The sequence below is a fragment of the Populus alba genome, chromosome 7 (assembly GCF_005239225.2).
Source record: "Populus alba chromosome 7, ASM523922v2, whole genome shotgun sequence".
In the NCBI taxonomy this organism is placed as follows: Eukaryota; Viridiplantae; Streptophyta; class Magnoliopsida; order Malpighiales; family Salicaceae; genus Populus; species Populus alba.
The window spans coordinates 12,448,502-12,592,680 of NC_133290.1; the positions used below are offsets into that span (position 1 = coordinate 12,448,502).

General features: G+C 31.7%; 10 protein-coding genes across 14 annotated transcripts; 3 read left to right on the forward strand and 7 right to left on the reverse strand.

Annotated features, from left to right (window-relative positions):
• Positions 1–5,033: 5,033 nt before the first annotated feature.
• LOC118043430 (ras-related protein Rab11D) lies at positions 5,034–7,470 on the forward strand. Its single transcript, XM_035051401.2, has 2 exons — positions 5,034–5,412; positions 6,878–7,470. The coding sequence occupies exons 1-2, from the start codon at positions 5,180–5,182 to the stop codon at positions 7,314–7,316; spliced, it is 672 nt and encodes a 223-aa protein (XP_034907292.1). The 5' UTR covers positions 5,034–5,179; the 3' UTR covers positions 7,317–7,470.
• A 3,031-nt stretch (positions 7,471–10,501) lies between these two features.
• On the reverse strand, positions 10,502–18,688 carry LOC118043431 (uncharacterized). The gene is made up of 15 exons (XM_035051403.2): positions 18,417–18,688; positions 18,245–18,333; positions 17,462–17,528; positions 17,227–17,342; positions 16,394–16,460; positions 16,205–16,253; positions 15,831–15,916; positions 15,372–15,631; positions 15,234–15,289; positions 13,532–13,617; positions 13,320–13,412; positions 12,414–12,723; positions 11,604–12,151; positions 11,027–11,258; positions 10,502–10,952 (listed from the first exon to the last, which is right to left on the reverse strand). Exons 1-15 carry the CDS (start codon positions 18,606–18,608, stop codon positions 10,696–10,698), a joined length of 2,508 nt encoding a protein of 835 aa, XP_034907294.1. The 5' UTR covers positions 18,609–18,688; the 3' UTR covers positions 10,502–10,695.
• Positions 18,689–25,748: 7,060 nt separating this feature from the next.
• Positions 25,749–27,955, forward strand: LOC118043432 (peroxidase 17). The gene is made up of 3 exons (XM_035051404.2): positions 25,749–26,027; positions 26,161–26,352; positions 27,140–27,955. The coding sequence occupies exons 1-3, from the start codon at positions 25,821–25,823 to the stop codon at positions 27,743–27,745; spliced, it is 1,005 nt and encodes a 334-aa protein (XP_034907295.1). The 5' UTR covers positions 25,749–25,820; the 3' UTR covers positions 27,746–27,955.
• A 2,654-nt stretch (positions 27,956–30,609) lies between these two features.
• On the reverse strand, positions 30,610–32,701 carry LOC118043433 (small ribosomal subunit protein eS6). Its single transcript, XM_035051405.2, has 6 exons — positions 32,546–32,701; positions 32,403–32,467; positions 31,788–31,845; positions 31,580–31,688; positions 31,213–31,485; positions 30,610–31,059 (listed from the first exon to the last, which is right to left on the reverse strand). Exons 1-6 carry the CDS (start codon positions 32,549–32,551, stop codon positions 30,821–30,823), a joined length of 750 nt encoding a protein of 249 aa, XP_034907296.1. The 5' UTR covers positions 32,552–32,701; the 3' UTR covers positions 30,610–30,820.
• Positions 32,702–37,364: 4,663 nt separating this feature from the next.
• LOC118043435 (serine/threonine-protein kinase SAPK2) lies at positions 37,365–40,234 on the reverse strand. 2 transcript variants are annotated; one of them, XM_035051406.2, is made up of 9 exons: positions 39,861–40,234; positions 39,432–39,506; positions 38,873–38,974; positions 38,726–38,779; positions 38,542–38,634; positions 38,367–38,459; positions 38,164–38,268; positions 37,968–38,066; positions 37,365–37,869 (listed from the first exon to the last, which is right to left on the reverse strand). In XM_035051406.2, the coding sequence occupies exons 1-9, from the start codon at positions 39,978–39,980 to the stop codon at positions 37,588–37,590; spliced, it is 1,023 nt and encodes a 340-aa protein (XP_034907297.1). In that variant the 5' UTR covers positions 39,981–40,234; the 3' UTR covers positions 37,365–37,587. The 2 variants fall into 2 exon arrangements, with proteins under 2 accessions (XP_034907297.1, XP_034907300.1); XM_035051409.2 differs by lacking the exon at positions 39,861–40,234 and adding an exon at positions 39,721–39,852.
• A 9,387-nt stretch (positions 40,235–49,621) lies between these two features.
• Positions 49,622–54,021, reverse strand: LOC118043436 (lanC-like protein GCL1). The gene is made up of 5 exons (XM_035051411.2): positions 53,665–54,021; positions 53,279–53,466; positions 52,475–52,592; positions 50,585–51,055; positions 49,622–50,101 (listed from the first exon to the last, which is right to left on the reverse strand). The coding sequence occupies exons 1-5, from the start codon at positions 53,815–53,817 to the stop codon at positions 49,760–49,762; spliced, it is 1,272 nt and encodes a 423-aa protein (XP_034907302.1). The 5' UTR covers positions 53,818–54,021; the 3' UTR covers positions 49,622–49,759.
• Positions 54,022–63,338: 9,317 nt separating this feature from the next.
• On the reverse strand, positions 63,339–65,092 carry LOC118043437 (histone H3.3). Its single transcript, XM_035051412.2, has 5 exons — positions 65,005–65,092; positions 64,239–64,310; positions 64,051–64,127; positions 63,880–63,970; positions 63,339–63,793 (listed from the first exon to the last, which is right to left on the reverse strand). Exons 2-5 carry the CDS (start codon positions 64,308–64,310, stop codon positions 63,623–63,625), a joined length of 411 nt encoding a protein of 136 aa, XP_034907303.1. The 5' UTR covers positions 65,005–65,092; the 3' UTR covers positions 63,339–63,622.
• Positions 65,093–70,746: 5,654 nt separating this feature from the next.
• On the reverse strand, positions 70,747–77,572 carry LOC118043438 (uncharacterized). Of its 3 annotated transcripts, XM_035051413.2 has the most exons (9): positions 76,790–77,567; positions 74,633–74,839; positions 74,243–74,515; positions 73,675–73,741; positions 73,396–73,587; positions 73,155–73,246; positions 71,980–72,162; positions 71,757–71,893; positions 70,747–71,498 (listed from the first exon to the last, which is right to left on the reverse strand). In XM_035051413.2, exons 1-9 carry the CDS (start codon positions 77,297–77,299, stop codon positions 71,315–71,317), a joined length of 1,845 nt encoding a protein of 614 aa, XP_034907304.1. In that variant the 5' UTR covers positions 77,300–77,567; the 3' UTR covers positions 70,747–71,314. The 3 variants fall into 3 exon arrangements, 2 of the variants coding, with proteins under 2 accessions (XP_034907304.1, XP_034907305.1); XM_035051414.2 differs by lacking the exon at positions 74,633–74,839; XR_004686640.2 differs by lacking the exon at positions 70,747–71,498 and having other exon boundaries at positions 73,151–73,246; positions 76,790–77,572.
• Positions 77,573–90,286: 12,714 nt separating this feature from the next.
• LOC118043439 (uncharacterized) lies at positions 90,287–97,680 on the forward strand. 2 transcript variants are annotated; one of them, XM_035051415.2, is made up of 14 exons: positions 90,287–90,673; positions 90,893–90,969; positions 91,260–91,418; positions 91,770–91,983; positions 92,622–92,708; positions 92,801–92,940; positions 93,626–93,706; positions 93,811–93,875; positions 94,207–94,382; positions 94,513–94,643; positions 94,759–94,843; positions 95,864–96,077; positions 96,529–96,629; positions 96,883–97,680. In XM_035051415.2, the coding sequence occupies exons 1-14, from the start codon at positions 90,506–90,508 to the stop codon at positions 97,390–97,392; spliced, it is 2,208 nt and encodes a 735-aa protein (XP_034907306.1). In that variant the 5' UTR covers positions 90,287–90,505; the 3' UTR covers positions 97,393–97,680. The 2 variants fall into 2 exon arrangements, with proteins under 2 accessions (XP_034907306.1, XP_034907307.1); XM_035051416.2 differs by lacking the exon at positions 90,287–90,673 and having other exon boundaries at positions 91,282–91,418.
• A 39,955-nt stretch (positions 97,681–137,635) lies between these two features.
• Positions 137,636–140,209, reverse strand: LOC118043440 (homeobox-leucine zipper protein ATHB-6). The gene is made up of 3 exons (XM_035051417.2): positions 139,552–140,209; positions 138,868–139,247; positions 137,636–138,656 (listed from the first exon to the last, which is right to left on the reverse strand). The coding sequence occupies exons 1-3, from the start codon at positions 139,613–139,615 to the stop codon at positions 138,114–138,116; spliced, it is 987 nt and encodes a 328-aa protein (XP_034907308.1). The 5' UTR covers positions 139,616–140,209; the 3' UTR covers positions 137,636–138,113.
• Positions 140,210–144,179: the final 3,970 nt, after the last annotated feature.

The window sequence follows — 144,179 nt, forward strand, 5'->3', positions numbered from 1 at the left end:
ATTTGAAGGGAGTAAATAAAGTTTGCACTTCAAATCAATTTATAGTCTAATAAAAATATATGGGGCAACTTGCTTAGTTCTAAAAAGCATTTCTTCATATGGATTTACTTATTCTCAATATGGTAACATGGTTTTTTTATTGAAGTTGATAGTGTCATTTGATTTTGTAATCATCTTACATGTAATGAAGAATGTTATAAGAATTACTAATATGTTTTGCCAAGCCATGCAAAAAAAATCTTAAGGCATTCTAAATGACATTAGGTGTTTAGCAAAAAAACTTTGATTTGGAAGTTAAAAGATGATGATTGAAAAATATTTTTAGAAGAAGTGAGATCATTTTGTAAGTACCAAGCCATTAAAATTCCTAAAATGGATGCTTTTTTTTTAATGTGAGATGATCTCACCATAAAGAAAAGTTCAGTAACAATTGAGTATCATCATCGAGTTGATATATTTACAATTACCATTGATCAACAATTGTAAGAGCTAAATAATAAGTTCAGTTAGTAGACAATTAAACATCTTATGTTGAGCACAACTTTGAATCTTAAAAATTCTTACAAATTATTTATTGTTGAAGATATATGCAAGCTTATTAATAAATTATATCTTTGACCAAGAAAAATTCATTTGAGATTCTGGTTGTAGCTTTATGAGCTTGACATACCCAATCATCCAGAGTTAAAGAATTTATCATTAATTGTTGATCTATGTCAAGGATTGGTAATATGACATTCATTTAGTCAATTATACCAAGTGTCCAAGGTCAAGAACCTCACTGCAATATGACATTCATATAACTGATTATACATGCACTTGCTTCAACAACTGTTGATGCATTTGCTAATAAGTCCTATAAGAAAAAATAAATACTTTGAAGATGTTGAGTATGATAAGATAACAACATTAAAGGCAAGAGTGAGGGCCATTGAAGGTTATGATCCCGTCCGAGCTACTGAGATGTACATGGTTTCAAATATGGTTGTGCCGAAGAAATTATGTGTGCTTGAATTAATAAAGTATACTGGAGTTTAATGCCCTCATGTGTTTTCCAACCATTTTATTTAATATTTAGACTGTAAACTTATACTATAAGATATTGACCCGGTATTAAATATAATTGTTTTTTCTTCAAAATTTCATAAAAATACAAAAAATAAGAAATTCCTTATTTGAAAAAAAAAATAAAAAATTTAATTTTTATTTGTGTGCTTACGACCAAATTCTAAAATTTTTATGTTTATTTTATAAAAAATAAAAATTGCATTTTATCATACTTGGGAAAATACAAAAAAAAAATCAATTAATGAGTATCACAACAAGTTTGTGATTATCTATTAGTATTTGGCTAAAATTTTAAAAACACCATAAAAATTATTTTTTTTTTTAAATTTGGGATATGAATTTTACATAATATTTGAGCTTTATAATGCTTAGATTTTAGCATGATAAGATAATGATGTTTTTACTAAGGGGACCTCCTTGAACTTTAGACAAACTAATAGATAAAAACATGACTTAAAAAAAAAAAAATGATTCAATAATACAGCTTACCCTAAGTAGGGTGCATTGAGGTGATGTGTTTTTCTTATGCACGACTAATTTTCTTACCCACACTCCTGCATACCATTATTTTTTCTAGTAACCATAATACTAGTTGACAACTTCTAAACTCTTCATATCATATTCGTATGATTTATCCTAATATATCCAAGCCCCCATCAATTTAGGAGTCATATTTGTCATATAACTCCGTGTATATCATGACAATTATCATAACTATTAATTAGTCTAATAAGTTAAGAAATTCTAATGAAGTTTAAATTGATTACAACTGATATTTTTATTATAATTATAACAACTATTAAAAATAGTATATCATAAGTAAATCAATTATTTTAATTTATAGATGATAACTATTGTTTAAAATTTCAAATTAAACTAAGAAATAAAAAACAAAACTATGTTTCAATAAGTTATGACCGCCCTCTTATTTTCATAATTATTTTTTCAATTGTACCATTTCACCAGGAAAATCTGGCACGTGTTACTTAATAATAATAATATTAAAAAAAAATCGAAGGCCTTAGGTGGCATTACTAAGGTGCAATAATTGTCGATTATTGAAAAGCACCCAACTTTTCTACTTTGGAGATAAGAAGACTTTGCCTGCCACTGCCAATAAATATCACCGGGCTGTTTAGGCGGACAACTCACCCGAGATATCCGCCCCCTCCACCACCCTACTTTCACTGTTACCGCTATCATTGCTCTAGCCTCCCTATTTATTATTATTTTCAAAATCAGCCATAATCCTCTGCATGATACCCCACAGCTACAACCTGTTGAATCAATCACTATTGGCCACATCACCAGCTCACTACGATTTTTTTTCAAACATGACCGCACTGTAATTCGTGAATATGGTTGTTTTTAAAAGTAGTTTTTATTTAAAAATAAATTAAAATAATATATATTTTTAAAAAAAAATACATCAAAATAATAAAAAAATATAAAAAATATTAATTTTAAAAAATATATAAAAAAATTTCAATTTTTATTAAAAATATTTTTAAATTGTGAAAATAAATATAACAAAAAACAAAATCATGCATCTTGTTTTTTATTATGATCTCGCATTATTACCTTAATCTTATATTTCGTCTTGATGTACTTATAAGAGGTTAATAAGTTTTAAATTTTATTAATTTAATAAAAAAAACATTTTTATAATAAATTATAATTAGGCTTTTGGACAGTTTCTTAAAGTTTTCATGACATTTAATATTGTTTAATTATCTTTGATTACCATCACTCGGTAATCCTATGACCCAATGCCGGTCGATTTCAGTTGAAAATGATGATTTCAAAAAGATTATATATTTAAACATGGGGAGTTTTAGACAATAGGCAAGCCGTTCTCATGTGCAAAGATTCGTTTGCTAGATTAAAAAAAAAATACAGGAAAAATAGTAAATATAAAAACACAAAATCATGCTGAAAAATGAATCACATATAAATTCTATTTTAAATTTTTATTACTGAACAATATTGTTCAAGTAGTCTGCTTATTAAAAAATTTATTACTCTTTAAATAGATCTAAAAATTAACCTCAACAACAAAAACTAATAAAAATTATAAACAAGCTAGAAAAAATAAATTTATTAAATATAATATTTAATTTTGTAAACCAAATAAAAATAGCTAAGATAAAACTTTTCCCTAGAAATCATAATGCATTATTCTTCTCAAGTTAAAAAGAATTTATTCTTGAGTTTAAACAGCTCTTATCTTAAAAATATCTTTTTATTAAAAATATCATATTTGTCAATAATATATTGAATATCTCTCTAATAATAAAATCAATTTTAGAGTTAGAAAGAGATTTAAAATTTTGTTTCATAATTTTTTTTAAAGTACAATAACATTAATTTTGACACAGTAATTTTAAAATTCTCCTCAAATATATAGAAGGGATATCTTTTCACACTATGCTTCATCAAAAATCACATATCAAACCACATCTAATTTGATTCTTCTCTCCTGGACGGTTCCATCATTTTATCACACACCAAGATTTCTACATTGAAATCTTATTTTTTAATATAGTCTTTTTTATTTTCATAAATTTTTGGTGGTTGATTTCAATTAAAAAAAAATCATAAAAAGTTTTAGTTTTAATATTATATTTATCCCAATCAAGAAGTTGTTTCATTTGCTTACACTTATGAAATGACTTCTCAAAATTGATCACGAATACTTCATCAATTTTTTCTCACAATCCCCTGGGCTCATTAACATTGCCAACCAATAGGTTGATTTTCCTGCATGTTCTCTGTCACTCGTTTCCAAACACTTATTTTTTTTTATTTTATTTATGTGGCTGTCCAGGTCAGTTTACGCACACCACGACTAATCTCATGGCTCACTGAACATCTTACAAACACAGTGAACATGTAAGGCACCGTGGAGGTGACAGACGTGCATGGTGAGGTTTGAACCCAGGATGCAGAGGAAGGGAACAAGTCCCTTCAACCACTGGGCCAAGACCTCAAATACACCTATTTTTAATTATACAATTTATATCTTCATGTTTTTTATCATTATCTGGGAGCTCCTTATCCCATTTCATCTAAACATGCTTTGTTTTATAACTTCTTCCAATCTTGATTACTTAGCGATACACAACTAACAAAAAAAAATTTAAAATCTCCCGACTTTGATTGCAATTGATATAAATAGAAAAAAAAATAAAAAATATAACAAGTACATTAACATAATTATATTAAAAAAAATCACAAAACTCCAATTCAAAATTTCATCATTGAATATTTTATATTCAGGTACTAGTATGCCTAACTAAAATATTTATAAATCTTTTAATAAATTAAAAAACTAATCTAAATAACCTAGAAAACCTAACAATAAAAAAAATAACCCTAAACTAACTAGAAAAATAAATAAATTATTAAGTATAATATTTAATTTTCTAAACTAAATAAAAATCAACATGTAACCATGGCATATCCATGGCAATTGAAATCTTATCTATTTTTCAATAGCAAATTGATTTTTTTTTAAAAAAAAAATTAACGTGACCGGTGACAATTACTCCTAAATAGCAGGAATCAAATGAAATTTATAACTTTTATATATATATAGTTATGATTTTTTCACGATCACAAAACACCTGACACTTTCACTAATTAAAAACTGAAATCAATCACATTTTTTTGGTTGGTTTATTAAGAGATCCATTGAACTTAAAAAAATAATTTGTTAGTTTCTCCCTAAATCTGCGCTCAAATTTCAAAATGTCAACTTAATCGTCATTTTTACTAAATCTTAGCAACTAGAAATTAATTACAACACCCCCCCTGACTCGAATGTGCACTTGTTAAGAAACACCTTAGACAAAGGAGTCCCCACTCAAAGAACCCATCAGAATCATTGACGGACCAGATTGCATGATGCACTAATATAAATTTGCCACGCGTTGCACCGGATTATCTCCACACTCACTGATTGTCTTATTAGCCTTCGCCTTCAATTCCACACCAAGCAAAGCAAAACACTACTGCTAAGATCTACTAGCTAGCCATAGCAAAACATAGCAAGAATCGCTCTCTTCTTTAGAAGAAACAAAGGAAACCCATTTGAAGAGAGGGTGAGAAAATGGCTAGTGGGGGTGGATACGGAGATGCGAGCCAGAAGATAGACTATGTATTCAAGGTGGTGTTGATAGGGGACTCAGCAGTTGGGAAATCACAAATACTTGCTCGATTTGCTAGAAACGAGTTTAGTCTTGACTCTAAAGCTACTATTGGAGTCGAGTTTCAAACTCGGACTCTTGTTATTGATCATAAGAGTGTTAAGGCCCAGATCTGGGATACTGCTGGTCAAGAACGGTAACTATTCATTCTTTCCTATTTTAATTTTAATTTTCTTTTCTTTTGGTTGGTCTAGAAGTCTAGATGTGATATGGATTTTCTTCGTTAATAACAGACAGCATGTTAGCTGCATGTATATTGGGTTTTAATGGCTATGTTGTCTTCGGGCCAGCTTATGCTCACCTGGCTGGCTATCCATCGCTTGGTGTCTCTGGATCCGTGGATTGTATAGTTTTATATACACATTGATTTGGAAAGACGGTTTTGCTGCAAATGTGGAATTGTTTTTTCTAGTGTTAGATTTGGAGGAAAAACACGTGGTTGATGTTATAATACAAATGGACATTGTGTCTGATCTGGGAGGAATCAAATGAAAAAAGAAAAAAAATGGAAAAAGAAAGAAAGAAGATGAGGTATATGGTAATGCAATTCAAGTTTTTCAAGTGTATCTAATTGTCGACATTTGATTGTTTTTTTGCACAGTCTGTTGTTTTTGATTCATGATGAATCGCAAACTTTTGGATGCAAATTGATCCGGTTTTAAGTCTGTGATTGAAGTATGGATATGTTAATGAATTGATTTAACGTCGACTTTGCGGGGGATCTGAGGCTGGGTCATAGTGATACTTGTTAGGATAGATCTTGATTCTGGGCCCTGCTTAGCTCTTATGGGTGCTGTGGCTTCAGGCCATCACCCACTAGCCCTTCCTAAAAAATTACTGGCTTTTCTTTCTCTTTTTTTGCCTCCCCGACTGCCTTTTTTGTTGGTTTTGTCGGGGGTGGGGATTATAATTCTTCTGTTTAGTGTTGATATTTGACTGGAGAAAAGGTGGCCTTTGGTTCGATTCATGATGAAAGAAGAATTAATTACCTTGCTTAAAGTTGCTTTTGGTCTAGGAAGTGAATCCAGCTCATGTCACTGTTCTTTTGTTTATCCTTACAGAATAAGATATCTCTTGTGGCTTTTTGTCTTTTAGACTATGGGGATTTGTACGCCACAGGTTTCTCGTATTAGTTGATATACAGTTGTTAGAGCAATGAGAATTTAGGAGTTCCAAAGAACTTTGGGCTATTCTGAGGAATGTTATTATATTGTTTGAAAATCTTCTTTTAGTGCCTAAAACTTTATTGTTAAACAAGAAATATCTTTATTTTGAAGCATCTTTTGAGCCATAACTTTTGGACCGTTTAGTGAAATATCTTTTGTATATATCATGGTGGTTAGAGATGGATGTTATATTTGATGACTAATACTTACTTTAATAATCTCTTGGGACCCAGGCAGATGATATCTGGTAGGAGAAAAGGGAAAAACCCAGTGATAGCCTGATTAGATCTGACTATGTGCTTTAACATGAAAATTTCAGAATTGTTCTGTTAGTGCCCTGGGAAGCAATATTGTTTCTTTTGGACAGAATCGATGTTAATTTTTGTAATTAGCAAATGTTGATTTCTTCTCTGCTTTTGGGGGTTCAATGAGCAGGTATAGAGCAGTCACAAGTGCATACTACAGGGGTGCTGTTGGGGCAATGCTGGTGTATGACATAACCAAGCGTCTGACCTTTGATCACATACCACGCTGGCTGGAAGAGCTGCGAAACCATGCTGACAAGAACATAGTTATCATTTTGATTGGGAACAAAAGTGATCTCGAGGACCAGCGGGCTGTACCCATTGAGGATGCCAAAGAATTTGCCCAGAAGGAAGGACTATTCTTCTTAGAGACCTCTGCGCTGCAAGCAACTAATGTTGAGAACGCCTTTATGACTGTGTTGACAGAGATCTTCAACATTGTAAACAAGAAGAACCTGGTTGCTGGTGAAGATCAAAGCAATGGTAACCCCGCATCGCTATCTGGCAAGAAGATTATCGTTCCAGGCCCTGCACAAGAAATTCCAGCGAAGAGCAAGTGTTGTAGCTAATTGTGATCTGATCAGTCTTGGCTTTGAAACCGCGTGCTTCCCCTTAATTCCTAATAGCAATTTTTTGAAAGGTGTGATGTAGTTCTTTGTAAATTTTACATTCTTATAATTTAGCTTGCATGAGCAGCTGATTAGTTTCTTATTTTGAGGAAAATCTGAGTCGCATATTATCTTCTCCTTGATCTCATTCGGAAAGGAAAAAATTCATAATGTCGATGAATGTTTTGAATACTTTAAATACCTTGCTTTGTGGTGTGGAAATTGAAGATGGAAGTGGAATTGTTTCTGGAGAATTTTCTGTTGCTTGAGAGGCTTTTTTAGCTGTTGCTACCTATTTGACAGAAGTTTCTCTAACTATTTGATATATGGTGTCTGTCGGTCAGACCACAAAATTTTAGCATGGACTATATTAATTGTTTCATAAGTTTTTGCTCTAAAACAACCTGTCGTCTAACAATTATAATCTTTGCATCTGGTCTCATTAATGATTGTTCCTAGGGAAACTTAAATTTGTTTCTTTTCTGTTTTGTATCAATAATTATGATTTCCCAAATTTATGAAGCAAAATATTTGTACTGCATGTCGGTCAGTAGAAACTGCTATTGGCAAGAGTTTGAAGAAATCCTTTTCCGTTGAATTTTTTATTCTTTTGATAACGTTCAGTTTCTAAAATAACTGTAGCATTTATATGCATGAAGAACTTATTTTCCTGTGAGAGAAGGAATTCGAAGTTTGATACTAGGGTCCTCTTCGTTTTTTAAAAAAATTTAAAATAAAAAAATTTGAAAGCTTTTTTTTTATTTGTTTTAAATTAATATTTTTTTAGTGTTTTCAAATTATTTTGATATACTGATGTTAAAAATAATTTTTTTTTAAAAAAAAATTATTTTGATATATTTTTTAATGAAAAACATGATAAAACATGGTAAAAAAACAACCGTAACTATTTTTGCCTTTAAAAAAATTAAACTTGGGAGTTGAATTAAAGATGACCAACGAGGTCTATATTGATTAAAAAAAATTATAATATGAAAAACCTATAATTTATAATATAAAACGAATAAAAATAAAATATGTATAAAATTTAATACAAGTTCATGTAATATATATATAAAATTCAATGTTTACTTGAAAGATATGCATTTTACAACAAAATAACAAAATCATAAATATAAATACTTCTCTATATAGAATATGCGAACAATATTAACACTTAAAATAAATAAATAAATAAAATAAAATAAAATATTTAGGGTTTTTAACAGTTGTTTGTACTATTATTCAACCACGGTTCCTTTTAAAAAAATCATCATGGATTACAATGTACATTCACAACAATTTTTACTGTTCATAGACGTGTAAACATATAATTTTGTTCATGTATTTTTCTTTTTTCATGTTTGATCCCTGTAATTTTAGATTTTCACGTTTCAATCTTTTTTTTTAATGTTTTAGTTTTTAATACTGAGAGAGGAGAGTCATTTTTAAAAATGATTTAAAAACTTTGATCTTGCAAAACAAAATAAAAATAGATTGAGGCTCTAGGGGTGTTTAGGGTAGTAAATGGGGTCATTGAGCTTTATATGGTTTTTTTTTTTGTTGTTAAAAATAAGTAGAATTTGTTTTTTTTTTTTTTTTAATCTAATACCCCAAAATCCACTTTTCTACCACTAAAAATGCCATAATTAATTGTATTAGACATTTTATTCGCTCTGATGGACGAAGTGTTATCCATTTAATAATAAAACTCAAGTGAAAAGAGGGATGTTTGCTTGAGGGTGTGGGTTTTTTTTTTTTTTTTTTTTTTTTTTTTTTTTTTTTGTTTTTAATATACTAGCCATGCAAGCTTGGTTTTTTAGACCAGTAATTCTTTTTGTGTATTAAAAATATTTTTGAAAAAAATTTCAATTTTTTTATATTTTTTTATTTTAAATTAATATTTTTTTTGTTTTTAAATCATTTTAATACGCTAATATCAAAAATAATTTTTAAAAAATAAAAAATATTATTTTAATATATTTCTGAATGAAAAACACTTGAAAAACAACTATAATCACACTTCTAAACATGTTATTAACACCTAAGCTTTTTAATGTGTCATACGCACGAGCCTTGCGGTCTAAATGCCTCTCTTAGCCATTATCTTGTTTTTTGTTTTTAATTTTCTTATATCTTAAAAATAGAATCATGTTTATTATAATGATGTTTCAAAAAGCAATCAATAATGGCATGCTTTTTAAATAAGATTAAATCTTTTTATGATTGTATTTTTAATTTTTTAACAATTATAATATGAAACTTATATGCAAAATATTTTTAAAAATTCACATGAATATTCAATGATGTTAAAATATATATTTTATTGTTAATTTTTATATCGTTTCCTTGAATTAATTATTCTTCAATTTTTTCATGTAGTCGCAAGAAAATAATCAAGATATTATTTTTTGTTTCTTGGTTTAAAATTGCTTTACATGATAAGTTTTTATATGAGAAACTATGCTTATGATAAAAAAAAAAAAAAAAAAAAAAAGAGAAGGAATTTTTCATCAAAATAAAACAGAAATAAAATATTAACAGAAATGGAGTTTTGGCTAAGATTAAGATAATTTGATTTTTGCTTATTTTAAAGGTAAAATAAAAGTATTTGGTCCAATAATGCTTAGAGATTAGAATAAATTTAATTTTTAATTTTTTTTAAGGCAAAATAAAAGTATTTGATAAGATTCTTGGAGAGATTGTAAGGGTGTTGTTTAATTTTTAATTTTTTTGTAATTGTTTTTCAAAGTGTTTTTCATTAAAAATATATATTAAAAAAATAATTTTTTTATTTTTAAAAATTATTTTTAATATTAGTATATTAAAATGATTTACAAATACTAAAAAAAAATATTAATTTAAAATTTTATTTTTTTCTAAACACTTTTAAAAAATATTTTTGAAACATATCAAGCATGTTATTTTACCAAAATATTTTTTTTTCTTCAAAAAACCCTTTATTTTCCTATTTAGCTTCTTCCTCTCCTTGCATTTTATTACAGTACAATGCCCCAAACTGCCACCAACATCTACCGTTGCCTTGCTTCATTAGTCATTTACTAGCACGGCTTTCTTACCCCTTTTAGAACAAGAGTCTTTGTTTTTCATGGAACTCCAGCAAACAAGAATTTGCTGCGAAAATCATGTAGCTCGTCAAAATTGCATTAGCTTAATACAGCAAAAAAGGTTTAGTCATTCTGATAAAATACAAGACCTGGAACATTATAAAATTGGTACCCAGAAGAGGCTAAAAATAAATGATATGTTGTATCTATTAAAAATAAATAAATCCAGAACTGGTACAAATAGATTAGAGACAAACTCAAAAGTTGCTGTAAATTCAAGGATCTGCAGCCAGCTGAGTAGTTTCAGATTCCTCAACCTTGCTTGCTCCATTAAGCTGCAGTTCATCAACATTGAACTTGTTTTCTTGCACTGAAGAGCCTTTTTCAGCTTCCATGCGTACTGAAAGCCTTTCTAGCAATTCTTGGCAGTCAATTGCTGTGACCATCACACTCAAATTGGATCTACCCTTCCAGCAGCCAATGGCTATTGTTGACGCATCCACCTTGATAGGATCCGACATGGTTTTGCTGTCTGCGGACAACGACGATGGGGTAAATACACATTCATGCACTGATAACACAAACATGGTAGGAACTGCTACATACCTCGCATGACTATAACACAACAACCCATCATTAGCTTTGATGCCTTCTCGCCAAACTCAGCATCAACAAAGTCAGCAAACTTTATTGCTTTATACTGCAAAAGATGCTTGAAATCTACCGAGGATGCATGTAGGATCTGATTAGTGATGTGTGGAAGAATCACTGGCAATCCTTCTGATGATATCCTGAATGAACAGGGGGTAGCAGTACCTTCTCTTGAAGTTTGTCGCTCCTTTAAAAAAAGGGGAAAGAATCAAATCATGAAATGAACAATTCTTTGTTAAATAAAGCCTAGGCAACCACCTTTTTTGGGTAAAAAGAAACATATAGTAGAACTGGTGGTGGTTATTTTTTGCTGACTTGATCTATTAGCACAAGTTTTGGCAATTGATGCAACGTAGCTCATGGCATAGGGTTGTAGCCTGGTAGCTAAGAAACTTTGGAGTATGTCAATCAATATGGAAAGAGCACTCACAGGCCAAAGGATGGGAGGGAATGGGGAAAAAGCTATGATTGCGGCTTTTGAAAAAAAAATATAACAAAAAAATAATGTCTAAATAGCATGTAGATTACTTACAAACATCTTCAGGCCGATAGAAGCAATCTTAAGTTGCTGACCAACACGGAAATTCAACCCAAGAACATCCTTAACTGACTTTGAGACATAGTAAATTCTCTTCACATGGTTCTTATCACTATTTCTTGAGATCAAGTGGCCATCAAAAGGAAATGACTCATCAATCCCATAGAACATTTTTATGCTATTGATAATAGATTCATCTTTAAAGAAAAGAACAGGGTCAACCCCTTTCCATTTGCCTTGAAGTTGCAACTTTCTCTTCCCCACAGCCTTCCCAGAATCAGTTTCCCCATTAACCAGTGCTTTGGTTTCCTCTGAATCTTGGTTAGATATATTAGAAGGATCAGGTTCCATATCAGCTTCATCTGGCTCATCAACAATTAAATCTGCCTCTGTGGCTGCTTCAGAAATTTTTTCTACTGCGACATCTCTGGAGTCTGGCTCCAGCCCACTATTATCTTCAGTAACCTGATCCAATAATTTTCCTTGCACTTCAGGATTCTTTTTGAACAAATTCCTTTTCTTACTGGGTTTCTCCTGAATGGCTGCAGGGAAATCATGAAGTAGATATAACATTATAAACGCCTAACATGCAAAACATAAGAATGAAGCGACAGAGACATCCTCAAAAATAGATCTGAATCAACATTTATTTCAAGCACTAATTCAGCATTTTGTAAGTGGGAGATGAAATGAAAGTGGTAATGAGCAACGGGGCAACATCTCTAGAACATGAAAAAAAGGGGGGGGGGGTTACTGCTTAGATTCTTTATAATAGTATGATGCATCAATAATGCTTAAATTCACCTGGTAAAGGAGAGAGTTTCTGGAGGACAGCAATGAAAAAGGCCCCACTGTTCTGATCATGAGGCACTATCCTCATACAACGTTCCAGGGGGAGATCAGAAACTTCCTCAATCAAATCTTCAGTAGAAGCATCTTCTGTTGGCAGAATCCCATCTTCAGAAATTGCATTTTCACCATTCTCGTGCTCAAGATCCTTGTTGGCGGGGGCAACATAGCTTTTGCCTGAAGGAAACATGCTGGGAAGTATATGGTATCTCTGGAATTTGGAGACATCTTTGTGGGAAGCTAACCAGAGATCTTTGTCACGTACCTGCAGAACCAATAAACATAAATTATGTCATATAAAATTAAGAAATTGAAAGCAGATCCCATTTCCTAACACCATACAGAATTTTTTCCTAGCAGGGCAAAAGCCAGCCAAACTGATATTCAACCGAACACAACTATGCCTTTGGTAGAGTGAAAATCAGAAAAAAAATACAAACCAAAAGATGGATATCTTTCTGGGATGGTGACAGTATTTGATAGCACTAAAATATAAAATCTTAATCCAACAAAAAAAAAACAAAGGAAATATCAGAAACTCCTCTAAACTTCCTGTCAAAACAACTCAATTTAAATGTTCATTTGTTTCAACTATTCTCTAAAGGAGACCAATCATTCTATTGACAACATCCAAAGCGAGTTGAATATGCTAAACATCAGAATGTCTGAGATTTTTTTTTTTTTTTTTTTTTTTTTGGGGGGGGGGGATCATCATATTGTGGAAATGAAGTAGCATTGCCAGAAAGATTAAATAAAAAAAAGGCAGCATTGGCATAGGAACTATGCAAAAATCTTTTCAACATCCGTGTTACTAGCCTGTTAAGGCTTCAATAGAAAATGGACTTGGCAGCAATAACATACCTTCCATTTTCTGACACCAGGCCGACGAACAAGTTGAGGAAGTTCACTGGAGACGTCAACAAGTTCAACAGACCCTCCACATTTACGTAGAATCTTCGGAAAAACAGACACAGGCACCAAAATTAAGCAAGATTTAGAATTATTGTTTTTTTTTTTTTTGAAAAGTCAAAGATGTCTAATGGTGATATACTTGTGAATGGGTATTAGATTACCTCAGCAACAACAGCCTCATCCTCAACTGGATTCATTGAGCAAGTCGAGTACACCATTCTTCCACCAACTTTGAGCAATGATAGGCCTGTGCATCACAATATAATGTATATTAAATCTAGCTAGTTTGCACCTCTACTGAAACAAATCCGGGCAAAATCCAAGAGTGAATGACTGACTCCACTAAGGCAGAAATAGGTGAGAGCAGAATTCTTTCAGCTCCTCAAATCCACATTTAATCATCATAAACATTTGGAGTGAAGCCAAAACCACAATCCAGTATACTTACACTTTCTAATGTACCATGCTTAATACCAGATGTATCATATTTCATTCAAACGAGAAAAAAATAAGTAGATTAGAAGCTTGAAAATATGCCTGTCTTTATCAGCAAAATGCTGAAATTATGGATCCAGCAGAAAACATGCAAGGAATGAAATTGAACAATCCCTTATTATCCCATGTTGAACTGCAGCTACTAAATGAAGTTCAAGGCATCAAGAAAGACCCATCATGGATTTCATTGTCCACGTCGATGCATACTATAATGTGAGCCAGCTAAATGTTAGTTGGTGATTTTTGGAGGGCCATTGCCAATAAGGGTTGCCCATATGCTTTCTGGGCCAGAAACGAATTGTTCCAGGTCAAGGAACATGCAACCACAGTATATAAGAATTACTTGCTGTAGCATGTAGATAAATTTCTGTTGTTCTTATGTGAGAGCATTGCAACATGAAATAGAGATGATTTGATACATTGCATCAACCTTAAGGTGGAGGCTAAAATACCTCATTTGAGAGTTAATGTCTAGAGTTATGAACAGACTCTTGAGCAGGAGAGCATCACAATTTCTGCAATTTCCTAAAAAAAGTATGTTTAGGTAAATTTTCTAGACAATAACAAACTTTAAGAGCCTTATTTTTTTTTTTCTAAAGTTCAAATTAGTTTGTAGCAGTCCTTTAATGGCAACAGAGAGTTCCAAGACTTTCTATTAGCATATTGTTAAACTTTGAGAAATAGAATTGTGTTTTTTGGCAACAGCAGGGCATGCTGCCCTATATTTTCACACTTATTCTTCCATCTATCTCTGAGTATAGAAACCACAGAACCCAATCCACAGTCGTAAAAGCCAACAAATTGTCATTTCTCATTTTCATCAATCCCAAGTTTTACCCCAATACTGTACTAGACACCAGCATCATTCCCTTTGCTTTTTCTCTTCAATTCACTAAGCAAATACTTGCTAGGAACCTAATTCTGCAGCTACCATAAACTTCAAGAAACCAAAGTCTTCAAATCTAAGCTTCCTGTTGCCCTTAAATCTCACTCAATCTAGATGCTATTTAAATCACAAGCCCTTTATCAGCTCTTCTGAAAGTCAAAGCCTTGAAATCACAGATTGTCTAGCTATATCATGAAAACATAACAAAAGTGGGCAGACTAGACAACTCTGTCCGACATCTCGAGAAGCCTGTGGGATTAGAAATTGACAACTAACAACCAATAACCTGTCAGGACATAATCATATGGAAGATTAGTGCTTCCTTTGGCAATACACTGATGATTATTAATCTTAGAGCAGAAAATTTGAAATTTGAACTGACATGCTATTTATGAGCAACATAATATCAGCCAAAAAGGGCCTAAAAGCTAAGGTTTTCAATTCGTAAAGAAATGTCAATTTAAGGTTTTTCATTAAGGTACCTCGCATCGCTATCTGAATTTGTAGACTATGGAGCCCATTGCCCATCCCTGGATTCCTGTATTAGAGGGGAAAACAAATATAATCCACTCTGAATGCTCGAAAAACATAAAAATGAGAAAGTACACAAGAATTCCAACCATTTCCTCCACATATCTGGAGCCTTGCGGAGGGTACCATCTCCACTACAGGGAACATCACATAACACTCGATCAAAGAGAAGCTGACTAATCTGTGGCTCGATTTCCATTTCAGAAGCTTTAGAGCCATTTTTGTCTGCACGGCACCCAGGGAAGTGCTGGGCTTCATTATTTGTGACTATCAAGTTGGCAGTGCACATTCTTTTTGTTTGATGGATGAGAAGATTACATCTCTGGACATCCAGATCATTTGCCATAACCTAGACAAGTAAATTAATATTGGTAATGGTGAATCAATTTCATATTCTAACATTACAATGAAGTAACTGAAACAAATCAACTAGGTGGTTCCAAGTACTGATACAATTCAAGGTAAAGAGACGACTAAGCAAAATAAAACAAATAGATGAAGAAAATAATAGAATAGAGCAGAGTGTGAAACAAGAAAAGGTAACAAACCATTCCATCAGGAAGTGATCCTGACTTTGTTGATTGGTATATAATCTCCAGCAACTGAAATGTTTTTGAACCTGGTGCAGCACACACTACATACAAGGAAAGAGAGCAGTGAGGAAATACTACAGGGTATTGGATATTTTCCATGACATGCAACCCATTTCAACTTTATAAGCAAGCTAAGGGGTGATGGGGAGATATATATGTCTGCTACTAGAAACTTTAGAAAGTAAACCACTAGGATATCAATGTTTTTTGGTAAGAAAGCTGCTGTTATAAATACATCAAGCTAATTTAGATAAAGAGATGATGAGTCACTTGTATTGCCAAAGGAATAAAATAAAGAAAAGAATTAGAATGCACTATAGGTAACTTACTATCAAATACAAAATGATCCGGACGTACATCAAGGAAGAGTGGAGGTACCTTTATCACAAACAAAAAATTTAGTTGTAGGATTAACAATCAGTTAGCAAAATGACACAGGGATGTGAGTCGAGATGTTCATTCTTAAAGGACAAAACAACCAAAAATCATTGAATAAACCCAAAATCAGACTTGCTCACCATGCTGACAGCCTCCTGTCTGGTGATGTTTCCAATTTCATTTTCTAGCTTTAAGAACTCATGGAACCTGAAATAATTTTATCCAAAACAACATTTGGTAGATAAAAGGAAAGCAATCAAAAACAAGTGCATTAATTGCGGGCAGCTTGCACATATTTTACATATAATTTAAGCACTAATTATGAAAACCAACAAATCATATACAAGTAGGAGAACAATGGGTCTAATAGGCTGCATAAAACTTTTTCCATTTTCAATCTCCCTTTCTAATTTTTCTTTTCCATGAAAAACTAAAAACGAAAAAACAATCATTTGTTAAAAATGGAAGAGCTGTTTCTCCAAACAGTTACCCTATAAAATAATGCATGAATTTTTCAAAGAATAGAAAGCATTTTTTCCATTGAAAATTGTATAAATTGAAATTGGTTGGATCATCATGACAACTAGACTGATTGTCAGAAAGACTTTAAGAGAAGTTTGAAGTGTTTTCCAAGATCATAAACTTGAGAAATTATATAGCAATAACTCCACTTCTCTGAAGGAAAAACATTAAGTTAACTGAACATAGTATATGTACCCCTGGTGGTAGGAAGTCATTTACGGCACAAGTCTACATAAATGATAATATGTAAAATAAATGCATTGCACAGGTCAATTCTGAATGACTGAAAATTGCAGAATAGAAAAACCTTGTGTGTAAAACAGATCTTTGGAACAAGAAAGGGAAGAACATAAGTAAGCAATGTCAGTATTATCAGGTACACGTATCCGTTCAGAAAATATTATAACACGTTCACAACACTACCCTAACAAACAGAAATTGCATGATTTACCTCTCAAGGGTTTGGTTCTTCCTTAGCTGCATCCGGGAAAAATTTGAATGCCAGGCAAGATTATCAGGGTACCAAGGCAATGGTCTAATAGCCTCCACTTCACCACCATCAGTGGTCTGTCAAAAATGACAAAAATGAAGGGAAAAAACAGTAAGCTATCATCTGTAACAACCAGCATTTGGCAGCATAACTATCAAAGGTGTTATAGTCTCAAAAAAAAATAAATGTAACTTACCTCTGCTTTAAGAGAATTCATAAAGTCATTCTCAAGCTGTGATTTGATATCTTCACAAAATTGGCTACTGCAAAATTGAAAAAAATAAAAATCACAAGGTTAGTAACTTTTCCCCATACTGTACCATGCAGTTTCAATGTTCAAAGTCAAGGAGTGTGTGAAGAACACATGGGACCTTATATATAAACCCTCAAAATGCAGTTCTTATGCTCGTTAATTGCCCATATACAACTTGCAGCATCTGAATTCAATCCAAGACTCGGGGGGGTAAAGGACCTTATTACCACAAATATAATTTCCCGTCATTTCATACTCCATACGACCATATTTTTTGTCCAGTCACAGTCGACCATATTTCAAAAATCCCACTTCCCTTTTGGTCTTCCTGCAATCCCTAAAGCAACCTCCCTTTGAAAAAGATCACTAGATTGACATATGCTGCCAAAATCACCATTTTCATTCATCATTCACCTAATCATATCCAATTCATATCAAAGAGAACTGGATAGCAACCTTATTAGGATATTCATCTTATGTGATTTTATCATTCTTACCTATCTTGGCTAGTCTGTTGCTTGTAGACAACATTGAGAGCTACAAAAACCCTACCTTTTCGTGTCCCAAATCTTAACTTCAAAGTTTGCCTCATCAGCTTGAAAAAATAATTAACTTTATATCTTTTTACTGCTACAGCATTCAGGAACAACAATTACGAACACACCCAAAAAGCCAAAACAAAGAATACCCGACAATTTAAATAGCAAAAGAAATCAAAAACTTTACCTTGAATTGATTCTAAAAGCAGCAGGCAAGGGTGTTCTAAGAACTTCGACAAAGGTATCCCATTCTTCTGCTGTCACTATCCCTTGCTCCTGCAAAAAAATAAAAAAAATAAAACCCCACCAAACCAAACAAAATAGTATTTAATCTTAAACAAAATAAAAGCAAGTGTTACCTTGTAGTATTCGTCGAAGGCGGGGTTTTGAGTAGAAAAAGGCTGCCAATGAGTCTTGTTCTCAGAGTTGTTATTGCTGTTGGGATCAGACGAGGCACTGTCAGATTTGGGGCGTTTCCAAACATTCTCTCTGCCATCACGAAAGTGCTTTCTTTGAGTTCGTGACCTGCTTCCTCTTCCTCTCCCTCCCATTTTTTTTTGTGGGGGTGTTGAAGACTGCTGCTGCTGCTTAGCTCTCTGGACCTTTTGTTAATGGACTAGGTTTCTGTCCAGGTTTAATGTTTTTTCGACATGTTACTCCAGACGACGTGTAGTTTAGAATCAATCTCAGATTCTTGGACTGTAAGGATATAGGGCCGGCCCATTCATTAATGAACCCATTATAATAGCCCATTGTCACTGCATATGTCTCTATCTGAACCCATTGTTTGATAACGGGCTTTATCGTATTCTTGTTTGGGCCAAGTTGACGAGATTGTAGTATTTCTTAATTTTCAGTATAATCATCGTCAAGGAATTTCGAATTTTTATTAAAAAATAAATGTGGTGGAATTCTTTTAAATGTGCATCGATGTAAAAAATGTAACGTGCGCTCAATTTATTATATGCATGCTAAATTTTACAGACCAAGGGTATTCTTTCTTTTGTGTAAAATATTTCCCCATAAAATACTTTTTAATAATGGTAATGAAGTTGGTTATAGTGTGGTGAAGAAAATAATAAAAAAAAAAAGATAGTGATAACATGAAATAATGATGGAGAAGATGATAGTAAATTATCGCAGTGTTGAGATGAAAGTGGTAGTTAAAATAGTTGTATGATATTATAAATGGATTATTATTTATAAAATATTTTATAAAATTTTATGAGCTGAACATATTTTCTAGTAAATAAACTAAGTTTAAAGGTTGACTATAAAATATTTTAAAGGAAAAAAACATAAAAAATCTAAAAAATATTTTCTTGTAAAATAATTTACACGAAACAAACAGATGCCAAGTAACTTAAACGAGTGTCTATATTCAAGTAGTTAATGAGTTCATCGCAAGTAAATACTTGTTCAAGTATACTAATTCAGCTGTGAATGCTTTGTTCAAGATTTTGTTAAAATGGAATTTAGTTTTGATTCATCAAATTACGTGAACCCAAAATATCTGATGTTGAAACCGAGTGGACGTCTATATATATAATATTATTTAAAGGCTTCTGGGCATAAAATAAACTGGTAAAAAAGGATTTTACAGTATCCTAATTTCAATAAAATAAAATAAAATAAAATAAAATCGTGCTGAAGTATTAAAGAAAACCATCCAATAATAATCATTTACAAGCCTAAAATTAATTACCCCTAGCTTGGTGACTGAGTAGAGTATGTTTTTACGAAAATGGGGCATGGCACGGATTTAACTTCCTGCTATAAGCTTGTAGAACATGGAAACATGTTCAAAGAACCATGGCAAGTTGTTGGCTTTTTTGGAGATATTTGATGCGAAGTCAGACTGCATAAAACGCCATATTTTGTAACTTTCCTCACAAACAAACACCATGCCATGATTAAAAAAAGAAAAGAGAGCAGAACCCAGGAACTCTGCTGTCACTAGTGTCGCATTATCGAATGATATTACCAGGTGTACTCTGGTAGGTTTTTTTTTTTTTTTTTTTTACAGTGTATAGTTTTGCTTTTTTAAAGTGTAATTTATTTGAGAATTTATTAAAAAAAATTAATTTTTAATATTAGTACATTAAAATTATAAAAAAAACATTTTAAAAATATCAATTTTGTTTTTTGATTTTTTTTAAGAGACGGTCTCATCACTTGAAGGAGGAAGAAATAAAAAGTTGCTGCGCTGTCCAGTGCTGAAGCAAAAGGACTATCTAGTAGATATATTCACGAAAACAATAAGTAGCAGGAATTTTTATATCTCACTAAACAAGTCGAGCAAGCAAAAACTTAACTGCATGCACTTGAAGTATTGGTTTAATGATGAAAAGGAATTGTTTTCTTTTTTTATATCTGGGTTTAAATTTTATTGTCTATGTTTGACATCTCTGCAGTGCCTTACATGCTTATTGTGTTTGCAGGATATTCAGTGGGCCGTGGGATTAGTTGTGGTGCGTGCAAGCTGACCCAGACACCCAAGTAAATAAATAAATAAAAACTTTAGTGCACTAAAAATCTAACTTTTATTTTGTCTTTATATTTTGAGATAATTACCAAAAAAGCTTCCAAAATTTGGTTTTTTTTTTCGTTGTAGTTTGAGAAATTATATTTTATATAAAAAAAATTCAAAAATTATCAAAAGATAAAATTATCTTTTCATATAATATATCACATATAATAGCTATCATGTCAATTTTTTTAAAAAATCTTTTTTTTTTCTTTCTCCACTCCTTTTTTTTTCAATTAGGGTTCTATGATTAATAAAAAACATTCTGGTTTTTTTCAAAAGAAAAACATTTATATTGTACAAATCTCAAAACTCTGAATCTTTCGTTATAGAAATGGTCGTAGATCGATGCTAAGCAATGTCAAAAGAGGTACACGTCTTCTCCCCGCACAATCCAGACACTTTAACAAACCACCATCACAAAAATGTTCAACGCATGTAGTAGTGGGAAAGTGGTGTTATACTTTCGTGTTCATCAAGGAAGGGACAATGCTTAAAGATCAGGTGGAATATTCAACCTACAATGAGATGACACTATCAAGCAACACTGAATGAAGGCAATAATACTGTAGCTGTTGAACGCTACAGTTGGTGGGGAAAAAGTTGTGGCTGAGCAAGAGGATGGTGTCGATGGGGTGCCAGCTGTGGTTGACGAGTTTCAACAAAGTGACAGGAGAAACGAGTGCGGGAGTGAGAAAGGAGAATGTCGAGAGAATGAAGTGGGGACAAGGAGGAGCAGGATGGACCAGTAGGGGTGAAAGGGAAGTGAGGCTGAAGAGAAAGATCAGCTCTGTTGCTGCATTTTGTTAATTTCTGCTGTTGTTCTTGCGTTCATGTGGAGAACGCGCTGGATAAGAGACAGAGACTTACACGATAAACACTAAGAGAAGAAAATCTATGAGCATAATTTCCTCTTTGTTACTGTATTTTGTTTCTGTTGCTGCTGCTTGCGTTCATGTGGAGAATGGGCTAGATAAGAGACAGAGACTTAAACGATAAACACTAAGAGAAGAAAATTTATGAGCATAATTTCCTCTGTTACTGTATTTTGTTTCTGTTGTTGTTGTTGCTTGCGTTCATGTGGAGAATACGATAAACACTAAGAGAAGAAAATTTATGAGCATTATTTCCTCTCTGTTACTGTATTTTGTTTCTGTTGTTGTTGTTGCTTGCGTTCATGTGGAGAATGGGCTGGATAAGAGAGACAGAGACTTACACGATAAACACTAAGAGAGGAAAATCTATGAGCATAATTTCCTCTCTGTTAGCTGCGGTGTAATTTATTTGTTAAGTACTGGAATGTAAAAACAAAAGTGAAGATCGATCAGAGGGAAAATGATCATTGATGCAATAATTACTAAAAATTGTATCCCCGGGAACGAGCATGGTAGGGGGCGTTCTGGGATGGTATTAGACAAGGTTAAACTCTTTTCTTGTTCGTTAATTCTTGTCTTTGAAGGAATAGTGTTTAATTTTCTTGGATTTTTCTTCGTTTCTTCACGTGGAGAATGCAAATTACTAACCTGCCAAATCTTACTGTACGGCATGACAAGGAAGGTGGAGGAAATTTGGTAGCTATGTGTTGATTGAGAGGTTTGAATGGAAGAGGATGGATGGAGGTTAAAACATGATGAAATATATTGTTTAAAGAAATTTGTGCTCATTAAATATTATTGTAATTATAAATTTAATATAATAATTTTGTTATTTAAGGTTTTATAGCCTCTTTAGTTATATATATATATATATAAAATTCATGATATAAAATATATTTTTTAAAATTATGATAACAAATTGAAAATACTTAATGAAACTTAAGAATTTATTCTATGATTATCCCTTGTATTTTAGTCATTCTCAATCTATCTCTCTCTAATAGAATATTCTCGGAAATTTTTTTCACAAAAGTAATTGAAAAAAAATAGATATTGTAATGTGTTTTTCTTTTTTGGGTTCCGGAGAGGGATATCAGCGCATGTTCTTGGATGATCTCAACAGGCTCTAAGCCTTGCTTCAGAGGATCCAAAGACTGCCTCTCAGGGTCAAGAGGGCGACATTCATCATTAAGGTAACTTAATTTAAATTTGTGTTTTAAAAGTGATTTGAAGTTAAATTTTTTATTTTATTTTTATTTTAAATTAAAATTATTTTAATGTGTTGATATTAAAATTAAATTTTAAAAATTAATTGTTATTATATTACCAAATAATTATCCCATCAACATAGATTTCTGTGAGCGTGATAATCAATATGTCTCGGTTAAATATTAAGAACATTAATTATCACAGGCCCCAAGTAGAATTTCATTCGGAAATACGTAATTTCCTTTTGACTTAACGGCGATAAATGAATTCGAGGCCAAATTTTTATTTTTTATAAGCATGCAAATGCATAAACTTCCTCCCTGTTAACAGGCCATTAAAATCTTGTCCATAAAAGTGACAACAATCCCATACACATGGGGTTGTGATATAGTAGTTGAAAGAACTTGTTTCTTTTCTTCATACCAGGGTTCAAGCCTCATTTGTATATGTCTGTCATCCCCGCGGTACCTTACATACTTACTGGGCTTGCAGGATATTCAGTGAGCACGGGGATTAGTTGTGGTGCGCGCAAGCTGGCCCGGACACCCCGAGTTACCAAAAAAAAAATGAATTTTCAAGTATAAATTAATTGATTAGATTTTAAATTTATTTTTTAAAAATCATAAGTTCAAATCTTATTAATCTTAAAATCACTAAAAGCTTATATATAAATAAATATACATAGCAGAACCTGAAATTAAATATTTTAAAATGGCAAAATCTTTAGGATTTCCCCCTGATGAAAATAAAATAGTAGACATAGTTTTTTTTGTTGACCCAATAGGCACACGTGCGGCACAATAATTCTTGTTGATATTTATTTCATTACTTGTACCAATTTAATACGACATTGAAAAGCAACTTCCATTATAAAATGTTTTTTTAAAGCATTAAAATATTTTTTATAATAAAATGATGTGAAAATATTAAAAAAGTAATTTGAAATTAAAAAACATATGTTCAAATCATCAATAGTTTAAGGGTTAAGAGAGAACTCAATAAATCAAAGATGTATTAAACCTCAAATTAATTATAGAATTGTCGAAACAGAAGGGTCAGTAATTGAAATATGGTAACCTATCTACGGGAGCTAGCAGCACCGGGCTCGGCAATCAACTAGCTAGACTCAACAACGCGTATTTGTTTTTCCTTTTCTGGCATTTTGCGAGTGCGCTGCTTCATTTCAGAAGGTGTAATGGTTTTTGCACCATATTTGACTCTTCTGCTAAAAAAGGGTGGCTGAGCTTGTTGATACCAAGGAAGATAAAGCCAACAAATTTCATGTAAGAAATCTACTCAAAGATGAGGCAGGGCATCTGCTTTTTTTTTTTTTTAAATATATTTGAAAATGGAAACAAATAAAGAACTGTTTAAGAGATGATAAAATATTATTTTTAGGGTATTTATTTGTTCTAAAATTCAACTAAATCATCTAAATGTATGAAAGAAAATAACAAGAAAAGATAAAAGAAAGAAAAATATAATTTTGTTTTGTATATATGTCTTTTCTCCACGTAGTAATAAGTTTATATGGACTTGTGACTATTAATAAAATAATTATATTTTGAATTATACTAAATAATAACTGTTCATTTTTATTTTGATAATTATTAATATTGAGATTAATTATGAGAATTTTAAAAAATTAACCTGACTTTTCAAATACCATTTTTTTTATACAAAAACTCACTAGAATTATCACTTAAGTCAACACTTACAGAGCACGGGGGGGCAATTGCTGAGTCAACAGGGAGTAAGGACCCCACCTGCTCTACCCTCACAAGGGACACTTTCAGTTCCTCACTCCATCTTCAACAGCCAATTGCCATATCTTGCTCCTCTCAGTGTCCTAATATCCTGACACCCACACGACACGAGATTCAAAACCCCTTTTTCCATGCCCATCATCATTCCATTGTCTCATACATAGATATGTTCGCATGTGTGACATATATATATATATATATATATATATATATATATATATATATATATTTTTTTTTTTTTTTTGTTCATGTTGAGAGAACTTGTTATAAATATATGGCGTGTGCAACTCTAGATATAGATTAGTAGATTAGTGGGTATTGTGACACTGGAAATTATATGGATATGTTATATAATTAAAAAGATTACAAAGGATGCTTTAGTATTTTGATATTATATATTTTATTTTTAAATTGAAAAATTATTGACGCTTATTCCATATATTATAGCGAGTGGTTAGCATCCACACCATTAAAAAAACACCTAAGATACTTTTTGATGGTTAAATTTTGGCATTTTTTTGTATAATTAGATGCATAGATATGCTCTTTTCCACATGATGCGACGTGTGTAAATATATCATGATTGGATTATCGGTAGTGATTAATTGTTTGTATTTTTTTTTTCTTTCCCTTTGACAACTAACATGCACAATTATTTTCTATTTGTTTGTTGTGCTGCTTGGGTTTGGAGTGGTTGCCGCACTTAAAATATTTAAAAACATTCTTTATATATTTAATATTTATTTACATTTTAAAAAAAATGATATTGACCAAGCAAGTGGGCAGCATCCATGCCATTACAGAAGTGCCTAAGACACTTTTCAATGGTTAAATCTGGGCATTCTTTGTATAACTAGATGCACAGATATATCTTTTTCCATATGGTACGACACATGTAGATATATCATGATTAGATTGCTGTTGGTGATTGGTTATATGTGTTTGTTTTCTTCCTTTTTTTTCCTTTGACAACTAACATGCATAATTATTTTCTATTTATTTGTTGTTTGCTTAGGTCTGGTATAGCTGCCACACCCAAAACATTTAAAAACATTCTTTATATATTTAATATTTTTTTATATTTAAAAAAAAAAATGATACTGACCAAAGCACGGTACAATACGGTAACTTTAACACAATAACACAAAGATCATCCTAACGTGTGGACGGACTTTTCAACGTATTCTTAAGATAGGCAATCGCCTCATCACAATAACATTAACATAAACATACCATGAATAGATCCCCATGCATCCATGATATATACATGAAGGCATACGGCCAACAAGTTTAAAAGTCCTGACGCCAGACACCAAAATGAGCCCATATCTCTCACTCACAAACTATCAACTATACTATAGTGCCTGAAAGATAAAAAAATATAAAATGTCCCCTCTCCTTGCAGCCTTTCTCTTGCTCGTATCCATGGGCTTGACCTCTGCCTCTACCGTGCCGCTCCGGCCTGGCTTTTACGCCGAGACGTGCCCGGAAGCTGATTTCATAGTCAAGGACGTGATGAGGAGGAACATGATTAGAGAACCAAGAAGTGCTGCCTCAGTCATGCGTTTTCAATTCCATGATTGTTTTGTTAATGTAAACTTTATTATATAAACCAAAAACTTAATACAAGTTTTCATGACAATCTTGCATTATTATTAGTATTATTGTTATTATTATCAAGATATTAATTCATTTTTCTTTGATGGGTTTTCTTTTTTCCTTGCAGGGTTGTGATGCTTCTGTGCTGCTTGATGACACACCAAACATGCTAGGAGAGAAGCTTGCTCTGTCCAACATAGATTCTTTAAGGTCTTATGAAGTTATTGATGAAGTTAAGGAAGAGTTAGAGAAGGTTTGTCCACGGACGGTTTCTTGTGCAGATATAATTATCATGGCCTCTAGAGCTGCTGTTGTCCTGGTAATAAATTTGCTCCTGTTATGCAAGACTTCTGCGTTTTTTTGCTATAATTCTTCACAGAACAAAATTACAACCCTAGTGTACCCTAAAAGTCATAGCAACTTGGCCATAAGAAGCAACTAGGCCTGCGCACTAGGCCTATCTCACCGGATATTCTGCGAAATGGGTCCTTTTTGTCCAACTTTTGTCCTCTACTGTTCATACAATATGAACAGAACGACGGCGTAATTACGGTCTTTACAAAAGGTCCTTTTTTGCCCTTTTTTCTTGATTCATTTCGGTGGTGACAATCGAGGATTGTACTTGAATTTGAGGCCTACCCTCTCCCCTTCTTAGTAGAGTAATACTATATCCAACATTCTGCTAACGTTAAACATCTGGTCACAAACATTGCATGTGTGGGCGTGGCCCTTTAATCTAGTCTTCTTGTGAAAATTATAGAGGGGCAATAATTGTAGCTTTTTGAAGCTCGCAGTTTGACAATAATTGTATCCTAGACCATCCCTTTGAATCCCGTACTGCGTCTCCTTCACTGTTCAACATGGAAATCTTGCAGTTTAAGGTTTAGCTGATACCAGCATTTTTCCAGATATGCCGGTATCTAGGCTTTCCCGGATGCTGGAATTATAGACATCCTCTCAACACAATCTCATTGTTTTCAAGTAATAAAGAGAAAAATCTCAGAAGATTAGACAAGACTTGGTCAGACAGAACTCTTTACTAAAGAACTGATTTTTAGCCTCTTTTTTTTTTGAATTTTTTTGTTCTATTCATTGTATTGGATTAGAGTGGAGGACCAGATTGGGACGTGAATTTAGGAAGAGTAGACAGCTTAACAGCTAGCCAGGAGGACTCCAACAATATCATGCCAAGTCCAAGAGCTAATGCAAGCCTTCTCATGGACCTCTTCGAAAGATTCAACCTCTCTGTCAAGGATATGGTAGCCCTCTCAGGGTCACATTCTATTGGCCAAGCTCGGTGCTTCTCCATAATGTTCAGGCTCTATAACCAGTCAGGCTCCGGCAGACCGGACCCAGCAATTGAGACAAAGTACAGAGAGAAGCTAGACAAGCTTTGTCCACTTGGTGGAGATGAAAATGTAACTGGAGACCTTGATGCAACACCAGCAACATTTGATAACAGATACTTCAAAGACTTGGTTGCTGGGAGAGGGTTTCTAAATTCTGATCAGACACTTTACACATTCCCTGAAACGAGGAAATACGTAACCCTTTTTAGCAAAAATCAACAGGCATTTTTCAGGGCCTTTGTCGAGGGCATGATAAAGATGGGCGACCTGCAGTCTGGGCGGCCTGGAGAGATCAGAAGCAATTGTAGGATGGCCAACAGCCGGCCTGTTCGTGTGCTCATGGAGTCTCAAGTGAGAGATTAGGCTTAGAGTACAAATATAATAAGATTAAATATAATTTATATAGTGGGAAATTAATGTGTCTATTGGGATAATGTTAAAGTGGTGATCAAATTTGCAAGTAGGGTTGCTGATTACTGTCAATTTTATCCTTGAGGCGGCTATTGCCCTTTGTTGGAATCCTTGAAAATCAAAGGGAAATTAACAAATATTCCTAGAAGACTATTTTGTTCATTCTGCACCCTCCATTTTCTTGTTTGTGTGTCTGTGTTCTCTTTCATCTATGTTTATACACCTTGTTTATTTAGGAATTTTTTATTTTTCAAATCTCAAAACTAGTTCATATATATATACTGACTGGTTTAGATTTAGTTTGATTATTATTATTATTATTATTTGTAAAAATACAGCAAAACTTATTTTTTTAGGTCTTTTTTAAGTTTTTATTGATTTTTATGGGGTTTTTTAGACTTTTTATTGTTCTACTTCTCTTGAGCACAAGTAATCCTGTTGGAAAATGTTATAACTTTTAATTTTAAGTGTTTTTAAAAAGTATATTTGTCTTGAAAAAATATCAAGCTGTTGTTATTTCTAATATTTTTAATGATTTTAATGTGATAATATAAAAAATAAATAAAATTTTTAAAAATATTAATTTATTTTCAAGTAAAAAATATTTTTATAAAATACTATGCATCACAATATTAAATATACAAGTGCCGTGTAAAGCAAAATACTCTAATTAAACAACTAATCATCACATAAATAATACATTTATTTTTAAAATGCAAAATGGTGCAAAATAGTAACTACTATTAAAGTACTAAAATCAACGCATCCTGGAAGGAGCTTCCAATCAAACAAGTTGAATATTATGTCTTCATCCTTACTTTCATCCTTAATTGGTTCCTATAAAATCCATAAAACAAATCACACAACAGTTAGAAAATATCAAGCACCTCAAACAAACACCACCCAATTCAACAAAAAAAAAATACAACTTGTTCCTAGTATAAAATTGAAATATATATTAGAATAAGTATTAAGAAACTTCGATTGAATCAAGGTGGTTAATATTTGACCTAATATTTTAAGAATTATCTAAAAAAATATTAGATTCTCTACATCTTTTAAAACACTATATTAAGATGAAATATATTCTTAAGGCTAAAACATTAGTTGTTTAGACTGAACCTTAAAAAACACAAAATCTCTATAAATATGGCAGGACATGTTTTGCATTAGTGAGATAAAAACCTCTAATGAAAACTGTGAATAACTTTGTTGCTTATAATTGATGAGCCTATCAATTAATTGGAAGAAATATATGATTTATTTTTTAAGAAATGACTTAAAGCCATGGATTTCATGTACTAACCAAGTCTAGAACTTGGTTGATCAACCTGAAGGGAAAAAAACTAAATGGATATAAGTGAGTTTTTAAAGAAAAACTAACATGAAAAGCAATGTATAAATGTACAATGCAAGCTTTAAAGAGTATGAATATTTAAGTTTGAAAGTATAATCAATAGATTTGATTTTATAAAAAAATTGGATGAACCTTGTATTTACAAAAAGTTAGGAGGAGTAATGTCGTTTTCATAATATTATATGTAAAATATATATTATTGTTAAGAAATGACATTTTTATTTTAATTAGTAAAGTTTTGGTTATTCAAGAATTTCTCCATAAATTAATTGGGAGAAGCAACCTATATGTTGAATATAAAGATCTATAGATATAAATTTAAAATGTTTCTTAATTAGATTGTCCCAATTCATGTATATATACTAGAAGCTAATATAGTTTTGTATGAAAAATCTAAGATTGAATTCTTATCTATTTTGTAAGAAACAACTCCTTCAAAAAACATGTGTTTTAAGGTATAAATTAAGAGAAATATGATAAAACTGATATCTTATATTTGGCTATAAGATCCACCAATGAAAAAGATAAACTAAAAATTTAAAATTGTTTGAATTAATTTTTTTAATAAAATATTAAAATAATAATAAATATATACCATTAAATATATATTTATTTTAAAATTGCGATCAGGCAACTAAGGTTCCCATCCAAAAGGAAGGCTCGTTGATGCTACTCAAAGGTGTCACTCTCCTCAAACTATATGACAAGCGTGTTTGTCAGTGTGGTAGCGGTTGCTTTTCAAATAGCTTTTTGTGCTGAAATACATGCAAATGATATTTTTTTATCTTTTAAAAATTATTTTTGACATTAGCACATCAAAACGATCCAAAAAATACAATCGTAACTCAATTTTAGTAAAAATAAAAAAATTAAAATTTGCCAAAACGCAGTTACAAACGCTTCCATAGTATAATGACATTAGAAGAGTCATTTTTCAACCAGAATTCGCTACAAAACTGAGAATTAAAAGCAGCCCACCTGCTATCAATTGTCATTATCAATGAGTCTACCGGGTGTTTGAAATTGTTTTCTTCTGTTTTTCTTTTCTGTTTTTATGCTTTTCAAAAGCATATTTAACAGAAAAAATATTAAATTTATATTTTTATTTAGTGTTTTTTAAGTTTAATATACTAATATTAAAAACAAAATACTTTCAAAAATTTACATATACAGTACAACAGCAAAAACAAACCCTACTAAATTTAAGATTTAAAAGGACAACCAACAAGAACAAGGAGAATTAACGAGATTGAAAAAAACCAAGACATCAGCTTCTAAATCAGGGGAAGACCAAACCTCCACTGAGCAAAATTAAATTTTGAACAAAAGAAAATGGTTCCTTCCTTAATTGTAAGGAGAAATAGAAGAACGTGATATAAAGAGAAACCCCAACAAACACAAGTCATGTTCAGATGAGGTTTGCTCCATGAATGTGCAACAAGTAAATTTGAGCTTCAAGTATCAAATAACACAGAATCCAGAATCAACATAATATGCCAAGGCATCAGAATGTAGACAATTACGAATTCCACAACACAGCGGAACCAAAACAAAAATCTCAGATGCTAAAATTGTTGACTATCTAAAAATTCAAACTCACCTCAGCAATCCAAAGAACAACCAAAATTAAATCGAGCTTGTCATTACGCATGGTCCAAATTACAAAACATTTAAGCCACAACTGAGGGCTTTGAGGCAACAGATAATCTAGATCTCTTCTTGGCCAAGCTCTCACTGCGGCGTTCACGCTGCTCCTTCAACCTGGTGGCAAGAAGCTTCTGATACTCTGCTGCCTCAGCCTTGGCCTTTGTGATTCTCTTCTTCTTGTCAGATATTCTTGCACGCTTCCTTTGCAAAGTCAAGGGAGTAACCAACCTTTGAATTTTGGGAGCCTTGCTAACCTTCTTACCTGCCAAACCAGAAAAATGGCATTGTTATTTTTGTTAAATCAATACTAAACTTCATTGGATTATTATTTAATAAGTAATTCTTTGAAGACCTCATTGAATTCAAATAATAATAATAAATAGTCAACAAAAGGAATAATGATATAGCAACTGACCAGATTTGGTTGTAAATGTTCGGCGGTAAGTGTTGACATACTTCCGGACATCGTCCTCCTTGGAGAGGTTAAACAGTTTCCTGATCTTTGATGCCCTCTTTGGACCTCTCATCCTTGGCTTCTCAACATCTGTCAGGCCAGGAAGATCATTCTCTCCCTTCTTCACGATGACCAGGTTCAAAACAGAGAGATCTTGACTAACAATGCATCCACGAACAGACTTCCTTCTGCGCTCTCCATTTCTCCTGCCGTATCCACGGAAGCAAGGAGTACCTATTAATGAGCACTGTATGCAAATTAGCTGAATCACACAAAACACCAAAATCCACACGTCTACAAACACAAGCAGAGGAACAAAGCTGCAAACCTCTGTGCAGCAAGAGACGAACACGGCCTGGAGTTAGAACTCCTTGCTTCATTGGGAAACCCTGCTTGTCACACCCTCCCATAATCTTAAAAACATAACCCTTGAATTCCTGTATAATACAACCAGATGTGTCAATATAAGAAAATAAAAAAACACAACATGACTTTGAAAGACTAGCTCAGCCAATGAGCTCCTGGCAAACACATACCTCGCCCAGTGCATCTCCACTGACTTCTTGTGAGATCCTCTTGTCAAAGAACGCTCGGCTGCCATAAAAAAGAATGAAAAATAAAAAGAAAGTTTTGACATACGTTCACTAAGATGAAGAAAGTGAAATGATAATTCACAGGGGAAACAAGGCCAGTCATAAAAGACACGTTTCGGAATACACTATATAAACCATGTTTCATTATGCATTATGCTAACGAAGCCATAGTTTTCCCCTAAAAAGTATTCTACGAAAAAACCAATCTCGCCTATAAGATTCAAAGCCAGAGCGAGAATCATAAAAAGCCAAAGATTTCAAATTTAAGGGCCTATAATGCCCCTAAAGAAAATCAACACCACTTCTTGGTTCCATGATATTTGATTGCATAGGATGCAAACACAAATAAGTTAAACCCAAATCCCCATTTAAGATAAAAAAAAATCGAAAAAAAAAAGGAAATCAAACTTTCCCATACCCATACTATAATCCCATATCTAACAAGCTCAGCTTCATTCAGTTCAGCTCACAATTCACATCAAATTCAAAAATTTCAAATCAAACGCACCACACGAGATAACAGAACTAATAATATATTAGGAAGAGAGAGAGCCATACAGTTTCTGATCATCATCGATTTCAAGCTTCTTCTGGCACCCAGTAGTCGGATTTGCAATGTTAAACTGCCCACCAAAAAAACAACTCAGAAAAAAAGGTTTTGTTTAAGAAGAAGAGACAGTAAGAGAAATTGAAAACTGAACCTTCATTTTGAATGGAGTCTCTCACTACACAGCACCCTGGTTGTGTTAACGAGACAGAGTATCTTCCTGCTCTATTAGGGTTTCTTCCTCTGTATTGTTGCCAATTAGGGTTTTTGATTCTTTTTTATAGGGAAAGAGGGGGTTCTTGCGTGTGGTTTAAATAAATTAGTTAAATGTGTGCTTGTGTTTAGATGTGAGCACGTGGATTTATATTGGTTTGATGGTGAATGAAACCGGTGATTAGGACTTCTGATTTGTGAGCTTATCATAGAGAGATGTATTATAGTTTTACTCCGTTTTGGGCTCCTGTGCTTGATAGGCTGGGTTTTTGGGCTGTGGTGGTCCATTCAATCTGTCTAGTTTAGGTTGAAATTTATGTTGGTGGGGAAATCATGTAGCCCGATTTCGGAAGAAAGTGATTATTTTCATTTTCCACCCTTAAATCCTGGGGTTTCAAGTTATTTGCCCACTAAAGTTAATTTTGTGTAACATTCTTTTCAAATTACCTTCTGAAAACTTTCATTAGTTCTTGAGATTTTACAAGCAAATTCCATTAATTTAGTAGTTGAATTCTCTTAAAAAATGATTTTGAGAAGAACTTTTAATAAGATTAGCATTGTTATTGTTTTCTATCTTGACTTTCTCAAAAGTTTCATTTCCCTTAACTGTTCCTTGGTGATTAAATGTAAAATCCAAAAAATTTGATAGTAATTAAAAAAATTACATTATTGTGTTATTAATTGATATTGTCTATTGATATTTGAGGTAAGCTGTATTATTCAAATTGAATTTTATCATGCCAAATTCTCTATCCTTGAAAGTTCGAGTACTGGATGACAATCTCATAGATGGAGGGTATTAAATAAATTATTTACCCTTGATGGTGGAAAACTTCTATGAACGTGTCATTTAATGGAGTGGTGCGTATTTCATTGTAGCTCTTGCATTCCCTGATTGACCTCTTCTAATTTTTTCTAGGGTTATTATCCTTCCTAGGAGAATAATCTCGCATGGAAGACCTCTCTGGTAGATTTTTCTTAGCGAAAAAAGGGAGGCCCATGACGTAAAACACTTGCTTCTTCCACTTGTATATGGTTTGTCATGGCCTACTTTACTTTCAACAGGCTTCTATTTGGTGGAGTGTACAATGTTTTCTACAAAACTATTCTCTTTACTTCATTTATCAAGGCCTTAAAAGTCACTTACTTGATTAATTCCTTAAATTTAAGCATTTCTTCATTAAATCTTTTTAAATACACTCGCCTACACTCATCACCTGTCTGAAAAACCCCAAAAAGTTTTATAAAGTTTTTTTAGCTGAAATGCTTTTATTGAACTGCATCACCAACTTGGTACAAAGGTCACCAAAGCTTATAATAGATCCTGGCTCCAAATTATTATACCATGCACGTAATGACCCCCTGAAAGTTGTGGAAGGTTTTTGCACATGGCATAACTATCCTAGATGACCAATTTCAGGTTGCTTCGTACATGATATACATGATCTCTTAGGTTAGCAAAACCGTCATAGTTGTCCAAAATCATCTTAATGGAAATATAATCCTTGTATATACAAGTACGCAACACTTGTCTTAACAATGAAGAATCTCAAATTTGATTGGGGAGGGGGGGATATTTTCATGCATATACTCTCCTACAAGTTGTTTTCAACTCCTTTGTCTATAGGGTTCTGGGAGCTCGAGTTTTTTAGCATAGAATGATAAGACTGATGGCTAGCCTCCATCTCATGGTGGCCAGATAAGCGTATAGAATAATTGTCATATGTATGAACACAAATGATACGAACACCTTGTAGAAGGGTTTGATGATCATTAAGGCTAAAAAAAACCCTTAAACACTTTCTGCCCAAACTCCTTCTAATAATGCAATTGTATATAGGCATTGGGTATAAATTTATGGTTGTAGAGCTGTAAATGAGGGTATAGTTGCAGGTTCCAAGACTTATTGAGATGACAAAGTCTGATTTTACATTTGAGCTGCCAACATAACCTGGGTGAAGAGTTGCACTTGGTTGTTGAGCTGTTGAAGGTTTGGTTGGGCAGAAGTTTTTGTTGTTGCAGGGAGGTCTATCACATGTCCTAATCTAGGAGTGTTTTGATTATTTTCCTTTGATAGCAATAAACCACTTTTAGAAGAATAATTAATTATTTTTTAATTAGTTTCTCACAGACAACACAAATTAAAGATGTTTCAAAATTCAATATGCTCAAGAATGAGGTTATTTGGTATTTGGATAGTGGTTAGTCACACATTTAGGTCAATATTCTTTTCTACAAAGCTCACAAAGTAGATGGTAAAAGGCCTAAATACATGAAAAAAAAAAACCTTTTTAGTAGGGTTTAGGAACCCTCCTATAATAAAAAGTGAGTTACTTTTAGTAAAAGATTGTAATAAATACGAGAATGAACTTTAAATTCTAAGAACAAATGTGATTGTTCTTGTTTTTGTATGGTAAATGCTCTAAAAATAGAAATACGAATACTTAGAGAATAAAAATTGTGAACTCTTTATCTTGGTAATTCGTGGAGTATTTATAATCCGTGAACCTTGTCTTTTTTAATGGTATTAATGATAAATAAATATCTCTTACATAATATTAATAAGGAATAAATATCCATTACACATCATTGATGTAGGGAGACAAATATCCTTGACAAGAACATTTCATGTTAAAATTTTTAAGAATAAATAAACAGAGTCTTGTGACCCTAGTATAGACCTATAACGACCTCCAAACTAATTTGGCTTGGCGCGTAACCAAGCCCAGAGGAAGTGGGTCTGACAATTCGCTACACTTAAATTCACTTACTCTCAGCATGTGGTTGACCTTATGATGTTAGGTTTGGTAGCTTGTTATATCCATATTTGCTTGGACTCAAAATATAGCTGAACCCAAATATGTTGGGTCTGACAGCTCACTAGATTCATATTTGTTTATGTTCAGCACGTGGATGATCCCAAGTATGTTGGGCCTAGAATCTTGCTAGACTTATGTTTGCTTGGACTTAGTACGTGGTTGAACCCAAGTATGTTGGGTTTGACAACTCGCCAAATTCACGTCCACTTAAACTTTATTATTAGATCTTTTTAGATAGAAACTTGACTTTTTTACAAAGCGTAAAAAATATTATTTATTAGTTCTTCTATCAATGATACTCTCTTGAAATAATTGAGATTTTATTGTAATTAATTAATAATATGATTATGAAAGAGGTGAATTGAACAAATCCAAGAAAAAATATTATATGATCAAAGATAATTCATTTTAAATCATCAATATTACAGTTGAATAAAAGAACAATTACAACCTATAATTAAGTATTGATACACATGAGAATTCAAAAACTGATTAGTAGAACCTATCATACTCTGTTATTAGATCTTTTTAGATAGAGGCTTGACTTTTTTACAAAGCGTAAAAAATAGTAATTTATTAGTTCTTCTATGGGTGTTTGGAAGCCAAAGTTTACACCTACGACAACGATATTGTCTTGAAATAATTGAGATTTTATGGTAATTATTAATAATAATATGATTCATGAAAAAGGTGAACTGAACAAATCAAAGAAAAAAAATATTATATGATCAAAAATAATTTATTTTAAATCACCAATGTTGTAGTTTGAATAAAAAAAACAATTACCACCTATAATTAAATATTGATACATATGAGAATTCAAAATTGATGAGTAGAACCAGAGTAGAAGAGTGGCATCGTCATGCATGACACAAAATAAACTAGTAAATATAATAAAGTGTACTAATTAAATAAATAAAAAAACGAGATCCGAGTAAACTAATTAAAGATCAGTCATTTTGTAAGAGCTTTTGTAGCAATGCATTTCAAATAGAATATTTCTTCTTCTTTTTTCCTTTTATTGAGGTTGACTCGCACTAAACTATGGGGCGGGGGGAGAGTGTCAATTCAGACCAACCATATCAGTCCACTAATTTCATGAAAGCCAATAAAGACAAGGGTTCTAATCCAATTCCACTTCATGTCTTTGTCTGTAAGAGATTAAATAGGCAACATAAGACTTTGGGAAATAGTTTTAATATATGCACAAGTAACCCCTTGCTTCTGCCCAGAAGAAGGCCTTTTTCTTTTTTGGAATTGGTTTCAAAGATGAAGAAAATGCGCCTGTATGCTATATTTTAGAGGTGTTGCCAGGATTCATACACAGATGCAGCTGCAAGATACATGGCAAGGCAAAGAATTGTGGTGTGTGACTTGACCTAACCCGATTAAAAACATTGGTTAACCCGTGATCTAGGATAAAACCTTACCCTCATATATTTATTTATTTTTGTCAAGACAATCCTTTAAAAAAAAAAAAAAAGAATCAAGCATTACTTGGAATCCATCTATGAAAATAGGTACACACTGAGGCGAGGAGTATTGGCACACTTGTAATCTTAAAAGAGGAAAGTAAAAATAAAACCTATGGTGTTCAACAATCAGCAGCCTCCCACCTTGTATTACAGAATTAAATAAATCAAAGCTATCCACTAACAAGAATTGTAACTTGAAGAAATAAAATATTAGCATTATGTCCATTCTGTGTATTATACTTTTGTAACTAACCTTTGTTGTTTAAGTTATCCATCCGCTTATAAAATGGAGCTCCTGAACAATGTTTATGCAGATCTTGTCATCCTTCGACAAAGTTCTTCGTTTATCTGCCAATGTGCTAATCTAACGAGCGTGGGTTCATGGAATCCTTAGCATTAACGAGGTCGATATTGTTTTATGACATCCAATAAAGTCAAAGAGGATTTTGGGTTAATACAACTTAAATAGAAACAAGAAACAGAATTCAAGAGAGATTTTTCACAGAGTTCAAGAGTTCAAGAGCAAGAAGCAATACAACATATCAAGTGCCTGAGGCCACCATCGCCCCAGTTCTGTACAGATCATTTGATTCCCTTAGACAAGAAAAGGATGCCCTTATCATCTACAGGCTTTTTACTAGGAGTGGGATAGTAAAGCAAAGCTATGGATGATTTTGAAAGCTGGCACTTCACAATGCACAAACAAAATCACCACTTGTCTCTACATCATCTATATCAGCATCAGAATCTATGTCATCAAGATCCATGCTCCCACCAAAAAAATGTCCACCATTTTTGTGCCCCTCTGCAGGTTTCCTAGCCTCTTGAATTATAGCTAATATCTCTTCAATACTTTGTGATTCTTCATTTCTATCGTTGATTTGTAAGCTACCATCCTTTTCTTCCTTTAGTTCCACAGGGAAGCTCCTCAGAAACCAAGAGTGTGTTTTAATTTCTGGGATGGTAATTCTCTACAAAATTTAAGCCAAAAGGAAACAAAAAACACAGTGAGTACCGCTTAATAGAATGCTAGCAACAAAATTACAACAAAAGACAGTTTTTCCATCACTTTCTCAGGGTCAGCTACAAAAATCCGAGATAGAAGATGTTTGCATTCCTTGGAAACTCGAACATAGTCCGGAATCGAGTAGTGGACGCTAAGAATCCTCTGCCAATGGTCAAATAGTCCAGTTTTACTAACACATCAAAGCATATGATATTAATTAAAAGGGGTCAATTAATGTTAATGCTGTTTGTTAACTAACCTGAATTGTTTTTCTGAAGTTTCTTGAATCTTCAGGATCTTCAAACGGATAAGCCCCAACCAGCATCACATACAAGGTAACCCCGCAAGACCAAACATCAGCTATCTACAATTTGAATAGTCAGACAGTGATGCAAGATGTTAGGTGATCAAATAGGTCCAGAAAGACATAAACAATAACAAGATTGAAATGGTCTTAAACACCTTCCCATCATACTCCTTTCTTGAGAGGACTTCCGGTGCAATGTAGGCTGGTGTTCCCACAGTAGATTTGGGTTGAGAATGTAACACAGAAGACTGCATAAATGGGGTAAAACATTGATCATGTGGCTCTACAATTAAATTTACTCCATGTGAGGTAAATTCGTTAGTTCATTACCTTAGAATAGCCGAAATCACATATCTTAAGACGGGGCGCTGAGGTTCCATCTAAGAGGGTGTTTTCCAGCTTAAGATCTCTGTGGCAAATTTGCTACAGAAAGAGGAGGGTAATTAGCCAGAGTCAAAATAAACATGGACTTTATCTATACAAACTGAGAATTAAAATCTGCTGAGATTTGTACCATAGAATGGCAGTAACTGACTCCTGATATGAGTTGTTGAAAGAAATATCTTGCCTGGTAATATTTGACAGCCAAAAATGAAAAGATCAAACACCACACAAACAAGTAATTGAAAGTTGACGATGTTTAGTTCTACGATATACTTACCTCATCTTCACTGAATCTACCAGCAGTGCATATTCTCTCAAAAAGTTCTCCACCAGCTGCATATTCCATTACTATGGCTAAATGGGTTGGTGTTAGCAGAACCTGCACAGTGAATTCACCTTTCTTAAAACCTGCAAAATGCAAAGACTTGTCGAAAAGCTAAGGCAAGGCTCTTGTTTTCAAAATTGATATCTAAGAGTAGATTGGAGCTTGGACTTAAAAAATCCCTTTCAAGATTCAAAATCTTCAAGTTCTTATAATTCTTGAAAAGTGCAGGTCCAGGTTTCTTATTGACAGAGTGTAGATTAGCTTGGCTTGGAAAGTGCAGGTCCAAGTGCATTCTTATATATCTAAGCCCCCTTTTAAATGAAAAAATTGGATTGTAGCCATGAAAACTGAACTTCCATATCAATTCAGATTCTTTCAAAGTTTCTGGAGCTTGAGAGAAGTACCGAGACCTTCTAAATCCATCTTTACATTGAGTAAAAAGACCTAGTCACTCGAAATTCTCTTACATTTGATAATCTAATAAGAAGGAAAGACATGACACTTCGCATACCTCTTTGAATCTAATTATATTGGGATGCTTCAATGACCTGTGGTTCATAATCTCTCTCTGAACATGCTCATCAATCTGCAAAAACCAAACAAGACTTCAAAATCACTACTACCATCAAATAAAAGAAAACACCGAGTTGAAAAAAAAAATTATAAAAAGAAAGTCTCCAATCCAGATTAATTAATATATAAAGAAAAAGAAACGAGCACAGCCCAGATAAGACCACAAAGAACAAAATATACAAGCGTAATTAACATCCACTAGAAAAAATCTTCTCTTCAACACATACTTAACGTCTTTACGAAATTCCACCATCCACCCCACCTCAGAAAAAAGAATGAAAGAGCATTGATCAATGAACAGGAGAAATTCGAAGATGAATATATTGAGACTTGAGAGAGAAAAAACATGAAGTTAAAAAAAGATCACCTTTTGGCCTCTTTCAATATACTTAACAGCAAAGAGTTCACCGGTCGTTATCTCTCTAACTAGCTTAGCAACACCAAAGTTTCCTGACCCGATATCTTTCAAAATCTCATAACGCTCCATTGTTAGCTAGCTAGCTAGCTATATTATAGCTTCAATATATGTATGAAGGAAAGCAGCAAACAATGAAGAACAACAACTTCTGTGATTCCCTCTATATCCTCTCTCCTTTTCTCTGGTACTGTGTGTCTTCTCTTTATATGTTAGCGATGAGAATCTCCATAGTTTTCATGGCCAAGAATGAAAAGGCTGGCTTTGCCTTTGTGGGTCAAGTGATTGCGCCAAGGTGCCCTGCCCTCAATGGACAGTTAAAGGAGAATGAAATATAATTAAATCTTTGGAAGCTGAGAATGGTATCAGCGGACAAGGACAAGCACAAGAAGATGACCACGTTACACGTGTCATCCTGTTAGAGGTTAGAATTTCAAGGTGTACGAACAAAAGTTGTTAGCCAACGTGGTTATGTTTTGGACCGTCCTCTCGTCAAGGCTACTTCAGGGTACTTGCTGTCTTTCATAATTGTTTTCGGTTAAGTAGAAGAACAAGCAATCTATGAATTATGATGATGATGAAGATACTTGGATGACGGTATCTTGTTGGTCTAATTAATCCTTTTCAATATTCAACTATCATTGTATAAGTAGGCTTCATTAATCAATTGTGTACCTAATAATTTCTCTAAATAAAAAAGTTTAGGTCTTACAATACTCTAGTCATGATAAATAACAACAATGTTCAATGTTGCTAACAATTTAATATAATATCTTTTTAAAAAAAAATATTAAAACAACAACATAATATATCAAACTTTAGTTCATCTATGAAATTCTCAACTTGAATTATGAAATCATAATAATTTTATATAAAATAAATTAAAATAAATTATAAAGATTAATTCTTAATCAATAAAATATTAAAACATAAAATTAGAAAAAATAAAATCAATTAAAAAATAACAAAAAAATAATTTGAGTCAACTCCAGTTAACCTACCAAATCCACAATTTGAGCCATGAGATAATGATAACTATACAAAAAGTAAATCAAAATAAATTATGAAACTCAATTTTCAATCAATCTAATGTTGAAAGATGAAAATAAAAAAAAATTACTTGAGTCAACTAGCTATACCCATGATTCGGGTCATGAATTTAGAATAACTTCATAAAAAGCTAACAAAAAAATTGACTCAATTCAACTCAAGTTACCTTTTCAAACTTACGACTCAGATCATGAGGCTGAGAGAACCTTATATGAAGCAAATTAAAATAAATTATTAATTCCCAATCAACTCTTTATTGAAGAATAAAAATGAAAAAAACCAATCCAAAAAGAAGAATTCAATAAAACTACCTAAGTCAACATGTGTTAACCTGAAACTCATAATTTCGGTCATGAGACCGGAATAACCTAATAGAAAATAAATTGAAATAAATAATGAAACTTAATTCATAATCAACCTAATATTGAATGATTAAATTGAACAAAAAAATTAATTAAAAAAAATAAATCGATTGGGCTAACCCACTTAACCAGCAGTATGAGTAATGAGATTAAAACAACTACATAGAAAACAAACTATAAGAAGTCATGAAACTCAATTTTTAATAAATTAAATGTTAAATAATAAAAAATAATATTATTATAAAAAATAATGTTTCATATGATGGTGGACAGTAAAAACACCACGTCTATTAGTTTTTGTTAATAGCTATCATCCATTATTTTGTTTATGAATTGTTAGGATATATTTGATTAGTGTTTCAAAACAAAACAAAAATATTTGCTTGAAAAGATAAAGACAAAATCATAAAATAAACATGTTGATATGATAGTTTTGGAATGAATTCATGTATTTTTTTTAAAAAATAAAAAATACAATGGGACATGTTTCATTTCTTTAACTATTATTTGTCTTGATGAGAAAACAAATAACATTATCATTTATTTAAAAAAATTAAGTATTGAATCAATCATTTGGGTTTAGACAAATAATGTATGCTTGAACAGGTAAATTCATTAAAACTTTTTTTTTTTTTTTGATAATATAGCAACATCAAATCGACCATGGCAAATTAAATGCCATGGCTTGAATGTATGCTTGAACATGTAAATTCCTTAAAAAATTTTTTTGATAATATAGCAACATCAAATCGACCATGGCAAATTAAATGCCACATATACTGCATTAAAATTTAATTAAGAACTCAATAACAAATTAAAAAGATAATAATTCACCTAATTTTTTATTCTATTTCAAAGAGCGTCGGAGAGGACACGGCGAGTAACAGAAAAGGACAGTCCTGGGAGACCGCAATTTGCATGTGTAGTTTTCATTAGAACAAATAAAAATAAAAAAAAGGTCACAAAAATTCTTCAGGTTACGAGGAGATATGCGGAACAGCAAAGAAAGTGGATTGGCTTGATCTGACGGTCCCCATTGGGCCTTCCCTTCTTCTCACCCCCCCTTTCTTTGGTGGCGTGGTGCCCTCGTTTATAAGATGATTGAGAGGGAGTTTTTAATAGGATGTTTGTTAAAGTTAAAAAAAATAAAAAAATATTTTAATATTTTTTCAAATAAAAAATATTTTGAAACACAAATATTATCATTATATTAAAAACCTTTTCATATAATTATTAGAGTAGCTGTAGCCATCGAGTACTATCATCAATACCACTTCTTAAATGCACCAACAAAACAAGTGGTTGCTTTTCTCATTTATAGTATTTGTTTCTAGATTTAAAAGGTACTTTTTATAATAAAAGTAATTTTTATAATTTTTAATCATTTTGATATACTAATATCAAAATTAAAATTTTAAAATATAAAATAATATTATTTTAATATATATTTTTAAAAATAATAATTTAAAAAACAACCTTCTTGTATATACACTTTTGTTGATTTTATTTTCACGGTGTTAATCAATTTTTTTTTTTCATAATATTTTATTTTATGTGGAGGGGATGGATGTTAAGCACCATCCGTATAAATACTAATATATTTTCGTATTTTTTATTGTCTTTTATCCCTTATTTACCCAATAAGCGTCTACTTGGACGATAGATTCATGAAAGTTGAAGTAATGAATGGGATTTTTGAAAAGCCAACCTGTGTTTTCAGCCAATGTTTCCTTTTGCCTTGCCGTGTGGTTGAGGCAATTGTTATATTTATTTAGTTTTTTTTTCGTTACAAAAGCCATCATTAACATGCATGAACTAACAACGGGCCGATCATATGCGTTTTGTGTTTTCAATGCTTCTGTCTATACAGGCTTGGATCATAGTTTGTTAATTATTTGTGGAACATGGTTATTTTTATTTATTTATTTTTATTAAATTAAATATTTAGTTTAACTTGTACGTATTTCGATTAATTTTACAAACTCTTAAATTAATAAACATGTAAGTTTATAATGATCATGAAGGGACTCGAACTCGTAATTATTAAGAAATGAACCCAAAACTTGACTAGTTAAATTACTTCTTATTTTTATTTTTTTTTCATCTATGTAAATGCTTTGTAAAGCTTGGCCAAGAAAGCGAAGCGTGCAAACTACTAAACCCTGGGAAATGGCATGAAAATTCTTCTGATTCATGAATGAGTAATGGCTATAAACAAATAAAAGTGATAAATGCATTTATATATTATAAAACTTTGGAAAATGCACATGTTATTGTTTTCTTATATGTTGAAGATTTAGGAAGCTTCAACCACGTTCTTATAAAATTCAATTTTTTTATTAAATTTTAATATAATTTATATGTTTTGGATCGTTTTAATGTACTGATATCAAAAATAATTTTTAAAAAATAAAAAAATATCATTATTATGTATTTCAATATAAAAAATTATTTAAAAAATAATCACTACCACGTTGCTAAAGATACACTTATTAATTTCTGGTTTGAATTTATGTGCAGTTAAAGAGACTAAAAATATGTTGAATGGCCATTAATTTGACTTGAAAGATATTGGCGAGACAAATTATGGAATAACACTGTTCTTGAAGAATCACATTGGACAGAGAAAATAAAACTTTATTAACTGCTCTTTTTTATTCTAAAATCCATTTGTTTTCGGTTGAGAAAGATGCTGATGTGATTGATAGAGAGAGAGAGAGAGAGAGGGGGGGGATATGCTCGTTTGATTGGCACCTTACATTTCTTATTGCTGTTGGAGTAGCAGATAGGTTTTTCATAAAACCGGACGAAGCCGGTAGTATTTGATAAAAAAGATTAAAATTAATATAATAAAATATATTATTAAAAAATTAATTAATTTAAAATAAAAATATCATATTATTTTATATTTAAATACTAAATAAAAAAAATTAAAATGTTTTGCATGTCCTCAACTGCTTGCCTCCCCCGGTTCGGCCACTGCCAGTAAAGAGCATTTTTAGCTAGGGAAATAAAATACTCATTTTTAGTTCCAGCAATTATAAGAAGTTTATTGCAGTGCTTGAATATTTTAGTGATGCTGACCGGAATTCACTTCCGATGGACGGAAGTGCTATTTGTTGGAAATCTAAAGAAGTAAAATTTTATTGCTAACTCAACAATGGGAGCTGAGCTAATTATTTATTTTAGCTTTAACATGTGAAAAGGCAAACTAACCGAGAGACCTTTTATTTTAAACCCTACATTGAAAAATAAAAATTTTGTTTTATCAAATCTTAATCCATGTGATAGCATCCGTTGTTGTAATAAAATATTATGGTTTTTTCGGTATACCATGATTGTTGATTGTAAGAATGTATAGTATATATATGTTACTAAAATGTAATAGCTAGGCACGGAATAAATTAGAGAATTAAAGAGATATATAACAATTTAAAAAAAGAATTGTTAAAGAATCAAAGAGTTGTAGCTATTAAAAAAAATTAAAATAAAAGGGTTGTTAGTATTTTTCTACTGTTAGAAAATAAATTTTAAGTGTTTTAAAAATTATGATTTTAATTTAAGGGCAAAAAACAAAGTATTGCTGGAGGATAAAGGTTTGAAAAGTATAAGCGTTATCTTGTGTGTAGGGAGCAATTAGAGGTTTTTCTTTTACTTGACTCAACCTTTTGCGCGCAAATTCACTATTTTTTTCTTGTTGATTATATATCTCATATCAAAATTCATTATATAAACATTAAATGAAGGTTTTATTTTTTTAATATGAAATAAAAAGCCCTATGTATGTTCTATATTTACAAGAAGTAAATTATATTTTTTCAATATAGAATAAAAAAACTCTTAAAATAATTATTATTTACAACAACCGTTTCGTACAAAAATGTTCTTATAACAGTAAATAATCCACACCTATAAAAAGAGAATAGTGGTATGTATCATTAATACTAGTTCGGTAGCATGCGCTACGCTGCAGGTTCACCTTTTATTTTCATAAAAAAGTTAGGTCCTGCTCAGCCAATGACCCAAGGCTATTTTAGGTTCTGCAGCTTGCGGAACCAAAGGATAGTTGGGTCTTGACACAACTCAAACGCTACGTGTGTGCTGGGGAGTGCCATCCCACAGGTAAGCAGTATAAGCGTCACGTGTGCACTAGGGTGTGCCCAACCCACAGGTAGGCAGCCCAAGCATCACATGTGCACAGAGGTGTGTCCAGCACTGAGGCAGGAGCCCAAGGACCACGTGTGCGCAGGAGTGTGCCTAGCAACGAGGCAACAACCTAAACGCCACATGTCCCCACGTGGTTTTTCTTTGATAATAACAACAGTTTTTTAAAATTTATTAATAATGATGATAACAATAATAATAATTTTTAATTTTACCTTTCAAATTAAATCTATAATTGTTTTTCAATATTAAGGATAATTTTTTTCTACTTTAGTAATTATTTTATTAATAATATTAATTATTATAAAAATAATAGTATTTATAACATAAAAGATAATATTTTTAATATTAATTATTTTGATTATAGTAAAAATAATAATATTCATAACACGAATAATACTATTTTTAATTCCAAGAATATTTAGAGCACAAATAATAATATTTTTCTTATATTAAAACTTTGAATTATTATAAAAATAATAATATTATAACACAAATAATAATATCTTTGATATGAAATACTTGAATTATAAGAAAAATAATAATATGTACAATGCAAATTATAATATTTTTTATATGAATACTTTGTATTATAAAAAAAAAATATTTACAATGCAAATTACAATATTTTTTATATTAATACTTAGAATTGTTGAATATTTTTAATAATACTACGCCGCGGGCTAACTTTTTATTTTTATAAAAAAATAACATAAAAAATTATAATATAAATAATAATATGTTTTCAATATTAATAACAATATTTTCTTTCAAATTTATTAATAATACTAATTATAATAAAAATAATAATATTTCTAAAACAACTAATAATATTTAGAATCTTGGGATCTAGGAATCTTAGGTCTTGATGAAGGACCTAATGGAATTGGATCCTTACGCAAGACCCATTGATTGTGGGTTTGATGCCAGACCCATTTTTCTTGGATCCAGCGCTATGACCCAATCGCTAGGTGTCTCCAAGTAGGGCATATGCATTGCGAGCGTCTGGCGCAGTGCAAGCGCCACGTGTGCGCTTGGTTTGCCTAGCACATAGGCAGGTAGCCCAAGTGCCCAAGTCTGGACAGATTGGGCGCCAGGTTGCTGCATCTTGGGGCGTGGTCAACGCCTAAGCCTGCCCAACGCCCAGGCCTAGCAACCAAGCGCTAGGTGTCCGCAGCCCCAACATGGCGTGCCTCCAGCCTAACGCTTGGAGCCTATTGGCTATAGCCATACACATGCCCCACCAAACAATATAGTTCATAGTGAAAGCACTCACAATCTACAATACCCGTGCTACAGTGCAAAACAACGCAATCCAAGGTGAATTTACTCATAGTGAATAGTAGCTCACACTATAGTGAAACACTAATCAATTTTAATTATAGTTAATAGATTATATCTAGTGAAAATCCTGCAAACCCATCCACTAAAGCAATAGTAAGAAAAAAAAATCTAGAGCAGCAAAAGTAATAAAACTCAATTGGTTAGACTTTGGATTTGCTTCCTAGAGGTCACCAGTTCGATTCCTACAAATCTCAAGGCCACTAGAGACTTACATGATTGTTAACTTCAAGACTCGTAAGATTAGTCGAGATATACATAAATTAGTCTGAATACCCATATTAATAAAAAAAAATTAGAGCACATCGAGGTAGACGAGATGTTCATAAGGGATGTCCTAAAGAATTAATTTATTGAATTGTTATATAATCCCTCCTTGTGAATTTCTATAGCTCTTATGAGCAGGATGTCAGGGTTGCAAGAATATTATTTCTTCACATAATTCACCTGCATGGGTGTGAGAGTGGAGCCGTTCTCTATTAAAATTAAGTTTAATATCAAATAGGTTCTTAATTAAGTTTTTAAAAAAGAAGAGGTCAACGTTTGATTTTGAATTTCTCAAAATAATGCCAAACAATTTTGCAATTAAACTTTCTAACACTCATAGTATTATTTCTTAAAGTATTTTTTATTTAAAATAATATAAGAAAAACTTATATGTATTCGTTGAAAATGGTGTTTCTTGCACAAAACAAACAATTTCTTGATAATTTTGTAAGAGCATGTATAGTTTTACACGTTACAAAGAAATTGAACGAGTCTGACAAAGGCAACATCGGTGACCTCATTAATGTGCATCTTTAAGCATAAGATACAATAATGGATTCAGAAACGTGGTGCCTGCAAGAGAGACCTAATTGCATAGTTTTGAAACCCGGCGGGTGACCTGGAACTTGGCTGATTCAAGACTGAAACCAGACCGGGTTGAAAAAAAACAAAGAAAAAAAAACCCGAAGTAACCCGGGTGACCTGGTGGGTTGACTCAATGACCCGGTTAACACGGCAAGACCCGGCTGCAAACCCGTTAACTTTTATTTTTTATTTTTTTACTAAAACAACATCGTTTTTATTTTTTAAATTTTTTTTTTGAACCGGTCAAAACCTGGAACCAGGGCCTTGGATCGAATCGGGTCTTAAAACTATGCCTAATTGTATTATGGCGGCAGGACTCACTCACTTTTTTTTTTTAATAACTCTGGGTGTTTGGGGTCAGTTTACGCGCATCATAACTAATCTTCAAGTCCTCTAAACACCTATAAACCAAACAAATAGATAAAGCACCGTGAATATGACATACATGTATAAAAAAAGATCGAACCCAAATACAGAGAAAGAAACAAGTCTTCTCCCCCACTAGGCCACTACCTCAATGGTGACCCGTTCACTTTCTTTTTTGATTTACGTGGGTGTCCGGGCCAGCTTGCAACCCGCTCACTTTCTTAACATGATGTTAAGGTGCTAAAAGTATAATCTCGTTCATGAGCTAATTGGTTGCGTATAAGCATCTTTTTTCTTATGCTTCTAGTTCTTAAGGTCTTCATCCCCAGGTCATCTTGCTTCTTGAGGCATTTTAATTTTCTTTATATGAACTCGTACAAGCATCCTTTTCGAACCCTCTTGGTGAATTAATTTCAGTCTTGCCAGCGAAAGCCTTACCAAATCCATAAAGAATTGATTACATTTATCTCTGTATTTTATCAAAATCAATTAATTAGTTCCTATGGTATCAGAAAAGATTAAACTATCTCTTGAATAGCGTTGATCATCCCCAGTTTGATACATCTTTTTTATTCCAAAATGCCTTTTTTTCCTAACCAAATTTGCCCAGGTACTTCTCTTTTCTTTATTCTACTCTTGAAGAAAGGAAAAAATAAAATAAATTTGAAAAGAACACAAAATTGACCACTCCAGTCCACCCCCTGCCAACATGATCATTTTCCAAGCTCCAAGGCTTCGATTTCACTTAAGAAAAGTAGGGTTTGATGCTCATGTTAGATAATGGTTTGATTGACGACCCTTTGGATTTAGCCCTATGATCAGGTTAAACCTCAACTACTTATGGTTTGGCTTGGTCCCACCAGCACCAAAGTATGTCCATTCACATCTTAAGTGGCAAATCATAAACAAGTGACCCAGAAGACAAGAAGATTGAATTATTGATTAGGAAGTTTCATTTGATTTGAGTGTAAGTTTCGCAGTGTGGTTGTGGTTTTTTGTCAAATAATATTTCGTGCTAAAATACATGCCAATGATTTTTTTTATTTTTTAAAAATTATTTTTAACATCAGCGTATCAAAATGATTCGAAAACACTAAAAATATATTAATTTGAAGTTAATAAAAAAATAAAAAACTTTTAAATTTTTTTAAAAATATTTTTCAAACACAGAAAAAAACAGTCCGGCTGTTCCAATAGTATGGCACCATGCATTCCAAGCACATGATCGCACACAGATGACTCCGATGGGGTGAAGATGGCATTGGCAAATGTCACCAAGTCATTTCAATAAACATTTCTAGCAGAGCTAAAAGGGAAATAGTTTGAAGAGCATAGAAAGGATAAAACCAGGATAAGATAATGTTTTTTGCCATGTCTAATCTTGGCTATGTTGCGTATCAATGGGGTTATCAAACAGTTGTAAGACAGGATAAGTGTTCAATGTTTCTTCTCGACAGCTTGGCTTTCCGGTAGTTATCAGTATAACCTACCAGGGAGGATGTTCAATATGTTCAAAAATATGATGCAATAAGCAACGCATCACCAAGAAACCAATATAGAACTATGATGTTACCAATCGTTACTAAATAAAACTTTGGATTGATATCTATGCCCAAGTTTTCTTCAAATTTAGAACTAGAGCGCTTAAGTTACACTCTTATATACATGAAAGGATTAAATTCCATATAATGTAACTTTCAGCTAAAACTGTTCCACTTATAGTTCATACCCAGGGAATCTGGAACTTTCAGGCTTGAGAAGATCAAACCAAAGGCAAGCTGTTCCAGCTAGTCCTTGAAAAAGAGAATAGGCATGATCAGCTCCACGAGCATGCCCTATGGTCACGAGTCCACTGGCATTATGATACAAGAAGCTTGCAAATGCCTTTGCTCTCTCCTCATATATGCTCTCTCCAGTAAGGCGATAAAGGGAAAGGAAGGCATACGCGTTTCCTGCCGCACCATCGGCGAGGCCTACCTTCTTCACTAACCCACTCTTCCAAACAACTTCCCCTGCTTCTATAGCAGCATCTCTGAACTCCCTATCATTTGGAAACATCTGCCAAACACAAAAATAAATAAATATATAGTTATCACCAGCGACTTAGCCTCAATATTTGGCTGATAAAACTAAGGGTTTCGAACATTTGAATTGAATATGTTTCCCATTATGATAGGTAATTGGTTCATTATACACCAGAACAATTTACAATATGTTTCCCACTTTTCAGGTCTTATTATCTAATAACTATCAGCAGTTATAATACAACTGCGATTTCTAACTATTCAAGTACTTCCGAATGCAGTTAGCTTGTGCATGGTTTGCCACATGAATCCCCTTTTAGGCTTAAGCAAAGTACCAATTCAAGTAACTATTTTGCAACTTACCATGCAATGTTTGTAATTAAACCAGTGTGATAATGATGAAAGAAGTTGAGTTGAGCATGAGTAAAAGTGGATATAATTCTGTAAAATTGTCACCATAGATGGATTCTCGTGTGCAGACACTCAAAATAAACTTGACTTAGTATGTATTGCCTACCTCAGATGCCTTGCAGAGGGTGATGGCCATGCCAGTTGCACCATGTGACCATTGCACCAATTTGTCCCTCGGGTTTCCTTCGCTTGAAGGGTAATTTCCGCTATGACGGAACCGGTTGCTCACCATGTACCTTAAAGTTGCCTTAACATCCTCGACATCCTCTTTGGAAAGAGGAAAGTTAAGTAGCACTTGCAAGATTCCAGCAAGGCCATTGGCTGCACCCCAGTACCGTGTGCCATGCCATCTGTACATCAGTGGACAGGCTGCATTGTCAGATGCCCCTGCTCTGCCCCCAGCTAAAACAGCGTCAACAACGGGCAAAAGAAGATCACTAGGTAACGTCCCTTCACCAAGATGCTTGTTTATGAATAGAGCAGCCCATAAAAACCCAGCTCTCCCATACATAAGCTCGTATGACATCCCAAAACCACCCTCCTCAGGTCCAACTGGGAGGGCTCTCTCTTGTGCTACCTATAAATCAATCAAATAAATAATAAGATTTTTGTTTTCCATTGGATTGAATTGCTGACAATAACTACCCCAGTTGTTAAATGAATCGTTATCAAATAAGATACGATATGAAAGAGAGCTGTTCAAACATTAGAAAACTCTTTACAATTGTGATAGAGTTTAAGCATATCCGGGATTCCGGGTGGGTGAAAAATCATCATCACTTTTGAACTTAGTGCTTAAAAGAAGGCAAGGCCTCTTGCTCCATCAATGATTCCCAGAGGTACTGTACTTCTAGGCTCTAGCATAAGAGCAAGAGTCCTGATAGGGGGGGAAAGTGCAGCAGCTCATGAAACAGCAGAACACGTTCAATTTGTGCAATTATAGCCACATGCATCTTATTTTGTTTGCACTGCTATAGCTTCCAAATTAAGGAATGGAAAGGGAAGCATATATGAAAGAGCACTACATCATCATTATCCAGTGTTCAAAATCGACGCTACACTGCAAAGCACTGAAGTGAATATGAAGATGCAAACACAGCGGATCAGATTCTTAGTTTTCCAGAGGGCAGAGGCCTAGATAATAACTCAACGAAACCAACCAAGACCAACAGCTGGTGGTATCTTATCAGATTGTGTCACTGAAGCTCAAATTGACGTCTCATGAGCCATAGGCGTCCCCGCCCACCATGTTGAAGCTACAAGATTGTATCATAGAAAGAGTCATAACAGTGCTCGAATACGAGTGAGGCATCTATCTCTTTGAACATTAGGAAATAAAGGCAGTTTGACCCTGATAGAGACACTTTGCATAAGACCAGTTGTTCGCTGGCTTTCTGGCAATGGACTCACCATTCACGCTAAGAAGTCCCCACAAACTACTGGACTACATTCCAAGAGAGGGGGGATAAATACCTACCATAGACAAGAAGACAAGGACGGGACCGTGTCTGGAAAGCATCAGATGCATTTGCTTTCTGAAGTTAAAAGAGATGCCTTCCACCATATAAGCATATCCATAATGACATTTTAAAACAGTAATCCTCTCGTTAGTGTTAGGGATGAACTTGTAAGTTGAATGACAATTTTCTCATACTGGTTGAAAGATTAAATTGTGAATGTCCAGACTCAAATATGCATTTTTACGAATGCTCAAGGCAGTCTAGAAAATTCAAGAAATCCATGTCCGACAAGTGTGCCAACTGCAGTCGAGGCTTTCCGATGACGGACGAATATGAAATGTAACCCACAAAGAAGAAGAAATTTAGAAAAACCTCTTCTCTTTCGTGGCCAACAGCAGATATTCCATATTTTAACAAATATCTTTAAATTGTTCTCTCCTGGGCAGGCAAGAATTTATGCTACGTGCTTCCATACATTTGACAAGGAAAACTAGACTCTTAGCAAATGTATTGATAGTGATGAAAATTGAGAGTACCTCAAGGAAGAGTTTCAAAAAGAAGTCACGTCCTTGATGGTCCCCCTTGTAGTTAGCGGCCACGGCGCCAAGTGCATATAATCCTCCTCTCCCACATAAGAAGGTCAAGGTCATTTGCCTGTTCATCCACCATTTCAACCGTTAAACGTCAAAGAAAGAGAGAAGAAATAATTTTATATTGAAAATCCCACAATTGGTTGTATCTTTCTGAAAATATTTTTTCTAATTTAGGAGACAAACAAAAAGGTTGCAGAAATTAATGGATTTATGTTTTGAAAAAAAATGTCATTTAAACAAATTGGACCGCCGTAATTAATGAAAGTGTTTCCCACATGAATGAGATAAACAATAGACAGCTAAGAAAATCTGAAACTGTATCTTCTACGAATTGACATATTGATGCAAATTTGTAAGACCTTACAGCCACCAAAATATTTGCAAGATATTTTTACAAAAATGGTGTTCTAGTAAAGCCACATTTACCACGTTTTTTGTTTTTATAGTTTAGTATGGCCCCATTGGTATACTCAAACTATCCTTTACATATCAAAATTAAATTTATATTTTCGATTTGTCCAAACAAATTATCTATATGAGGATTTATGATAATTTAACTTAGTAAGATTGAAACTCGATGGCCAATTAAGAAGGAAATCCCTTGTTTTAGAAAAAATATATATTTATTTTAAAAATTGATCTTTTAAGATTTAAACTCGTATTCTTCATACAAGTAGAATAATTCATGTAGGAATAAGGAGCCCATGAGGTACAGTCCAGATAATTGAATATCAGTCAATAATTTACCTAGAGGAGGCATGTGCGGAAACGGAGCACGTGTCAACAATGTTGGAGCACAATAGCAAGTCCTGCTCATTACCGGTAACCTCGTACGACCGCAAGCAGGTGAAAGCTGTCCCCAGAAGACCCGTATACACTGTCGGGTCAATACCCGCACCCATATTGCTATCTCTTTTCCACGTCGCCTCCACCACCTATATACGATGAAGACAAACAAATTTTTTTCAATCAATTAGAGCATTCTCAGACTAGCTCGCCGGCCTAAAACTCTCAAGGACAAGACGATGGAATGCTTATTTATTTATTTTACTTTGCTTAAGTCATAACACATACATGAACTCAAAGAAAGAGGTCCTGTATTAAGAAAAAAACAAAAGAAATTAAATGCATACCTGATCCTTGAGAGAAATGGCAGCTTTGAGAAGAATTTCATTAGGGATTAACATATCTGTAGCAGTTGGATCTAGATGGTGAATCAAATCTAGCCGTTCGTTGCTGCTCTCCTCATGATTCTCTTGAGAAGTTGCCTCCACCGTAGATGACATGGTTACTTTCTTATTTATTTATTAAAGTTCCAAACTTCACTTTTGCGACTAGTTTTGATTATCTGGGATTTTCTCTCTCTCTCTTCGAAAAACACTTAGGTTGAAGGTTGTCTGAGAAGTAGGAAACCCAGAAATGAAGGAAAAGAGGAGCAATGGAAGTGGAGTGTTCTATTGCGCTGGGTTATGTTTTCATATAGTGGGAGTGTAAACACGGAGACATGTTGTAAATGTGCCACGTTATCCGTCTTAAATCTTGATCTATTGGATAAATATTGATAGCATAAGAATCACGTTCTCTCTTCTTCTTGTTTGTTTTTTTTTTCATTTCAGGAGTTTAATTAAAACGTGTGGACCAGTTTTTTTAACCTATATGGGTCAGGTGGTCGGAGACGTTGCCTCACATAATAAATTTGTTTATTTCTGTTATTATTTTAAGAGCATATATTATGCGTGAGTGACAAAATCTAATTTAATATCTTTAGGAATAAGATTGATGTTTAGTTTAAGCAATCTTATTATTTCTTCCTAACTAAGATGTATGGTGGCTTGATATAGAAAATTCAAGTGGTTTGTAATAGCATGTGATATCTAGTAAGTTAAGATGGCAGGTACCTCTTGTAGTAGCTGGTGATGTTCGATAAGTTAGGGTGGTTAGTAGTTGTGGTCGTAATAGATGATGCCTCGTAAACCAAGGTGGCTGGTAACTTGTACTTACAAAAGGTTTCATTAGATAAACATGTAGACTCTCCGATAGTAAAGTTAGTAACTTTGTAGAGAAAGAAAGTGCAATGATATTTTAGAGAGATAGATTCTGAAAATATATATGCTAAAAATGTTAAGAATGAAGAGATTGTGAGTTTGAAGAATTCATGGTGTATTTATAGCCCATAAGTTTTGTTATTTTGTAAAGAGAATAGGCTGAAATGTTATTTCATCCTTGTGATATTTTAAAGTGTATTGTACTCAAAATAATACATATTAGATCAGTATAAAATACTAAGAAACCTGTATGGATTCTTGAAAAAAATTCTTAATGGAGTGCTGGGCTCGAGCAAGGTGACCAAGCCTAATAGAGGTAAAAAAAAATTTAGACGCACTACCTGGATCAAAGCACATTGGACTCAAATGTGGTAACCAAATCCCACGAGAGTGCAAGGGTGCACACCTAGCGTCAAGGGTGCTGGGATACATTCATAGCAAGGCTAGACATGTCACCCTCAACACCACAAGTGGTGGGCAACGCGCTCAAATGGTAGGCTCGAGCTTCCATGTTCGAGCACAGGAGGACACCTAGTATGGGCCCAGGCTACCATGCCCGAGCCCATACACCCTGGTAGCTCAAGTCTATGAGGATGTTTTTGGGTTTTTTTTTAGGCTTTTGGGGGGTTTCTTGGGTCTATTAAATTTGGATTCATCAATAGCCCCTTAAGTCTTTGTAATATTAATCCGCAAAGACTTGTAAAAATATTTGGTTACTATGACGAGTTCATCATACTTCCTTCATATGAGAAGAGGGATGGAAACCCCAAAAAATATATTTGAGAGAGCTCATATGTATGTAGGGATGTGTGCCATGTTTGAAGAAGTTTCTATGTAGAGAGGAACCTAAAATTAGAAAAAGTTTTAGGAGAGTGAGGTGAGATATGAAGGACTTCATAATTAGAAGGTCAAGGGAGACTTATAGAGAAGAAGCCGATAATTAAAAAAATTTATAAGTAGCTGGTGGAAACCCATAAAATACCAAATTTATAGATGGTGTGTGCGAAGCCTTCTAGCGATTAACCACCACCTTTCATGACATCGTTGGGAGCCTTGAATTGTTCTTTTCCTAATGGTCAAGTGTGTGTGCAGGGTAGAGCAATAATTAGGCTTTGGTGGACTTTTTTTTCTCTCTTCCTCACCTTCAATTTCACGTCGGCCATTTCAAAAATTAAATACACCCTGTCAATTTGTAAGTGTATCAATTTTGATACTTATTCTTTTGATTGTTATTTGTTTTTGCTTTTAATGCTTTTTGAAGTTTTTTTTTATTTTATCCCTCGGGATTTTATTTCATTTAATTTTTGTATCGAATTTAATTCTCATTCTTTTTAATGCTATTTTATTTTATCCTTTTCTTCATTTTATTTTTTCAATTTTTTCAATCAATATTTTATTTTTTCAATTTTTTCAATCAATATTTTATTTTTGTATCCAATTTGATTCTCATTTTTTTTTAATTTCTATTTTCTTGTTTTTTATCCTTTTCTTGATTAATTTAATTTTTCAATTTAGTCCCTCGTTATTTTCTTTCATTTAGTTTTTGTAATAGATTTGTTTCTCATTTTTTTTAATACTATTTGTTTTATTTTTTAATTTTGGATGATCAGGAATTTTGCTTCATGATTTTTTTTGTTTGTTTTCTATTGGGTAATCCTAGTCTCAAAATCAGGGTCACGGGTTTCAAAGATTAGTTCAATTTGACTTCAGTTTATTTTAGGTTCATTTTTTAATTAAATTTTTATTAAATTTTATCCTTTGACAATAGATTTTTAGGCCTTTAACTTTATGTTTTTTCCGCTCTTTTTTTATAGGTTATCATAATTTTATACTCCAAATCATGGGTTAGTTGAGTTAGCTCGTGTTTACTCGAGGTTTTTTTTTGTGATTTTTTAATTGATTTTTCTTTAATTTCTTCTTTCATCATTTAGTTTTTTTAGAGTTAACATCTATTATTTTATTCAATTTATTTTATATGAAGTTATCTCGACCTCATAATCAAATCACAAGTTTAGCATGCTAACTAGAATCAGGTTTTTTATCCTTAATTAAAATTGATTTTTTTTTTTTTCAATTCGTCATTTAAATTTGGCTTTTTTTATAAGGTATATAAACATTTTAATATTGAGGAGGAAAAGAGTAGCAGAAACTTTTCTTTTTAAAAGAAAAAAAATGTCTCTGCATCCCCATTAATTTGTATATAATTTGCTCAATTAGAAGGCGATGGAAGCAAGAGAAATAAGCAGTATATGCCTCACATTGTATTATTAAATAAACATACAAGGAAGTGATCATCTTGCTTTTTAGGTTAGATGCTTCTTTAATTTAGTATTCTGTTTTTTAGGTAACAAAGTAATGAAAGTAGAGAATGAGAAACACATTCACAATGTGAACTCAGGTGAACCTTTCGCCTTGTGAAAGGAAGAAAAACTATCTATACTTCTGAAGCAAACTCAAAAGCATGCAGAAATCAAGTAGATATGATTATTCACCTATAATGACTGTTCTTTTCTGTGACCCTCACCACCAACTGGTTGTCCCCTTCTGTTAGAACCTCCTCTCCTCATTAGAATATCACCAAATCTTCGTAAATATGCTCGTTTTCTCGTAGAGTTTCTTTCGTTCTCCGGATCATCTAGATGATCGTGGTCCTCTGGTTTTGCTGTTGATAATTCTTCTTCTTGATCATCAAATATCGATCCCCTAAGTGGATCAGAATTTTCAGAGCCCTCATCCCCATCCTCATTGTTTTGTTTATCAGGAGTTCTGCTGTTCTCATCTGCATCCTTGTGTTTATGGGGAGTTATTATCTCTTTTAGATGGCAACTGCATGAATGGCCAGGTTTCTGGCCATCTTTGTGCTGCTTCTCCTGTGCACTCTGTGACTTTTGCTTATGTTGGTTTTCCTTATATTCCACATTAAATTCCTTTTCGGATGCTTCAGAGAGAAGTTGCTTCAACACTTTGATTTGCTCGAGAGCTGCAGCTTCATTAATCACGAGGTTCTCGTTCTCTTGAGTAATGAAAACCAGAGCATTGTCTTTTTCATCCAAGACATCTTTGAGTTGGGAATTCTCAGCCCTGGCAATTCCTGCAGCTTCTTTCGCAACATTAGCCTCATTCAGGGCCTGTTTAAGTATATCGCGCACCTTCTGAGTCTCTTGCTTGGATATCCTGTTCATGTTTTCAGCTGTTCTAAGCAATTCAAGAAGTTTACTGTTCTCTTCCAATGCACAGGACTTTTCGTCTTCGGCTCTCTTGATGCAATCCACAAAGCCAGTCTCTTTCGCATTCCATGCCAGAAGTGATTCATCAGCCTCTATTCGCAACCTCTCAGTTGTTTTTCTGTATCGATCAGCTTCTTTCGTTGCTACATTCAAAAGATTCCTATACTTGTCCTCAATGCTATTTAAATTCTCCCGAAAGTTTTCTGCCTCCGTTTTGAAGTGCTCCAGCTCTTTCTGGGTTGACATGAGCTTTTCCCTTGTTTGGCTGGCCTCTGTTGCAACTTCAGATAGGGCTAAAACCAAGTCATCCATTGCCTTCTTGCTATTCTCTTCTGCCTCAGTTGCTAGCTTCAATTCATGTTTAAGCAACTCCGTCTCCTCTAGTCGATTCTTGGTCTTTGATGTTGAATGTTTTTCGCCCTCCTGAGCATGAGTTCGGTTCTTCCTTGCCACCTGAAGTTCAGACTTGAGACTTTCTAATTCTCTTTGCAATGAAATCTTATCGCCATCATGTTTCTCCCATTTCTCTACCCTCTTGTGAAGGGAGGTCATGTCATGCTTCGACTTTTCAAGCAGTAACTTGGTCTGTTCAAGCTGCTTTGTTTGAGCAGCAGATGACTTCAACAATTTCATTTCTGCTTCTTTCCCTGTCTGTACCTCAGCCTCAAGTTCTTGAATTCTTTTCTTACTCTGGGATAATAAACCCAAAGTATGTGCCTCAGTTGATTTAACTTTATTCAACTCCTTTTTCAGATTTTCCAATGAGTTATCGTTCTCTAGCAATTTGGCCTCCACCTCTCGGAGCTTTCCAACTTCTACTTTCAAAGATGTGATTGTCTTTTCTTTGATCTTCAACTCTTGCTTTGATTTTGACAATGATTCCATTACTGAGTTGAGTTCCGTAAATACATCAGCAGTCTTCCCGTTAGACATTGCTTCTTCTAACATGGCATTTGACTCGTCGGCCACCATTTTCATCTCTTTAAGCTCATCACGCGCTCTATCTCTTTCCCTTTTCGCTACAGTCAATATCTCCTTCATATTCCTCAGCTCCTCTTCAACTTTACCCTTATCTTGCTGCATCTTAATTTGCCACTCTTGAGACTGGTTTCTAGCTACAACAAAGAACAACATCACATGATTATGATGGGAACCGCCTGGTCTCAAATTCTGAACCATTGCTTGGTAATTGGAAAGGAGAATGAGATGTAAAACAAGAAAGATAATGCAAGGGAATACAGAAAAAGGAAGAAGTCCAAGGAATAAAACTCGAAACTCAGCAATCAAGTTTTCTAATAAAACCTACTTTAAATAAATTCCTGAAAGGTGCTGAAAAATATAATTAATCAAATAATATCCTACAAGTCTTGCTTTCTATCGCAATTGTTAAATTTTAGCCACAAAACTCTAATTGCCCCATTTTAGACATTCGTGTACTGTCAAAGAAAAATCCAAATCCAACCCTAAAAAGGTATATGAACCTTGAATAACAACAAAAGCTGAAAGAAAACAGGATCGTTACCTCAAATAAGATCCTCGAGGCTGTTGTTGGAGAGACTGGTGGATTTTGGATTGATCTGTGATGTTTGGTCGTTCCCTTTGCTAAGTTTTGATGCAGAAAAGGGCTTGAAGTACACAATCAAAAAAAGGTTCTTAATTTTATGAAATCTCTAAGGACTCAATTCTTAACCACACCACCAGGTACATGAAAGAACAGAATTATATACAAGAAGTTACAAGAAGGAAAGAGAGGAAGAAATAGAACAAAAGAACCATTCAAAGCCAAGAATTTTATAGAACATGAAAAGATATTGCACGTATATAAAGAGAGAAAACTAATGCATGGAATTAAAGAGCAAGGGAGGCAACAAACTACCCAGTCAACAATCATGTAATGCATAGGTTCTGCTTGGAAGACAGCATTATGGAATTGTTTCTTGTTAGTTATCGTGTAATATCTTCCAGATTTGGAAAAATGAAGACCAGGATCTCAAGATCAATACTAGTCTTTGAGAAATTCATGGGGAGAGAGAGAGAGTGGGTTTGGTTTGGTTAGATATGTAAGAAAAATCCGAGGTTGGCGGGTTTTCCAGCAAGACAAACTAACGGCTCTAACGGTTCAAATGTTTTTGCCGTTGGGGCAATTGGGAGAATGTTATATAACCTAAGGTGGTAGACCGGTTATGTAGCTTTGTTATTTCTCTTGACTTTCCAAGTTTACAATGTATGTATATTTAAAATTGTTTATCTAGATATGTGGAAGGTGTAAGAATATTTGAAGTTTATTTTTAAAGTTATTCGTATAAATTATTTAATCTCCATTAATTAATGTGTAAGGCATATAAATACTTTTTATTGGGGAAAAAAAGAAAATAAAAAAGAAGAGAATAATGTGTATGTTGGTATTTTACGTGATTGTCTTTAATGGTAAGATATGTTACATTTTGCTATATTTTTATTTATTTATTTATTATTGTTGCTTATAATTGATTTCAGCTAGCATGACAAGATGGATTGATACTCAAGATTTTTAAAAATTGAAACATTTTTCATGTAACATCTTCAATTTTCAAAATATTTTAAAAATTATAGACTTTTAAAAAACTGATTAAATTATTTTCATTTAACATGTGTTGTTTTAAACATGAATGTTAATTCTTTAAAATTTACATGTACTCCACCAATATTTATAATGAAATTTTATCAAAGTTTTCTTTATATTTAGAAAATTCCATGTTATTGACATTCACATGTATATTTGTAAAACAATTCTCAACTCGTGATCCAATCATTTTATATCATCACTCATGTCAAATTCATTTTATTACATTCCAAAAACTTTGATCTTCATTCATAATATGAAACAACAATGTAACACACTACTTAATTAAAAAAATTAAGTAAGATAGAATTAGAATACATCTAAGCATGCATCAATTCAAATATACAAGCCTAATATAATATGCAAGTTTATAAATTTTTATATGCAGAGGTCAAGCATTAGTATTACATATTTAGCAATAATTTCATTACATTCTAATATGTATATTTCTATCTAATCAACAAAAAAAAATAAAAATATTTTAAGTAAGGCTACTTGTGACGATTATAAGATAAACCTGAACATACAATAAACAACATTATAATCACTATCGACATGTGTCATACCACTAATAAAAGAGCATGAAAATGCTTCCAACAACACAATAAAAAAGTAATTTTAGATGTCGCTGCACACATTGCATACATAGCCCCCATGTCAAAGATTGTGTCGCACATAGTCCAAACTTTTTGTTTTTTATTATTTTTATATTTCATCATATACTAAATTACCCTTAAACTATTCTAACAATAACAAAAAAAAAAACTCATTAGAAAAAAACAAAAAAGTTATTTGACACTATTTTTAAATTTTTTTACTTTCAAATACATTATGGTAATTTCACTATTCTTTTTATAAACCCAATGATAATGCTGTTTAACGAGTCATTCCCTCTCCATCTTTTTTGCGAATCTTTTTTTATGGGTCTCATAGCATCACCATCACCATCGCCCAGTTCATTTCTGGGCAACATGATTACAACCACAACAAAAGGCCATCTTCAATTTGCTTGGGGATGAGTCTAATGTTAGGCCTGGTGGTTTTGATTTTAATAATAATAATAATAATAATAATAATTCATGGCAAGCCAACAGACAAGAGCTATTACAGGCATAGCCAGCCCAACCGAGACGGAGAGGGGAGGGAGAAGAGAAGGAGGAAGAAAGGAGGATGTCGGAAGCCCAACCGACCCCCCTGTAAAAGAGCTCAATCAAACTCTGTATCTTCTTTGTTGGCATGGTGTGCCTACAAAGGCCATAATTTCACATCAATGGCTATCTCTCTCATCTTGTCTCCTTCGAGGATATCCACTCTCTTCTGATGACTATCTTCTTCAAGCACACATCACAATATAAAGTAATTGTCTTTTTCTAAAATGGCCACCTTTTCCATCAACAGGAGACTGAAATTGCGATTGAATAATATTACCTGTAACAATGGTGTTGCAAAAAAAGAGGGAAAAACAGAGAGCAAGCGATGCCATATCGGTAGCTTTTTCAAAGTGGGCTTTTACATTAAAAAAATAAAATCTGTGATCACGTGACTTATAGGGTCAGGGAGGACCATCATTCTATTTATTTGAGGTCCATAGCCGTTTAAAAAAGTAACCATGTCAGAAAGTCTTTTAGCGCGATATAATTTGCGTGCAGCTAGGATATTATTGTTTATTTTAATGTTTTTAAAAAATATTTTTTATTTTAAATTAATATTTAAAAAAATAGATTATTTTAATATGTTAATGTAAAAAAATAATTTTAAAAAAATATTATTTTAATATATTTTTAAACAAAAAATACTTTAAAAATTCATTACTATTACACTCTTAAACCATGCCTATTATTTACTGACAAATCATAGGCAATTTGGCTTTTGACAGGTTCCGCCCTCGGAAAATTATTACCAAAGGTTAACAACAAAAATTAAAGGAAACTAGAGAGATCACAGTACACAGGAATAACTTTTAACGACAGATTTTAATGGAGAGGAAGCATGTACTCAATTAACAGAAAAGTAGGGTCATCAGAGTGATTACTTTGTAATTCTAACATAGTTTTTTAAAAATTCTAAAAAATAGCATAGTTTTAACACAATTATTATTGAAATAAAAGTTGTTTCAAAAGTTATTTCTGAGCCAAATTAATTAACAACTATAAAAATATTTTCAGATTTTCATAAAAATCCAATAGTCAATAAATAAAATTTAAAATCTAATACCCAAAAAAAAAATCACAAAAAAACATATCAAAGTTCTGTCTTTTACACTTAATAGTATTAGAAAAATATGGATGAAACAGATCTAACCACCTTAAAAAACCATCAAATATAATCCCACATTGTTTAGAGTTAATTGTTCATTTCTAGATAAGGTAAAATGATCTCATCAAAGTCCTTAATCCCAATGATCTATTTTTTCTTCCCTTATTTTTCTCTCCAGTCATCTTAACCATTAAAACTTAAATATCTGATCAATCTTATCTTTCAATCATGAGAGAATAATGATCATTTCTTAATAGTGGTTTTGTATATAATCAATATAAAAAAATAGGATTATGTTCAAACAAACCTATATTATTCTTCCAAAAAATTTACCGGACAATATCAATTTTTCATAACAAAATCCCCTAATTTCGAAGCACGCAGATCAAAACAGAAACCCACGACGCTGTCTCCCAGAAGGCTACGGAAGCACGAAATTTATAAAGCCAATTAATCAGAGAGAAACCAGAGACCGCCCTCAAAGAAGGAAATTGTGTCGGTGAGATCAACCATCCACCCACCCGCCCACCAATTTTGATATCGTGTGCCCGCTGTAAATCCATTTTACCAAACTACCAACGAAATTCGTTTCGTTCTGACATCTCTCAGACCACCATAACTCAAAATGAAGAGCATGGACAACACCAAAACGATCAAAACAAGTGTAAACACATGAATTTAACAAACTAAAAATTAGATCCAAAATAATAGCATATGTGTTCAAGTACCACTTCGCTGTGGCACCAGTCACGATAAGAGAAAACATTCAACACAGTTTTTAACAGAAGAAAATATACCAAGAGGTTCACATCCCCAGAAGACAAGATTAAGGACACCACCTCCTATTAACCCAACATCACACAGCCTAACACTACAACCCATGAACCAATCCTATCTACTACCTAAACAACTTGGCTTCTGCTGATCAAAAGTCCACTTGTCTCCCATTTCAACATGTCACTTAGGCACGCTCGCCCCTGATCCTCCTAGCCAGCTGGATATCCTTGGGCATGATAGTGACACGCTTGGCATGGATGGCACAAAGGTTAGTGTCCTCGAACAAACCCACAAGGTATGCCTCAGCTGCCTCTTGCAGCGCCAGCACAGCATGGCTCTGGAAACGCAGATCAGTCTGCACGGCACAAATGTAACCATTAGCATCGAAACACCACTTTCACTCATCAAGAAAAACCATCGACATAATTATTTAAAATATACCTTGAAGTCCTGGGCAATTTCACGAACAAGCCTCTGGAATGGGAGTTTCCTGATCAAGAGCTCCGTACTCTTCTGATATTTACGGATTTCACTACATTGCATGCATTAACATATAAGACTAGAAAATTTATCAGTAACAAGAAATCAATTAGTTAGGAACCATTGACTAACCGAAGAGCAACAGTTCCAGGGCGGTATCGGTGAGGCTTCTTCACTCCACCAGTGGTTGGGGCAGACTTACGAGCAGCCTATAATCACGTATCAGGATTTATCAATCACAAGATTATAACAAGTTAAAGAAAAATAAGCTGGCCAAAAGGCAAATCATTGAATCTTATTGGATAAAAGAGAGATAATACCTTAGTGGCAAGCTGCTTCCTTGGGGCCTTTCCTCCTGTAGATTTACGAGCAGTTTGCTTGGTACGGGCCATCTATACACACACGAAACAAATAATCAGAAACAATCATTCTATCAGGAAGGCCAAAATAGATAAAACATTTTAATATTCATTAACACAAGTCTCCCTTTTGGTCCCCTAGAAAACAGTTGAAAATCTTAAGACTAAAGCGCTCATCTGTTTGATCAATAAAATAGATTAACATGTTAACATTCATTAACACAACTTCATGCACCTTCAGGCCTCACTTTTGGTCTTCAAGAAAACAATTCAAGATCTATAGGCAGTCTTGTAAAGGGCTTATCCGTTTGGTCGAGAACTAAATTGGCTTTCGTAACATTTTCTCAGCAACCAAACATAACGCTGTTCAACAGATCTTAACAACTAAAGACTTAAAAAAGTACATCATTAGAACTAAAATGCCAATACAGCCCTGAATCTCAAACCAACCACTCAAAAAGTTAAAATCAATAATCGTAATTACATTAAATCAATTATAGAATAACAATTTATTGAAATTAAACCGACAAACAAACCCTAAATTTCGAACAAGACCCATCAATTTCAGAAACAGATTCAGGAACCCACAAATTCATACCCTAAAAATCCCAAAATCCCTCAAAACAGTTGTCAATTACAAACACCACTAGGCCCTTGTGACCAATCAAGAAATTTAATTAGAAACCCTAATTAAGAACAACAGAAGAAGGAAGTCAAAAAAACGCACCTTGGAATCTCTTTAAGAAACCTCTCTCTAAAACTCTGAAATTTTTGTAAAGATTGATTAAAGAAGCAATCGAGTTATATTTATAGAGATTTAGAGTAGGAATCGGATGGGTACGATTGGGTATCTTTGTGCTTTCTCTCTTTATAATCGAACGGTTCACAAAATGTTAAGTTGTGTTTTCTCTTCTTGATGTGACCGGCTAGGATGTGGTTTTAGAGTAATGACGCGGATCGTTGAGGCTTAATTCTCGAATCTTATTGGCTGAAGGACGAAGCCCGTACTTTTCTTGTAGCTATGAAGTTCAATGTGTGGTTGGTACTATGTATCATGTCTTTTGTCAGATGTCCATTCAGATTTAGGAAATTGCAATTAAGGACTTTCTTATGTGTAATTTCTCAAAATCGGGTATTATATATGCAAAAGCTTGTTTGAGAGTTTGATTTTTGCTGGTATATAAAGTATTTTTTATTTATAAATATATTAAAATAATATTTTTATATTTTTTAAAAATTATTTTTGATAACAGCATATTAAAATAATTAAAATTTTAAAAAATATATTAATTTTTAAAAAAATAAAAAAATTAATTTAAAAAAAAATATTTTCAAAATATAAAATCAAAAAGGCCCTCTCTATTATCCACACAAAGATATTTATTTAAAAAAAACTATATATTGATAAAGCTCTTTCTAAAAACTATGTATCATGTCTTTTGTCAGATGTCCATTCAGGTTGTTATTATTAGACTATTGGCCCTCGGTATACAAAAGCCGGATTAATATATTTTTAAAAAAATCGTGACTCAAATTATAATATAAACTAGTTCAATAAGCAAGCTTTATTTAATTATATAACAAAATAAAAAACATCCATAATATATCAATTAAATAAAAAAATGATAACGAAAGCATGCATAAAAAGAACTCTTGACAATATTTTAAAAAGATTCCTGTCAATTTTATCGAAAGTTTTTTACAGTCTTACAAGTTAACATGAAAGAATTAAATGAAAAACAATAAAATATTAAATGATTGGAATTAAAAAAATATTTAATTTAAAAAAAATATACAAAATAATATTGAGTTAATTTGGGTTCAACCATAATATGAATTTTAAGAACAGAATAATTCAATAAAAATTTAAATTTAAATTAAAATCCAATTTCAAACCAAATCAATATCAAATGATAAAAATAAGTTTTTAAAATCAGTTTTGTGGAGTGTTTTTTAATTGGTATATTGGTGCTAAAGCGAACAATTAATTTATATCATAAGTTAGCAAACCTAAGTGTAGTAGCGGAGTCAAGAAATTTTAAATGAGATGACAAATTACTAACAAATACTTAATATTATATATTATATAGACATGTGTTATATATAGAGAAATCAATTTGAAATACATGCATTAACTCATATCAAGCAAAATTAATTTTAGAATATTTTTAAAATAAAAATACTTACATTATAATTATTTTTTTTGAGTTTTCATATTTTGAAAATGTTTCATAATAACTTCATTCTTAATTTCATTAAAGATATTCTTTCTCTATATATATAACTAAACTTTTGTCGCACCCGACATCGCGGCGGCCCACAAAATAATTCTCTTGAATTATGGAAAAAGAACAGATTTCTGGCATCCGGTTCTTTTAAGGAAAAATGTCTTGTTTAAGGAGTCGCCACCTAATATTATGGTCACTAGGAACCCTAATTGGTCAACAGAGATTCTATGGTTCAGGATTGGTTACATAAAAGGGAAGATATTATCACCCCTTAAATGTTCTGCCTAAGGCAGACTGCATTGTTGGTTTTGTCTTCAATTGCTAAATATTTATTAATTTGTGCTATGATGATTTGTTTATAATATTTCTGACTCTGGCGTCAGTGAATATTCGAGCTCGAATAATTTCAACTCTGGCATTGATAAAAATTCGTAGTTAAAAAACAATTAGATCAATATTCTTTATTTCCTACTCTAGCACCAGTGAACAAATAAAAATAAATTTATTTTTATGCATGCATATTTTTTTATTTTTTAGCTAAATAAAATAACATACAACAAATAAAAATAATATAAATTTAAACTAGTATTTTTATTCCTGACTCTGGTGTCAGTGAATAAACCAATAAATTTACATTATTTTTATTCATGATACACATTTTTTATTTTTTTTCTACCTTTTTTATTTTTCTGTTTTTTATTTTTTTATTTTTTTGGGGCTGGGCCCAGCGCAGCCCACATGGGGCTAGGCTGGACCCAGCAGGCCTAGCCGGGTCACAGGCTTGACCCGGCTGGCCATTTTTTAGTGTTTCTACAAGAGCATGTAATTAAAATGCAAGAAGGGAAAGCGTAACTTACCTGGTGCTGGAAATGGCAGTCTGGATTTTTTTCAGTCTTTCTTGGTCGTCTATCCTTGCCTTAAGATCCCTGTGTTCGTTCGTTTCCCTTCTGTCGATGTGTTCCTTCTGTCAACTGCTCGTTCCTCTCTCCTTTTTAGCTTCCTCCTCTGGTTTTGGAAGCTGGTGCTGGAGAAGAGGCAGTCGGTGGTGCTCTCTTCGTTTTTTAAGCTTCTTCCTCTGGTTTTGTTTGCGTTTTTCTTCTCTGGTTTCTCGTCTGCTCACTGTGTTTGTGTTCTGAAGACGAAGGCGAAGTTGAGGTACGTTGGCTTTTTGTTCTCTTCCCCTGTTTTTGTCTCGTTTGCTTCTCCAGTCGTCTCCTCCGTTCTCTATTTCTTTTTTTCTTTTCGTCCCTGTCTTTCTTCTTCGGCTCTGTGGTTCCCCTCCGTTTCCCTCTCTACTGTGTTTGCTGTTTTAGGCTGATATTGGTGAGGGAAAGCTTTACTTCTGGTGTGTGGTTCTAAAAAAGCTTAAAAATTCGGCTGGTATATGTGTGTTTCTCTCTTCTGGTTTTCGTTCGTCCCTCTCTCTCTAACTCTCCAACCAGCCTCTGCTCTCGGTGCTGCTTGGCTTATATAGGACTTGGCGGGTTGGTAACGGGTGGTAGGCTGAGAAACGGCCACCATTAAACGCTCATAACTAAGGCCAACGGACGACCATTACTGCTGCAACGTTCGGCCTCCTTTACCGTGGAAAACGGTCGCTGGTTTAAAGAAAAAGATGAACAACGTCTTCAAAACGACACCGTTTTGGAGATAACAGTGGTCATTTTCACTTTGACCCGCGAAGTTTCAAAACTTTTGTAATTTACGCGCCTTTTTCAATGTAATCCTTGGATTTTAATTTCGCAATTTGGACCTCAATCGTTAATATTTCTTCAATTAAGTCCCTGATTTCATTAATTTAATTAAATCCGAGTCCAATTAAGTATCAAAACTTATCAATTCTCCAATTAAACTCTTAATTGGATTAATTAAATTAATTCCAAGCTTAATTAAGTCTCAAAACTTATTAATTCTCCAATTAAACCCTTAATTGGATTAATTAGATTAATTTTCAAGCTTAATTAAGTTTCAAAACTTATCAATTCTCCACTTAAATCCCTGATTGGATTAATTAGATTAATTTCAAATTTTAATTAAACCCTAAAACTTCCAATCATGTTGCCCTTAACCCAAATTTTAATTCATTCTTTATTTATTTTATTTTACTTGTTTTTTTCATCATTATTATTTTTTTTATCATCATTTTTTATCATTTTTTAGTAAATAAAATAATAATAATAATTAAAATAAAAATGGTCAAAAATTGGGTTATGACAACTTTCTTTCATCTATTTTTAAATATTTCAGGGGCTAATTAAATTATTGGCAACAATTCTCTGTGGACTTGTTGTTTTATATAAGTGGGTTAAATATAAATATTAATATATATTTTAAAAAATTTTTATTGTCCCTAATTTTTTGAGTTGCTCATTACTTTATTTTTAATCACTAGTAAGTTAATAACCATCATTTTCATGTGAAATTTATAACAAAACACATATTGATACATCAAAACTCATTTCAATTCATATTCATATGCATATAATATTATCCATTCACATATTAATTTAACAAATCCATAAATTATCATAAAGTCTAACAATTTTTAATAGCTAATTATTAAGGAATAAAATTAAAATTAGACAATAAAATAAATAGAAAAAATGAAGGAAACTCACTTAAAACACAAAGCATAAAAGGTTACTTACTTAACTAATTAATAGTTTCATCGGTCGAGAAGCGCCTCCCTTCATCCACTCAGTCCCAAAGAATAACTAGGACAATTTCAGTCACGTTTTCATGTTCCAATTGAACACTTTCCTTTTTTGATTATTCTCAAAGAAAAAGATTTTTCTTTTTACCAAACATATGCAGATCTAATCATGATCTTATAATAAAAACAAGAACAAGAGATCTTTTTCGATCAATCCCTTTGCCCCTCATTTTTCGAGAATCAAAAAGATTTTTTTCAAGTTTGAATTTATTCATTAGGACTTGAAAAGAAATCTTGTAGAAGAAAGAGAGGCAAAAACAATAATTCAAAAAAAAAAGCTTGGATCAATTAGTAGTTAATAAAAAAAATTAAACTTGTTAAGTTATTATATTAAATTTTTAATATAAAAAAATATTTTGAAAAAAAAAAATCAAGGGGCAATTGCCCCCTTAATTCTTATTGTGACTATGTAACTGGTTAAATGTGTAACTCGTATTTAGAAAAAGTGCTTTTCACTTAGAAAAGCATAATAAGAGATCAGCAGATTTGAAAACATCAAAAACATATACTTCCAAGCTAAAAAAAAAAAAAAAAAAAAAGAAAAACAGCCCCTTAAACATGTAACAGGGGAATAATATCTTATACATGGATCTTGGGCTTTTATAATTGATAATGTATTGGACTGCTTTTATGTAACTGCAAAAAAAAAAAAAAAGAAGTCTTGTATATGCGTATTTGAGAAGCATTTGATGGTTAAGCGCTGTTTGGTTTTTTATTTTAAAAATATTTTTTAAAAAAATTAATGTATTTTAAATTAATATTTTTTTGATGTTTTTAAATTATTTTGATGTGATGATGTCAAAAATAATTTTTTAAAAATAAAAAATTTATTTTAATATATTTTTGAGTAAAAAATATTTTAAAAATTAACTATAAATAAAAAAAATTAATGATAAATGTATAAATTACTAGGGTCAGAGTCAAAGGTCAGTAAGAGAATTTTTATATGGCCTCTTAAAGTTGTTTTTGTCTTTTTTATTCCCTTCCTTTCTTGTAAGCATCGTAGCTCACCATATAAGAGAGGAGGTCATCGAGGTAGCTCACCATATAGTAGATGTGGTCGGTAAGAGTAGCTCGACTATAAGAAAGGTAGCTCACAAGATAATTATTAGTGATAAAAATAAACTAGAAAGAAATTATAAAAGAGAGAAGCAAAAATACATATATAGAGAGAAAAGGAAGATTTATAGGTGTTTGAAATTATAGTTGTAGTTATTTTTTAAAATGTTTTTTATTAAAAAATTATTGAAATAATATATATTTTTTAAAAATTATTTTAACATCAGCACATCAAAATAATCTAAAATTATTAAAAAATATTAATTTAAAATAAAAATATTTTTAAAATATAAAAATAAAAAATATCTATTGATCGCTACTGTTACTACAAGGCCTTACCCCTACACCTGTATCTGGGCAATCAGGATGGTTTAGGCCTTGCCCAAACATCTTTTTTCTGTGTATATATATATATATATATAAGAAAAAAGTAAAAAAAAATAAATAACGCTACGCAGCAACACCAAAGAACACAAATGCAGCCGAGTCAAATTTGTAAATTGTACAGCTGAAAGGATCCAGAAATTTCAATTTCAGGACCCATTTACATGTATGCCTCTCCCACAGCTTCAACAATAATGTATGAATCCATTGCCACTATAACTTTCTTTTTAGAAAAAAAGAAATGAAAACATATATATCCCATTCGACTAACCTGATTTTCTTTTACAAAGTTACAAAACTTAGCACTTGCTTGAAAACAACTCTAAGGTGTTAAACCAATTAGATTATACACTGATAACACCTACACAACTGAGCAGCTATATTCATACACAACTGCAAATCATCAAGTACCACCTAGAACAGCAAACCACAACATGCTTACCAAAGAATTAACGAGTTCGCATGTCAGCAGAAGCAACCATGCTCAGCCACTATTCTCTTCTTGACCACCAGCTTAAGCTCTATCACCAAATTATAATACTCCTCCTTTGAAGTGCCCTTAAACCAACCGTTCGAGTTCCAGGCGTTATTTACCACATAAAGTTAATGGAACTCGAGAGCCAGAAACCTGCATTTTTATAGTTTTATCTTCCTTATGTGTCATCGAATTGAAAACAATCTGCAACCTTCAGGTGATTTGCAAGCCGAATTACAGCTGACTGCACAACTTCAGATCTCGCGGAGACAGAATTGGGAAGATGGGGCAGGCAAATGGGTAGATATTGCTCATCTTCACGAGGGCAGAAGACAGAGAGCACAGATCTGCAGAATATGAATCTGAAGACACATTCCATTAACATATGTTAGTAGATTAGCTAAAATCCAACAGTATCCAGACTAAAAACAGTTACTAACAAGTTTTAACGTTTCATAGAAAGGAACATCGAAAAGGGGGGGGGGGCTGCATCTTCATTGAAAGCCTATTATTGTAAGATAGCATTTCAGCCACAAGTGACGAACCAACAGATAGTATAAAGAATATTGAATAATTTCCCAGTTTACTACTGATTTGCTTCTATTGAGAGATAAATATACCTAAGAATAAGCCTCCTTAGGAATGGATCGGATAAAACTTGTGCCCAAACCAGATCCAGGCCTTTTGATGTACAAAGAATAACCTCCCATTCAGAGAATGCAATGGAGAGTATCTCCTCAGCATCATTGTAAAAATCCTGAAAGCAGTCCCGTTAGCCATTGGAGAGCAAATAGGAATGAGAAGATTATCATAAAAATTTAAGAGCTTAGGCCAACAACTTACCATATCAGAATCAGCAGAAGTGATGCCAACCATCTGGCAGAATGCCTGCAGAGGAGCAGTCAAGAAAAAAGTAAACTGACTTCCACAACGTGATGTATCAACAGCAAATAGGTTCTTGAATGCTGGTTTCAAAGGTGAAAGAAGCAGGGCAGCTGGCTCTCCCCTTTCTGCACCATGCAGGACCTGAGAAAATGATCCACAATTCTCAATCATGCAACTTGACAGATAAAAAGCAGAACTCTAAAATGCAAGGCTGAAAAGCAGAGAATCCTAGGTATGATGCACCCCTCAGATAACTGAAAAGAAGTTTTGAATATTTGCCTCATAAATCCCTTCGCAAATATGCTGGCAAGACAATTTGATCTCGGAAGAAGGGAGTCAGATCTAAATACATGTTACAAGGCGAGGCTTTAGGCACCCAGCTGCTTCCGCCCCAATCCATTAAAGATTAATGAATTAATGAATCCCATCAAACTCGCTAGCAAAGGAGGTCAACAATCAAATCAGCTCTAGAATGTTGTTTAAGGGATTAAAATTCAATCAGGTGGAGGTGTAGTGTGCATCAGTTGAACATATCACCTCAGCTTTTGCATCTACTATGTGCACCAGTCAAACACACCAGGTGTGGATTAGAGGTAACAAAATTTACTGCATAGGTTTTGTAGATCAATTACTCTGGTTCGCCTAAAAAAGAATTTCTTATATAGAAATGTGTGGCAATTTTCAAGTAAATCATACCAATAGGTAGTATCGTCTATGCAGATAGCTCTTCAAATAGGATATTGATCTACTTTAAGATTCCATTGCAATTAAAATCCAACAGTTTGTTTGACGATAGCTAGTGTAATGTTTCCCTGCCTATGTATGCAAACAGCAAGTTATTCCAATGCATGCACTGATGCAATATTTGATGAAGAACAATCCTCTGCAATGTATCCTCTTTTTAAAAAAAAACAATCTGCGACTTATTGTCTCTTCCCCAAAAACACACATATCAATGGACAAGCATATGCAATCCATCATGTTCAATAATATTTGTAGACATGAAAATCTACCATGTTAAATTTAAATGCAACCCCACTCACAAGCCAGAAAAAATCAATTCTAAAAACTGTAGAATGGTACGATAAGTCCAAATTCTATGACAAGTCATACACAGGTTATGACAAACCTGCCTTGAATGCATGGCTGCTGTCACTATCAATAATCAAGAAAAGAGGTCTTCGAGTAAAAGGAATTATATCGCCAGGGTAAAGGGCATTTGACCCTGAAAATCCAAAAGCATCACACCTTAGAGTGGAACAGCAATATAGGAAGGTCATAAAAGTAATTTGGAATAGCTGTGAATAATTACACTTGGAATAACAAACTGAGGCTAAACACTAGGAAGAGCAAAAATAAAGAGCAGCAACCTACCACCATATCCCCGGGGACCTAACCAGAGATAATTGTCGTAGTAGTCACTTGACTCTCTCTTGCCGTTACAATGAGATTCAGGTGCAGAGCTTTTATCTTCGCCACATGCTCCAGAAACAACCTTGTCTTTGGAAGATTTCCTTGATCCCCCAGAGCTTCCTGCCTGAGAAAGATTACTATGAGCAGCCTTCCCTGAACAATTGATTCATTAAGACAATTAGCCTAGGATGATGAGATACAATTAGTTGAATTTTACTGGCATTATGGAGGATCATCAACCTGAGGCGGATAGATATATTAGCACAATGGTCTCTGGAGGGAGCTCTTCACAAATTGTTGCCAAAACCTGTGCATGATAGTCAAACTGAAATCAGCCTTCTATCCTTAGGAAGGAAATGAAAAATAAAAATGCCCTTAAGAAATGTGAAATGACCACAAACTTATCTATGAGCCTTAGCCACTGATTTCCAATGGTAAAACTATTTCATAAGTAGACTTGTTCCATGGTTTTCAGCAAGTAAACTACATGTTTTTGTACAAGATTTTGCTAAATTGAGCTGCGTTCTACCACTAACATAAATGTGCTTTACATGAAAAATATAACCACCCTATACAAAGTTAACTTGCATAAAAAAGTTATGCCACAACATGCATTGACTATACCTGCACTCCACACTAGGAAAGGAAACACAAATTTTTCTATAAGGAAATGTAAAGATTCAAATTAGGCCTGATTTCCAGGAAATCCTGATAACGTGTCACTCTGAAAGCAGAGCAGCCTAACTGTGAATACAAACAGAGATGGGTAACATAAATAAAATCAACATGTAAGAGTTTCAGAACTAACTGCTAGCAAACGGGTCGCCGACGGACGATAGAGAACAGCTTTCCTGGGATTTGGTGGTAAAGTTGGATCAGTCAAATCTGCAGCCAAGTTTATATCTATCAATCCAGAAGCAGCTCCAGAATGATCAATTACAGTGCCATTTTCATTCGATTCCACTGGATGCTTTTGGTAAACTGATTCGACAGGACGCTTTTGGTAGAAAGATCCACTAGGTTCCCATTCTAAACATTGCATCATCCTGTAAGTGTCTAAAGTAAGTTCTGCAAATTTAACCTGAAAATGACAAACAAGGTTGGTTATAAAAAAAAATATCTTATTGGGAAAATTCTCAGTTCAAGCTCCATGCAACCTTATCAATAAACAGTCTTACAAACATTAAAAAACATTTACTTCGTTTCTATGATAACTTGTCAAGAGCGCATCTCTAAATTTTACAATCTTCCTCGCATGGAAACGAGCCAAATAAGGACGAGAAGCTGGATGGGAATCAAACAGAGCACAGTACCGGAAAGGCCTGACATTTGTGAAGGCAGTACCAACTTCCATAAAGCGGAAAATTTCTTGCACCACTAGCTTCCATTCTTTGAAGTTTGTTTCCTGAGAACAAATAATCCATTTGTTTTTATTCATGCAAGTATCAACAGAAAGTTAAATGCAGCATTTGAACTTCTGAATGGTATAGAAAAGTGTTAGTTTTTTCTAATTAATCTGGAAATATTTAAGAAATGCCTCCGAGTCCATGTCTCATATAGACACACATAAAGGTCGAACTTAGAGTGTGTAAATTATTCATTCTACCATATAATAAGTATGACCTGGAATTGCATCCATTGCCTCACCCATCATAGCCTCACTAATTCTAATGCTTAACTTCCATTCTTGGCAATGATCCATCAATTGTCACATTGGAAAAACCAAGGCAACTAGGCCAACTAAACCAACTTCCAATGATTAAGTGCATTGTCAGGTCTCTTGACCATGTGGACAAGATGCTCCAAGATGGTCAATAGGAGAAGGAAAAAATAAAGGATGCCAACATGCACCCACTTCACCCTTTTAATCTGGACAAATCAAGTTTAAGGTTATAAAGACAACTTAAATGATTATTGTTGTCTTTTATTTTAAGAGTTAAGTTTTTGAATGATCCATGCACCCCACCACATTTCAGCTTTGGCCTTCAGGTGTCTAAGTCTTTCAATGCAAGGACTCGCTGCTTCAGGAGTCAAAACTTTTGAACCAATTATACATCAGGAAGACCATCATCAGTACTGCCACAATTTATAATGGAATAGAGACTGGATTTCTTTCTGTTCATTTCTCTCATTTCCCCCCTTTCTGGCCTTTCTTTAGAACTGGAAGCCACTCATCTGAGTCAAGCAGTTGTCAGCCAGGCAACTCAACTGAAGTTACCACCACTTGACTCAATAGTTCTGCAAATGCCTTACCCCTACATTCAGAAAGACATATTTTCACTCCTGCCTCTACCTTCACCAATTCTCGTAACAGTAAAATAATTCAGCAACCTCTAACTAAAGTTGAAAGGCCATGCTTCCTTTCCATCAAAAAGGGTATTTTGTTTTATAAAAAAAGATAGCTACAGCAACTGAGCTTACAATAATATGTAAGGCATATAGATTCCACATACCAACTGCAATTAGAAAAAAATTTATACACCTAAAATCACATAAAACCAGATGCCACATCCAGTTGGCAGGTCCCACGATAATAACTTTACTAGATCTAAACCATGAAAAGCTCCGGTAGCAGTGTGTCAACTTTAATTAAAAAAAAATTGTTTAAAGTAGTTGAGCATGGAAATCTTTGAAAATTCATACACAAAATCCTCTAGGTCTGCCCTTTATCCCCTGGGCCCAAAAAGAACCGAGCCTCTCTAGGATTGCAACTGCTTTATCTGCAGCAGAATTTAAAATAAATCTCTGTTCCAAGGTCTTTATTTCCATAAATGGAAATAGAAACCCAATTCCAGTGTTTTGCAACAACTTCTCTACGCTAAGATTGAAACACATCTCCAGAGAAACAAAGCATCAAACAACTTCAGAAATTTTAAATTCCTTTTCCTTGACAGCCAAACATAAGCTTAATTTTCAATCTGTCACCCCAAAATATAAAAATTCTTAGACTTTCACCAAAAAAAACCCTAAAATTCAGCTCCAATTTTCACAAATTCAACACTTCTAGTTAACCCAAAAAATTGCCTTTAAACATCAAACAAGTTCTTGAAAATCACCGTCAGCATCTCCTATTCCACAAATTCCTTCCTTACCAAGCTCGATTAATAAAATCCCCCCCGGCAAAATTTTTTTTAACTTGAATAAAAAAATTCGAAGTCAATACCTTACTATTAAAAAGAACACGATAATCCACCAAAAAAAAAACGAAACAAAAAAAATCCAAAAACAGAGACAAAACATCTCCAGCCAAAATTCTCCCCAATAATCAACAAAACCTACACATTTTCTCCTTCCAAAACCAAGAAAACACAAACAAATTAAAACAAAGCAAAAATGAAATAAAAAGGCAACTTACACGAAAATTCGTCATGCTATCATCAACAAGACCTTTAAACCTCTCAGCGAGCAATCTCACCATATCAACCTTGTTGAAAATCAAAGCAACAAGCAAAAACCGAGCATAAAATCTCAGCTCCTTAAACCTAACACCAACATCAACCTTCGGTTTCCCACTTCCGCGGGCATCAAAATACTTGCGCTCCAAAATCGCCTCATAAAACACATACGCTTCCACTAAAAACCTAGCTTCGCTACTCCTCATATACTGATTAAAATACAACTGCCCGATCCGACTCGCGATCTCTCCAATTTCCCATCGGTTCAAGCCGGAGTCAACTAGCTTTGACCGGTTCTCCTGCTGGTACTTCCATAACCTCATATACGCCTTGAATACTTTCTGGAAGTAGTGGTTCTGCGGTGCGCGTCCGTACAATGGGAGGTCACGGACTCGGCCGAATTTCCGGTCTGCGCTTTCTACCAAGGCGTGGAAGGTTTGTGAGACGACGTCGTTTTCTTTCTTCGCCATGAAAAAACCGAAGTGGATAAACACGACGTCGTTGTAAGTCACCGATGGTTGCTAGTACCGCTGCTTCTCATGAGGAAATGTAGAGAGAGGGGGATAGAATTTCTCTTTAGCTGATGAGTTGTGTGGTTTTTATATTTATTTATTTTTTTAAATTAGAGTGATTAATTTTTGTTTTTTATATATAAAAAAAAAATGGAGTGAGTTTCAGTGAAGTAACGATGGCTGCGTGGAGAGAGAAGGAGGGGGTGCGTGGTTTTTGAGCTGGGAGTGACAGGAACTGATACCGGTATTTGTTAAAACTTAAATGGGGGGGGGAGAGAGAGAGAGGTGATGATGTCAAATTGTCAATATTTTTGTGTGTGTGGTAGTAATATATTATCATTCCCATACTATTTTATTTCTCTTAAAGTGGTCATTGGATAATAAATTATGCAATTGTGCCCTACAATTTTCTTATTCTTTTTGGCCATTGTTCGTCCAATTTTTTCAAAACTTTTACCCTCTAAATGATAAGCATACAAATATGGTTTAGATTTGAGTTTTCACAGCCATTTAAAGAATATCCACTATTTTATGTCCAATGCCATTTATAGTAAAGAATTTTCAAGGTTAAGCAGAGGTTGTAAACCTGGTCTGATTCAAGACTCTAGTTTTGGGTTTTGACTAGGTCACCGGATTATCAAGGTTAATTCTAATTTTTAAAAAAATTAAAACCATGTTGTTTTAATAAAAAAAACAAAAGTCAATGGATTGCAACTGAATTTTTGTTCAGATCAACCGAATCACTTCAAATTTTGATTTTTTTTATTTTATTTTAATCCAGCCCGATTCTAACTTCGGATCTTGAGTTGACCTACTGGGCAGGCTGGTTTCAAAATTATGAGGCTAAGGAAGGGCACAAAATTAGAAACTCAAGGACTTCATTGGCTATTTATGTAGTATACAGTTTAATATGTCAAAAAGTAGAGTTGTTGAGTAGCAAAAAGTTTTTTTAAAAAACTCGATATTTAGATGAGGAAATATTTGAGTTCTTTGTTTTTGTGGAGGGCGGTGCTTTATTAAATATTTATAAATCTTCAATCGTTCGATGGGATTTTAATTGTGTGATGTAGCGGGAGAACCAGCGGTTCGATACTGTGATTCTCTTTCTTTTTTATTTAATTGCTTTATTCTTAATCTCCTGTATTGTCTTAATAATTTCATAATTTGCCAGATTTCAAGGAATTATTTCTGTTTTTCACGAAATTCCCTTCGTTGCAATAAAAAAAATAAAATATTATTCTGTTCTCATCTATCTATTCAATTAGATGGTTAGGTTTGCACGGATAGTACCTTCGTTGTAAATCTTTTACTTGTAATAAATGTGTCGATAGTATTGGTGTCGATGGTGTCCATTGTGACGGATAAAAATAATTATTTTTTAAAAATATATTAATTTTTTAATATTTTTTAATATTTTTTTTATATCAACTTAAAAACATTAACAATATTAATTTAAAATCAAAAAATTTAAAATTTTAAAATTTTTAAAATAAAAAACAATTAGCATCCATAAATAAATAAATAGTTAGGTTAGTGGGTGAACAGAACTGACCGCACAAATAACATTAACTTGTGTATGGTTAAAGGTTGAAAACAATCAACCTAATTCTTTTCATGGTTTGATCCAACCAAGGTTGACAAGTGATGCATTTGACTACGAGCATACCCAAGGGAATCCAACGCAATAAAATCTTTAAAAGAAATATCATCTCAAATTCAACAGATACTGGGACAGGGATTCGACCTGTATTTTTAAAAAAATTAAAATTTTTATTTAAAATTATTTTTTTATACTCATATTAAAAAATATATTTTAAATAAAAAACTTTTAAAATCAACCACTATATATAATAATCTCCAACAGCACCTGATCTAAGTGAATAAAGGTTGGTGATTCAATTAATTTTCATAACAGTAGATGCAGATTCGTTGCCAGTGCTTTACACTGTGATTTGTTCGATACTTTATATAAAGGATTTGATCGAGGGTCGGTTGATAATGGCTGGCAAATCCTAGAGGCGTTGGGCGTGCATGTCCGTTTTTCAAAGGCCTTTTCCTTTTCCTTTTTCTTTTTTTATCGAAAGGTGTATTTATTTTCATTTTTTCTTCCATTTAGCCTTTAAAATGTTCTTAATTTTATATACATATTTATCTGATCATATTAGCTTTTAATTAGAAATCGGGAGATCATCATAAATAGGAATCATATAAATAGGATGAGTTAGCATCTTTATAGTTTTATAACATCTAGAGAAGATGTTCCAGCAACTAGGGACATGAAAAACATGGCATTTTGAGCCTGAAAAACTAGGAATATTCAGACAAACGATAGCATGTGGTCGACACTCCGAGGCCAGTTCACGTCAAGGTATATATATATATATATATATATATATGGGATGTTGTGAACACATGGCTGTGGCTCTGGTTAACCTGGAAGGAATGTTTATAAAGGTGACAAGAATATATTTCTAATACCTGGAAAAGGCATCACAGGAGTCATGATCCAAAGAATTTCCCACCCAAGGAAGCATTATTTATTAATATCATGATATATATGAACTGGCAATAGCTTGGACATGCTTGCGATTTTATTTTATCTTTTGTGATTTATTGAAATGTACAATACTGGGTTATGGACCACGATTATAAAATCCAAGGATCCCTTCGGGAATATCCATGGCCGCCTCTATATCAAGCCATGCCATGTCTTCAATTTCATTGACCCCTCCAGAAAGATTCCTTGAGCTCTCTTGTTCGTGTTATCCATGGCCTCTGATATCACTTGTTCTTTAGTTGTATGACGAGATATGTATATAGCTCTCGATTTTTCTTGATTTCTCTCGTTGGCAATTATATTAATATATGGTTTGTTCAATGTGAATGATCATAAGCATAATGATTTTCAATCTTTCTTCTTTTTTTCCTATTATTTTTGTTTATTTTTCTTGTTTTAAATCTTTAATTGCTAGTTGAACCATACAGATATATTTAGTACTGTCTAGAGGTTGCCTTTAATTAGCCACTGGTCATGATAGATCATCTCTTTCATAGTATTTGAAAATATAATTATGATTGTTTTTTAAAATATTTTTTATTTAAAAATAAATTAAAATAATATATTTTTTATTTTTTAAAAAAATATTTTCAAACACAAAAATAAATTATTGAAAACGTAATTCTATTTCCGATTTACCATGATGCAACTAGAAACCGAGCCTTTGCTTTTTGATAGGAAGAAGATGCTAATTAGTAATCTCTTTTACGAGGAGGCCCGAGAAAGAAAAAATAAGTTCGAATCCAATTTCAAAAGTTGAAATTATTATTATTATTATTATTATTATTATTATTAATAAAGGAGTCGGCGACCTTACAAAAAAAGAATTGCAACAACATTATCTTCTTCCAAAAAAGGAAGTCAAGAATTATTATGAAATCCAATAATGTTAGACAGCCCCGCAGTCTGTGATGTGGTCGTAATTATTGTAAATTGATTTAGAAAAAAGCAAAGAAGTAAGAGGAATTAATATTAATTTTTGGGTCTCAATTAATTTAATTGTCTTGCTATGATCAATCATTCAATCCCGGGTCATGTCGGTTGTGATTTGATCTCTTGGGTCGACAAAAGCTTTGCTGAAATGTATATAATTAAAAAAAAGCTTAATACGTGACGTTTAATAAGTAAGTAAATAAATAAATATAACATGATTAAATTAACTTGTAATAGTCTTTTATTAAAAATAAAAAATAAAGAAGCTTGTACATAGTCTAATGAATTATTAGAACATGTTTATACATAGATTTAGCTTTCGCTACATCAATCAATCAATAAAATTATTTTGGTCTAAATTTATAATATGATTTTGAGCATAAAATCATATTTAAAAATCGGGCAGGGGAATACTATATCATTTCAACGAAAAATAATAAATACAACAGACCAAACATGAAACATAATAAATGCAGACATAGACTTTTGGTGAATCCAATGTTCTTGCAGACAAGTCATGATGTTTTTATCTAGAATTATAACTATTTGATGTCTTAAGATGTGTTTAATAATAGCTTAGGTTATTTTTTTAAAAATATTTTTTTATTTCAAAATATTATAAAATTATTTTTTTAGATTTTTTTTTACCCCAACCTATCAAATTAAATTATTAAAAAATGTGAACTCAAAAATTTTCTTTCAAGTAAATTTTTTGTTTTTTGTTTTTTTTTTAAAAAAACTAGGAAGTTCTCGAAAACCCAATAATCAGTAATGGTTGACCTTTAAAAAAGGGAAAGGAAGCCTAAAAATCAAAGAGTATGACTGATATGATATGTCGCTTTGCTAAAGCCAAGCACTCACACTGTATGTCTACACGAAATAATTAGTACTTTTTTCCCATCACAATCGGCGGAAAATGAACCGCTTTGATGTCACAATTTTCTTGTTTTGTATATCATTGAGCTGCAGCAGGTCAAGACATAATTATCTTATTGTAGCTCTTCCTATCACTTTTTTTTTTTAAATAAAAAAATAGTTAGTGTAGGCGCTCGGGTTAGGTTATATGTACCCTAATTAATTTTATGATTTAGAAATTAATAACTGTATAAATTTATAATAATTTTGAAATTTATAAAATTTAAATTAATAATTTTTTTAAAAAAAAATTGAGTTACACCTTTTAAAATTATATATCTTCTCTTTTATATTTTGAAGAGATGTGACAGAAATAATCTTTGAGCTAGGTGATGGATAAATATTAATTACTTTTATCATCTTGCGATTCTTACAAAGATCTTAGAAAATAATTTTTTATCACCGATAATTTATAGTTTATGACTACTAATTTTTGGAAAGAAAATCCCACTTCCAATTCTCAAAGTGTATATCATCGTTAGTGGGGTTTGTTGATTTTGAAAAACCTTTGAAAAAATACATAATCGTGAAGAAAAACTGGCCAATTTTGTTAAATTAGAGAGTTGATTTAAATATTTTGACATAGCTAACTAAGAGGTAAACAAATAAATGAAATAAATTCAAAATATTCCTAATTAAACAATTGTAGAGTAAATAAATAAACAAAACATATAAATCAAAAGGTTAATTTGGGCATGATTGGAAAATCAAATTATTTAAAAAGCTTGGAAATGGGTCTTCGAAGTAGATTTTGATCCTCAAAATATCATCTACCCGCTCCATGATCATCCCTCGTATAATATTGTATATCTTCTAATAAGCTTTTTTAAAAAAGTTTACGAATCTCAATCAAACATCAAAACCAGAAAAATCACGCCATGTTAAGGCTACAAAATAAAAAGCTTTTTTTATCTAGAATGATTGATTGTTATTTTATTTACATTACATATTTATTAGAAGTAATTATTTTTAGTTCGGTTTAATTTTTATAAAAAAATAGCTAAATTGATTTAAAAAAACCCGCAACTGAACCAAAACTGATTCAAACCAACTGATTTCAATTCAATTCTGTTTTTTAGAAAAAAAAATATGTTCAAACCGGTTTGGCTCGGTTTTTTCTGGTTTTTTTTTGTTTGGGTTCGGCTCAGTTTTTCTGTTTCAGGTTTATAAAACCAAAACCGAACCGAACCAGTCAGTTTTTTCAAAATTTTAATTGGTTTAATCGGTTTTTTTGGGTTTTTTTTCCAATTTTCTTGGTTTAATCGGTTTTTTGGTTTTTTAGCTCACCCTTAATATCTAAAAATCCAATAAAATTATAGAATGTTTGTTTATTTTTTATTTTTTTAGGAAAGAGGATAATGATTTCCCATATTTTAATTCAATCCCCTTTCGTATTATATACGTATGATTAATAAAAGAAACAAATAATTTCTCCCTACAAGTTATAATTAAATGCCATGTCTTTATCTTATAAATTATTTTCACGAGGACCCCTAGCCATAACCACATGTATCAAAATAATAGAGGATGTTGAATTATTGCAGGAGGGAGTGGTTGGATGCTAATTGTCTGAATTCCTTCGATTTCTTGCATAGAAATGCTTCGCAATTTATTTGTAATCTTCTGCATAAAGTAAAAGTCGTCCCATCTCCGGTCTCTTGCATTTGCCTTTCGCAATTTTCAATGGAAGTCATTTTCTTTTGCTTTATTAGGTATAAGATTTCCCGACTCTCTAATGTTGTTTCCTTCAGCTTGGGCATGTTGTGTCATCAAGACAAGCTGTGCTTTGGATTTCAGCGGCTGGATTTTGAACACTCCCATTTGTGCAATTTCCTTTGTTGTCTAATTGCAGACACTGCCACCAACTAAGATCATGAGATTTATTTTTATTTAAAAAAAAAAATAGTATACAGACAACATATCATCATGATGTTTTTTTCACGTCAACATATATCTTAAGATATCTTTTCCATCGTTTTAATCAATGGTAAAACTTGAACTTTAGACATAAGTTGATTGGGCTGGAGTTAGCTAATTCAATTGTACAAATTCTCATATTTTTTATTGTTATATAATTAAATAAAAAATAATTTTTAATATAAAAAACTTATTGAATTTAGTAGCATGTATAACTTACATTATGAATTTACTTAGTTAACTCAAGTTCATTTAGATTTATTGAATCAATGCTATTTTTTATCATTTTTATTTTTATTTTTAAACATTAAATTAATTAGAGATTTAGTTTTTTAAAAAAAAAAAATTGTCATCACAGCTCTTGTATGTTAATCCTAGTTAACCTAATATATTTTTATTTTAATATTAAATAAAAATATTATTTAATATATAATTTATTTTTATTTTTTAAAAAAATATATTACCAATACCTTAATATTTTTTTATTGGTCTGGTCAATATTGCAGCGCGGGAAAATATGGAATGCTAAAAGTTATCAATTTCTAGTTTCGGTGAGTGTCGGACCTAGCATTGCCTTTATCTTTGATTGATTAGAAGTTTTTTTTTTCAAAGTAATTTTTTAAAAAAATTAATTTTTTTAATTTTTTTAAATTAATATTTTTTTAATTTTTTTAAATTATTTTAATATGTTAGCATCAATAATAATTTTTTAAAAAATAAAATAATATTATTTTAATATATTTAAAAAAAAACATAGTTACACTTTCAAACAAACTTCATTAACACCGCAGCACGGGAAAATATGGAATACTAAAGTTATCTATTTCTAGTTTAGGTGAGTGTCGGACCTAGCCTAGCCTTTACGCTGATTGATTTTAGAAGTCAACCTTTTTTTAACTCAACATCAATTCATGTCCGGTGCAACACAAAAAAAGAGAGAAAAGAACTTTTCAAATACAAGAATCGAACCCTTGCACTTCTTTGATTGCGTTTGAAAAGCTTTTTTTATAAAATTTAAAATTATTTTTTTTTAAATTAATATATTTTTAATATTTTCAAATCATTTTATATATTAATATCAAAAATAATTTTTAAAAAATAAAATAACATTATTAACATATTTTTTTAAATAAAAAACACTTTAAAAAACAACCACAACAACACTCTCAAACACGATCGTACACTTAAAACACATAAAAATTATAAATTAAATTACATGTCACTGCAACCTTAACATTAAAACCAAAAAAAAACAAAATAGCAAACTATGTATTATCACAAAAAAAAGAAAAAGTAATAAAATTAATTCGAGAAAATAACTGGGATCGACTCCTTTTGCCCCATAGCTGCTATATCTGAGCAATTCAATACGAATGTCCCTAAGAATAAACACCACAGATGCTTGACTCATATTTGCAGAAGTTCTGAACCATGTCTAAAATTTCTAAGCTTGGGATTGATTTATCTTGAAAGTCGTGGAACTTCAAACATTTTTTTAATTTTAAATTGTTTTAATATAATAATATTAAAAATAATGATATCAATATTATTTTAGAATAAAAATTTTTCTGAAAAACAACTTTTATTATCATTTTAAACACACTCTAGAACAGTCGATATTCACTTTATTATATGTTTCAATAAGGTGTGATAGTTTTTTTAAAAGGTATGACCCTCTTTAAGTATAAACTACATCTCATGAAAGCAAAACATAATAATAAAAAAATATATATAAATTCCATAAAAAAAAAAAACCCAATCATATCTTCAAACCAAACACCTTTTAATAAAGAATAAACTGTCTATAAAATTCGTGGAATTTTTATTTCTCAACTCAAAAGTACAACTACTAGACTCCTGTTTCAAAATAAAATAATATTATTGACATATTTTTTTAAATGAAAAACACTTTAAAAAACAACCACAACAACACTCTCAAACACACCTGTACACTTAAAACACATAGAAATTATAAATTAAATTACATGTCACTGCAACCTTAACATTAAAACCAAAAAAACAAAATAGCAAACTATGTATTATCACAAAAAAGAGAGAAGAAAAAGTAATAAAATTAATTCGAGAAAATAACTGGGATCGACTCCTTTTGCCCCATAGCTGCTATATCTGAGCAATTCAATACGAATGTCCCTAAGAATAAACACCACAGATGCTTGACTCATATTTGCAGAAGTTCTGAACCATGTCTAAAATTTCTAAGCTTGGGATTGATTTATCTTGAAAGTCGTGAAACTTCAAACATTTTTTTTAATTGTTTTTTAATTTTAAATTGTTTTAATATAATAATATTAAAAAAAAATATATCAATATTATTTTAGAATAAAAAAATTTCTGAAAAACAACTTTTATTGTCATTTTAAACATACTCTAGAACAGTCGATATTCACTTTATTATATGTTTCAATAAGGTGTGATAGTTTTTTTAAAAGGTATAACCCTCTTTAAGTATAAACTACACCTCATGAAAGCAAAAAATAATAATAAAAAAATTTATATAAATTCCATAAAAAAAAAAAACCAATCATATCTTCAAACCAAACACCTTTTAATAAAGAATAAACTGTCTATAAAATTCATGGAATTTTTATTTCTCAACTCAAAAGTACAATTACTAGACTCCTGTTTCAAAATCTTTTTTCCCTCTATACCATGCAGATTTTAGGAGCTGATCATGTACTCTGCATGGTAGGATACCAAGGCATGTATTCTTGTCTTTCCTCTGAAGGCTTCATCATAGGTTAAAAAAGAGTCCAATTTATGGGGAAAAAAAATGTATTCAAAATGTTGAGTTTCATAAAGCAATGAGGCCTATATATATATTTGAGTAATTGAGTTGAGACTTCTTGGATGTGTTTTGCTAGATAGTTTAATCTATTTTTTTTATTAAAATTTAAATATATTTTTTATATTTTCAGGTTATTTTAATGTGCTGATGTAAAAAATAATTTTTTAAAAATAAAAATATATATTATTTTAATATATTTTAAAAAAAACACTTTAAAAAACAACCACTATCACACTTACAAACAACTCCTTACTCTTTTCTAGTTTTCCTTTTCTTTTTTTAGTGATAAATTCACCGTTTCCTTCCTTTCAAGCATTGAATATTGACAAAAAATACAGTCCATAATTTGATACTATTTATTTTTCATTACAAAAGCACTTTTAAAAATATTTTATTTTTTTTTATATATTTTATTTATTTTAAATTAATATTTTTTTCATATCGTTTTGATATATTAATATTAAAAATAATTTTTTAAAAATAAAAATATATTATTTAAATATATTTTTAAATAAAAAACATTTACGGCAAACTCTCAAAAACATACTCTTTTCTCTGGTAATGATAACCCGTTTAGTTAATCATGGGTAGATTCAAAACCATTTTTTTAAGAAAATGAAGTCACAGCCACGTGCGGTGGTGATCACTACCAAATGAAGATTTTTCTGAGGCAATCGAGTACAAGCAAGTAGCTTCGGGAAGAGAGGATAAAAGCTAAAATGGCCCTCAATTTCACAAAAGGAGCCCCGATGGACAGCCACCAAAGGAAGTGCATTCATAAAGCTTTCTCCCTGAGCATGGCCTGAGAATCTTCTAAAGTATTCCCATTAATTAAAGGGTCAAAAGTGGGAGGCGGAGGTGATCCGAGGGCGGAGAAGAAAAGGGATGTGCGTAATGATGAAGAGAGGGAAGGAAGCTTCAAATTTTGACATTTTCTTTTCTGTGTGATAGTGCTTTGAAGCTTCAAGGTCGTGTGGATCCCTGGTGGCCCAATCAATCCCTGCGCACTCAAAATAGTATTTGAAACAGGACACTGACATGGATTTGAGGTTAGGTGGATGGAACTTAGAATTTGGAACTTAGAAAAATGTCTCCGGGCGACAGAACTGTCAAAGAACAACCACACAGGTGGGGTTCAGGCGCATTGTGCATCCTTCATAATTGGCTAAGATTGGCCAACTCTGTGTAAACAATGTTCCTATTCTATGTTATCTTCTTCTACTTTTGAAGGGAACTGAAGGGCCTCAGCTGATCGCTTGTTTCAGGATGCCACTGGGCAGCTCTTTTTCTGTTTGTAGAGCTTTGTTTTTTTGTTTTTTTTTTCGCCTGGCTTGGGCCACTTTTTATACCATAAAAACATATGGCTGGTCTGAATCTTGTCGATCAAACATAGAATAAAACTTGCTTAAATCTTACCTGAGTCTGAAGATCTCGATTTCATGTCGCGGAGAAGAGTAGAATTTTGGATGCAAGAGATAGTTTCTCTGCTGTTTTTTCCAACAAAACTGCTCTCCATTTATTCACTTGAAATCACTATAATTTTTTTTATTAATAATTATCAGCTTGCATTGATTTCTATCATGAAATTAATGGTGATATAAGCTTTTAATGATTCTGAAATTTATAAAACTTGAATCTGTAAAGCAAACTAATATATATTTCTTAAAATTAAATCATTACTTTTTATTATAGATTTGAAGGCTAGGAAATCATTCATTCATTGTTACGACGCTCAAAGAAACCAGTATCCCAGCTATAAACTTATTGGGCTTCAAACATCCATAGCCCGAGTGAATCTTATTGTAGATCTCTTGGTCCGAAAACGATAAATTCAATAGTAATTTGTTTTTTTAGCCCAAAAACTGGAGATTCAGCAATTTGTTGCGGAGCCTAAAAATTCAAGGGAGCAGGCTTGGGACAAAGTCCCATATCATCAAATGACTGGACTGGCCAGCATCCTTAGCCCGGTAAAATCCCATCCCTCAATTCAAAAGAAAAACGAAAAAACAAAAAACTGAAAAAAAAACAACAAAATAATTTTTTTAATATATTAAAATAATTTTTTTAATATCAACACATCAAAATAATCTAAAAGTACTAAAAAAACTTAAAAAATAATAAATTTTTAAAAATACTATTAAACTACAATGCTAAAGACAGAATTCATAGTTGAAATTCAATCTCAAAAATTCTATCGGCTATTAAAAAAACTTATTATTCGAATCAGTTTATATCAATATCTATTAAATTCATGTTAAGCTGTTATCCTAATTACAAAAATTGGTCGTGAAAGTCAGTAGCAAAGCATGTCAGCCTCCAGATCTCCATTAACTAAACAAATCTGCAAATTAATCTCCATTTTCCCATTACAAGAGAGGGAAAAACAAACGTTATTGAAGACGACATTAACTGAAGTAGTTCAGGTTTGGTTCAGTATTTAGTATCACGAAGAAGAACGTGTTCAAGAAAGATGGGATGTGGAGGTTCATGAGGTAAACGTTTAAGGGGCGATGATAAAAAAATATACAGATATAAATTATAAAATTGAAAAAAAATATTCGATAATTATTGATAAAAAACATGCAAGACAAGTTGCATTAGTAAATTGTCAGTTGGCATGGGTAAAGAGATATTGAGAAAAATAATCATAAATTCATGACTAATTTTAAAAATTTGTTTCAAAAATATTTGTAATGACAACAATTTTTTAATCAGGATAAATATTATATTGAAACTAAAAATCTCAATAATTCTAATTTTTTTATGAATTGAAATGAACCATAAAATAATATCAAGAAGGTGTAAAATTTTTAATTTGTATGTAAATGAGAATTAAGTCAAATTAGATCTAGTTTCGTAGTTGATATCTTATGAAGCAAATCAAGAAGAAGAATATGACAACCATCTAGGTGGTGGTCCAGTGGTAAGAGTTTGGGACCAAAAGGTTTGCTCCCTCTGTGATCTCAGGTTCGAGCCCTAGGTTGTTCATATGATGACCACTGGAGGCTTACATGATCGTTAACTTCAGGGCCCGTGGGATTAGTCGAGGTGCGCTCAAGCTGGCCCGGACACCCACGTTAAACTAAAAAAAAAAAAAAGAAGAAGAATATGACATGATGGAGTAAATGTTAATGTTTTTATAATTCAGATAAAAGCTGTGAAGTAGTTTTCAAAATTTGTGATGATGCTAAGATTGATTTGAAGCAGGTTTTCAAAATAATAAGTTAGAATTTAAAAAAAATGTATTTCTTTTTTTCTTTGTGATCTGACAATATTAATAATTTAAAGTTGACTTAATAAGTTAATAACCTAAGTTTTTAATCAAATTAGATTTCGAAGCAGGTCTAACAGCTCCAAACAAAACAACTCTGTGTGCACTACAATTTCTCAATCAAGTATAAAAACAAATAATTTTATCAATTAAATCCCAAACGCCTCTCACATCTCTCAATCTGTCCTTTTATCCATCACTGTTAATTCTTCCAAAACTCGTCTTTTTACATAATAAAACATGAAAATGACGAAAAACTTTGACAGAATCACCCAATTAAAAAATGTCTAAGACGTTGGGGCCCAGTTGATAATATTGTTTGTAAACTCAATTGAGAATGAGTCTACGGGGAGCTTTTCAAACTTTTTTTATTTTTTTCAGTCTTAAATTATTTTTTTATGTGTCTTTGAATTTTTTTATATATTAATATTAAAATTAATACAAAATTATTATTTTAATATATTTTTAAATACAAAATATTTTAAAAAATAATTTTTAACGACATGTGATTCAAGGAGTAATTGAGGTATTTCCAAAAAGAAACTAGTCTAGTCTACACAGCGCGCAACGTAAGAGAGAGGGAACCTGAAGCGAATGTTAGCAGAGGAAAAATAAAAAACAAAAAGGAAAGCGGAAAACTAATAGAAACAGAAGCAGAATTATATTTTGGAGCGATCGGGATCCGTTTTACCGGGTCCATCATCTCTTCTATTCTCTTCTCTCTCAAAGAAAGACAAATCGCTTGAGAAAGAAAAAGAAAGAGAGATGTGGGTGTTTTATTTGATCTCGTTACCTCTAACCCTAGGCATGGTGATTTTAACAGTCAGATACTTCGCTGGACCCGAGGTTCCTCGTTATGTCTTCTTCACCGTTGGATACACCTGGTTTTGTTCTCTAGCCATCATCACCCTCGTCCCTGCCGATATCTACACGGTAATTTAATTGCACGATTACATCTCTTTTTATCCTTATTATTATTTTCCATTTTATTGAATTTGATTTTTCTCTGCCAATTAATTTCATAAATAGAGGAGAAATCTAGACAGAGGAACATCAGATTATAATAGTCGTAGTTATAGATAGGAATTGAATTTTGTTGCAGTTTTTTGAGATTGATTCTTCCTTCTTGTTTTTATATTATGTTATCTACAGACTAAATTTGATCTTGATCGCGGAGGCATTTCTTTCTATTGGATTTGGTCGTATTGGAGTACATTTTTACTTACCTGGTAAGTCACTGTGTTTTAATGCCCAGAATTGTTGGCATAATTTCAGATTCTTTGTGAGCTTTTATATAAATTATCAGTTGATGTCCTTTCGGTTAGTATTCTGTATACAAACGCATATACAACCTGTTTTATAGTCATTTGACTCGTGCGCAAATGGGAAGTTGTAATAGTCGAATGTGCATTTTGAACTCTTACTTCATTTGGTGTTAAAGATAGTTGTAAATGTTGTTTTTTCCTAGTTTGTAGATGCTTGATTCCTCATGGATTTAAATTATGTTATCTCTAAGCAGGGCCGTGGTGCCCCTTATTCAGGGTTTTGAAGATGCAGGAGACTTCACCGTTGTAGAAAGATTAAAGACTAGTGTACGCGCGAACTTAGTCTTCTATTTAATTGTGGGAGCCATTGGTCTCTTTGGAATTATACTTCTCATCATCATGGACAAGATAAGGTTCCTTTCTTTCCCTCTTAAAGGTTACTTTCTTTGAAGTGCATTATAGCCTTTTCCTTTATATTCAGGGTTTGCTTTCACAGATTTTTTTTCAGTTCTGTTCTCTAACCTTGTTCATTCATTTCATCACTTCAGAAGCCCTTCTTTTATTTGTAAAATCTTTTGCTTCGCCTGCTATCATATTTTACATCTTGAGATAATTTTTTATTAGCCAGTCATGTTGGATGCGGTATAGTGGTGGATTCTTGTAAATTCATGAACAAAAATATGAATCTGTGGATGCTTTTGTTTCTTGTTGGCTTTTTAAGAAAATTTCTCACTCATTTCGTGATTTGCCATCTTCATCAACAGGATCGGAAATGTGCTTGCTTTTGCCATGGCTTGCTCAAATACTTTTGGACTTGTTACCGGTGCATTTCTTCTTGGTTTTGGTTTGAGTGAAATTCCCAAGGGCCTATGGAGAAATTCAGATTGGTCCACCCGCCAAAAAGTACTTTCTCATAAAATTGCCAAAATGGCTGTGAGACTTGACGATGCTCATCAAGATCTTTCAAATGCTATTGTAGTAAGTATTCTTCTGTTTCTCATTTCATATTGGTGTGAAAAGTTATCCAAAAAGTAGAGTTTCAATCTTACTGCTCTCTGCCATTTCGTAAGTTTGTATTTTTACTAGTTCTTACCACAGGCTGATTCTTGTCCGTGTCTCATACAAAGGTTTTATATTTTATTTCCTCATCTGTGCTTAAGTAAATTTTCTTTTATAGCGTTATCAGACAGACAACTACAATCATGGTTAGCTATGATTGTACGTGCACACTCACCAAAGCCTGCTTCTAAAGCACCATGGCTAGGATGCTATTTGAAACCCTAGATAGATAGTAAGTGCTGGACGCTATGTGGTCCATTGCAGGGTTTCCAAACACAGAATTATCCATGGCTGCCTTGATATCAGGATCCTTTTAGTGGGCAGTAAATACCTCACAGTTTCAACATCTATTTTTTTTAGTAAGTAAATTATCGAGTAATTGTACCTGTCAGTAGTTTGTTCCTTCTTTTTATTTTTTTAGGAGACGAGGCATTGCTAGATATGCATTTTGGCCTGCATTTCTTAGAAATCTTTTAGTTTCTTATTACCAAGCATGGCTGTCTCACCTGATTTCTTAGTGGTATTTTGTTTATTATTGATGATGGTTTACTTAATAGGTTGCTCAAGCAACATCCAATCAGATGTCCAAGCGTGACCCTTTGAGACCCTACATGAATGTTATTGATAATATGCTAGCACAAATGGTATTTCTTCTTCCTATTTCTTTTGTTCTCTTTCTAGACTTCGCTTGTTCCAGTAAAGTGCCCTTTATAATAGCATTTTTTCAATTTTTCAGTTTAAGCAAGACCCATCCTTTAAACCGCAAGGTGGTCGGTTGGGAGAAAATGATATGGAATATGACACAGATGAGAAATCAATGGCAACACTCAGACGTCATCTTCGAGGAGCTCGGGAAGAGTATTATCGTTGTAGAAGGTGAACTGAATGCTAAAATTTAATATTTGATATGTGTTAATCTGTAGAGGATTTGCTCATGCTTCTCAAAGTTGTTCTTATTAAGTTTGTTTTTGCTTGACATGTAGATGCACCTTTTAGTTTCTCTGTATAGGAACAATATCATGTATAAATTCATATTTTCATCACCTGTATACCTCTTTTGCAAGAACTGCCATGCTACTTTTTTAATGGGATGCCTTAAGCTGTTCACGGAGGATTATTTTTCTTTACTGCATAGATGAGATTATGAACTCTTTCAGAAATTTCTTCTTTTCAATTGGTGGGGCTGGGTGGTCCTTAATTAGCAGAAGGCAGTATCATTACCTTTCATTTTATAAAAGAGATAGAGAAAGAGTACACAAATTCTTGGAGTCGCCAAGCTGCCAGTCAATTGAATGAATGGAGAATGTCGCTTTATATGAGCTGGAGAAGGTAACTGAACATGCTAGGCGGGAGAAGGATAGCATAACAAATATGCTCTTCTCCTGCTACTCGACTGGTTGATGATATTTTGTCATGCTGTTTATGCATCTGTGATCACATGATGCTTTTAGCATCTTTGGGATTTTCTTTTTAGATACCTGTCCTCATTCTTTAACAAAATACTTTGAGTGAATGCTTTTAATGTTCTTGCTACATACATATAATTCTCTCTTTTTTGCAGTGAGTATATGACCTATGTCATGGAAGCGCTTGAACTGGAAGACACTGTTAAAAACTATGAACGAGGCAGTTCAACTGGATGGTTTGTCCTAATTATGTTTCCTTATTCCCATTTTCCCATCTATTTCTTTGAATGTCCCAAGTTGGATGCTCTGGACTTGAGATGTTTTTATGCTGTCATGCTAGGCAATATATTTCAAGCCTCAAGCCTGCACGCACTGGGAAGTTGGGTGCTTCCTTTGATACAATGGGTAATTGCCATATATAGTAACCCGTTTCTTTCCTTTGAGTTTCAAAGTATCACGACGAGGGTTCTCTCTTGGTTTGTCACAAGTCTGGGTTTTTATATTAGTTTCATAGATGGCCTTGCTATCAAGTTCCTGATGTGAAATCCATAGAAAATAACATGGTTTTGCAGTGATTTTATTCTCCAGTATAATCTTTTCTGCTTTATTTGAGGGGGTTATGAGTACATATGCTATGTGTATACGCAGACACTGCACACACATGCATGCCTATATGTATAGATGTTCTGTTGTTTTGACAAGCCTTGAGGCTGAAACCTTAGAAAAAATCATGCAGAATTTTTGTGGCGATGCATCTTAAGAAAGCAACTTCAAAAGGTGTTGGCGGTCATACTAGGTACCATGTCAGCTGCAATTCTTTTAGCAGAGGCAACTCTACTAATTGGTGGAGTTGATCTCTCTCTATTTTCAATCCTTATAAACTCTGTAGGAAAACAAGAGTTATCCATGCAGGTATTTTCTTTTCTTTTGTCAACAATTCTTACATGGCTTTATGCGGTTTATGTGCTTTGTGTTAATAGTAATGGAGTACACAGGTCTTACTTTCAATTTGCTCTACTCTTCTATTGTTGATCTATTCCAGGTTTTGGCTTTTGTACCTTTGATGTATATGTGCATCTGCACATACTATTCTTTGTTCAAAATTGGAATGTTAATGTTTTACTCATTAACACCCAGGAGGACAAGTTCAGTCAGCTTGCTTATGATATGTTCGTAAGTTTTTCCACTCAGAGATACGCTGTCATAATTTCCCCTTCCCTGCTCCCTTTTTTGGCCCCTCCTCTCTTTTGGGAAAAGTTTGTTTATCTTGTTGTATCATCTGTGCTAGGATGGTTGCTCGATACGCTCCTCCAATTTCATACAACTTTCTCAACCTCATCAATCTTGATTCTAAGGAAACTATATTTGAAAAGGTAACTTCCTTCTATTTTCTCTATTTTATATTTAGTCCCAGCTGTAAGAGCAAATAGAATAAAGTGATATTTTAGGTCTTGCTGTCTCATCTGGTGCCAAGATTAGCATTTGAGGTATAAAAAATATTAGATTTCCCAGTCTTTTCCCAGTGACTGAACTTTTATGAATGTTCTGATTGAAGCTTAGCCTTTTGATTTACTTCTTATTTTTTTATACTGGGCCTCTTTTCTCAGCTTTGCTCAGAAAAACTTGACTAGTTGAGTATGTGAGAATGATTTAATGGAAAATTCCAACATATGCTCAGTGTGATGTTCCTGTTTTGGTCTCTTTTGTTTTTTGTTTGCCCTATTATTAAGGGAGCAGATCAAAAGCTCCGAGATTGATCTCCTTGTTTCTTCGTGCCCTATTTCACTGCGGGGATTTTAACTTTCCAGGAACCTCCTATTTATCACTTAATGATAGAACTCTACTTATTTCTATTTTTGAGGATCAATGAATCCGTGAAAAATCGAACCCCTGGGAACTTCACCAACCCAGCAACTGTGGATGCTCTCAATTAGTACTTGTCTGTATATCTTTTCATATAGCATTTGGGAAGGACTGAGAAAGGAAATGCCCTTTAGGGAATGGGCTCACTAATATTTTTCTTTCTGAAGAAATTATCTGTTATGGCTGCTCTGTCCTTATAAGAATCCTTGGATGATCTAAGTTTTAAATATTTAATTTTTACCCCCTAAGTTCCAAATGTTTCTGTCAAATCAGTGTTCCAGTTTTTTAGTTGGGCTTCAATTGGCAGCTCTTTTGTTTTGTTTAAGAGAAAAGAGTGTGTTAACACATGATATATGTCCCTGTCTCTATATGAATAAGAGAGTTTCTACTTGTAATTTTATTTTTCATTTCCTAGGTCAGTTGATTAACAAACTGTTATAACCATAGAATTTCTATAAGATAATTTTTATCCTTTACCTACATGAAAATTGACTGTTTTACTTTGGCCTCTGTTGATTCTCTGGTTGCAGCGAATGGGGAAAATTGACAAAGCCGTCCCTTTCTTTGGAAATGATTTTAACAGAATCTATCCGCTTATTATGGTTATATACACCCTGTTGGTTGCAAGCAATTTCTTTGATCGAGTAATTGGTTTCTTTGGAAGCTTGAAGAGATTTCGGTTTCAAACCGAGGCAGATGATACTGATGGATTTGATCCTTCAGGATTAATTATCCTACAAAAAGGTACAAGACTGTTTGGTATTGTGATAGCTTCTGTTTTTTTCCCAACCATAAGGAAAAAACTGTTTGGTTGGTCAAATAATTTCAGCTTTGTGTACTTGTCCCACACATAATTGTGTTTCAAATGTTGGTTTTGTAGAAGCTAAAATAACTTGTTTTTCATTCAAAAAGACCTATTTTTTATTTATTTTGCATGCAAAAATCTATCTCGAAGCAGTTTTGACCTAACACATTTTTTTAACCTACTTTTTAAAACAACAACTAGAAGTGTTTTTCTTAAACTATTTTTTTTAAAACCATAATCACACAAACTACCACAATGCTAAGCACACACAGTCTCTTTGTCAATGGTTTGCACTTACAATAGTACATTCTTGAAATTTAGGAAGTTCAATCATTCCTTGATAGTTGATAAGCCCTCTCCTTCACCCTCTTATATATATTTTTTTTCCAGAACGATCGTGGTTGGAACAAGGACTAAAAGTTGGCGAGCATGTTGTGCCACTGGCAAGAAACTTTAACGGTGTGGATGTGGAGTCTGGAAGCAATAGAACCGTATGTACTCTTGTTAAGCAATGAAATCAATCTATTTTTATGCTATTCTTATACATGTGTGTACATCTGCCTTTATTTGCATCACTTGTAATATGTCTGGATTAGATCCCCACTTGAATGACAGATTTGCAACTGATGTGGAGGTTCATTTATGTGATACAACCATAAAAGCATCATTATTGTATTTCTCAGACATCTTAGAATGATAGTTGGATTTTTTATGTTCCTTCTAACTCATAAGCAAAATGCTCAGGAAAGGACTGCTGTTGAAATGAAGGCAACAAGCAGTTTAGGCATTGAGGACAGAAAGGGAAGCCAATCCAAATCCTTGAAAGAAGAAAGTCAGAGATATGGCACAAGCAGAGAAGCCGTCAGTAACAAGTATGCTGCCTTTAGAGAACAGAACAGACAAGCCAATATGAGGCTGGTGGAGAAGAACGTTGCCTCTGCAAAGGTGTCATTGCTTGATGATGAGGATTCTCACTCCAACAATACAACAGCTGGACCACCAGCTGGTTTGGCCTCGAAATGGGAATCAATGAAGAATGGTTTTCAGAGTTTTAAAGCAAACATAGGAGCCAAAAAATTTCTCCCTCTACGCCAAACTCAGGAACCGCAACTTGTCTCTCGCAATTCATCATCTCAATCCCTTGATGAGATATTCCAGAGACTGAAACGACCATCTGCAGACCGGGGAAGTCTCAGTGATGATGATGAAGACGGGCATGGGACCGAGATCAAGATTTCAGGTCCTACCAGATAATGTTAGCCTTGGCCATGACACTGTGAAATTTATATGCCTGTTGTAGACTGGAATACAAGGTGTACAGATAAAGGGCGATACCCAGCTCATATTAAATATCTTGATTGAATTCTGGGGGGCTACATACGTATAATACGATAGCAAAAGTAGGATTATGTTTATGAACACAATTGATCTTGTGTAGGCAAAATTTTGTCTTGTGAATTGTACCATTAAAACAGATTTCGTCATAAGCTTCCCTTGCTGGGTAGTGTACACGCTAATAACATTTGAACACAAATTTCTTGATGTTCTTATAGCTGAAAGTGAAAGGCTGCATGCTGGCACGATCCCCATTGCCCGTTGTTTTGGAGTTCAAGCAACGTTGAGGATTGATGAAAGGTATGCGTCATTGCAGGGAATGTTGATTAAAGTTTGCTTGTTGACTTTATGCTTTCTACTGAGCGATCTTCAGGACAAGCGAAGAAAGCTACTCTGTTACCCTTTCTAACTCTTACTATCACTACTATTTTACCTAATCTCTCCTAATGCTATGAACTGCGGGAGGATGGCCATGATAATTGATTGAAAGAAGAAAAAAGGTTTCACTTTCGCCTTCTAAAACTAAATTAAGTCTCAACTTGGTTGGGTAGTCAGTATGTTATTCATAGCTAATCTGGCACTTTCACGTGAAACTTCTCGCTTCCTCTCTTAGAATTGTTGGATGATAATGACTAGGGAATCATATCCAGTCACCATCCAAGCTAAGCTAAATATACGCGTGTAATTGTGGTCCAAAGTCCAAAACGGAGGTTGGATAAAAATTATTTTTTAAATATTTTTAAATTAATTTGATTTGTTGATATTAAAAATATATTTTTTAAAAAATAATAAAATATTAATTAATATATTTTAAATAAAAAATACCTTAAAAAACAACAACTATTATATATTTCCAGATACAACCTGAAGATGTAACAGCCTTGATGTTGTTAATATGTGATAAAAGCGTTGAACCTCGGCTGCATTTCAGAATAAATAGCGTGTGAATATATATTAGTAATCAATGAACGGTCTCCAAGTCAATCTTCCACATTTTTTAGGTGGCCAAGAAATTCCCAAACCCTTGATGTATGAAAATGGAGTGAGGAAGTCAAAGAAAGATGGTACCAGCAATAGTTAACTTACTTGTGAGGGAGCATTAAGCACTTATCTAACCAATGTTGTCACAGTACCGTGATGGCAACTCCATCTACTACTGGTCTCAAGAAGAAATTAAGTTTAATCATTAATTGTAATTTGAACTCCTAAATCCAAGGGGGTTGGATGATAGAGAAACCCTACCGTCCAAATGCAATGGGCTCCTAATTTAGAAAAAAAAAAAAGAAAAAAAGAAAAAGAATTTCAGATGTATTAAAAGCAAGAGATTCGCGGCAGACGAATCCATCCATTTCTGCACTCTGAAGCTTTCCATCAATGACTAAAGCCTGTTACGCAGAATAAAAATAATCTGTCTTAGGGAAACAATTTATAATACCACGAAGATGGATTCAGTGCTAGGAAATTAACCTCTCACAATTCTTCAACTAATCAAAATCATCAGGGAAGTAGAGTAGAGATTAACATTTCATAACAAAAACAAAATAAATCAGTTATAGTTGTAGACAAGTTTATACACATAGCAGCTTAATTATTTCCTAATACCCTGATCTCATATTTTCTTCTCAAAGGAAAGAAGAAGAAGAAGAAGAAGAAGAAGAAGAAGAAGCAGCTTAATTTCATATATATTGAAAACCCTTTTTATCAATTATACAACCTTTCACTCATATCTAGAGACACCAGAACGCATCAAAACCTGATCCTTCTTTCCCTTCAAATGAAGCAACTTTGTCCAAAACCCGCTGTTATTCTTCTTCCCAGTCTTGACCTCTCCAACATGGTTTCTTGACACAAAAGCAAGCGATCTACTCTTCTTTAACCGATCACCAATGCTTACCCTGAAGGATATTGAACCCAGACTATTATTATTATTATCCGAAATGTTCCGGTGATGGCGGCGGCGAGACACATGGTCTGAAGAGGAAGTGGGGGAGTAAGGATCATCAGGAGAAGAAGAACATGAAGCAGGTGCCATGATTGCAGCTTGTGAAGTGTTAACATAGATTAGTTGCTTTAATCTCTCTCTTAAACATGATGCACAAACCCCTTGTTTCTGATCATTATACGGATGCATCTTGCATACTTGTTTTTCTGGCTCATACCCTCCCATGATTTGAATCTTGTCTGTGATGATCAAACCCAACTTTGAATTTGCTTTTGATTGACCTCTCGTGATCATCTTCCTCTCTTTTCTTAATGCTCGTGTCGTGTCTCTATGTCCTTATATATATAGGATATGAGGAACGTAGATGATTGGTCACGTAGATAACAGACACACACGTACGTATTCATTTCCACGAAGGTTCATTGTATTGAATATATATTGGACCCCTCCAAAATTACATACGTCTGTTTTGCTGACAACTGTCGTAAGAGAATATTCCATGAGACCTCCATGAAATAATAAAATAGGTTATAATGTAATATCTTTCTTCTAATGAATATTTATTTTATTGGCTGTTATTTCCTAGTAATATAAAACTTTTCTCCCGGTCAAGGCTCTCTTGGATTGAGTCTTTTGAATATACGGGATATGTTTTTAAAATTGTCTACAAAAAAAATTAATTTAAAAATATCTTTGTGGTAAAAAGAAACATCAATCAAAATGACCCGATTTTATTAAAGAATTCCATAAATTAAATATTTGAACTTCTTTTTTAAAAACAAATGTCAAAAGAGGATGTCTTATAGTAGTTAAGACCTGGGATTCTCAGATTTAAGGTACATTATATATATATATATATTAAAGTTTTGATTTGTTGGAGATTTATCACATCATTCCACCGGGATCATGAATAACCGGATTAATATTTGTCTCATCTTACTATATATCCTATAAAGAATTCTTTCCACGGAAAAAAAAAATTAATATACCCACCTCGTGTACCGACAGTATTTATATTTGTGGTGGCTCTTTGACTGCTAACCGTGAAGATCAATATAAATTCTCATCTTGTCTTATCTTATATTATTAGGATATTGATCATTGATCAATAATTAATTCATAATATGAGATTTTTTAAGTGTATTTTATTTGAAATTTTGATGATCTACCCTTTTTTCTTGTAAAAAAATTAGCACTTTAGTTTTGTGTTTTTTACCTAGAGACTTGAGAGTTCTTTGTGAATAAATCTTGTATGTTTGATATTGTAATGCATAATAATTTTACATCAATATATTAAAATAATAAAAAATATTTAATATTTTTTAAAATGAAATGTTCTTTTAAAACATAACCAAAAATAGAATTTCCTACACCTCAATCAATCTACATAAATGAGGTTTTTATTTTTTAAATAGTTTTTTACCTTTATATATAAATCCTGATTTATTAAAAAAATATATATTATTTTTAATTATAATATTAACATATCAAAATAAATTTTTTTTTAAAATTAATTTTTTTTTTAAAACTTTTCAAAAGCGTGTTAGAAGACAACCCACGACTTAGAAGACAGAGTCAGCAAAGTGGACGGTGAAGATTGGGAGTAAACCCAAAAATGGTGGCCCACATAATTAATTAAAGACAGGTGGTATACCGTCGGTGTCACTTACTGATTGTACGTGTCGGTAATGCACGTGGAAAGCAAACTCTTATAGTCTCGAGAGCCACGTGTGGTTCCAAGAAAAGGTCAGTCGCACCCGCACGAGGATTTTTGATATCTACGCTTGTCTGAAATTATTTTAATAATCCCTACTTAGCATGCATGCATTACCTTTGGTGTTGAGACAAACGTCCGCTTTCCATTCTTGATAATTTTTTTTTTGGCTATAAAAATGGATGTAAATAACTGTTCACACCACTTCTGTTAAAAAAAATTATTTTGAGTTTTACACCAATGTATATTAAAAAGAATTCAATATTTCATGTTGAAAACGAAATTTAAGATATTTACAAATGGATATAATTAGATATATCTTGATTAATTAACTAATTTATTAGTGATTATGTTATTGATAAGCAGGTAATTATATTAACTGTGAATCACGAGCACATTAACAAGAATGATGATAAAATTTAACTTTAACATAATTAAAATTAAATAGGGATGGTTATTTAATACTTGGAAAGCCGGAGTGTTAATAATAATGTTTTTTTAAATATTTTATAAGAATGTTGATGTCCTCATTTATTTTTTCAAGCCATAATCTTTATATAGAATAAGACTAAGATTCATGCAAATAGATTTTCTATCCCTTAATTTCTTTTTTAAAAATTTCCAATAATTGTTTATTTTGATGAATTTGACTGACATGATAATAATTGGCATTTTTTGTTGCATCACATTTTGCTTTGTTCTTAGTTTTCGTAAAAAATTTACATCCACTTTCACGCACAACACCAATATAACACTAAAGGATGTCAGCATATAAACTACACCAAATTATATATAAAAAATTGTCATATTCCATATTATTAATTAATAGAATACTAAATAGAGTAACTAAATTGATTTAGTCACATCAATTGGAATAGTCTTTCGACTTTTATTTTTAATTTAAAACTTTATTAACTTTTTTTTTAGTTTTATTTTTTAATATTAGGTTATTTAAAAATTATATTTTATATTTTATAGTTTTTATTTTTATTTTTATTTTGTAAAGTCAATTTCAACTTTCAACATTATATATGTAGAAAGTGCCTTGTGGGATATTATTTATTTATTTATTTATTATTTTATATAAATTTATCTTGATCTCATTATCTAGATCGTAAGTTTAATAAATTAAACTAAGTTGACTGAGGTAATTTTTTAGGCCGCCTTTTCTAATGGATTTTTTTTTTCATTTCATCCTTCAGTATTGTATTGATTGGAAATTGGGCTTTGTAATTTTTTTCTTGATTTTTTTTTTATGAGGTTATTTTGATATCATAACCTGGATCGTGAGTTTGACAGGTTGACTCAGGATGACTCTGTTCAATTTTTTATGGGCTCAATTTTAATTGAATATTGTTTTAATCAGGCTTCATAAATTTTATTGATTTTTTTCTATAGAGTTATCCTGATCTTATAACCCGAGTTATGGGTTTGACAGATTAATCCTAGTTAACTCGAGTTACTTTTAGGTCATTTTTTAATTGAATATTATTTTTTCAACTTCTCCCTCCAACGATTCAATCTTTTTCATCTTCTTTTTTCATCTTCTTTTTTTCAATTTCATCCTTCAATTTTAGGTTGTTTGAGAATTGAGATTCATATTTTTTTCAATTTGCTTCATGTGGAGTTATCATGGTTTCATGGATTTAGTTTTTTTTTTCTTTTTGATTTTTAACTTCCAATAATAGATCTGTTGGAAATGAAACTTTGTAAGTTTTTTTTATGAAGGTATCTTAGTCTCATGATTCAGGTTACATATTTAAAAAGTTAGCCAATATTGACTTGAGTTATTTTATTTTTTTATTTTATCATTCAATGTTGGGTTAATTGAAAATTAAGCTTTATAATTGTTTATTTTTTATAGGATTATTTCGATCTCATAACCTGAGTTAATAATTTAGCAAGTTAACTCAAATATTTTTTTAAAATTTTTTAATTTAATTTTTTTAATTTTATACTTAATAATCTAGTCAAGTGTCATATGGCATATAGAGAAATGAACAACTAGGATTAGCAATATCGATAGGAGATAGGACTGGTCAGTGACTAAGATAACCCTATAAAAAGCAAAAATAAAATAAAAAAATGAAGCTTAATTCTCAACTAACTCAATGTTCAAGGAAATTGCTAAGTAAAATGGGTAGTCATATTGGTCATTGATTTCATGACCAATATAGACAGACAACTCAATACACACTCCTATCATAATAACAAATCCAAATCCTGATTCACATAATAACATCATAACAGCGGAATAAAACCCCAGACATATAAAAGCCCAAAAAATATAAACATCATAAGATGATTTATAGAATTTTTTCACATCCTTAACTATATATATTCCGGAATGTGAAAGAAAAATAATAAGCATAGTTGAAATAATAAGAATGACAGTCTCCACCACCACTTTTGACACATATTTAACCTTAATATTATTATAAAATTTCCATGCCCAACCTTTATTTTCATTAATGTTTGCATTAATTGATTGATTATTTGCAAAAACTTTTTTCTCGTTATAAGATGACTGATTAACTATGCTAATCATAACTGAACTTAAAAGACTAATTACCCAAATCACGGTTTAAATTGCAATAACAAAAGCAAGAGCAACGTTACCGTGATGTTTAACTACATCACTTAAAGCAATTAAAATAAAAGAAGCTATTGAGAAAAGAAATGCGAAAAAAGCATAAATATAATAATGAAACATTTTAGATTGAAAAAAAAAGGGATTTAAACTTAAAGAAAGAAACCAAGAAGTAAGTATGAACTGAATTTTAAAGAGACACAAGTAAAAAAAAAAAAAAGCAAGAGAAATGATCAGGCACACAAATGAGTATTCTGAAAGACTAATTATAGAAGAAAAGGCAAGTGAAAAAAAATACCTAGGAGAAATGATCAGGCACACAAGTGATTATTCTAAAAGACTATTCATAGAACATTTTAGCAGGTGCAAAGAGGAATTATAAGTATTTGTTCTGGTGGTTTTCAATGGTAGTGTTTCTCTAGTAATTTTAACAAAGCGCAGAGGGGAAAGAGAAGGGTACAAGACCAACAATACATTTCCCTCTAGTAATTTTTGCATGTATTTTGTTGTTAAGGTGTGAAAAAATTACTTTAGCTATTACTTTTTATTTACCTATGTAATGACTCAATTTTGAATTCTCCAAAATTTTATTGCATGTTATTTTATTTCTCTTTTTATTCACAAAAATCTTTAAAAAATTGAGGGGAAAAGTTAAAATTAAAAAATATATTTTTCTCGAGTTAACCACCTTTTTCTATAAAAAACAAGCTCATGACCAGGTTAATACATGTCAAGCCATGTCGACTATGGTAAAAATGAGTTTCGGGATCAATTCAGAAGTGATCCAGTGATTCACAAGCTTAACATGCACCGGATTATCATGCTCGTGTCCTTACTATCATGAAAAATTAAACTTGGGATATATCAATTTAATGTAAAAAAACCTTTGCATCATGAAAAATCAGTGCAGATTAAAGAGTTAATCGGGATAAATCATATATCCAAACCTTGAAAAAACCAAGTTTGGAAGGATCAAATAGAAAAGAAATCAAGTAAAAAAAAAATTAGTGTTGGACCAAAAAAACTCATGAAACTGTCACAATTCACGATAATTTTGTGCTTGGATGAACCGTAAAATCCGCTACTATTTTAATTTTTTATAAACTGTACTGTGCCTTATACAGAGTTAAAGGAATATTGATTGTATAGAAAAGTTGTAACGGCTCAAAAAGCAAAACTTTAACCACCAGACTCGTGCTGTGCCATGAGTTAGAACATTTTTTTATCAATAAAAAAAATATTCGGGCAACACAAACATATTTTAAAAAAGCTTTAAAAAATAAGACTTGAGGCATAAATCCAACCAAGAAAAAAATAAAAGGGGACCCACACAAAAAAAAAAAAGAATGGTTAAAAAAAGTGACAAAATTAAGATTCTAGCTAATCAATTGTTGATGAAAAGAAAAAAAAAAGAAAAAAAAAAAAACCTAGGTCAACCTAAACGAGCATACCATATATGCAAGTCAATCATGAGATTGAGATAAGCAAATAAAAAAAAAAAAGTTGAATCCCAAACAAAGCCAACATTAAAGGATAAAATTGAAAAGAGAGTAATTAAAGAAAAAACACTCAAAATAACCAAGCAAACCAAACGCTGCGATTCAGAACATATGAATGTGATAAACAAATAAAAAGCAAATTAGGAAACATCACACAAATCAATTCCAAAACAACCTAATATTGAAGGACATAGCACAAAAATTATTAAATTTAAAAAGAGTGACCCTAAAAAAAATTATGCCAACTTACGCTAACCTACAAAACTTGTGGTCTAAGTGATTGTACCAAGATAGACGAATAGAAAGAAAATTAGAGAAAATCACATTGCCTAACATAAAAAATCTCAACCTTGAAGGATGGAACAAAAAAAAATTATTTTCCGACCAACCAATATAATGTTGAATGAAAAAATTAGAAAAAACTTGCAAAAGTAAATCTAACAAAAAAGGACAAATAAAAAGATCTAAGATAACTTGAGTCATTTTAAAAATTCACAAAACATCATATAGAAGGAAAATAAATAAAAAACTGAGTCTAATTGCTAATGATATAAATGCTGAATAATAAAATTAAAAAAAAACTAGCTTAAAAAAGAAAACAAATAAATCAAGCACAGTTAAATGAACTTTTTAAATCTAAGCTAAGATCTCAAACTCGTAACACATAAAATTATAGACCTTGGTTGAATCAAGAAGCTCAATTCCTAACAAATTTAATGTTGATTAGCCAAAGTATATACAACAAAGAACAATAAATAAAAAGACTTGAGAAAACCTTGATCTTTTTCAAAATCAAGGAAAAATTATATAGAAAACAAAGGAATAAAAATAACAAAGCCCAATCTCTAATTAAATAAATATTAAAATTAAGATGAAACTTAAAAAACATGAGTTTATAAAAAGAACCTCTTTAATCGAGGTCAAGCTCTAAAACCCAAAGCCTGTGAAATCATAGATCCAAGCTTAGTTAAGAAGTTTAATTCTCAACCAATCAAACAAAACCTAATCACAAATGATATAAATGTTGAATGATGGAATCGAAAAAAATATTAATTTTAAAAAACCTGCCAAGGCAAAGAAAATAGTAATAAGAAAACTGAAAATCAAATTTGAAAAGAAAAAAAACTAAGGTAGGATGGAATTTAAAAATAAAAACAAAAACTTGTCTAAAGTAAAACAATTAGCAACCAAAAGAATATGAACTAAATTGGAAAAAAATTAAAAAAATTAAAAGGGGATGAAATTGAAAAGAAATTTTAAAAATGAAAAAGACTAATATACTTGTAAACAATTTGAAAATGACATTGAATCATGATAGAAAAACCATCTTGCCATAATGTTTTTTGAATAAGGGGTAAATTTGTCAAAATATTCTAATAAATAATGCCAATTGGTTCGCACTACACTATAGGTCGGATAAAAAATTAAAAAGACTAATATACCCCCAAACAATTTAAAAATAACTTTGAATAATGTTAAAAAAATCATCATGCCCCAAAATCCTAGCTTAATGTTTTTTTTGAACTAGTGGCAAATTCGTTAAAACACTATTCCAATAAATAAAGCTTATTGGCCCGCGCTACATTATGGTTCAGATAAAAAAAAAATTATCATAAAAAAATCTCTTTTTTATTTTTTATTATTAATTAATATGAGTGTTGCAATTTGATATTTAACCCTTCTTTTCAATATGAATATATAGATTATCTTTTATGGGACTAAAGAGGTGAATTTAGTCCTGCACACAAGCTTGTTTTAAAATATCATATCTTTAAACTGGGAAATGAAACATTTTTTTTTTCTTTGCTTTTATGGTTATTCTGTGTATAGCTTTGCACTGGACCTACGAATATAAACTTTATAAGGCTGGGAGCTCCAAAATAATCATCTAGACTCAATACAAAGAAGACAGCTTCATGTCCAAATCAGAACCCACATTTCCTGGCCCGGTGTACAGGCAAGAATCTGTTATGTACCCCGCTGGGCTTTTGGCACATTGATACGAAATCCATTTGAGAGTAAAAAATAAAAAAAACAGAGCTATTAATAAAAAGAAAAAAAGAAAAAAAAGATGTTTTATCGATGCATTCAGCCAATTTTAGACCACCATGAATGATTTTGATCAAAATCTGAATATAATTTTTTTTTATGCCATCAACATGTTTTATTGCTGGGTTTTGACTCGATTAATAAATGGATTTATTTTCCACATTATTATTCATGTTTTGAATCCTATGAAAAATTATAAGAGCTCGTGGACGCATTAAAATTTGATCTCAAGGCCTAAACAAGGCTCCTATTAAGGTCTCATAACGTCAGATTACTACGGCCCAAACTAAGAGTGCGAAACATTTTGCAAGGAAAGCAATTCCTGCAAAGGAGACCAGTCTCTGAAAACCAGGTGTACTTCTAAGCAATTTAGCGTATAACTAGGCATTGTTTCCCGCGGTTCCTTGCGGGCTGAACTTTTTTTTTTTTTAGAGCAAAAAATGACTTCAAGAGCTATAAGCTTGTTTTAAAATAGACATTAAAATAATAAAGATTAAATTAAAAACAATAATATTTAGTTAATTAAAATTGAAAGATGAATTCAAAACAAATAAATTTTTTATTAAAAGATCAATAATAAAAATAAAAATAAAAGGATTCAAGTTCAAATATCAACAAAAAAAAGTTTATGCTATAATTTTTAGGGATGAGAGAGAAAATAAAAAAAATGTATGTTATCGGCAAATCAGACCATCATAACATACATGTGTCGTTTCAATAGAAGGATGACACAACAATGCTTCCAACAATACAAATAAAAGATATTTTTGGATGCTGAAAGGTATAATACGCACTGCCTAAAATGTACGAGAGTCTCCCACACGTTTTTAAATGTTGTACAACCGCCTGAATATATATATATATAGTTAACTAACAAATTGCCCTTGAGATGAGATGATAATAACATAAAATAAATTTTGTGAAAAAGATAAAAAAGCCATTTGAGATCCATTTTAATTTTTAAACTTTCAAAGGCATTTTGGTTATAGTGTGGTGTAAAGGGCAAATTTATTATTATACTATTTTAATGAACAATAAACTGAATGTGCAGTTATAGTGTTTGTTCGAATTACTTTTGTAGATTTTTCTCGGATGGTCTGAGAGGATTTAAGGAAGGAAGGAACCATCAAGCCCTTTTTTAGTTCTTAAATGAATAAGAAAAGCCTCATTAACCTTGGAGTATAAATAAATCGTGTCTTACTATTTTTTATTTATTTATAATGGATGTGAGACCAGTGTGAAAGAAATTTAATTTCTAGTTCTTTGGGATGATAGCTGATGACTTCAGTAGCTCAATAATTCTAATTTGATTTTTAGTACTGTCACCAAGAATATAATTACTCTCTACTTCATTAATATTGTATCAGGTTACTACTAACTACAAGTTCTCAAGAAACTAGCATGATGTTAAAAAACTTAAGATCTGCATAATAGGTCTTGAGTTCTAATCAAGGTGTATATTTTTTGTAAGAGCCTGAAACAGTCAAGGTTTTACTCACTCACCTGGACCTATAAAATATGCTTTTCAAGAAATGAAGTTTTCTCGAATCTAAAAACAAAAAAAATCAGATTACTACAAGATTTACAATTCTTTCTTACAGTAAATTGTATCAGATTGCCATCTCGACATGTTCCTCAAATGTTGCTTCTTCACGACACTGTGAAACCCACTGTGGATGACTCTTTTTCTACAGAAACAAAGCTTTCTCTTCATGTGGATTCTTGCGTGCTGTCTTGGCTTTACCATGAATAAGTTAGCTAGAGTGTCCTATCACCTCAGCAATCAGACCAGATTGTGCGATTTCTGCTAGCTAGGGTGTCCCAACACCCCCACGAGGCGCTCACTGTTCTCTCCCAGTTTAATGCCTTGCGTACCAGATAGCATGGTGAAGGAGCTTTCATCTTTTAGTTCATACTATAGCATATTGCCATTTGTATTTTTGTTTTAATTTCTTGAGGGTCCAATCTCTGTGTGACCTCAGAGGGATGGACAGCTTTGATCCATATGTCTATCCATCTTCGACCAACCCACAATGAAAAAGGTGAGCCTCCTGTACTTGACTCAGCAAGGTAGGCCAGCACAAGTGACATTTCCAGTAGAATTTGAACATGGGGTTACGTTTGAATATTCAACTTGTAATGTGAACATATTGGAATTAATTCATCACTATTTCATGTTTTGGCTTCAAGTTCAATCGTAAGGACTGGAAACTGGGTTTTTTTTGCAGTTCTAGGTAGAACATTAAATCAATCTTTCCCGAGAGAAGGAACATGTATTTGTTTAAATGCTCAATGCTCTTTTACCATGGATTGTCTCCATTGAAGTGCCTTTGTTCTTCTTGACAAGACATGGGAAAATAACAGGTGTCTTTAATCCTGTAAGTTCTTCCTTTTCAAAATTCATTTTTCTTGCTTGACATGTCTCTTATCAACTTTAACTTGATGTCACACATTAGCTCGACGAACAATCTTCATGGGCATGGTTTACACATTAAAGCAACCGCTCCTAAATCATAATGCCTGCGAAATTTGATGTTTAAATGAATTATAAGCGTTCAATTCTTGTCCAATCTCAATGTTTGAGCAATTATATATATTGGTTTTATGGTTAATTTCAGTTTATTTTCTATCAATTTTATGATTATGAACCACGGGTTTTGCAAGTTTTTTTTTGAATAAAAGTTTTTTTAAGTGTTTTGTTTTGTATTTAATTTTTGAAAAATTTTTATTTTATTTTATACAAATAAGCTTTATTTGATTAAAAAAATTATTTTAAAATAATATTTCTAATATGTCTGGCCTGGCATAATATTTGTTTTTTATTTATTTTAATAAATAAATTTAGTAGATACAAACATATAAATATCTTATTTTGCGAGATCAAATACCTTGACTCACATCCATCTTTTAATTTTTTTCAATTTTTCTTTTAGTTATTATTAATTTTTTTTTTGTTTATTTACATAGAAAATTATCAATTTATTTTATTAGATACCTGATAAACCTTTTTTATTTACACTTTGAAATATCCTGCATGCCTAGTTTTTTTAAAAAAAAAAATAATCATGACTCATGACGGAGCGCAGATCAAATAGTTAGTATAAGCTTATTGGATGTAGGCTTGCACACTGGCAACAATATACATGAGATGCAAATATCACATGAATGTAGATCCTAGTGTTATTAAACTTGATTTAGCTTTGGTGATGAATCAATCTAGTGACCTGTCAACTCGGTTTCTGACTCAAGTCAGGTTTTAAATAAATTGATCGAGAGTTGATTTGTTATGATTTGATTGATCTAGTAAAAATCTGGTTTGATTTTTTTAAAAAAAATCTTAAAACAATACTAATTTAGATTGACTCGAATCAAACTAAATTTAATAACTTTTTTATCGAGCTATTATATACAACAACAAAAAAAAAGTTGTTGCTCTTATATTCTCTAGTTACTATTTTCTATCTTATAACTTTATTAGTATGTTATGCTTGTGAACATGGAGCGACCATTAGTTTGTTTGAGGATTACTTTACTGCACACAAGTCGTATGATAAATTGATGTATCCTAGAAATTTCTTTTTATTCAAGTTCAAAATATTTTTCTTTGTACACGAGACATTTTTACTCCATAGATGGGTGCTTTGACATGTTCAACTTCAATGTACAATCTTTTCTATTAACCTTGTATAATTTTATTTAACAATATATTAACAAAAATAAAAACTTGTTAAGAAATTACTATAGTTGTAAACTTATTGATAATATTTACTGGAATAGTGTAATGATATCTTTACTGCTTCAAAAAAAAAAAAACCTATAACTAGTTATGAGGGGTATTAAAGTTTTTTCATGATGTGCATTAGTCATTCTCAAATTGATCAAGAAAAATTATGTCTCTTTCCATTTCAAAATTATAGTTAAAAGGTCGAAAAACCCTTAAAAAAAAAATCTTAATAATGACATCAAGGAACAATTTGATATTTTCAAAATAAGTTTTTTGTTATTATCATGTAATGTAAAATAAGAAGTAAATTTGTATTTGAAAAAATTAATAAAATTAAAAGCACAGTAAAACAATCAAAATATCATTGGAAGTAAAAAAAATAAAATTAGATTCAAGGTGCTTTTTAGTCTTTTAACAAAGGTTTTTATGATATTATATGTCAGCACATGAGCAATTTGATATTCAACTAAAAAAAAAGATAGGAGAATGTCACGCCTTCTAGCATAAAAAATATCCTTTATTATGAGTTGTTAAAAGTGTCGTCGTAAAAAGAGAACTCACAACCAAGATTGATTTTTTAAGTATTTTTTTATCTTATTTCGACACCTGAATATCTTTTTTTTCACAAAAAAAATAATAAGACCCGCGGCAAATCATGCACCATGACTAGTTTCTCTATAAAGATGGGTGCTTTTACATGTTAAATGTATAGGACTTTCTTTAGAGCTTATATATTTCTATTTAACACAATTTTTTATACCATTCACTTTGTTGTTATTGTTGTTATTTTTAATATAACTAAAAGACGTGGGGTCATTCTAACTATTCATATAAATAATAAACTAGGTTTATATACTAGTTTAATAGTTCGGTTAACATATTTATGTTGTAGCTGAGTTGATTAATGTGTTGGCTAAAGAAAAGGTCTTAGGTTTGAAACTGGTGAGCTGCAATATTTGCTTTTAAGATCCTTTTATCTTTGTTTTTTTTTTTAAAATAAAATAAAAGGATGAGCGTCATGTCATCCACTTCTTATATATATATATATATATATATATATATATATATATATATATATATATATAAAACTAGCTTAGACCCATGCATCTGGTCTTTTTTCTGACTGGCTCTTTGTTTTTTTTTTTTTTATCTGCTATTTAGGTTTTTTGGCCCTTTTTTTAATTTTTTTGAGTTTTGTTTTTTCCAATTATATTATTTAATATAGAGTTTTTATTTCCTTTGATTTTTTTAGCCCTCTTTTAATGTATACAGTTTTTAACATTCTATTTTTTAATGTGAGATGTTTATTAAATTTTATTTTTTAATATTGAATTATTGATAAATTAATTTTTATATTTTTTATCATATAATAAAATTTTTTGGCTCTTTTTTGTATTATTTTTTGTTTTGTTTTTCAATTCCATCAATAAAGGGTTTCATTTTCTTCGGGTTTTTTTACCTTTTCTTTTATATCTGTATTTTTTTCATTCTAATTCCATCTCTATCATATGGGGTCTTTTATTTAATTTTATGCTTTAGTATTTAGTTGATGGTAAATCATTTTTTATGTATTTTTATAATGTAATAAAATGAAAAAAATTAATTCAATTTATTGGAGTCTATAAATCAGTCTTAGGTTTGATGGATTGACTATAGTTAACTTGGTTGATTTATTTTTTTTATCCTTTGATATAATTTTTTATTTGACTAGTCGACAATTTCATACTAAAATAACTTTTAAGTATAATATTTTAATTTGAAGGGTTAAACAGAGAGTTAAGTCGAGAGTTTTCAAATTTAAACTATTATCCTGAGTTTAGTGATAATAAAATAAAAAGATATATAATCTAAATATATTATGTATTATATTTTTACATTTTTAAATTATTTTATATAACCCACAGCGAATTCATAAACTATATATAGCTCTGCAATGACTTGGTCGATCAATAACATCAATTCCACGTAGAAATAGATGCGGATAAATCGCCAACAAAAACAAGGGATTTGGCTTATCGGCTCAAGCCAGTTGGAGCAGCGTTTGTCAAATCCCAAGAGCAGCGAAAGAAGCCGACCCAAGTCGTCGTTGTACCCCATAACCCAAACAGTGGGCACAGAAGTCTAGGGGTACCCTAAGATACAGAGATGCTTATAGGGATCTGTGCAAGAAAAGAAAACTGCCTCTGCTAAGTAAAGAGTTTTTTTAAAATAAAATAAAATAAAAATTGAGGTGATGGTGGGATTCTGTGGGCATTAGAGGAGTCGTCCTGGGGTGGCCAAGAGAGTCAAATATGGGTGACGGGAGACTACGAACACCGGGTCCCACTTTCTGACAGCAAGAAAGACTAAACAGTCCTTCAGTGGGCTCCATGTCCAATCCCCCTCCATTTCAGCTTGTTTAATTTATCTCTACCTCAGTTTCATTAAAGTTAGTTCACCTTTAAAAAATAAAAATATACCTTTTCAATTTATCCTTCTAACGTTCAATTTTTAGACCCATCACAGCTTTATATATATAAAATTACCCGTTTGCTATTTGGATATTTTTATGTTTTTAAAATAATATAATAAATTATATTCTAAATCTCATGACCATCAGTTTGAATTTAATAATTTAAATCGAAAATGACTTGAAAATGGGAATATATTAGTCTTTGAGTACGCAGCTTATAATTTCCATATCCTGAATAATTTTTTATCCAGTAATTGCCATCCCTCTTCTATAAATATGTGGAGATAATAAACCGATTGAGTTATAAAGGATGGGAGAATTAGAATTCGTTTGGGAATGCGGTGAAAACCTCGTTTCCTCAAAATTTGAATTTTTTTTTTGTTAAATTTGAGTGCGGTTTGTATTTTTTGAATCGTTTTGATGTGCTGATATCAAAAATAATTTTTAAAAAATAAAAATATATCATTAATATGTATTTTAATATGAAAAATTATTTAAAAAGTAACTGTTATTATATTACCAAACATGCTTTTAGAAAGAAGAAAAAGAGTGGTCGCTCTGACATAATTTTAGATTTACCCTGTATATAGTCGTTAAGAAATACTGCACTGCCACTGTAATCATACCATAAATTCACTATAGCGTTTAAAAATATAGTTAATTTATATTTTTAAAATTTTTTAATTATTTTATATTTTAAATTTTTTAAGGCGCTAATCTTAAAAATAATTTTTAAAAAATAAAAAAAATATTATTTTAATATATTTTAAAATAAAAAATATTTTAAAAAATAAATACAAAACACACTTAAATAAAAAAAATACGATCTCGATTGGGACAGGAAGGTGAAAAGAGAAGCACTGTTGTTAACAGGGAAAGAAAGCTATTGGATTGATCCAAAATCCAAAAGCAAACCCTAAAGTGTCTTCTTCTTCTGATGGTAGGGGCCAATATATATATAAAAGGTTAAATTGACGTATACGTGGTGGTGATGGTGGGCTCTATCTCTCACCAACCATGTGACCCCCTTTCCCTTAACTTACATATATATCCCACGCGCCGTCGTTGAGCTTGAATTGAACCCACCACCCTCTCTCTTGTAATTTGGATACGAGCATGTTCTTATTTCCATTGCAGATGTTGCTTAACTTTTTTATCCACTTTACTCTCATGGGTTGGTTTTGGTGATATAAACATGTTCTTATGCAAATTTCCATGAAGAAAAACATGTTTTTTTTTTTTTTTTTCTCTACAGGTTTCATCACTTCTACGTGAGATGGAAGTTGTTGTTTTTCTTGAGCAAAACAGCAAGTTTTGTTTTAAGAAGAAAAAAAACTCGAAAGAGATGGGCTAATCATGATTAAGGATGGTATTCTACTCTTGATCTCCAACCTTAATTATGTGTTTTAAGAAGAAAAATTATAAACAAGCAGTTAATTAAATCATAAAAATAAATTAAGATGTATTCTTGATCTCCAAGATAATACATGTATTTTCTTTCTTTTCTCAACAAGGAATAAATATTAGGTTATAGTTTATTTTAATGCATTGAGGTGTCTTGCACGCTTGTATGATGCAAAACATATTGCAATTCTTGTGGCCAAAGAGAATCCTATCAGCCATTGCTTTCATTGGGCCATTTTGTCCGGGCTCTTTGGGATTGGGGGCCCATTTGGCCCCACCTACGATACTGACTTTTGAGAAACCCCTTGAAAAGCACACTTTCTATATACTACTGGCCAAACTTCTGCGTCACCCACTGCCTGCCCTAGCCCCTACGAATCCTACCGTTACTGTTAATCCTTTTTTATTTGTTTATTTAGCACAACGTTTTAACCCTGTTTTTTTTTTTTAATTTAAAATTAAATTTTTTTAATATTTTTAAATTATTTTGATACTTCATATCACAAATAATTTATATATATTTTTAAATTAAAAATATTTCAAAAAACAATAATCAGCCCGAGATGTTATAAGACTAATCTTCCGGTCCTCCACAGCTACTGCCATTTGCCAACATATATAACAACACCAGGACCATCATTCTGCACATTTTGTGCCCAGTTTTGGAGGTGCTATGGTACGGTGACAAGAGGTGTTTCAGAAAAAGTTTTAAAAAAGAATTACACTATTGCAGCCTAGGATGCTTTTCAAAGTATATCTGTATTAAAAAAATATATTAATTTATGTCAAAATCATCAAAAAAGAATATTTAAAATGAATATTGTTTTCAAATAACAAGATTACTAAACATATATTAAAATATATCACAAACATTGCATAAAGTAGCTCTCACAATGTGTAATTAAACCATCCACCCAACTAAACAATACTTCCACACTTGTCTGTGATAATAGTAATTATATTTTTTGCGGTAATTTTCCTGAGTAGAAAATGAAGGCACTTAATTTGTATTACAGGACTACATGACCTATCTAAGGATTTGAAACTAATACTTCTGATCTAGTCACAACTTCTTTAAATCGAAAATTGAAAGAAAGTGACGGGGTATTTTTTATTTTAATAAGAAAATTGCTTGGAGCTACGGGGTCAACTATAATATTTAAATATTATCTATCTTTCGATATTTGGTCGACAATGGTAATGGAAATTAGAAAAATTTTCCAAGTCTATTTTGGAGTACTCTTCTATATATTTTCAAGCGTTGAATATGTTTTTAATTACAAGTTGAATATATTGATCGATGTGCCTATATAATTATAATCTCGCATGAGACATGGAATGCCTAACAATCACACAATTATTTTCCTTTTTTTTCCTTTCTTTTTTCTCTCCCATGCAGTATGAATGATATTCAAGATAAATTGGGGAAACCCAAGAAAAGAAAAGGGTTTTGTGGAAACCATTATGTTGGTTTTTTTTCATTTAAAAAAGGTGGTCTAAACTCTAAAGACAAGATTTAAGATTTGAACATCTTCAACGGTTAATTTCTTGTTATAATTATTATTTTCAAATTAAGTGAGTCCCTCTTATTCCACGTTACAAAACACGTGTTCTTTTTGAAGAAACGAGTTTAAAAATAGAGAAAAATGTTGGATGAGATTTGTTATATTACCATTGTCTCTTCTGCCTATGACAAAGATCGATGCATATGGGAAGCCTAGCTTAGGTCTAGATTAAAAAGAAAAGCATGTTTTATCTTAATTAATTAGTGGGGCATCATGGAGTTCACATGAGGTTTAACATAGAAAACTGATGAGAATAATCCTAGGGATCGGCTGTTACGAGACACTGCGATGTATTTGTGTGAGAATATTATTCATAAAATAAATATAATTGTTTTTATATACTCTTAATTAATAAACAATAAGAGATTCAAAACGACTACAAGCATCAAGTGGAGGATAAAATATAAGATATTATGCTTCCTAAAAAGATCTTCTCTGGGTATTTTATGCACGTATTACCTGTAAAACTACATCGTTCTTCTTCTCCTTCTCTCTCTGTTTTTCCTACAACAAATTAAGAAGGCATATGCTAATGCCAATGTCAACATCTTTTCATGAACATGTTAGGAATGTTGCGCATGCCTAGTTTGGAGGGTGTGAAGCATGAAGATGACGGTCCAAAAACTATTTTTGAGATCCTACTAAATTTTTGGATGAAATGATTCTTTTAGAATCTCAGATAAAGGGTGATGAATGGAATTAAACTGCACAAAACAAGATTAAAAACAAAAAAAGGGGTGATGATTAAGGGCGTTAAACCATTCTTGTTGCTGACCGAGTGGGGTTAATTGCTAATCCTATTAATAAATGTGAAGTCTTGGTTGGTTGGGAAAAGCCTAGGGAAGAAAATTAAATAATTAATAAGATGTGAATATAATTTACAAATAGCCAATGACAAAACTCATTTAATAATAAATAAAACAAAAACATAATCTTCATTCTAATACTAATCATAAAAAAATAAAAAAATTTCTTCGTCTCTGATTTATTCTATATATTTCCTAATATTTATTTTACCTTCAATCTTAATCATTAAAAAAACACTCTATTTAGTTTAATTCATTTTCAAATTATTTTATGTACGTCAATTATTTTAAATTGTATTTATATAAATGGCTTCGTCATTTATCAAACGATGCTTTAACAGAAGTCAAATCTAAAATCAACTTAATTGGTATTGAATATTTCATTTTTGCCAAAATAACGTTGAAAGTTTGATTTGACTAAATGTCGAAAGTAAAGGGACCAATAGTGATTGTTAGCCAATTCTAAGGACATAAATATATACTCTCTCTTTTTTTTTTAACGGCAACTGTGCGTTAGCATTGGTTCTAGCAAGGGCTAACCTAGCTAGGAATCTACGACTATATTACTGCTTCATGTGTTTGTCTGTCCAAGAGAAAATTATTTTTTATTTGTATAAAATATTTACGAGAAGTTCCAGGCCGGTGTCTAACCTGTTTATCGGAAATATAAGAGAGTACAAAGTACAAACACCAAATTTGTTCATAAATTTCAGGTGACAACTGATGATCAATTCTTATATAAAAAAACAAAGCAGATCTATATGAATTTTTAAATTCTAGGTCCTTGCAATCCCATCGATAAATATTACATATTCTCACTATCAGATTGCATCATAAGATTCTTCTGTAAAAGCCTGATTAATCTAATAAGTAAACACGAGTTTTCACACTACAATAATATAAATTACTTAGCTTCTTGATCCTGTTAATTTTTTTGTTTTTTTAAAAATAATTTTTTAAATTTTTTTACTTTAAATTAATATATTTTTAATATTTTTAGATTTTTGTGATATATTGATACTAAAAATAATTTTTTTAAAATAAAATAAATATTATTTTAATACATTTTTAAATAAAAATATTTTAAAAAACATGTTGGATTTCAAAGCTTGAAATGATACCTACCTGCTGAGTTGTTAGATTACTTCCTTAATGGCAAAAAAAAAAAAGGTAAAAGAAATTAAAATAATACATAAAATTAAGAATTGATAATATTGAATTATAAAAACTCTTGCAATATACAGAGCCTGAGATGAACTAATCTTAATTACTAGCGGTCACTCCTCACAAGATAGCAACAAGGTGGTAAGGCACTCCAAATTTGAGTTGTTAAATAATCTCTCTAGTTTTACAAATTAGTTAATCGATATTTTGGCCAGTGTACAATATTATGTTTAGTTTAATATTAATTTTTTTTTTAAAAAAAACATTTTCTTTCTTTCAGTCTTTTTATAATAACTGCTTATTTTTTTCCTTTATTTATTTTTTAAAATATAACAAACTAAAAAGAATATGAAATAGATAAAAAAAAAAAAGGTAGTTAATTAGTTTTAAAAATTAGAGAGACTATTTAATTCATTTTATAATTTACTCCACAAAATGGTTCCCGCCTTAAATAATACAGGTTAGCGTTAAAAAAAACAAGTAAAAAAAAAAACCTGAAGCATCAGCACTTCGCGGGATAGTAGCCTGCAAACAAGAGAAAGTGAAAGAGAACACACACGTGTTCGACACGGAGGAAACTACCCTTGTTCATTGTCTTTGAACAATCACGTGTCTCCCATGTTCCAGCACCAAAATTAAAGTAAAAAGGTGAAAAAATTAGTTTAATTCATTTTCAACTGCATGAAATTTAATTTTTTAGAGAATAATATATATTATATTTTAGGATTAATATTTTCAATTTTTAAATTAATATTTTTTTAATATAACATCAAAATTTTAATAACTAAATAGTTACAAGTTAAAATCCCAAAATTAATATTTTCTTTTCTAACTAAAACTAATTAATTAACTGAACAATTGAGGGATATATTAGGAAACAGAAATCCAGATGGGGCAATATTGTCAATAAAGAAAATCGAGGGGCGGAGGCTAGAAAATATTTTTAAAAGGACCAAGATTAGGAAACTTTTTATGGGAAGGAAATTAAAATTTTACTAGTTTTGAATTTATAATTTTAAATTATTCAAGTAGGGCCGGGAAAAAAAAATCCAGCAGCCGAGCCCTCGCCGGTCTTTCCTAGCTTCCATCCCTGGGAAGATCCTTGAAAAAAAAAAAAACAATTTGGCCCCAAAAAAATGTGTCTTTACATTGATAATTAACCAGTGGAAAAAACTAATAAATGCTGATTTGGTCCGTATAATAATTATGATTAACCGTGGAAAATCTTGCTTTTTTAATAATATAGATCGACCCTACCTTCGCTTAAAATGGTACACAATGACATCACAGGATGTGAAAACTTCCACACATTTCACAAATATTCTTCATGTCGGGACCATGGATAAAAGTAACCATCACGAAATTTAAGTTACTTTTGATACCTTTGCCTTGCGTTAATAGATAATTAACGTAAGGCAAAAAAAAAAAAAAAAACCCTAGCTCTCTCCAGTTTCTTTATGTGTTAATTTGCACTGATATAAAGAATTAAAAAAAAAAAAGATTGTGATGAACAGCTAGCTTAGGCTGCCGTTTAGCCGAGGCTAATGAAGCATTAATTTGGCTTAATATGATTAAGACAGCATGGAAAGAGACAAAAGTGTTGCTTTTTTTTTTTTTTTTTTATTTACGTGGGTGTCCGGGCCAGCTTTCGCCTACCACGACTAATCTCATGACTCACTGAACATCCTGCAAATCTAGTGAGCATGTAAGGCACCACGGGGGTGATATATGTGCACAATGAAATTTGAATCTAGGATGAAGAGAAAAAAAAATAAGTTCCTTTAATTACTGGACCAAGAGCTAAGTGCACAAGTGTTGCTTTCTTTGATCTTGAAAGAAATAGATCCAAAATGTCAAATGAGTATAATTTTGGGATATATAGCTTTCCATTGTCATTTCCCCACCCCCACCTTGACTATAAGACGCGTACCAGACTGCCATTTTTTAAAAAAGTTGATGGGGAGAGGCCTTCTTGGCAGCATTAATATAGTTAGAAATATAAATAAATAAATAAAACAGCTAAATTGCCTACTGTTCAAGGATATAATGATATAATAAAAAAAATCAAGATTGTTCCAGTATTTTAAATAAAAAGATTCAAAATCAGTCGATTATTAAATCTGTTTAAAAATAAATTATATCCTTGTGGATTTCAAGGATTTTTTTTAAAAAAATACGATTATATTAATTTTGATAGACGAACTTGATACAAGTATGTATTAAAAATTGGATATTATAAAGAGAAATTATAATAGAGAAAATTAAAAACATAAGAATAAAATGGGTTATTTGCCTAGAATAAAATAGTAAAAATCATGTTTTCAACAAAATCCAATTAAGAATAAAATGGCTCTGCTCCTTTAACTTATCAATATTTCTTCATGCTACGTCCCCTTCAAGTACCCTTTCCATCGATTTCAAGCAACTGGTATTTTGTATTATTTATAGTGATGGATACAGCAAGCTTTCAAATTTTAATTCGACTAATAGGTTTTATATTCTACATTTTAATAGAATTTATAGTTCATTATATAAGCAGCGAGAAATTCTTAGTTTATATATTCAACTGGTATCTTGCTTTCTTGAAAAATTAGTAAGAAGAATCTATAATATTCTTTTCTCATCTTTTTTTTAACCTGTATTTCTCTAAATTTCTAGTTTAAAAATATCTAAATAATTTTAAAAAGTGTAATAACCGAATGAATAAATAAACTCTAAAGATCAGTAATTAGTTTTAACGTGATTGATGCATCCCTCATGAAAACAGAGTAAACATTTATATACCGAATAATTATGTATCAAACATGAATATAAGGTGGATAAGACCCCCAATGTTTTTTTTTCTAAAAAAAAAAAAAAACTGCATATATTTATTAATAAGCATGATCATATTTCCAGGTTAGTGTTAGGAATTTGAATGATAGATTGATATTACTGTAGGGTTTTGTTTGCTTCTTTCCAAAAGCATGATGATAAATGTAAAGAAAGAACAAGAATCATTCATGGATGATCTAATGATAAGAGTTTGAGATTAAAAATTTTATTTTTTTATAATTTTAAATTTGAGTCCTATATTTATTAATATAATAACTATTAAAGTCTTAAATGGTCTTTAATTCCAGGATTATGAAATTAATCGAAATATGTGTAAATTAATTTAAACACTTATATTAAAAAAGAAAGAAAGAATGAGCAAGTGAACAACATGCGTATATTAGTGTTTGGACAACCAATGAAATGTGTGAAAGTATTATAAGCTTTTTATGTGGGATGTCGTGGTGAATGTCAATTCTGATAAAGAATGTTTTAGCATAAACAATTACTATATTTCTATGATCTGATCTATTTAATGCAATATTCGTTTATATAGGGACAAATAAGTACATAGACCTTTATTTCTTATCATATGATATTAATTGTTGTGACGGAAGCAAATAAATTGTAATCAATCACATAGAAACGGCTATAACAACATCAACCGGTGTTAAGTGAAGCTTGCAATTATTCATATAGTATATAGTAGTTTTTTTCCCTGCGTGATGCTACAGTTCCATTCTAAAAACCTATTTTTATTTAATTTTATGGTTATTAAAATAAGTGTTTTAAAAAACTCAAACGATTAAAATTCTTGAGTCAAAATTATATGTCAAGATGATTTGCTTTTTATTAATAACATGGTTATTTGAATTGAAATTTAAAGCATAATCATAAAATTTCAAATGTTTAAATTTAGTAGGAAAAAATGAGTTTTTATAGTCAAAACTATTTTTTTAAAAATGAAGCAAATAAATTTTTTTACGTGTTTTTTCTATTAGTAAATCCATTGGTAATAATATTTTTTAATTACCGACGGAGCATTTCTGTCGATAATTTCATTGGTAAATTAATTACCAACGAAATAATAGTACAAATACCGACAGAAATTTCCATCAGTAAATTTAAAGATTGCGGTAGTGTATCAAAGAAACAAAAAATGATATTTTGATTATTTTTAAGCGGTTTTATTAAAAAATAAAAGAATAATTACTTTGGAAAAAATATATACAAATTTTGGCAATAAAGAATAAAATAAATACTCATAAAGTAATTGTTGATATTACCATAAAAACTAATATTATTTGAAAAACATGGATAATCACATGATTTTTCAGAGATCATTTTGATAATCTTATTATAAAAAAATTTCATTATAAACTGAAAAAATAAACAATTAAAAAAAATGCAGTACCTATCTAAAGAACTTAGCCTATATATGAGCTTGGTAATATTATTTTTTTAATATAGATGGGATGACATAACATGTATTGGACAGGAGTTATCAACAACTTCAACAAATTATAATCACCTATGAATTGAATTTGGGTGATTTAAACATAAAAATCTTAAATTTTAATTTTTTTTACCTAAAATCACTCAAAAACATCATAGAAATTTAAATAAATCTATTTTTAATCCTAAAACACCCTCTAATCGATCTAAAAACTCAATATCAAATCAAATAAAAAAAAATCTTTACAAGAATTGATCTAGTTTTTTCAACATGAATAAAGGACTAAACCACATTCATTGCATTTCTCTATTAAATAAATTCATTGACATTAAAATTAGTTTTTTTCATGTAGCTTGTGAAAACCGTTCTCTCTCCTCCTTTTTTTTTATAACAAGATTCTTTGTACTCTCATGACACATTGATCTAAATCAAAATCAAACAGAATCAAAAAGATTTTTATAGCCTTAAATTTATGAGTAAAATTATTTTTCTTGAACTCCTCTCTGAATCCACTTACATCAACATTGATATTTGGTTTTGACTAGTATATTGGTGGCCAAAACTTTTCTCTCTCATCTTTTTTTTTACAAATTTCTCTTTCATCTCAATATTTAATGACCGAAATGTGAAAAAAAAAACTTAAGACTTGTATGTATGTATGTATTGTATTTAAGAGATTGAGATTAATATTTATTTAATTTTAATAAATAAATAAATATTATCTTGTTATAATAAGAGTATCATTCATTTATTTATTAAATTTAAATTTAAAATAACTTATTTAAAAATTTAATAAAATTGCAACTGTCATACTTTATTAAAAACATTGAAGATATTATTTGTGACTCTACAAATTATGATATTTTTTTCAATTATGTTTTTTTTTCAATATTTTATTTATAATATGCTACTTTGAAAAGAAAAGAAAAACTCCTGTTGTATAGTATAATGTTTTTATTTATAAAATGTGTCTCTGCATTTCTGATGGTGGGCGAGTGGCATTGGCTTGGGAAGGGAAAACGAGGCAGAAGTGTTTGTGGACGTGTAGATGAACTATTGGTTGTGATAACGCACCCAAGTCATCAACATAGGGGCCCACAAAAAAAAAAGATTGCTGGAGGTCAAAGAGAGATATTGACCATGATAGTGAAAAACAACTGTGTCAGTCACTCTCATCGGTTTGTCTTGAACGGCGCCGTCTCATTCAACTTTCCAAAGCAATCAAACCAATCCAAAAATACTGTCTCCATCAGCGTTTGTGTGTCCTTCCACGCCACTCACGCTAAAAAGTGACCGTCCGATTCATCTTTCCTTTTTGTTTTGGCAATTTACACGACCTCCCTGCTCTTATCTTGCTTGTGTGATTTTTTTTTTATTTGAACCACACTCCACAATTAAACATTTCTTTAACATGATCTTGTATTTACAATCAAACTTAACTTTACGTCCTCACAAGTATCTTTGTTTTTGTAGTTAAAAAGTATTTTTAAAATTTTAATTTTTTTATATATATAATTTTAGATTATTTTGATGTACTCATATAAAAAAATAAATTTTATAAAATAAAAATATATATTATTTTGATGTATTTTTAAGTAAAAAAAATATTTTGAAAAACAATTACTACCACAATCTCAACCTTATAAAGTTAATCACTATTAGCAACTATAAAAATTTTATTCTGAGTGTATTGAGAAGTTGTCTCCTCCATCACCAGAATTTTTAGCCTTGCTAATGTAATTTTTTGTCGGTATTTGTAATATCATTCTGTTGGTACAAATTTTACTAACAGTCTCACGGACAAAAATAATTTATCTCTATTATTAATCGGCGGAGTTCAATCGTCTTAGCACTAGGTCGTGCATAATTAGCAGAAAGATTGGTTGTCCGAGTTTGTACTCATTGGTCTAAAATCACTTCGAACTCTGGAGTTTGAGTGCTCAGAATCGATAGCGAGCATCTAATGGTTGAAACATTTCAAGTCGTCAACAAGTCCTCGACTGTATTGTTAGAGAGACCATACATTCGATTTTTATCGAGTTCACCAAATGATTCTTCCTCCAATCACAAATTCAAATCGAAATCCAGATGGGTTGAAAGGTCATCCCCTTATCTCTCCTTCAACCGAATATTATATGTATCCTAAAAAAACAAATTCAGCAAATTCAAAAGAATAATAATTTAAGGAAAAAAAAACAGTTGAAAACCAACATGTTACAAAGTGGTGAGCTCGAATATTGATGAGTTGCTGCATCCCATTTTTACGATCATCACTTCGCACATGAGTTTACACAAAAAACTCTATTAGGTGTGGCTTGCGTTTAAGAACCGTAGCTTGTGAAAGAAAACTATTGTTAGTTAAATATATTTATAAAAAAACAACAAATAGAAAAAATGGATGTAATAAAAGATGAATCTTACCAATCATTTTGCATGCAAAACACATTAAACACGCTGGTTCCAATTCTCCACACTAGACTATGATCGTCACACGAAACCCTCGGACATTACGTGCCGAATATATTTTGACCGTATAGCCTCCGAGACGTACGGCGGTCCGAAATCTTTCAAAACCGCCATGTCATTCCAACCTGGAAGCTCTCTTTATTTGGTGTATTTTTTGCTTTCTTTTACGCCTTGTACCAAAAATCACGTGACCTATATGGTACAAATAAATTATTTATTAGTAAAATTAAATAAAAGGATTAAAACAATTTATCTTCATTTCAACCTTACCTAGATAGTTGCAGCGTGTTTCTTTAAAATCTTCATTGCAATAGCGTTGTTAACTCTATTCCATTCATATTTTTCCTTACATTTAAAATTTGTAAAAGAAAATTTTCAATAAAATTTCATTAATATAAATATAAATTAACTTGCCAGTAATCATGTTTGTAAAAGTGGCAAGTCATCGTACTTTCGGGTGTTTTTTAATTCATTCTTTTTTTATTGTAATTTCTTCGGTATATATTGATGATATATTTCTATTAGTCTTTAGTAATGGATACAACGAGAGAATAAATTGTCGGTAAATTTAACTGCAATCTATCAATAGAAAAATTGTGATGGTGCTTCTTTGTTTATTTACCAATTTTCTAGTTGTGTTTAATTTGTATACACTATCATTGAAATTACAAGCAAAGAAAAAAATAAAATTGAAGTTGGATATTATTTTGAGGTTAGTTTTCATGTATTCGGGCTTACATAATCATTTTAATCCTGTCAAAAATAGGTTTCATGCACACTCACACATGTATATATTAAAGAATTTATGAGAATTTAATCTCTAATAGCCTCTAAGTTGCGTGGGTTATATATAGATGATATTTGTAATTAATTTTGGCCAATATTTCCCATCTCAATTAATAGAGAAATCAATCCTTGAGTTAGCAAGTAAAACAAATAAAGGCAATCTCAAGAAATTGAATAATGTTAAAATGAACCTGCACTTGTTTTGAGCTGTGGATCAAAAGGAAGGCAACTTCACTTCCTCGAAGAACAAGAGACGATCCATCAATGGAGATATTAACAAGAGATCAACCCCCTGCCTGTCACCTGCAACATTTCGTCAAATATTTTATCCCAAAAACTCGTTTCAACAATAATCTATAGTTTTTTCTGTACCGAAAAAAAAGAAAAAGAAAAATTCTAGTATATTTTGAATAGTTTTTTAACGGTACATTTTGACGGTGGAAAAGGTTGCAATCAAGGCTTCTTATTTGATGTTTTCTCTCCTTATGAAATTGTTTAACAAGATTCTAAATCTTCTAAGCAATAAATAATTAAAGTTAAAAAAGAATAGGATACTTAATTTAGTTCTCTTTAATTAAAAAATAATTTGATCTGGAACATGTAGCTAGGGCTTACGTGGCTGGCTAGCTAACGGCCTTAAGGGTGACCCCAAAAGTTGTAGCCGAGGTATATTATGTTTTCTAGCTAGAGCATATCTTAAGATTCCCATAATACAGCCATCAAATCCTTGGCTCTCATACTTAAAATAGAAAAGAAAAACCCCATTCACCAAACACCCACAACCATCGTCATTTTCATTATTTAAACACTCTTCTTGCAATAAATTTTTAGAAAAAAAAAAAAAAAAGCTGCATTATATTATGCAGGTTGCTCGGGCTATGGCATGTGTGTGGAATATGGGGTCCATTTTGTAGTTATCTTATTTTCAGTCTATTATTATTATTATTATTATTATTATAATAGAAAAGTGGGATATTTGAAATTGGATGTTACATCATAATATTTTAGCCAGATAATCCTTCCCCTGGAAGTTCCTTTTTAACTGCATAATATACAGTATTTAATCTGTTACTGCATTTTTGTGGTCAATGTATGATCCTTCATATACACATCTTAAATCTTAGCATCTCCCTATGAAATTTCAATGCCAAGATAACAAAAAAAAAAAAACAATAATAATTGAGGGGTCGCACGAGAATGATCATCAAGTGGCTAAATATACTTGATTAATTAATGTTATCTACTTGAATTTAATGAAGGAATATTAATCACTTCCTCCGTTTATGATCATCAAGTGGCTAAATACTTGTGCTCAAGTACACCTTGAACACGCATCGTCGACATTCATGACCTACGTAAAAGATTCATGCACTTTGAAATCCATCAAGGGTGGGAAAAAGAGAAACAAAAGGAACAAGGAGAAAAGGCAAAAGACCAAACTGAGGAACATTGTCTTCTTTGTGTGAACAAAGCGGAGCATGCCACCCTCTGTGTTAGCTGCCTGGAAATCCCATACAATTCTTTAAGAAAACACTGGTTAGTAAAATATTGTTGTTATTATATATATATAAAGAAGCAAAAATACTAAAGTAAACAAAGCAATGTATTTTCTTAGTTAAGAAGAGAGAGTGGTGGTGGTAGAGAATAGGATTAAAATAAGCTAACGTGAAGCACCTGAAAGGAGAAAAAAGAAGCAACAATCCCATTTTAAAATTCCGGGTCCACCGTCTCTCTAAGATTTATTTCATGCAATTACACCCATGGATAAAAAAATAATAATCACGAGTGTCCATATCACTCAAAAAGGAGAATTAGCTAGAGAAATTGAAAGCTGTGCATGTACAGTTGATCCCACCCCTGTTTATTTAATTGGTAATTAATTAATTCTTTAGACAACTTACACATAATTAAACAAAATGATCCAGAAAATAGAATCTGGATGAAGAATATGACCCGTTTGGCTATGGTGCTAGAGCTGGAATAATGTTTTTGAAGAAGCAGATGAGCTGTCTCCAATCAACCGAATCCAAGGAGTGGGAACAGTGCACGTCTTCTTCCTCCTCCTTCTCCTCCTCTTCTTCTCTCAAGGCTCCAGCTTTCGTGCTTTTTGCAGATTAAATTAAATTTCCATGGGATGGTGACCCAGGTTGAAAATGACTCTTTGTTTTGATGCCTTCACGGGGCCCCACATCACATGCCTTCACCGATCCCTGCAACAAAGGGATATATAAAAATGGGATCCACTATATATATATATATATATATAGAATTAATTTAGGAGACCGGCTTTATGGATAGCTACTAGCTGGTCTGGCATCGTTTCCATTAGTGAAATTGTTGGAAGCAAAAGTAATGGACTCCCTTCTGTTTCCCACGAGATGCACAGTACTGCGCCATCACAAATCCATATCATATTGCCCATATCAAACTGGAAAAAATGTTAGCAGTCTTAGGTGCCGGTTATTTACGTGAGTGTTTTAAGCAAAACACAGCTCCTACATGTTTGGTAAAGAAAAAAACAGGATTTATTGTTCGTGAGCCCTGCCTCTTACTACATTTGTAAGGCTCGATCGAAGCAGCTTCCCGCGGCTTTTGTTGTAACTGTATTACAACACAGTAAATAATGACTCGCTTTGCAAAAACACAAAGGAAGGATTCAACCAGCTCTTTCCCTTCTCCTTCATCTTCATCTTCTTCTTCTTCTACACCATGTCTCCACTGTTCATGCAACGTGAACGTTGGAGACATGGTGTAGAAGAAGAAGGAGGAGGAGGAGGAGGAGAGGGGAAGGCGAAGACCATGTCTCCACTGTTCTGCTACGTGAATAGTGGAGAGCAGCTTCATTGTTAATGGGTCCGGTCCAAACTTAAATGCATTGAACTGGGTCTAGTCCATACCTAAATGCATTGAACCCGGTGTAACCCAGTAAAATAAAAAAAAATCTAGAAAAATTTCTAAGATGTTGTGTTTTATTTGAAAAATTAATGTTTAACATGATTTAATGGCACTATATAATTACATTTGTAAAATTTGATCGCAATTCTAATTTTATTTCTAATGATATTTTACATGATGTTGCACGCTCAGAAAACTATGGAAACTGTAGTCCTTGTTGAATAAATTTCATACGTGATGAAATTGAACATAGTTTAATACAACAATAAAAAAATATTTTATATAAAATATTTTTTATTTCATGAAGTAATAGCATTAATTAAATCGCTAATATTTCAATTAAAAATCATCAATAATAATATTTGTCTTTTTTAATTTATTTATAATCTCAATTTTAAAAGTATTCTTTAACCAAACACATTAAACTATTTTTTGTTCAACCTTAATTTCAACCACAGTTTTAACCAAACATACATTTTTTCAAACCAACTTCAACTAAAAATACTTTTTATAAAATAATTTTTTTTTCAAAAAATAACCAAAACAGTTACCATAATAGCAAATTCTAAAACTCTAGAGCACGAGAAACTCAATACTGTGCCTCTCAGGTCCAATTTCATAGCCACTGAAGTGATCAAAACTGAACCCCTTTACATGAATTCAGTCCACTGTTTATGTACATCGCTGAATTAAGTCTTTGAGGCGTGGCTAGAGGGGTGCATTGCTCTGCTCTAACAGGAAAAAAAACCTTGTCGAACCATCATCTTCTGATTCCTTGACTCAATGCAAGTGTCTTGGGATTTCAAGAACACCTCCTTGCCTGAAAACATACTTCAATTCTCCTTACAAAATATAGAACCCAAAAAACTGTTCAAGTAGTTAATTAATTCTATTTAATGCTGGGTTTAAATTTTAATTAATAATTATTTAAAATTAACCATTTTCCCAACATTATCTACCGTGATAATAACTTCACCCCATGTGGTAAGAACTGATCACTTCATTGTCTTTGCATGCACGTGCTCATGAGCAAAGCATATCCATTGAATGTATGCGACTGGCCATGGCTGATCACTCATTTCCATTAAAGGGCCTATCACCGTACACGTGGACTTAAATAGATCCAGAGAGTACACACGCACAATCACAAAAGGCAAAGTCAGATTGATTATATAGCTTATTATAGCAGAAGAGGGAAGGGAGGAAGAAGATGCAGTGCATGTGCACCCTCTGCGCATGATATCAGAGTACTGAAGCTTTTAGGCTTGTCACCAGAAACCGTGCGCACAGGAGAAGAGAAGAAAACGAGGCAAAATTTAAATGGAAAAGACGATTTGCTTTTTACACAAGTGATTTGAGACGTGGGAGCCAGCTTCATTCACTGTCGATGCCAATGGTTGTGGGAGGTCTTCTTTTCTCTCTCTTTTGTTTGTGGCGACCTAAAAAAACAATTTTCCATAACATTTTAATTTATTTCATGCTAATATTATATTTATTTTGGTAAATATTTCGTGGCTGTGCCGAAAGAGTGACGATCATGATGATAATTAATGATATTGAGTACATGGTTATAAAATTATGTCCTACCCTAGTGGGTAAATTAATGATATTGAAAACTTTTTAAAATTTATATTTATAAATCTAGAATTTTATAACCGATAAATTTTTGAAGATTTAATCATGTTTAGGATATTTATTTAAATTTATTTTGTTTTTATATATATTTTTAATTTCACTCTCTATAATTTTTTAATCTTTAGAATTTAATCTTTATTTTTTTTAATTTATATTTATTTTATTTGAGATTATTTTTTATTTTTTTCATTAAATTACATCCTTTTTTGAATTTTTTCTATCAAATTTTATTCTTATTTTTTTTATTGTTTTTGTAGATTTTTTAATTAATATTTTTTTATTGATCTTATTTTTTGAAATTAAATTGGTTGAAAATTATGCATCGTGATTGATTTTGAAAAAAAAAATTTCACATGATGCGGCTTTTAGAAATTAAATCAGATTTAAAAGGTTTGCCATGTTTTTTTTCCTTTTTCTAAATTGATATTGTCTTATTTTTTATTATCTTTTTTAAACTTTTGTTTTGTTATTTATTTGAGTTTAATTCTCTCTTTTTTTAACTTTTATTTTCTTATTTTTTTCGATTTGTTTTTATTAAATTAGCCCTCAACAATTTTTTTTCTATTTCACCCCCATATTTTTTTATATATACAAAAAAATCTATCATATTGCAAATGATTTTTAATTGTACCCCTTATGATTTTTTAATTTTTTAACTTTGGTCTTAATTCTCTTAATTGTAAAATTTTTTTTTGTAATAATTGTATTTTAGATTTCATCCTCATTGAGTTTTTCTTGATAGATCCTTTTCTTTTGCAAGTTTTTTTATTAGTAGTTTTTTTAATGATTTTATTCTTTAAAATTAAATTAGATTATATTTAAATTTTTTAATTGAACTTAAATTTATAATCTGACAAGCTATAAGTTTGTTTTAGATTAGACTATCTTAGAAAATTCGACAAGGTTTGCTTGGTCTTCTCTCTCTTTTTTTGCTGATTTTTTTTTTAATTTTTATTTTTGAAGTTTTGACTCTTGTTTTTTTATATATAATCTAAATAAATTCGAGTGTGATGTAACCAATGACTTTAACCTATCAGTTTTTTTACTTAAAAAAAAAAAACAAAAAATTGTTTTGCCCGCTGCAAGAGGCAAGCAAGAAATCTACTTTAATTAGACCTATGAGTTAACATGAAGAGTGCACTGATGAGGGGTTTGCTTGTCATTTCAACAGTTCCATTGTCAGGGCGGAGCTGTGTTGATCGGTGTTTGGTAGGCAGCATGACACCTCCAATTTTGAATTTTCTTTTTTTACATTTTGTTCCTGAAATCTAAAGAAGGGGCTGTCTCCATCCCCGTAGGGAGGGTCGATTCAAGCTTGTATGATGGCATCGTCTGTCCGCATAACTTGTCGAACAAGCATGTCTAGGCATTAACGGGTGGGTCTTGTTAGATTCTATGGCGCTATTTGTCCAGTAATTGACAGAGACGGTCAACTACGGAAGCTGGCTTTTCCGATCAATGGTTTTACGAAGGGATCTTCTTTTCCTTGATCTGCTCACTCAATTGACAGAGACGGTCAACTACGGAAGCTGGCTTTTCCGATCAATGGTTTTACGAAGGGATCGTCTTTTCCTTGATCTGCTCACTCGTGAGACGACTACAAAGATTAATGGCCGGTTAGTCGGAAATTTTCGGATTTTTTCTTGGAAAATGACAAAGTTAGGTAAAACTTTTGGAAGAATAACACACAAAAAAACATATGACCGTACCGCTAAAACAACCGGATCCATATCTTTCCGGGATCACGGTGGTGGGTTGACTGTAATATGAAGAACGATATTAATATCCATTTTGATTTTGATTTTTTTATTTGACAGAGCTCTTTTTTTATGCTAATGTCCCTGTCCTGAAAGAATTCACATGCCATCAGTAGCTTTGCCAAGATAAGGAAAGATCGGCTACTTGCTGCTCATGAAGACGTTCAACCTATATTTATATTCAAGTCGTCCCTTATCTTTCTGATTTCTTTTTATTGAAAAAAACAATTATCATTGCCCAGATTGTCAGGGAGCGAGACAAAGAAAGAAGCTTTTTTTTGAGAAAAAAATAGAAGTGAAAATATATTCCATTTACAGATACAGAACATGCTCCTCACAAAATGCGTGGTGAAAAACTAATTAATTAGTTATTGATGGAAATTTTGTTTTATAACTATTAATTAAAGGTTGGGCCTATTTAATTTTAGAGTTTAGATTTTATTGAATATTATTCTTAAATTAACACGATTAATATAAATTATAAGTTAATGAAAAATTAATCTAAAAAAATATTTAGTTTACATGATTTTGTAAGAACCCAAAACTTTTTATCATCGGATAAATACAAAAATTTCTTATAGTTTATATAATGTAAAGTTATAGTCATAAATTAACCTAAACAAAAATGTTTTCGACTCAAGCCACATGCGCAAGCTCGGTACAGGCCCTACACTCTAGGTTTTTTTTTTTTTTTTTTTGCCAATCTATTTTGAACTTGGATTTATTATAAAAAAAAATTTCGACCCATCAATAATTATTTTTATTAGTCTATTTATTTATCCAGCTTGCAAATAAAAAGTTTGAACAATCATCTTCTTTAACTTGAAAAACTTTATTTACACATAAAACATCAGATTTCAAAGTCAAATTATTGTTAAGTTAATTTTATTTTATGACAGATAGTTACAGCTGATAAATGGTGATATCGGTTTTGATTTTAAAATCCACTATAAACAAAGCTTCAAGAAAAGTGCTCAGCATAGATTTTTAAACTCTTCTTCACTTCAGTGTTTCAACTATTCTCTTCTTTCTTCTATTTTAGAGGATAAGTTTTGTTATTGTAGAGAGATATTGAGTTAATTTTTTCTTGAATTCATTAATCATGTTTAAGAGTATAATTAAACAAGATAGTGGTGTTTGAATTTTCAGAGGCTAATTGCATGTATTTTATTTTGCATTAGAAAATGACCAATAACATCTTAAAGATGAAAAATTGATCAATGACAACAACATATTACCATATGACTTTGACTCTAAGTTCTTAAACAATTATTTTAGCTATACTCTAGTTTTATATCAATTATATAATTCTATAATATGCGTGCTAGGATCTCTTGCAATTCAGCTCTAATTTTAAATATTAAAATACATGCTTAGAATGCATACAAGGTTATTTGTTTAATTCTATTGCAAGATTATGTTCCTTATCTTTTTTTAATGCATGCTATATAAATTAAATAATTGTGATTACTAGTTTAATCTTTGAACAGCAGTTACTAAATCAATTCGAAAAAATATTACTAACATAAAATAAAAAATTATTATTGAGATAAATTACTAAATTTTATGGAGATAAATTTATTTACACAAAGATTATTATTTTTTATGGTTATAATGTTATAATCCGACAACTTACTCTCTTCTTTTTTAAGTGAGTTTTCTTTCTTTTCTCAAATTAAAACACTATAAAATAAATAAAATAAACTTTTAAATAAAAAACTGTAAAAAATAAAAGGACTAAAATGAAGAGAAAATAAAATTAGATGGACTGAAAACCAATTTTTTCATGCATTGGAGATTGGCATGCAATTTCCTTGTGTTTAACAATTTTATCCTTTCACTTATAATTTTTCTTCCTTCACAATTTCAGACTATACCTTATTGAATTAGATCACAAGAGAATTTAATTAAAAAGAGATAGAGATTTTAAATATGTTAACAATTGTGCTTATCTTATGAATTAGGAGGAGAAGGAGGGCAGGGAAGTAAAAGGAGGAGGGGCGGTGCTCTTTTCACAGACTTCAACACAAAAGTGGAGACCAAAAAGCTGCGGCGCCCTTTAGACACGTATGCTTCGGCATCCAATCATGCTCCCCTTCTTTTCAGGTACTCTTTTAAATCTTCTTTTGTCTTTTAGTCTTCGGATTTCTGAGCTTTATAGATTTTATTTTATCTTTTTACTCTTCTGATTTCTGACTGCCTGTGCTTATATCTTTGGCATCAATATAACTCGAATAAATCAAATGGTCAAGAATATTTGTTTTATCTTTATTTTTTATATTTAGAATTTGAAATTATCAACTAAAAAAATTATTTAAATTCATATTAATGCTTCCTATTTATGTGAGAAACACACTCTTAAAATTACTAGGAAAAAATATTTAATTTCAGTTCACGTATAAATAAACTTGAAAATACTCCTATTATAATAATAACAAAAAAATATCCATTGCCTCTTATTTGAGGAAATTAAATTCATGGCTAATGCCCTCGTGGTGAAGATTTGTGTAATTTCATTGACTTGACTTTTTACCACGTTAATTACACAAACTCCTCGGTAAATCTCATGACTGAGGATTGCTGCTTTCAATCCAATCAATTCCTCCCACAACAAAGGACGTGTAAATTCATGAAAAATAGTTTTTAAAATTTTCAGTGTTTATTTGTTATTAAAAAAATTGTTAAGGAAAAACATTTTCTACTTATAAAAAATTTACCTTAATTTTCAAGAAAGTTTTTTTATATATTTTTAGTGAAAAATATTTTATAAAAATTATAAAAAAATTCAAAAATATCTTATTATTTATTAATCATATCAAAATTAATTTTCAATCTTTTAATTGTTATATATTTTGATAGAATTCTGTTTTTAAATTTTATCCCTTAAAATTTAATTTTTATATCAATTTTGATGTTTATTATTTTGATTGTTATTTGCTTTTTTATTTTTATTTTTTTTAATTGAAATTTTTTTATATATCATATTTAGTTCATACTCTTTTTATTTCTATTTATTTTATTTGAAGTAATTTATGAAATTATAAATTTTTCAATTTATTCTCCTTCATATTTTTTATTAATAAGATTTTGTTCTTATTCATTTAATAAACTTGAAAAAAAATTAAACATGATAAATTATTTTTCATCTTATTTTTCAATATCCAATTTATTTAAACACTTTAGGTATAGGAGAACAATTACAAATGCTGGCAATGATTAATTAGGAAAAAAACTTACACCATGTAATGATGTTTAATTTATCTCTTGACTCGTATTAATTTAAGCACCGTTGGATGGATGGATGGATGGTGTGTAGCTGACACAGATTTGAGTAACACGACCAATTTAATTTAATAGGAAAATATAACAGCGAGGACCAGCTCAATTAAGAAAGTACAGGGTCTAGTTAAAAAGATTAAAAAATACAAGGACCAATCATGACTTATCCAATTTTGAAATCAAAATTCCATAGCAATTAATTTTATCCTAGGTAAAAGAAAGGGGCGCTGTTGTTTTCATCCTTTTCACCGGTAAATGAGTTCTAGCTTTGTCAGAGCTTTTTGAAAAACATCACAGTGGTAAAAAAATATTTGGTAAAATTTATTTATAAAAATAGCATATTTATTTTGAGACGCGTAAGTCTCGCCCATGCAACAACAAGGTGCATAGGTCGCCCCTGTGCGAACCACATGACGCGCCGGTCGCGCCTATGTGGCTATAAGATACGCAGGTGCGACCCTCAACATTGCCGTACCAATTATATTTTTTCATCATTTCAGCTCTGATCATTAACTTATTTATATTTTTATAAATAATTTTTCAGTTGTACTTTTTTACCGAATATTTTTAAAAAACTCAGTTTTTTCATGCAGGAACTCTTGGTCTGTACTCTGTACAATCTTGCCTGTGTATAACAGTGGCCACAAATAAAATTTTCAATTATATCTATATATATATATATATTGAACTTGATTATAAGGTTGACTAGCCACGAAGCATGGGGTAAAAAATTCTGGATTAAAATAATAATATTTTGAAATTTTTTAAAAATCAATAAGTTTTTATCGGATTGATTATGTTGCAGGTTTTTTCAAGATTTTCACTAGATTATATCAAATTAACTTTTAAATATTTTTTTTTAAACCTAGCTTAACCCAAATTTAATAACGATAAATAAATCAAAAGGATCATGCCAAATATATTTTGGTAACCATCATATTACAAATAAAAGGGCAAGACTTGAGAGTACAAATATTGTCCCTTTTATATCCTAAAAATCGAAGCAGTAAAAACTATTATTTTATATTTTATTTTAAATCTGATCCTCAATTTTTATTTTATATGTGATTGCATCCTTTTTGAGTTAAATTAAAGGATAATTGAATCAAATTTGTTAACTAGAAAAAAAAAAACATCATAAATGAGTGATAGTTTGAAAGTTCACGCAAAAAATTTAATTTAGTCCTCAAACTTTACAAATTATATATGTTAATTCCCTCAATTTTTTTGATTAAATTTTAACAATTGTTTTTTTATTATTTTTTTAGTTTTTAATTTGAGAGAAAAAAAAAAAAAGATCACTGAATTTCGACACTAGAAAAAAAAAAGTGTTGACGTTAATTTTGACCTTCATAATTATTGATATTTATGTCAAAATAGTTTTATTTGATGAGAGAAGTTCATATAAAATACTTTTCCCCTCTTAAAAGTGCCTAAAAACAAATCTCAACCTGAGATGACTTTTTGATTTTGGATTGATTTTGATTTTTGGAATGATTTTTTGAGACCATGAATATATTTATGAAGGTTTATATAGTGTTTTCTAGGTGTTTTGGATAAAAAAACAGATTGAAAAATAAATTTTTAGATAAAAAAAACCTTCAACCATGATTTTTTTCCCACATGATGACTGAAATTTGGATAAAATTAGAAGACATGTCAAATGATATTTGTTTTAAAAACAATGAACGACATATTGTCCACCCAACCACAATAAAAAAATAAAGACTTGTGTGCACAGGTCCTAACAAAATGAGTTATATTGAATGACTTGGCTTTCAGCCCCAACAATACTTGGCTTTTTTTTGAATTGTTTTTGAATTTTTTAAATCAATGATTTTATTTTATATGTTTTTTTTTTCAAAATTATTTCTTTATTTATATTTAAATTAAACCCCTTAATCTATAATTATTTCATTATTTATATTTAAATTAAACCACTTTTCTTTTATCTTGTTTTTTAACATCTCTTTTACCTTGTATGATATCTTTTTTTTATTTAATTAATTTAATATGCATGTTTATTTCAATTATAGCCTGAATAAATACAAAATTATTTTAATAAACAAGCTTAGAAAATATAACTAGATAAATATTTTATTAAGATTTGCTTTACATTTTACTAATTATGATTTTACCAATTAAAAGAAGAGAAAAAGAGCGTAGACAAAAGTAAAAGTAGAAGCTATGATTATTTGCCATGGATTCCAAGATTTCCCTTTCCCTTTTCATTTTATTTTTTTTTAATTTTTCTTACAGCAAGAGAGACTCCCAATTACGACCTAATCATTCCTCGCACGGCTTAAGTGACAAATTATACAATTTAGGCGTCACCTGACTCACCTTTCACCTAAGCCCACGTTGGACTCTCTTTCTCTGCCTTCCTTTTCTAGGCCCCCCTTCTTTTTTTTTTTTGGCATTCTAGCCCCTTTCCCTCTCTCATATTCTTCTTGGACCAGTAGATGTCAACTTTCACTCTTTTAGCACCATGGAGACCCAAATAAGCTTTTAAATTACATAGATATTCCACTTCGATTTTACAAAATCCTTGGAGCTTAGCCAACTCTCTCTCTCTCTCTCTCTTAAGGTACCACCCACTATTTTACCGCTTCCTTATTTTCAGTAATTGTTCATCCTTGTTTCCTAGTTCCATTGATCAGAACTGTACCAGGGAAGACTCGGAGGTTGCTCATCAGAGAAGAAATTGCAAGCCTCCTCACTGCTAAAGAAATTGTGCTCTTCCAGCTTGACAAACTGCGTTTGGTATGATTTGGAGAACTGAAAGCAGTTCATTGATGATGGTGAAGAAGATGAGGCGGAGCAGTTGAATCTGAGTGATGAAGATGGTGGCGGGGACATCATTAGCTGGCTTTGGAGAATCCCAGATGAGGAAATGGCTGGGTTAGGGCTGTTATCTTCATTCAAGATTGCACTTGAGTCACTGTCTGATGACCCATCTTTGAAGTCTGGGAAAAGAGAGGCTCCTAGACCAATATTAATACTGCTGTGATTGTTGAAGGTTTCATAATTCAGCTCTTTTGTTTCCGATGCAGCAACAGAATCAAGGAGTGCCGGTGTATCTTCTTCAGGCATCTTGTCTTCTGACTCGGCCAAAATTATCTCTTCTTTGACAGAAACATTGCTCTCCACGTTCTCTTCGTTCAGCTTTGCTTTCAGTTCCCTTATCTGCAACATGAAAAAAAATATATATTAAAAAAAGATCAACCAAGAATTCTATGAGTTTTTAAAACTGGCCGTATGCAGCTTTCGTTTCAGAATTAATGAAGAAAAACCACTTCTTTTGACATCACACTATCGCAAACTTCACAAAGATTCAGTTCATTGTCGTCTTGATTCATAGAAAATAAATAAAGATGACGAGATTTGAAATATATACCTCTTTGATTAGAGCTTCATTGTCATGTTGGAGGGCATCAAAACTGTGCTTAAGAGAATCATAACTGGTTTTAAGAGCGCCATAATCTCTCTCCAATTGCTTGGTTTTCCACCGGGCACGGCGGTTTTGGAACCAAACAGCGACTTGTCTTGGTTGCAAGCCAAGTTCTTGGGCTAACTTAACTTTTCTCTCAGGTTCAAGTTTGTTTTCGACCTCGAAGTTTTTCTCCAAGGCCTTAACTTGATCTCCACTTAATCGCCTTTTCTTCTCGGTAACATGGCCTCCGGCTTCTTCCACACAACCCTCTTCATCTAAGCCATCCAACATGGACTGGAATTCCCTACTATAAACATGGGTCTGGTTCCTTGGACTGTGTTCCTCTATAAAATAACCAAAAGAAGAGTAAAGATAAATTAGTGGATACGAATATGAATAATAACTTTATACTTGAAAGAATAAAGTGAAAAGTAGTGTTCGAAGCATGACAATTCCTAAAAAGAAAAACAAAACTTGTTCATTTGGATTCAAAGGTTATTGCAAAGCTTTGATAGGTGAGTAGTTACTATCACGAAAGATGGAAAAGAAAGTTAATAAAAAGCTTGGCACCATTTGGGCATGTCTGAGCTAATTAGCTAGTAGCATTTAAGAAGATGAGAATCAAGTTAATGGGGTCTACGCAAGAACCTGCAGATGGGCAGATGGACATCAAAGCACCAAGGGAATCAGAGCTGCCAAGTGATCTCTTCATGACTGATGATGACTGTGGTGGCGGTACTGAAACAAAAAGAAAACAACTTTCTCTAAAGGAAACAGATCTATCTTAGTTTAAGATCAAGGGAGTCAGTCCTCTTCTTGTTCTTCTCAATTCTTCGTAGTTTCAAGATCTCTCTCTCTCTCTCTTATGGGCTGGGGAGGGCGCTGAAGAGGAGAGGGTTAGTGCACTTAAAAAGTACAAAGACTTATTTGTTTTCACCTGTAAGAATTTTCCTGTATATAGCTAGACCAACTTGTACAGTCTTGCTGTATACAACGGTACCCCTCCTGCCCTCTACTGTCTCTCCCATCTTTCTCCAATTTCAACACGACTACTTCCTCTTCTCCCTCTGTACCCATCCAAAGAAACAACCAGCAGAAGAAGAGAGAAAAAAAAGGACGAAACTCAACCCTCCCACAAGCGAAAGTTACCAATCAAGAAAGAAACCTCTCTTTTCTTTCATTACATCATGTTACCCAATCAAGTTAACATGTAAGATTCTAAACATTGAATTCTCTATACAATAGTCTAAGAAAAAGACAGAGGGAGGGAGGGAGGAGGAGTAAACCAGTTCACAACCTAGCAGGCATCTCACAAAATTTGTGTCTATAAATAAACCAACTTGGGTTTGATATAGGGTTAGAATCTGACTTTGGGTTAGGTGCAACAGTTAATTTGAGCCAAATGAAATGAACCCAAATTTCAGTCTAAATGAAATTCTTGGTTTACCGGCTATAGCCGGTTTTTTACCGTTTTAATAGTGTTAGATATTTTTTTTGGACCAGAGTGTGTTTATTTTAAATTCAAAAAAAAGTTCTTGAAAATTTTTATTTTTAAATATTTTAATATATGATATTAAAAAAAATAAAAAAATATTCTTAATATATATATTGTTTAAAAAAACTTCTTGAAAAATAACTACTCCCTCATCCTTTAAACACCGACTCAGGGAGGGAGGGAGAGAGAGATATGAACGTTGAAGCTATATATAAGCTGAAACCCGCTTTACGGCTCGGCTTGGAGCCGATGGAGATCTAGTTTTGCATCAGCGTATCTTACCTTAGACTACGGCGTGGTCGGTGCGATCAATCATCTTTTAAAAAAAAACATTTGCAGGAAGGATTTACCAGAGTTACATTTATTTATTTGCATATTAAGGTGATATCTATGGATCAAACAAAAGGGTATATCTTACGAAATATAAATTTTGATTTCAAGATAAATTAAAAACTGCCCCTATTAAATTACTTATAAGAAAAAAGAAATTCAAGTTAAAATAAATTTTCTTGTAGACAAAAAGCTGTATAATAAAATAAAATATTTTCATTAATTTAAAAATTTTAAAAATAATTAATGCTATCCATATATACGTTGAGAGGTTGCAATATATTTTGTGAAAGGAATTATTGCTGTCCAAATTATTTTTTGTAAAGAAATTAAGATGAAAAATCTGGGGCAAATGTCTAGAAAGAAAGATGATAAATTACAATTATAATTACAAAATAAACTAAAAACATATATGATATTTTACTACAACGTAGCTAGTAGATATCTCTACTCACAATTCCACCGTAGATTGCAAAAATAAAATTATATTTTGATCCCTTAATTTCTTATGCTTTACACTATTTAGTCTTTATAGATTTAAATATTTATTTTTTGTATTGAATTTTGTTTTTATTATTTTTTTTAATTCTTGATTGTTGAGAGATAAAGTAGTTAAAAAGAGGGAGAATAAATTTCTTTTTAATTAACTAATCCATTCTAGCAAAAAACAATTGTTAATTATTTGTGTAAACGACTTTGTCTTGAAAAGAGACATTCAATGAAGATAGTTTGAATATCTAATTATGTTATTAGAGAATAGATATATGCTCAATTTGTTTTATTTTTTTTTTAAATTTAATTATAATTATAAAGTGTTTTGAAATTGTAAATGAGAGTTGAAAATTAGGGTTTTTGGATTCAAATACCCCAGAATCCAAGTCTAGACCTATGAATGACAAACCTTTCATGGTGCTCCATTTTTATTTTTAAAGTAATTTTTTAAAATAAAAATCTTTTTAAATAAATAGTTACAACAATGTTTTAACAATATTCAATTTAAATAAGATTAGATATTTTTTATGGATATTTTTGTAATTTTTTATTAAGTGTATATGAAATTAATATGCATTTTTTTTTTAAATTTCACATGAATATTCAATGAGAATATTTTTTTAATATCAATTTTTTATTATTATTTTCTGGAATCAATTATTCTTTCATTTTTTTTATATAATAACACAAAAATAAGTGAGGCATTGTTTTTTTGTTAAAAATTGATTCACAGATATCGTGATAAGTATGTATATTAAAAAAATATAATTCTGATAATTTTTTTATCTAATTAAAAATAAATAAATAGATAAAAAAAACAGAGTTTTGGATAAAAAATATATTTTTTAAAATTTAAATAATTATTTTAATTGCTTTCAATTTTATTTAAAAAAATTCGTTTTTTAAAAAAAACCAGGGTTTTTTTGAAATAAAAAAGAAAAGCATAAATAAAAGGAGGGGAATTTCAATTGAAGAAATATATCTTTTACTTCAATATTTAAATCAGTGAAATGTTTTTGAATATTTTCTTATAAAATCAAATAAAAGTTGGTTTTGAAAATAATTCAAATAAGATTACGCAGGAAAAAAAGGGGGGTTAAATTACGGAAAACTAATAAGAGCTGCTGTGATTTTGTGGAGGCAATTGCCCCTTCACTTGCATTAAACTCGGCCTAACTTTCAACTAAGAACTTTACTCTTACTCTTGCGTAGTATTTCACATTCATCTACTTAAATTTAGCATTTACGATTTTTTTTTAAAATATTTTTCTGTTAACTTAATTTTCTGTAAGTAGCTCAAGTTTTACAACACAGAGTAACGTCTCTAAAATCTGTGGAAGGATCCATGCTGTCATTGCAGAACTTTTTAGCTGGCAAGAAAAGGATAATATAAAATAACACCATAACAGCAATAATATTAATAACTCAACACCTTTGATTTATTCGAAGAAATTGTTTTTAGACTGGGTTGAATGTTTTTTTCTTATAAAACTAATCTGAAAAATGAAGAAAAAAAACCCTTTCGTTTTTCATGACACGATTTTATCCAATGGCTTTCCATTAAGAAATTAACCAAAAAGAAGATATTTTCATAGCAGTTCTCTACTGTTCTTGATCATATTCTCCTGGAAATTTCTCTTCTGCATGTCTCTGTCCAAGATATCACAGTATCTAGGAAAGATAGATTCTACGAACCAAGTAACAGTTCTTTCTTGGTGTTTATAACTTGCTCTTCAGCTCAATAAAATCTGAGCTCAGCCCTTTGAAGTTTCACACACCATTAAACCTTGAATATCATAAAATCTGCTACCGTCTTCTTCGCTGCAATCACAGAACATTCAGATTTCTTTGAATGGAAATAAATTTAGGTTTGCCACAAAGTTTCTTAACAGATTCTCAGCAGACCAATTTGGGATTTTGTATATTCACGGCTAAACACCTACTTGATTGTTAATGTCTTCATCCGACGTTCCATTACAAGGACCTCCCACCAATTTTCATATATTTCAAGCATATAAACAGCGCAATTGATCGATCTTTTAGTGCTCATCAAATAAATCCAAAATTGTCAAATGGCCATTAGAATCATCGACGGTCTTCATCAATGGACATATCGCTGATCACTTTTTTCTGTCACTCGATAATTAGGTAGCTAGCTAACAATGCTTTTGCTACCTCCGGTTGCATGCATGGCCAAATCATGGAGAGCACGAACGGTGGGCAACTTTTGAATAATGCATGTATCTAATCCATATGAAGGACAAGCACTTCAATTTCTTTTCTAGCAGTCAATTTATGCTTCAGTAGAATACTCCAACTCCTGGAAAATCATGACAACACCGACAATATTGTATATATTCAATGCCCCAGCTTTTTCCTTCTTTTCCAGGCACTAGCAATATATGTACTTAGTAGAAAATGGAAATTCCCAATGCTACCTGGACAGCATAATCATGACCTAGCAAACCAATATCTATATTGTGGCCTTTTTTTACACGAGCATCATTGAAATTGAAGGAAGTCCCTGATCGATCATATATATCCTAGATTAATGAGAGGGTTGTCCTCAGATTTGCTAAAACATTAGCCACCTCCTTTGGAATTCACTTCAACACAGGTGAACATTTGATAATGCGCGGTAGGAGTTTTCATCAAGCTTTCACTCCTTAAGGACCGGAGGCTTTATTTAGCAATTAGCTCTTCGTCGTGGAGCGTAGTTTCTTGGAATATAGGTAATGGTTATGATAGATTGTATAGAAAAGAAGAAACAATTTTGGTTTTTTTCAGCAATACGTGGGAGAAATAGCTAGTTGCATCTTAACCTAATACGGTGTACATACGTAGGTAAAATTTTCAGTTCTCTAAGTCAATGTTCAACTTCCAAAATCTATAGATGACACCTCTCTGCTAAGTGTAAGAAACCTCCTCATCCCCCTATTTTGCTAACACCGACAAGGAA

Bases quoted from the DNA above. Each gene is read 5' to 3' on its own strand.
- LOC118043435 (XM_035051406.2), bottom strand. From the start codon at position 39,980: ATGGAGCGTTATGAGATTTTGAAAGATATCGGGTCAGGAAACTTTGGT. The intron at 38,460-38,541 runs GTAATGAACTAA...CCATTTATGCAG, and splicing joins GTGATTTCGGCTATTCTAAG to TCTTCTGTGTTACATTCTCA. The intron at 38,269-38,366 runs GTGTTTAAGACC...TTCAAATTGTAG, and splicing joins GAAAGGAGTATGATGGGAAG to ATAGCTGATGTTTGGTCTTG.
- LOC118043440 (XM_035051417.2), bottom strand. From the start codon at position 139,615: ATGAAGAGATCACTTGGCAGCTCTGATTCCCTTGGTGCTTTGATGTCC. The intron at 139,248-139,551 runs GTTCTTGCGTAG...GTTATTTTATAG, and splicing joins GTCCATCTGCCCATCTGCAG to AGGAACACAGTCCAAGGAAC. The intron at 138,657-138,867 runs GTATATATTTCA...TTCATGTTGCAG, and splicing joins ATGAAGCTCTAATCAAAGAG to ATAAGGGAACTGAAAGCAAA.
- LOC118043437 (XM_035051412.2), bottom strand. From the start codon at position 64,310: ATGGCCCGTACCAAGCAAACTGCTCGTAAATCTACAGGAGGAAAGGCC. The intron at 64,128-64,238 runs GTATTATCTCTC...ACGTGATTATAG, and splicing joins GGAAGCAGCTTGCCACTAAG to GCTGCTCGTAAGTCTGCCCC. The intron at 63,971-64,050 runs GTTAGTCAATGG...CATGCAATGTAG, and splicing joins CCTGGAACTGTTGCTCTTCG to TGAAATCCGTAAATATCAGA.
- LOC118043430 (XM_035051401.2), top strand. From the start codon at position 5,180: ATGGCTAGTGGGGGTGGATACGGAGATGCGAGCCAGAAGATAGACTAT. The intron at 5,413-6,877 runs GTAACTATTCAT...TTCAATGAGCAG, and splicing joins GATACTGCTGGTCAAGAACG to GTATAGAGCAGTCACAAGTG.
- LOC118043433 (XM_035051405.2), bottom strand. The intron at 31,846-32,402 runs GTATGGCTCTCT...TTTTTATGGCAG, and splicing joins ATCGATGATGATCAGAAACT to CCGAGCGTTCTTTGACAAGA. The intron at 31,689-31,787 runs GTATGTGTTTGC...TGTATTATACAG, and splicing joins GTGGAGATGCACTGGGCGAG to GAATTCAAGGGTTATGTTTT.
- LOC118043438 (XM_035051413.2), bottom strand. From the start codon at position 77,299: ATGGCGAAGAAAGAAAACGACGTCGTCTCACAAACCTTCCACGCCTTG. The intron at 73,742-74,242 runs GTTAGTTCTGAA...TATCATGCACAG, and splicing joins CGGCGACCCGTTTGCTAGCA to GTTTTGGCAACAATTTGTGA. The intron at 73,588-73,674 runs GTTGATGATCCT...TCAATTGTTCAG, and splicing joins AATATATCTATCCGCCTCAG to GGAAGGCTGCTCATAGTAAT.
- LOC118043439 (XM_035051415.2), top strand. From the start codon at position 90,506: ATGTGGGTGTTTTATTTGATCTCGTTACCTCTAACCCTAGGCATGGTG. The intron at 93,707-93,810 runs GTTTGTCCTAAT...CTGTCATGCTAG, and splicing joins CGAGGCAGTTCAACTGGATG to GCAATATATTTCAAGCCTCA. The intron at 94,383-94,512 runs GTATTTTCTTTT...GATCTATTCCAG, and splicing joins AACAAGAGTTATCCATGCAG to GTTTTGGCTTTTGTACCTTT.
- LOC118043431 (XM_035051403.2), bottom strand. From the start codon at position 18,608: ATGGGAGGGAGAGGAAGAGGAAGCAGGTCACGAACTCAAAGAAAGCAC. The intron at 13,618-15,233 runs GTACCTTAATGA...TGTGATGCACAG, and splicing joins AATTCAGATAGCGATGCGAG to GCCTATCATTGCTCAAAGTT. The intron at 12,152-12,413 runs GTGAATTTAAGC...ATTTCCCTGCAG, and splicing joins GAAACTCTCTCCTTTACCAG to CCATTCAGGAGAAACCCAGT.
- LOC118043432 (XM_035051404.2), top strand. From the start codon at position 25,821: ATGTCCCCTCTCCTTGCAGCCTTTCTCTTGCTCGTATCCATGGGCTTG. The intron at 26,028-26,160 runs GTAAACTTTATT...TTTTCCTTGCAG, and splicing joins TCCATGATTGTTTTGTTAAT to GGTTGTGATGCTTCTGTGCT. The intron at 26,353-27,139 runs GTAATAAATTTG...GTATTGGATTAG, and splicing joins CTAGAGCTGCTGTTGTCCTG to AGTGGAGGACCAGATTGGGA.
- LOC118043436 (XM_035051411.2), bottom strand. From the start codon at position 53,817: ATGTCATCTACGGTGGAGGCAACTTCTCAAGAGAATCATGAGGAGAGC. The intron at 52,593-53,278 runs GTAAATTATTGA...GTGGATGAACAG, and splicing joins TCCGCACATGCCTCCTCTAG to GCAAATGACCTTGACCTTCT. The intron at 51,056-52,474 runs GTACTCTCAATT...ATTGATTTATAG, and splicing joins TTTTGAAACTCTTCCTTGAG to GTAGCACAAGAGAGAGCCCT.